Raw genomic sequence first — 144,179 nt, 5'->3', positions numbered from 1 at the left:
ATGTAGAGGAAGAAGAAAAGGAAGAGAAAGATACATAAGAGGTTGAGTTCTATAATAAAGAAGACATCTACAATGATGTCGAGTAATTGGTTAAAATAGTTCAAAAGATGGCACATGAGAGTGTAAAGCAAGCGAATGTAGTCACAATAGGAGATGAAACTCCAGATACTATAGTAATTGATGTGACTATAGTTGAACAAGAATTAGAAAGGATTGTATCTACTAAACCAAAGAAAAAGGAGAAATCTCCCAAATCTATTAAGGACACAGTGATGGACACCAATCCATTGATTGTACAAATTAAGGAATATCCAAAGATTGTTGATAAACAACAAGCTCAATAGGTAATAGTAAGTCTTATTGATAAATCTAAAGTTACTATTGAAACTAATGTGTGAATGACACAAGAGGCAAAGGATGCTGCCACTACTGAGAAACAGAGTACATCATCACATGAGTAGAGCAAGGAGTCAAAGAGCCAAAGTTCACAAGTAGAGAAATCTACTACTAGCAATGAAAGGGAAAATGTCTTAGGACCTTTGAATGTGGAAGAAATGGAGACAATGCAACAAAGTTCCACTAGTGAACTTGTAGTGATTGAGGAGTGGAAACAAAATGTTGATGGTACACAAGATATTGTTCAAAGATTGAGTTTAGAGCTTCAAAATCAAAGTGTACAATTATCATTGTCGAGCTCTAGTACTCCAGATTCTACGGGAAAGAGAATCAAGAAGAAGAAGGATCAGTCACCTAGGAAGCCAGTGACATTAGATGAATTTATTGTGATTTAAAATTGGGACACTAATAACTTGACATATGAGTAGATGATAACCTTGCAAGACTTCCTAGCAAGGAAGATAAGACAAGAAGAGTTAAGAAGGGAGCAACAACAAAAAAAAGTATTGCATGAGATTAAGGATATTTTCCTAGAATCTTTGATGTGGAAAACCTTAATGACAAAGCCCCAATTATATCTCAATTAGTTTAGATTATGGAGAAGGTTAATAATTTAGATTTTGACTCAAATGAGAAGCTAATGTAGTGGACTACAAGGAAATTTGAGAAGAAAGTTATAGAAAAAGTCTCTACTGAAATTGCATTAAGGAAAGTTCATCTTACGAACCTTGTAAATAATGTAGAAGAAATTGTCTAGAATATTCATTCTTTGTACAAAAAGAAAAATCAAGAGTTGATATATAAACAACAAGAAAATTTATAGTTTTTTTGGGACTATGTTAAGCATGGATGCAATTTCAAGTTGATTTCATTTTAATAGATTAACATCTTCCCAAGCAAGACTAGCCAAGTTGATGACTAGTAATGGAAGAATAAGGGATAAGCTTATCTCTATTCAAACAATGTTGATACCTCACTTGGAGGTTATACAGAGAGAGCTTCAATCAGCAAAAGAGGTAATACAAAGAGATCCAAATTTCTCTACTCTTTATAGTTTGGTCAATCTAGTTGCTATGGTAGAAATTAAAATTCAATTTTTGGAGTCTATAAGGACAAGTTAGGATCATGCTCTAGCCATGATATTATATATCCACAAATCATTTTTAGACAAGTATGGCACTACAATTACTCCACCTTAGTAGCCATGAATGACAAAAACAAGGGGGATAATGGACCTAATCAGATTTACAGAGGAACTTTTTTAGAAAAGTTTTGAATTCTTGACATTTTGAAGTTCTACATGTATATACAGAGTGGCAGAGTATGTACATGTATAATGAATACCGAGTAAGGTATGGACTATATTCTCAGGGGGAGTACTTGTATTTCAATTTTGTATTGAATAGATTTTGATGATGACAAAATATTTTTGCCACTAATGTCAAAGGGGGAGATTGTTAATCCCTAAGTCATGTTGTTTATTAGAGCCAAACACTTATTCATTCACAAGGCATGATTATTTGGTCATTGCCTTGACCAAGTCATCCTATGTAGGTCAAACAAAGGAGTGAAGACTTGTAAATATTCTAAGTCAAGTATTGAGTAGTAGTTACTGTCGAGCATGCTAATGGTCACTGAGTACTCACATGATTATTGAGCTAATTAGAGATAATAATGTTTGTCAATTCAATCAAAGTTTAGTGGAAGCTGAGTGATATAGAGGCCAAATTATATAGTTCATTCTGACAATAGTTAAGTCTAAGGGACAGCATGAAGAAATAGTTATGCCAAGCACTAGTGTAATGTAAGTGTCAGGTAACATAGTTTTTTTTTGGAATGACACTAAATTAAATGTTAACCATTTTTGTTGAACTAGAAGCTTATTTTGAAGATCAAGGAGGTTAATGATGGAGGTGATTATGCATTTGGTAGAGGATCATTAATCTCTAATTGGCAAGGACATCTGTCAATAAGAAAATTGGAAAGTCTAAGAGGCAAAATGGATGAATCTAGATCATTGATCCAGATTTAGAAACTTCCACAGAATCTATTTAAGCATAGTTTTGGTAAAGGAAATTGTAAGGTTGTTTCATGCATGAGAAGTGTGAAGGATTGGATGCATGCAAGGTTGAAGTTGGATCAAATAGAGTGACTGAGCAGTAGTGAAGTGCAGAGATAGAGACATGATGCAATGCAAGGAAGGAGAATCTCCACAAGAGATTTCGTAGCCCCCAACAAATAACCACATAGTAGAAACATAATACAAGATACACAATCTAATACCAAATGCAACTCTTTATTCATAAAATAATTTTTTACATGCAATGTGCTCGATTGTAAGGCCTTTTAAGTTTTGGCCAAATAGAACAACAATTACAAAAATAATTCTACAAGATCCCTCAAGATCTAATCCCAACACTAGCTAGTCCAAATCCACACTAGTAAAAACCTCCAAGGAAGATCAAAATTTGTGCTCACAAGCCCACTAAATAATATTCTTGTTTCCCAAGCCTCATCTACTAGTCCTTCTCAAACTTTACTCAAGATCCTTGTGTAAACTACCTCACATTTAGCGCTCTATCCATAGACATAGGAACACTTCACTCTTTAGCTACTCCACACTAAACTTAGGATCCACTCTCCCTAAATGAATTCCTAAAGACTCCACAAGGCCCCAGTACTTATATTCAACTAAGCCACAAGTTGGCCTAACAATTACAAGTTAAAATAAACCCTTACATTAAATGCCCATGCAAGCCACAAGTTAGTTGTAATACATATTGATACCTACAACCCAAATTAAATTCCAAAAGGTTGGCTCACAAGCAACTCGGGAAACACAAAAACCAAGACATGACCAAGTGTTAGAAACCACCACCTAGCATTAGCAAATCCACCAAGCATAACTGAGCCCCTTCATTGACTGAGCCACTCAGTCAACACAACAACTAAACCAACCAAGCTCCCCAGTATATGTCAAGTTCCTCCTTTTAAAATTGACTCCCTTCATTAACTGAGAAACTTAGGAAACATTGTATCCAAGCTTCCCCAAGATCCCAATGTGTGTCAAGTTCCTGCAAGCATCGTCAAGCACCTTCAACAAATGAGTGCCCCAAGCTATGTTGAGCTCCTTCGACAATCAGGTACCTCTAGGATCGTCGAGTCCATTCATCCACTGAATTCTCAACCAAGAACTACCAAGATATGACTAAGTAACCTCTATCAAGCACCTCTTCTTCAATCGAGTAGCAATCCAAGCACTCTCCAAAGCAACTAGAGAGCCTCCTCCCATGAACTCCAAAGTAGCCACCGAGCAAACCCAAGATGATCCTACATAAATCCACATCATATCAGAGAGGTGATTAGTTAATCTACATAGGAGATCTATTATCAACATATTATCCCAAATCAAAGGATCAAGTACTGATACATTTTAACTCATGTTTCAGGGTTTAAATCTCTTAACATAGTGGTGGTGCAGGAGCACCTAGGGTAAGATAAAACCCTAAGCTTAATTTTGGTTTTTAGATGTTATAACCAACCATTGGGGTAATAAGGACTAATTATAAAGTCCCAAGGTGAGTCTAGGTGGTTTTATTTGACAGGTTTTGAATTGGGAGTCAAATCTTGTTAATTAGGTCCTGATAGGAGAAAAATTGCAAAAGTTGCTCTAAGTGGAAAAATGTGGTAAAATACCATAAAAGGGGGAAAAGAGTGAGTAAAGTTGGTCTTTATATGTTCTAAGGTCATCCTAGAAGGTTTGATAACATTCTAATTAAGTTTGAAGAGTCTACGAGAAAAATTGCAAAAGTTGTCAAAAAGTTGCATTGACAACTTTGCAATTTTTACAAAAATGCTTGACTACTTTTAGGCAGTTTTGGAAAATCCAATGAATTGGGTAGTTATGGTTTGAACTACAGGATAGAATGGAGGAGGAAGTCTAGTTATGTTAGAATTGGTAATCTTTCCTTGGTTGTATTTATTAAATGGGATAAACCAAGGTATCCCTTATGTTGTTTGTCCTCTAGTCCACATGTGAGGACAAGTCTTTTTTGTAATTCCTTTATTAAGTAAAATAGTTTATTCCTCCTTAAGAGGATTATGACACATTTTATGCACACACTTATGAATGTGGCAATCATTCACATGGGAGTTACAAATAATTCCTCTTCTCATCTCTTTATAAGAGATGCTTCTCTCTCATTCTATTAACACACAATCGCAATGTAGTTCATGTAATGAGCCCTATGGCTCCACATTATCTCCTTCTCTCTCTTTCTTCATTCTTAGGTATTTGCCTCATTCATATAATTCACAAAGGGTTTTATTTGCTTTCCCCTTTCAAAATCCTTGTCTCCTCCTTTGTGTTGATCTTGGAAAGCTCTTATTTTTAGTTCATGTTGATTTTATTATTTCTAACATGGTATCAGAGCTACCTAATCCTTGTTTTTGATTTTGTATGAAGGTTACCATGTTGGAGACTCTTGTTGAGAGATTTTTTTGAAGTTTTCTTAATCCTTTTGTAGGTTTCTTTATGCTCTTTTTTATTATCTAACATATTTTCCTTTCTCTTACTTTGGAAGGTTTACCACCAAGACAAAGAGAAATATTGCTCTATTTGCATTATTCATTGTAAACCACTTATTTCTCTTTAGTATGCTTTTACAAGGAATTAGTTATTGCATTAGTCTAATTTATTTGCACTCTAATCTTTTCTGAATATTTTCTATTTACATATTCTAACATCAAATATGTCTTTGCAATATTTATTTTTTTTTCAATTTTATTTTTATTTATTTGCGAGACTTCACTCTATCTACCTTTAGGAGTTCTTTTTTAAAATCAAATCCATCATTTTACTTCAAACAAAACAAAGTAAATCATATGTTTTTTTTCATCCTTCTCCTTCTATCATAGATAAACCAAAGCTCTATGCAATCCTAACCCTTACATTTTTTTTTTTCATTTTTTGGTACCTTACACTTGATTTGTAGAACCCACAGATTCTACTATAACCCCTATATTATCATCCCCTGAAGAGATCCTCATCTGAGGAAGAACCCTTTGGCTCTCACAATATTGAACCACCACTAAGATTGCATCAAATAATGGATATGCCCTAGCCACCATATATGTTGGTAGTAGCCCTGCAATATGAATCATTTCCCTTTCAAAATACATGTGATTCCTTAGTCACAACCCTATCCTCATTGTATCCAAAAGGGTCATTTGTACCATATCCTCATCAATTTTTTTGATGGGGATAATTCATCCCACCCATGCCTTTGAACCATGCAACAAATAACCACTGATTACTTCATCCAATACAACCGCATTCACAAATGATGAATTTATGCAAATCTCTTGAATCTTCATCAATGTCCTATACTCAAGTAACATATCATATATTTTTGAGCACAATATGGACAATACTTGAGTTTGATAGATAGGATGCAATGCCCTTGGCCTCAACACCCCATCTCCTATTATGCACCTTATTGCATGCTCCACCTCTCCTGGCATTATTTGAAATAGTTCATCGAAATCTCCCCTTAGGTATGTTGATTCCAGAGGAAATTCCCATGTTAAAATGGGATTCTTCACTCATAAATTTAACATCTTATGATCCTTTTTTTTTAAGTTCCCTGCATTCCATATAAAAACATGTCTTAGTATATTTTTAAAAATGAGAAAATCAAACAACTTCATTTTTTCTTATTTATTACATTCAAAGAAAATAAAAACTTTGAATAATTAATTTAAAAAATTGATTAAACTATATATATACATGAAGTATTTGTTCCCTTATAATTTTGGAAGATCATTTAATCTATTTTGATTAAAGGGGGAAGAAAACCATTTTTTTCTTAATATTTTTTTCAGATCAAATCAGTCAAGATTCTTTATTAAAAGAATATATTCACCTCTAATGTGAAAATCTGCAAGAAACTTTCTAGTAGTATTGTATTTTTTGAAGGCTATATTTTTTAGATATGAGCATGAACTAAGTACGAGGATGAACTAAGTCTTTTTTACAACTATGCATTTTTAATTGTGTGATAAAATAACTTAAACATTACATTGATATTATGGCTGATTTTCTTGAGCTTTTTCAATATATTGTGGAAAGGCTATCTATATTACTATTGTTTATAATGTGAAAACAGTGTATCCACTTGAAGTTTTATGCTTGCTGATTTGTGAGACATTTTTTTAATGATCTTTTTGCTTTATGAGAGAGACGATTAGAATAGGAAAGATAGCTCTTATGATTTACCTGTTGTTGACAACAAATTGGTATTTAGACTTGACAGGAGCTTAGCCAAATCACTTTTAAAAGTTCAACAATTTGTTCAATAAATCAAAAGATATTAGTAATTATGCATCAACATTCAAATAGCATCAGATATAAAAATAACATTCAACTTGCTTCACGTAGTCGATTTCATATAACTAGTAACAATAATAGAAGCTCAAACCGCTTATGCTACTTCAAACCACTTATCCTCGAGTGGACGTTTGTCTTCACACCCTTTCAATTCATGGGTTGAATGTCTCCTATGGTTGCTACTTATTAAAATTCACAAGGATATGAAATCTTCATCGTCATCATTCTAATCCAGGTTGACCACCCAACGCATGTTGTTCGGTTCTTTGGCTAACCTGCACTGTTTTATTATAGGGCAGCATTGTAACCCCTTTTTTTGTTGTTTTTGTTTGCCATTATTTTTGCTACACCCACTAAAATTTCACACTCTAACAATTATATCTTTATGTTTAGTAACTTTTTTTTTATATTCTCTGTAATGCATTTCTACAACTATGATTTGAAATTTGTTTTTATCCTAGAGATGTTATTCTTATAGTAGGTTATTATTCATTGTTGATTGTTCCTTTTTTTAAGAAAAGCACTATCCTATTTTGCATGCATATCAAACGTCTTTGAGATAGCATTGTATTATGCCATTCGCTCCTACTATTGGCTTATCCATCATTCAGTCGCTTCTCCTCTCTCTAGGCATAATGTCACGTCATCTTTTTTAAATATATTGTAATAGCTAGCAAGCATAATCCTTAAAAAGAAGAGCTTCTATTTGCTATTTTTGCTTATCTCTAATGTGTCATTGTCATAACATTTTTTTTATCTAATCATTCACTGTTAGTGCGCAGGGTTTAACACCTATGTCTCTACCAACATAATTTGCCAATGCATATCTTATACTTTCTGTCAATTCATTATTCTTGTTTTCATATTTCAAATTATCATTACATTCTCTTCATGATATCACTGCACTTTTAAGCATATACATAATATTTTTCTTTGTCCTTATATGCAGCATTGTTTTAAAGGGAGTTCTTTTTAATTTATCATTTTAGAAAGTTTGACTAAAACAAAAATACACAATGAACAATATTTTAAAGAAGATAGAATTTTTTTGACTATGATTACAGAAAGATATCAACAGTCAACACCTCTTTCAATAATATTATGCTGGAGAGAGAGTCATATTCGAATTTGAAGGATTAAATACATTTAGTTTGCTTGATTCAATTTGGCCTAGGCTCTATTTGCCAAAGAAGAAGAAATACATATGTTTTCACTATTTCATAATCAAGCAAGCTCTTGTTCCTAATTAAAGCCACGCAACATTATTTTATTAATCTTTACCATTTAAAATAGCTTCATTAAAAGCCACGTAGAAAATTAGCCATCATTAGAAAATTCCAAAGAATAGGAGGAAAGTTAGATCTTTGTTCAATTTTTTATATTTTTATAATTCTCATAACTTGCAGTAAACTACTCCAAGTCAAACACATGTTTCAATATAAAAATAATAATTTGAAAGGCAACTTAATTGGATGGTGTTGTTTTGTCTTTAAATAAAGTTTATTTTTGGAGGAAAGTTTTAGTCTTAGTTATGTGGCTATAATGATGGACCATATTAAGAATATATTATATAATTGTAGGTCAAGACAATAGTTGTGTTCCTTAAAATGTCAATCTTGTCTTTTGTAAAATATAGATCTTTCAACCTTTTTTCAAAGATCTTTCTTTTACAACTTCTAAAAGTTAAAATTTCATATTAACATTAGTTTTTTAGAACCCTAACCTAATTAACATCCTTTTTCCTTGGCTTTTTCATTTTATTTTTTTCCGCAAAATAATAGCCTTTTCTTGGGTAACTAAGTTTGGGTTGTTTTATTAGTTTCAAAATCTTGTACGATGATCCAATTAATTTAATGTGATTTCAGTTTATGGATTTCAATTTATTTAGGAACTAATATTAATTTTTCATGTTCTTATAACAACTAAGAAATTTTTTATTTTTCAATAATTTAATTAGCAACATTGTCTTGGTATACTAGATATGATTCCTATAGTCTTTTAGAGGATTGGTCGATATAGTGTTTCTTTAGCTATTTTGGTTCCATGTTATGCCTTATTATTGTTCGCTTGTTGAAATTTTTGATTTACTATCTTATTGGTTCTTAAAACTAATTTTATATTCCTCATATATGCTTATTACTCTATCCTCTCTATGCTTAGACTTCATGCTATTGATATCCAAGAGTTTGCCATCCCTTATGTCTCGTATGTAGGCAATCCTCTTATAGGAGATTATATTTCAAAAGAATAAGTTAAATTATCTAGTATGGAAAGATCATTTTCTTTACCCAAGCTATTTTAAATATATTTATTCGTGTATATATGGGTGCACACATATATAACCAAATATATATATATATATATATATATATATATATATATATATATATATATATATATATATATATATATATATATATATATATATATATATATATATATATATATATATATATAATGGCTATAACAATTCAGAAATTGATATATACCTTCACAAAATGAATTAAGTACTCATGTTTACCCTCAATGGAGTTTTATACTTGATATCCATATATTGTTTATTTCTCATTGATCTTCCTTGGATCTCTACGTTTACCTTAATTTTGATTGGATTATGAGTTATCTTACACATTTGCCTTCATTGTGATCTATTGATTTGCACATGGTTGCAATTTTATGCTTTTATAGCATCATTTTATGCCCATGTTGGCACTTTATGGTTTTATACCATTGATTTATATGAGAAAAAAAAAATCAGTTGCATACAAAGCCAATTTTTCAAGGTTAACTATGTAGATCCCCTCAGTATAACTAGTACATAGTTTCCTTATCTGGCCCATGGAGTATCCCTCCATCCTATATTGTTGTGCACTCATTTTATATGGAGCTTCCCTCCATTTGGTTCAATTTGTTCTACTTTGAAAGGATGATATTTTATATGGAGTTTCCCTCCATTTGGTTCTATTTGTTCTACTTTGAAAGGATGATAGTTTATATGGAGTTTCCCTCCATTTGGTTCTATTGGTTCCACTTTGAAAGGTTGATATTTATGGAGTTTCCCTCCATGTTGTTCCATTTTGTTCCTCAATGAAGAGGATTTTATTATCGTAGTTTTCCCTCCAAATTCAAATGATTTGATCCAATTTGAAGGCAATATGTTGTTAAATCCTCATAATCCATTCCTTTTCGTATCCTAACAAAAATCATGATAATACTAATTTGATCACCATGTCTCTCCTTTTACTTTATTTTCATATATTAATGTGATAATGATCTGCATACTTTATTGCTTAGATGATGAGTCATGCATGTTATGGAGGGATGCCCCCATTAACTTCCAGTGGGATGATTCATTAAGTGGATTGTCTATATCCATGTGATTGATGCAATGTTGATGTACATATATCTGTTGGTCTTGTCTATGGTCATTAGTACATTAGTATAATATACTTTTCATCAAAATATTGATCAAGCTTTTTTTTTTCCTTAATGATAATATTTTGAGCATATAATCTATCCTGATATCAAGTTAACTCCATTGCTTTGTGGTAACATGTTGCATCTTTCTCTCTATTTCTCTATGAGAATTTTCTTATCCTTATTGAAAAGGATTTCTAATTTAAATATAAAATGAAATACTCTTTATGGATAGTTGTCTTGTTTCTTGTGTCTATGTTTTTTAGGTAATCCATCTAGGCACATACAAGAAAATATTATTTGGTATACTTTAATGACCTATCAACTTCTCTCTTGGCTCTACGAAGATCTACCTACACTCACAAAAGACCTTTTGCATAACTGAAGACATTCTCAAAGATCAAGTTGCTGCTATTTAGAATTTAATTGTAAAAAATTGGGTTTAATACCCTTTGACATAATTTCCCCAAGTAAAGATTAAAGGGGGTGTTAGAATTGGTAATCTTTCCTTGGTTGTATTTATTAAATGAGATAAATCGAGGTGTCCCTTATGTTGTTTGTCCTCTAGTCCACATGTGAGGACAAGTCTTTTTTGTAATTTCTTTATTAATGAAAATAGTTTATTCCTCTTTAAGATGATTATGACACTTGTTATGCACAAACTAATGAATGTGGGGATCATTCACATGGGAGTTACAAATAACTCCTCTTCTCATCTCTTTATAAGAGATGCTTCTCTCTCATTCTATTAACACACAATCACAATGTAGTTCATGTAATGAGCCCTATGGCTCCACATTATCTCCTTCTCTCTCTTTCTTCATTCTTAGGCATTTGCCTCATTCATATAATTCACAAGGGGTTTTCTTTGCTTTCCCCTTTCAAAATCCTTGTCTCCTCCTTTGTGTTGATCTTGGAAAGCTCTTATAAAGTATGGTAATTATGTTCATCACAAACTCTCTTGGATTAAATTATAATTATTTATTTTTAGTTCATTTTGATTTTATTATTTCTAAAAAATTTAGACTTTTCCAACTCATTTCCAAGGGTTGGATAGTTAGGTGTACGGACAACATCTGTAGCAAGACGATTTTGTGCATTAAAGTGTAGTTTTTGAAGTTTGCATAGAGTTTTTGGATTGAATAATGAACTATGTTTGATATAATAGCTTCTTGTGTTCATGTTTTGAATCTATTTGTGATTTTTTTGATTTCAAGTAATGTTTTAATAGGGTTTAGAAAATTATTTGGTTCCAATAATCTTGTTGTCCAGTTTTGTGCTGAAAGCATGAAATGGGCTATGGCTTGAGTGTCCTTGGTCGAAACACCATGTCTCTTGGAGACCAATAAATAGCCTCTTTATATAGTGTAGATAATGTTTTTGGAGTTTTTGGGAGGCCAAATGTTATTTTTACAACCGAGCCCTAGGCAAGCAAGCAAGCTTGGCAAGATGCAAGGAAATGCTTGTAAAGAGGTTTTGTGATGAATAAGCGATTGACATGGATCAATCTTGAGTTGTAAATGTAGGAGAAGTATATTAAGGGATCAAAACTCAAACGAGGAGGTTGGGAGTGGAGTTTGACACCTGTAGTGGAGGAAACACAAACATTGCTTTTAAAACCCTTAAACATAGGGTTTTCTGAATATGTACTATACGAACAATACAGGAGCCCAAGACTTACAAAATCTTCAAGGTTAGGTCATAGGGAACCAAAGTATAGAATAAATCAAGGAGCCTTATTCAGGGTTTTTGTGAGTTATAGCACTTTCCTTATTTCTAGGAGGGTTAATATGGGCTCTTAGGGCTACAAGGCCTAACTAGGCAAATTGGTGATTTGTGTGTGGGAAACTTAAAAGAATGGTACATAATAATGGTAAATGGGTCAAGAACCTTATTAGGAAGGTTCAACCTTGATTTCTGGGTCACCTAGTGTATTTAGTGAAGTTTTGGTTGTAGACACCTAAATTTGATTACACTATTTTAGTAATCCTATTTAGTTATCTAAAAAGGCATTATTAATTAAATTTCTATTTAATTAATCCTTTGTCATCCCCTAGTTGATTAATTTAATTAATCATCTATAGTCCTAATTGATAAATCAAATAATCTATTATTTATCAATTAAATCCTATTCTTCTATCTAATTCCAAAAATCCCCATTTATTAAATAAATCTATTTGATAAATGAAATCCTCAAATTCAAAAACCCCTAACCTATCTCTAATCCTCCATTTAGCCTAATCCACCCCATCCACCCATACTAACCAAGCTTAGCCACTAACTCACCCACCCTCATTAATGCCATCCACTTGCACATCTCTAACATCCCTAATCTAATCCTAAACCCAAGCCTAATCCACCCCCTAATGTTGTCACATTCCTTAAACAAGTTTAAGACTTTCCTAATCCAAATCAAAGTCTCCCCTCAAAAAAAACCCAACCACTAAGTCATGAGTGCTCTTACAAAACATAAAGACTCTTACAAGCCCACTCATGACTCTTACACCCATCTTCCACACTCTTCCCTCTTCCACACTCATTCCTCTTACATCCCTCTTACATACTCAACCCCACTCATCATGCCCTTAACCAACCCTTAACCCTACCCTCTCACACTCATCCTCCTTGTGACAAGTGTCACCTTCCCATTGGTGCTAAACAAGCACAATCTATGTGCTCCCCTTTGAGTGCATCTTAGCCCTCCTTAAGCCTTCATCCATCCTTGCATCTAAGCCCTCCATCCCTCTACCCCTTAGCCTATAAATTGAATCCCATCCCAAGCCATTTCATCAACAATCTTTGAGCTAAAGTTACCATGCTATTTTGAAAACCAAAGCCATCAACCATACCCTTATAATGCCAAATTGAGAGCTCACAAAGCTACCAATTTGCCATTACCCATCTCCATTGAAGCAGCTTTTGAGCATCTTGAGCATACATCCACAGCAAAAGGACACATCTACAGAATCAAGAAAGCATGGAGTGCTTTTTCTTGTGAGGTTTGCACTTCTTGTTTTCTTCCTTTGTCTAAGCATATTTGTGAATGTTTACTTTATTTGTTAATGTTCTTTGCATACTGATTCTGGTTCTACATTTTGGCACGCCCGGTGGGACCCCACTATGGGTCATTTAATCATCTATTTTCATCTATATGTCATTTTTCTAACCATCTAATGTTTGTTGTTGTTTGAGTGTGTTGTGAGGGTGTTTTGCTTGTTTTTGCAGGTTAAAGAACGCACTTAGGAAGAAGAAATACCATCTAAAAAATAAAAATAAAATCGCATTTTTCAGCTTTTTTGGCGCAGTTTTGGCGTCTGCAACCTATTCTGTCTGCGAAAATCGACGTCTGCGAAAATTCGCGTCTGCGCAAATTGACATTTGCAAAAATTCGCGTCTACGCAAATCGACGTTTGCAAAAATCCGCTTCTACCAAAATCGACATCTGCAAAAATCCGCGTCTGCAAAAATCTGCGTCTGTGAAAATTGACATCTGCGAAAATCCACGTCTGCGAAAATCGTCGTCTGCGAAAATCCGCATCTGCGCAAATCGGCGTCTCTGCTTGTCACCTGTGTTCTGTGCTGCAAATCTATTTTTGTCCTCTTCGTATTTTGACAGACTGTCTTCTCTGGTTGCTTATGTTCCATTTCTGCTTTATTATTTCTGCACTTTGTAGCTAAAAAAAAAATTTTAAAAAAAAAAAAAAAAACGAGTATAAATCAAAATTTGATTTTTAGTGGTTCCGTAGGATTTAGACCATTTTAAGCATTTTTACGCGTAGAAAAAACAACAAAAAAAGTTTTTAAAAAAATTTCCATAGTTAAGCTCTCATTTTTGAAGATTTTGGCTAACTAACTAAATTGCTTTTTTTTTGTCTCATTGCAGGTTGGAGCACATATGGAACCACTAACCATGTTTCTTGCAGGTTTTTATGTTGCTAAAAAATGAACTTGAATGTTTAACCATTTGTCTTTGAATGCATGTTGCTAAAAAAAAAAATGAACTTGAATGGTTAAACACATTTTTCATTGAATGAATGTTGCTCAAAAACACACTCTTGAATGTCATGGATTAAAATCAACTTTCTTTGGAATGCATGCTTAAAACAAAAAAATCCAATCTTGAATGCCAAGGATCAATTAACCATTACAAATCTCTTTTTCACATGCAATCTAGGTAAAGTTTGATTTTTGGACATTTAAGAAACTTTGTTAAGTTAAAATACAAATTTACAAAAATCAATTTGAGTAGTTCCTTGGACTCACCTCTTTTCTAATCACCCATCAAATATTAACCATTGGTTGCAATCTCAGTGCCATTTATGGGGATGGGTCTACTTGAAAAGGGTGTTAAATGTTCCACAATCTAACTCACTCACTTGGTCTTTGAACGTTTGCTTTAACTTTATCAAAATTCTTAAATGGCCAAAACTCTAGATTAAATCGATCACACTTCAAGTATGGGCACTAAAATTGAACAACAACTGACGTGGAGAGCCTCCGGGCGTGTGCTTGAAATCGAATCTCACACACTTTTGTTTTGGGCTTAAAACAAACTCACACTCAATCTTGAATGCCTTAAAGAAAATTAATCGATACTTGACGTGGAGGGCCTCCGGGCGTGCGAGTTTGCTTTTGTTGACCCTAACTCTTCTTATTGTTTGCATTCTTCAATCGATTTACTTTTGTTGGCACTTCAAGTTGGAATTGAACATTGTCTCTTAAACATGAGTGCTTGCAAAGTCTAGATTAGCACACATAAGAGTCAGTTGGTAAAAGAACAAGCGTGTTTTTTAGCCCAAGGTCATCCGAGTCTTCTCTCCCCTTGTCATCTTTCGAGGCCATCTTGGGTGCATAAGATTAGGATCCAAAACCTTATTTCTTTTTAGGAGGCCTGCTTGGGGATTTCATCACCCCTTGGACGACCTCAACTCCAGTGCTCCGACGGAGTATAAGAATCGGGAGGTGAATCGAAAGACACCTCTCTTGGGATCAAGATTTTGTCATTCGGGCTAAGCCTCAAGGAACTTTATACCCTTGAGAAGTGAAAGAGGAGAAGTGGGTTACTGCTCCTCTCGGCTGTGTGACATCCTTTTGGTCTCATCTACGGATTTGGGCCTCACGTACCTTGCGTATATCGAGGACTCCCTAGCTAAACCAATTGTCAGCCTTGCAGAAAACCATCTAGGATGTTAATGTGTTTGGAGTGACTGATCGAAACATTTGTAGAACATACACACTCCTTGGCGCAAGTATCACATTCTGAGAACCACAAACTTCTATCTAGGTGTTCCTATCTATTGCTTGTTTTTATTTTACTTGTTGAATGAATGTTTGCCAAACTTGGTCAATCCTAGCTTAGGGCACACTTAGCGTAGTCACTGCCTATTTTGGAAGTTGAACAAGTTGAAGCAAAACAACTGAGATTTTTCCCAAAGCCAAGCAAATTCAGGAATTTATGTCAGAACAACCCAAACCCAAACAGAAGTTTCACAAGGTCAAACTCAAGCCATCTCTAGCATACCAAGAACTTTCAGCCAAGAGAAAAGAAATAACACCAAGCCCACGAATTTCCAAACTCCACAAAGCAGAGGACAAAGCTACCGACGAAGCACTTCAAGAGGCCTGGTTAGAGCGCACCATCAAATTTAGCCAACATCCAGGAGTTAATCCTGCTTATGCCTTACCAACTAGGCATGATTTCTATGATTAGACACCCTTGTTTCTCCACATCTTCTTGGATAAGCTTCACTCTAGAGTCATCTTTGTAGAAAAGCCAGCCATCTTAGCTTATCCCCTTAAGCATTATTAGCTCATCCATCTCATTTAGAATCATACCATCTAGCTAGTAATCGAAAATCTGCACATCTAAGCTTTCAAAATTGTTGTCACCTTGCTAAAAGTTTGCCATTCCTAAAATCTTCCAAATCCACCAATCTCACCAAGGTTATCCCTTTGACAGAGCTTTGTCTAAGGTAATCTAGCTTTGTCACTTGTTATCCCTCATCACCTTGAGCTAAAGGTTGGGATTCGCAAGTGGTCAATCTCGTGTTCTTCCTAAAGGATCATCAGTCTATCCTTAAGTTGACACAATCACCACCAAGCTTGCACATAGGAAAGTAGACCTTTTGTGCTTTGACAACATATCTTTGAAGTTAGAATCCCCAACCCGATCCTCCTTAGGTTTTGTCATATAGCTTTGCCTCAACCTAGGAAATCATTTGCATAGAAAAGCCTTCCCCCTTTTGCATCCATCAGCATTATTGCATCTCATCCCTAGGAGCATTTTTCATGCCACCCGTCACTCGCTTAGCCAAGAAGAAAGAAACAATGGAGCCCTATCATTTGGATCGAACAGCCTCACCCCCCTTGAGCACTCAGCCATCCTTCAGCCCAGAGCAAGCTATGCCATCATCTACTGACATTGAAGCTTTCATGAACCAACCAGGAAATGCAGTATTGGTAAACGCCATTATAGACAAAAACAAAGAGACAATCATGGCTAATTTTCGAAGGGACAATGTAGGAACCTTTGACTTATCAGATCCATCTCACCCATTGTTTGGGCAGCTACCACCACCCATAGGCTCTTATGATCCAAATTATCCTCAATATATTCCAAAAGAAGAGCCTCCAGCCAATCCATATGACCCAACAGACCCAAACATACCATCATCCACCCAAGTTGAAATCTCCATGCCGCAAGCCAACCCAGCCACCACCACTCCATCCTTGGTTCATACCTCTCCACTCCAAACCCCCTTTACCCAAAACATCTCACCGTTCACCCCCTTCACTATTGCTGCTACTCCCACACCTAGCCTTCCAAATCCACCCATCTCCCAAATTAGTGCTAGCATCTTTGGCCAACCTCAGCAATATACAACAGGGATGCCACCCATGGGGCCAAGTAATCAACCTTTCATCGCCCCCAGCTTGTTCACCACAGCCCAAAGCACAATCCCATCATTTCCATTAGGTCTCGGGAGCTCAATACCACCAGCCACAAATCCACAAGCTACTACCTTCACTCCACAAAGCTATCAAAACCCACAAGCTACTGCCAATCTTCTACCAAGCTCCCAAGTGACCCCAGCTCCCACCACCACTCTACCAAGCTTCCAAATCCAGCCACAAAGCTATCAAACCCCATCAGTTCCATTCCCAAGCTTTCAATTCCCACCACCTCCACCACCAACTAATCCATTACCTCCAATTACCAACTACTTTTCAATGCCACTTCTAGGAGGTAATCCACCACCCCAGCCAACCACCAATTATTTGCAGATGCCATCCCAAATGGGGGCACAACCCACATATATTGGTCAAACCCCACAAGCCCTCCGATCCTTTCCCCAAGCCTCACAACCATCTTATACCTTACCTCCTCAATCCCAACCTCAAATCCCATATCAACAGCAAGCCTCACAGCACATGCAGCAATATGCGCCACCTCCCCCTCAACAACCCGTCATCCACCATGCAGCTGCCCAAACAATGTACAATCCCTATCAGAAAATCCCTCATAACCATCCATATTCAATGGCCCCATCCAGCACATACCTACCTCAAGGCACTCCTACATTGGGGGCACCCCAACCATCACCTATCAATTCAGAGTGGGAGCAAATGAAGACAGCTCTGAAAGCCATCCAAGAAGGGAATGATCCAAAGACATTCAAGTTTGAGAATGTGTGTCCTTACCCATTTGACAGAGCCATTACCACGACACCATTTCCCAAACACTTTGAGATACCTAAATTTGACAAGTTCAGAGGAAAAGGAGACCCTGTCACACATATCAAAGAATTTTACATGCATTGCCAGGACGTGGCATACAATGATGTCTTCCTCTTGCGCCTTTTTCCCAAAAGCTTGGCTGGACCAGCTCTTGAATGGTTTTATAGAATCCCCTATGGCACAATTAAAAACTTTTCTGAATTATCTGAGGCATTTGTAGCCCAATATGCCCATCTTGTTGAAACAGAGCTATCAATAGTTGATCTTGTCCACACCAAGCAAAAAGGTGGACAAAGCCTTGCCAAATACCTGCAAAGATGGCAAACCCTTACCACCCGCATATCCTGCACCTTGCCAGAACGCCATGTGGTGAAAATGTTTATTGATAATGCACATCCCAGCTTGGCTCACCACATGACCATGAACTGTTTGCAGACCTATAAGGATATCAAAGAGAAAGGAATGATCCTTGAGCAAGGACTCATCAAAGATGTTGTGGTAAAGATTTACAAAGAGGCCAACCAAAATCAATCACATTCCAATGACAAGTCTAGGTATTGGAACAAAAAAAAGCATGTTGCAACAGATGGGGTTACTGACACCAGACATGTGAATATCGTTGGTCCTTCTCAAAACCAGTCTAACCCACCATATCAAACAAACAACCAACAAGCTACCAATTACCAACAACAAAATAACCAAAGTTATCAAAACCACAATACAAGCCCCAACTTTCAAGGGTCTAACAATCAAGTTAATGCCATCAATGTAGCTGCAGGGCAAAAGCCCAGATTCCAACCTGCACCTAGAAACTATACACCCCTTGGTGAGCCATTGGATGTTATTTTTGAGAAATTGGCTAAGGAAAACCTCATCAAATTTCCTCCTACCCAGCAAATTGATCCAAGCCAATCCAAAGCTGCATGGTACAAGGACAATGAGTATTGCAAGTTCCATAGGGTAAACAGTCACACCACCCTCAGATGCATGAAACTGAAAGACTATGTGCAAGACCTCATTGATCGGAAGGAAATCACTGTTGGTGCCCAAACCTCTCCCAATGCAGGCTTACAGATTTATCAAAATGCTTTTCCTCCACACAACAACCAAAATCCTGGAAAAGCACCTATCCAAAACAACACCAACAACCGCCAGCCAAACCAACAGCATGGGAAGAACAATGACCACACTTCATCCTATATAGACTATGGTAGCCTTATAGGTTGTATATCTGAGAAAGAGCCTTCTGTCAATGTTATCAATATTCGAGGACCAGACAATGAGTGTGCGGTCACCACTCGAAGAGCGCGATTTAACATCACAGGCACACCAGTTTCATCAACACCATCAGCTCCATCAAAAAGCCGGTACAATATCTTGGAACACCTTGGGAACATGCCAGCCCAAATATCCATTTTAGACCTTCTCTGCACTAGTCCTGTGTACAAAGACATCCTTGACAGTGCTCTCATAGAATCCCGTGTCCCTTCTGATATCAATGCTACTGATTTTCGTAATCTTGTTGGACACCTTTCATCCTCATGTGCCCTATCTTTCAAACCCACCGACATACCCGTGGTTGAGCCAGATCACACCCTTCCGCTTCGCATAGCCATCATGGTATCCAATTTTGCCGTGAAAAGAGTAATGATAGATAATGGATCAGCCTTGAACATTTGCACCCTAAAATTCATAAAACAAGCAGGGTATACTGAGGCAGATATGATTAGTGAGGTTATCACCATCAAAGCTTATGACAACTTGGAAAGGACCACAGAAGGGACTATTTTGCTACCAATCAAGGTTGGGCCAGTCATTCAAGAGACAGTTTGCCATGTTGTTGATCTAAACCTACCATTTAACATCCTCCTCGGTCGCCCATGGATTCATGCTATGAAGGCCGTTCCATCCACCTACCATCAGTGCATCAAATTTTTGCATCAAGGCACTGAGGTAACCATCCATGCCGATCCAGAACCCTTTGCTTACTGCAATGCGGTTGAAGCTTCGTATACAAACCATTGCCCTGGAATAGACATCGGCACAGCCATCGCCAGCTCATCCCACACTTGTAATGACGCAGAAACCATCCTTGCCTCCACCCTATCTACTGTAAAGATCAACAACAAAGGTTGTGGAGAATATAGTCTATCAGATGCATTTGCTGTCGGAGCAATCCCACTTGATCCACATACCCATGGATGGCCAACATATCACAAAGCTAAGGAGATTCCACCTCCTCGATACAAACAGTTTGGCCCAACCACCTTTGTGTCCTCAAAAACCCCTCTTCATGAGGAGCTCACTCCAGATATCAACAATTGGCTACATAAGGATGCACCTCCAAGAAATCAAGCACGCCTTGATCACTTCAGCCAGAAGTATCCCCAACAACATAAGCTCGTCACTGAAAAATGGAACTATCAAGGAGGTGGACTAGGACCAGAAGAAAGGGGCATGCAATGTCCCATCGAAGCACATGATTGGGAAATAAAGTCAGGTCTTGGCTTTGGCATACCCACAACTGGGGGCACCAACGAGAATGGTCATGCTTTTTCGAACATCCACCGCGACCTTGTCGAAATCAAAGACATTCCTGAGGAAGTTGAAAAGAGAGCCTACGACGATATCCCAGACCAAATCTTCCTAGGAGACCCTGTTCTCCAAGAACTATCCATCCATCTCATTGACCTACCACTTGCTCATCCACAACTCATAGATTGGGACCAACCAAGTGTCATACATATTGATGAGTTCGCATCAGAGGAAGCGCTTCTAAGATTCATGGGAGCTGAAACTCCTCATAAGAAGACAAAGCCAGATTCTGCCTACATCTACAAGCTAGATCCCAAGGGGTATTTTGGAGAAAATCCCCAACCTAGTTTCAATACACCCAAAACTGGAACTAAGGTAAATCTGGGACTAGCTAAGGCAGCGAAGAGAACCCCTCAGCAAGAAAATCCAGAGCCACAAGCAAAACATGAGGATTTAGTATTGCCTCCTCAAGATAATCGACCAGAGGTGTCTTCTATTCTAATAGAGGATACTAGAGAAGTCAACATTGGTTCTTCAGAGATCCCTAGAATTGTTCACATTGCTGCATCCCTACCACAAGACCAAGCTGACCTCCTCTTTGAGGTTTTACAAGAGAACATTGGCCGATTTGCATGGTCATATCAGGACATGCTAGGACTCGATCCAAAGCTTGTAGTTCATCATCTTGTAGTCGATCCAAAGATCAAGCCCGTCAGACAAAAGCTTAGGAAAATGCACCCCAAGGTGGCATTACTAGTTAAAGCTGAACTAGAAAGAATGTTAGCTGCTAAGGTTATCCAACCTATCGACTACTCAGAATGGATCTCCAACATGGTCCCTGTCACTAAGCCTTTCGGTGACATCAGAATCTGTACTGATTTTAGAGATCTTAACAAAGCTTGTCCAAAGGATGATTTTCCCTTGCCCAACATAGATATGATTGTAGATCTTACAGCTGGACATGAAATCCTGTCCCTTATGGATGGATTTTCTGGGTATAATCAGATCAAGATTGCAGAAGAGGATCAGCATAAGACAGCATTCACTACCCCCTGGGGAACCTTTTGCTACACCATGATGCCTTTTGGCCTAAAGAATGCTGGGGCTACCTATCAAAGAACTATGACATCCATTTTCCATGATCTTATCCATAGCATTTTGGAAGATTATGTGGACGATATCCTGGTCAAATCTCACACCTTCATGGATCATCTTGCTGACCTGGAAAAAGTCTTTGATAGGTTGGCCCAATATTATCTCATGCTAAATCCCAAGAAGTGTGTCTTTGGGGTCACATCTGGCAAGCTTCTAGGCTTCATAGTTTCTAAACAAGGTATAGAGATCGACCCCAAAAAGGTCAAGGCTATCTTAGACATGCCTCCTCCCCAGACACTGCGACAGCTTCACTCTCTTCAAGGAAAACTTCAATCTGTCCGGCGCTTCATCTCCCAACTTGCAGATAAGTGTACACCATTGTCACACTTGCTAAAGAAGAATGAGAACTTCAAGTGGGATCTTTTATGTCAGCGCAGCTTCGATCAGCTCAAGCAGTATCTCACCAATCCCCCTATCTTGGTTCCACCAGTTCCTGGTCGTCCCTTGATCTTGTATATATCAGCAACACCTACTGCTCTAGGGGCACTTCTAGCACAACATGATGATTATAGTAGAGAGAGAGCCATCTACTATATCAGTAGAACCCTAGTTGGTTATGAACTCAATTACACTCCTATGGAAAAAGCTTGTTTGGCAGTTGTTTTCTCAACTCAAAAGCTTCGCCACTACATGCTAAGTCATACCATCCAACTAGTCTCCAAGATTGACCCTCTCAAGTATATGCTCTCCAGAACAGCACTTACAGGCCGTTTGGCCAAATGGGTTATGCTACTAAGTGAGTTTGACATCCAGTATGTGGACAGAAAGGCAATCAAAGGGCAAGCTATAGCAGATCACCTAGCTGATGCACCTCTAGTAGATGCATATCCTTTGCTCACAGAATTTCCAGATGAGCATATCTGCCTAATTGAAGAACAGCCCCCATGGAAGCTTTATTTTGATGGCTCATACACCTCTCATGGATCAGGGGCAGGAATATTATTAGTTACACCTCAAGGAGATTACATTCCAAAAGCCTTCAAGCTACAATTCCCTAGCACCAACAATATAGCAGAATATGAAGCTCTTGTAGTAGGATTAAAGATAGCTGCAGAATGGAATATCACTGAGTTACAAGTCTTTGGTGATTCCCAGCTCATCATCAAACAAGTCTTAAATGAATATCAAACCAAAGATGAAAAGCTATTACCCTACAAAGAGCTAGTTGATCAGCTGACCCAGCATTTTACAAAGCTTCAGTTTACACAAGTGCCTCGAATGCAGAACAAGGCAGCAGATGCCATGGCCACTATCGGCTCACTCTTGGAAATTCCCCGAGATGCTACGCAGTATGAATTTTTAGTTGAGCAGCTCCTCACACCCGCTTATGCGAATGAGGATTCAAACCGTGTTTGTATCTTGGTTGGTCCCCAATCCCCTTGGTACCATGAAATTCACGCTTACCTTAACGATGGTATCATATCCCCTCACCTCACACGTACCCAACGCCAGAACCTCATCCGAAAATCATCCCGCTATGTTATCATAGCCAATACCCTATATCGTTGAGGTTATCATGATACTCTCTCTCGATGTTTAGATGAAAATGAGGCCGCGATGGCATTAAAAGAAGTACATTCTGGACTTTGCGGTGCCCACACGAGTGGTATTGTCCTAGCACGAAAAATCCTTAGAGCAGGCTACTATTGGCCTACCATTGAAGAAGACTCTTGTGACTTTGTCAGAAAGTGTCTCCCATGTCAGCAGCATGCAAATCTTGTGCACGCTCCAGCACAGGATCTACAGCCTATTGCACCACCTTGGCCTTTTGCTTGTTGGGGCCTTGATCTAGTTGGAACTATCACCCCTCTCTCATCTGATGGACATAAATGGATAATAACAGCTACAGACTATTTCACTAAGTGGGTGGAAGCAGTCCCCCTAGTCTCAGCTACAGGAGTTCAAGTCTCCAAGTTCATCTTGTACCACATTGTTTGCTGCTTCGGCATCCCATCCACCATCTTCACTGACCATGGAGGTAACTTTGAAAATCTCAACATGGAAGAATTATGCACTTCCCTCCACATCCATCACCGCTTTTCTAGCCCATATTTCCCACAAGGTAACGGCCAGGCAAAGGCAACTAATAAAACCCTCCTCAAAATCCTAAAGAAAGTTGTCAATGATTTCGGCCGTGATTGGCACCTTCAAATAAATCCGGCTCTATGGGCCTATCGAACTTCCTTCCGTACATCCACAGGCACAACTCCATACTCCCTAGTCTATGGTGCCAAAGCGGTATTACCTATAGAAGTTGAACTTCCCTCACTACGCATATCTTTGCGAGGGAAAATCTCAGATGAAGAATACAGAGTAGCTCGACTCACCCAGCTAGATCTCTTAGACGAGAAGAGACAACAAGCCTATGACCATCTCACAGTCTATCAAACTCATCTCAAAAGGAATTTCAACAAGAAGGTGCTCCCATGACACTTTTAGCCAGGTGACATGGTCCTCAAAGAAAATATGAAAGTCCAAGCAGATCGAGAAAAGAAAGGCAAGTTTGAACCTACATGGCTTGGTCCCTATGTGGCTACTGCCTCCTTTGGCTCCGGAGCCTATCAATTATCTACACCAGAAGGAGAACTCTTGAATGATCCCACTAACATCATTCATCTCAAGAAGTTCTATGCTTGAAGATCCTTGGTATACCCAGCTTTTGAAAAAATACAAAAAAAAAAATAGTAAAGAGAAATAAGCATCCAATGGTGAAAACTTGGCAATTCAAGCGCCTTGGATAGGTACCTTGGTGAAAACCTGGTAATTCAGGCACTTTGTGTGCTAAAGACTAATCCATTATCTATCACTATCCTATCCCTCATCCATCCACCCACCATCCCATAAAACACCTACTTGTTCCCTTGGTGTTCCAATCCAATATCCAAAATCTGATGGAGCTTGTCAATACCTCCTGTACAACTTGTAAATCTTGTACCAAAGCTTGTATTATACCTTGTAAATCTTGTACCATACCTTGTATATATTTGAATCTTGTCCAAAGCTTGTACCATATTCCATCTTGTAAATGATCTTGTATCCTAGCTTGTATCCTATCACATGCACACACAGAATCCCATTTTCCTTAAGCTTTTCACAAACCATCTACCTATCCACCTATCAACTATTATAGACACCCCATCCTTCACAAACATTTCCATCTCACAAAAAACCAAAACATGAACAAACTTGTACATTTGTAACATATCTTGGTCTGTCAGCTTGTACATCCTCTTTAGCTTAGTATCATTGTATCTATCCGGCTTTCGTGTTAGTTCATCCTTGGTCAACATCTTGCACACATCGCACACCTTGGTTAGATATTCCAATGCATCCTTTAGCTAGATCTCCTGTCACCAAAGTGTTATCCTTCTTAGTTCAGCTTGCCAGACGCATCACTCATCCCGATCCATCAGCTTAGGTGCTCTCCGAAAGGTCCTTGCAGGATATAGCTTTCCTCATGTCTAATCTTGGTCCGTTAGTACCTCGTCCTACCCATCTCGTTGGCAAACAATTCTCTTTTGGATTTTCACTTTCTTTTGATTTGGGATCTTCCCTTTTGGGTCTTGAAATATCTTTTCCAAGCAATCTCCTTGTTCCCTCCTCAAGGTTTCCATGATCTTCCATATCATGGTATGCTACGAATGGGGCAATTAGAGCGTAAGGTCTTGATCAGGTCTTTTGCTTGTTTTCTTTTTCTGCTTGTGGGTTACCTAGTGTCGTTTCCACGTTGCTTCCTCTGGGATTCATGTGTGATACTGGGGCAATCCTTGTGTGTTTGTTTTGAGTCAGTTCGTCAGTCCTCTGGACGGTTGGTAAAAAGGCCTTGATGTTCTTGGTAACCCTGGCAATTAACCAACAGTCTTATAGCAAATCTAGTGCTCAACTACATGGTGGTACTTCTCTTTGAAGTATCCCCTCGCTCAAAAAGCTTCAATGGATTCCCTTCATCTCCATTATCCCCCCATCCATATCCTACATCTGTCACTCCTACCCCAGCTTATGCATTAGTATCTCTTTGAATCACTCCTCACGCTTAGCTTTAGGTATCCACCAATCAAATCAATCCACCAAGCCTCATCTTTTGAGATCCACAATCCTAGTCCTAGGGATCTCCGAAACCCATCTTTCGCCAATCTGACTCTTTGAAATCTTGTTGCATCAGCTTTATCATTCTATCATCCATCTCTCTACCATGGATTCCTTTTAGCGCTCCGCTCCTCCATCCCCCCCCCCCCAATCCTGGAAAGTCTTAAGCTTGCTTTACTATTGTGCCTCTGATTTCCCTTTATCATTCTCCCATAGTGAGAGTTTGAGCTAATTCAGCCCCTTCTCTTCGCCAACCTGCATCTCAGCTCACCTCAATTTCTTGTACTTTTCAAGAAGTCGTCGAGCCTCATTTCTCTCCCCGTCGCCTTCTTGAGGGGGCATCATCTAAGTCTAGTCTCTCCTCTTCTTATCCGAGACTGGGGAAACCTTGTTGCTAAAACATCTTCCTCATGTCGTCTTCATTCAAACTTCTTTGAAATAGTGTTGTCTCAACACTATGTCAAAAAGGGGCAAAATGTAGACACCTAAATTTGATTACACTATTTTAGTAATCCTATTTAGTTATCTAAAAAGGCATTATTAATTAAATTTCTATTTAATTAATCCTTTGTCATCCCCTAGTTGATTAATTTAATTAATCATCTATAGTCCTAATTGATAAATCAAATAATCTATTATTTATCAATTAAATCCTATTCTTCTATCTAATTCCAAAAATCCCCATTTATTAAATAAATCTATTTGATAAATGAAATCCTCAAATTCAAAAACCCCTAACCTATCTCTAATCCTCCATTTAGCCTAATCCACCCCATCCACCCATACTAACCAAGCTTAGCCACTAACTCACCCACCCTCATTAATGCCATCCACTTGCACATCTCTAACATCCCTAATCTAATCCTAAACCCAAGCCTAATCCACCCCCTAATGTTGTCACATTCCTTAAACAAGTTTAAGACTTTCCTAATCCAAATCAAAGTCTCCCCTCAAAAAAAACCCAACCACTAAGTCATGAGTGCTCTTACAAAACATAAAGACTCTTACAAGCCCACTCATGACTCTTACACCCATCTTCCACACTCTTCCCTCTTCCACACTCATTCCTCTTACATCCCTCTTACATACTCAACCCCACTCATCATGCCCTTAACCAACCCTTAACCCTACCCTCTCACACTCATCCTCCTTGTGACAAGTGTCACCTTCCCATTGGTGCTAAACAAGCACAATCCATGTGCTCCCCTTTGAGTGCATCTTAGCCCTCCTTAAGCCTTCATCCATCCTTGCATCTAAGCCCTCCATCCCTCTACCCCTTAGCCTATAAATTGAATCCCATCCCAAGCCATTTCATCAACAATCTTTGAGCTAAAGTTACCATGCTATTTTGAGAACCAAAGCCATCAACCATACCCTTATAATGCCAAATTGAGAGCTCACAAAGCTACCAATTTGCCATTACCCATCTCCATTGAAGCAGCTTTTGAGCATCTTGAGCATACATCCACAGCAAAAGGACACATCTACAGAATCAAGAAAGCATGGAGTGCTTTTTCTTGTGAGGTTTGCACTTCTTGTTTTCTTCCTTTGTCTAAGCATATATGTGAATTTAGTTTTTGGTTTGTGAATGTTTACTTTATTTGTTAATGTTCTTTGCATACTGATTCTGGTTCTACATTGGTAATCTAGGCCAAAGAATGCATATTAGATGAATTGGGGGAATGGCATGGAAACTTGAATTGTTGGGATAGTTTCTTGGAGAAAGGGGATTGTAGAGGGATCCTCTAAGTTAAGGTTAGGAGAGAAAATCCTTAGTGGGCTAGGAGTAGCCTAGCTCCCCGTCAAAGTGGTATCAGAGCCATAAGATCAGGCTTGTGGTGGCATGGTGTATTCCACTGAGTCAAGTGGATCTTCCAAGATGGTTACAATGCAAAGATGGAAAAGGTGGTAGATGAGAAAAAGAATCTCTTAGAAGAGAAAATCATGGTTCTAGATGAGGCCCTAGAAGAGGTGAAAGATAAGTTGAAAGAGATAGAGGAGGCAACCCAAGCTAAGGAAGATGAAGACTTTGGCAAGGGTAAAGAAAAGGTAAGTTTGGAGGATGAGATACTTGAACTAGATCCTCCACTTGGTGAGCAAGAACCATTCCTCAAGGCCCTCAAGGCATTTGGAGGGAAGATCCTAGAGAATGTTTCCCTATTCGATGGAAAGATGGATGTAGAGGTAGTCGTAGAATGGCTTGAGAGCATTGAGAACTACTTTGAGTGTGAAGGGACAACAGAGGCTCAAAAGGTGAGGTTTGCAAAGTCTAGGTTGAAAGGTCAAGCTTTGACATGGTGGAAGTTTGGGCAAGAGGAAAGAGAGAGTGAGGGGAAGAAACCTATAGATAATTAGAAAGATATGGTGGCAAAGGTCAAGGAAACATACCTACCAAAGGATTATGAGATTCAGATCCACAAGCAAAGGTATAAAGATCTTGATGTGGCTACCTATACTAAGGAGTTTCAAAAGTTGGTACTAAGATCAAGGGTGCAAGAATTAGAGAGTATCAAGATAGATAGATACCTAAATGGCCTTAAATTTTCCATCCAAGATGAGTTGAGTATTTTTAGCCTCACCACTCTACAAAGTTGTTTTCAAATGGCTAGAAAGGTGGAAGAAAAAATGAGGATGAAAGGGAACTCAAGTTCCAAGAACAGGGGTAAAGGTAAAGACTTCAGAGGTGGCACAAGAGGAGGCTCTAGTGGTAGGAATACTAAGTAGAGAAGATATGGAGACTCAAAGTGGAATGAGCAGGCTAGTAAGACCAGTCAAAGGGAAAGCTCTAGCAAAGGAAGACAATCCAACAATGGTGGTAGAGGCTAATATGGAAATATCAACAGAGGTTCACACTTCAGTAGCATGAATTGCTATAACTATGGCAAGTTGGGACACCCTGGTTACATATATCCAAAGAAGGCATCATCTTCTTATGGGGAAAAGAAAATCACATATGTCCAAGAAGAGGACAATTAGAAGATAGGAGAAGTGGACCCTAATGTTGAGAAGGGTGAAAACCTCATGTTGAGGAGAGTATTGGTTAAGGAGCTAGTTAAAGATGAGCCAAAGCAAAGAAGAGCATTATTTAGGACAACATGAAAAATACTAGGCAAGGTATGTAAGGTGATTATAGATTCAAGGTCTATTGATAATGTCTTATTGGAGGAGATAGTACAAAAGCTTGGTTTGACCAAGATTCCACATGTGTGTCCTTATAGGGTGACTTGGTTGAATAAGGGGCAGAGCATCCTAGTAAATGAACAAGTGTGAGAAAACATCACCGTTGGGAAGTATTAAGATAAGATCTTGTGTGATGTGCTTCCCATGGATGCTTGCCACCTACTATTGGGAAGACTTTGGTAGTATGATAGGGAGGTGTTACATCATGGGAAGGAGAACAAGTATTCCTTCAAGAAGGATGGAGTCACTTATAGGATCCAGTCTATAGTGGAAGAAGACAAGGTGGAGAAATCTACTACTAAAACATTGCTCATGAGTGGCAAATAATTCCTTAAGGACTTGAAGGAGGGTGAAGGAGTAGGTCATGCCATTATTTTAAAACCTAGGGAGGGGAAAACATCTTCATCTACACCTATACCTACAAAAGTGCAAGAGTTATTGGATCAATTTAAGGATATCATCTGTGATGGAGCACCACCAACCCTACCACCTAAGAGGGCCATAAGTCATCAAATTGACTTCATAACAGGAGCATCACTACCAAAAAAAGCTGCATATAAGATATTAAGATGACTCCAGAGTAGAACAATGAGATTGCAAGGCAAGTTCAAGAGTTTTTTCATTAGGGGCTAACTAGGAAGAGCATCAGTCCATGTGTTGTACCAGTGGTCTTAGCACCCAAAAAGGGAGATAAGTGAAGAATGTGTACTAATTCTAAGGCAATTAATAGAATCGCAATTAGGTAAAAATTTCCTATTCCTAGGATAGAAGACTTGATGGACTCTCTAGGTGGAGCTAGGTACTCCAAAATTGATCTCACAAGTCGATACTATCAGATTGGGATGAAAGAAGGGGATGAATGGAAGTCTACATTTAAGACTATTGACGGTCTCTATGAGTGGTTGTTAATGTCATTTGTCCTTACCAATGCACCAAGTACCTTTATGAGAGTAATGAATGAGGTCTTGAAAGACTACATAGGGGTATTTGTTGTGGTATACCTAGATGATATTCTCATCTTCAGCAAGACTAAGGAGGAACATATAAAATACCTAGAGCTAGTGTTGAGGAAGCTCCAAGAGAAGGAGTTAATAGTAAACTTGGAAAAGAGTGAGTTCATAAAAGAGGAGCTGGTGTATTTGGGGTTTGTAGTGTCCCAAGGAAGTCTTAAGATGGACAAAGACAAGGTAGAGGCTATTTTGAGTTGGCTTACCCCTAGATTTGCTACTGAGGTTAGGCATTTTCATGGATTGGCACAATTTTATAGGAAGTTTATAAGAAGGTTTAGTGAAATTTGTGCACCTATGATGGACACAATCAAAGGGGGCATGAAAACCAAATTCATGTGTGATCTGATTTCTAGGATCTAGGACTATTACAGATAATGTTAACCAATTACATAAAGTTAATTTTAAAGCTTTAATAAAGAAAAATTAACGTAATTGCAAATAAGAAAACACAGAATGAGATGATAGAAAGAGATATAGAGACACAACACATTTGATTTCGGGGTTCGTCTAGGAAGGACTACGTCTCTGAGTCCAGCTCCAATAGAGGGACCGATCTGATTAACTTCAATAAATCAATACAAGTGATTTGTGACAATTTCCTTCAAGCACACGCAGCAAAATTCCTCTATGTGTAGGAAAAATTCCTCTAGTGAGCATTTTGAGGATGTGCATGCAAGAGGGAGGTCGGTGGTTCCAACCACCACACTAGCCTTTGGCTTTTAGCCCAATTTAGTGGCGTTCAAAACAATAAAACAAACATCGGTGGCATATGTTTCAAACGGTCGTCGGTGGTGTAATGGCCATCAGTTAGATTTTAGGGGCCGGTGGTCATGGGTTCAAAACCCGGTGCTGCTACCAAATTTTTTTTTATTTTTTTTTTTTAATATATTTATTATTATTATTATTATTATTTTCCACCTCAAACTTCAATCGAACATATCTTTTGCAGACGAGCTCCATTTTTGATGAAACGAACATCGCTGGAAAGCTCTTGACAAGATCTTCAATTTGAAATCCATTGTTGACCACTTTTGAGATGATTTTATTTTCACCTTTTGATGACCTCTGTACCTAGTTTGACCAAACTTTGACTGGCTATAACTTTTGCGTATGAACTTCTTTTTCATCCATTCAAATTGCGTTGGATCTAGGATTTTGAGAACTTTAAGCTAGTATTGATTATTGGAGTTTTGGAGATACTTTAATTTTTGATAAAAATATCCCCTGATCAAGCCTCCCCACTGAGAAGCTTTCAAACCACCAAAAGTTTGATTACTCAGAAAATAGGTGAGGGTATTTCTCCCTCACTTTACCTATCTCCATCCATCTTGCTTTGCTTGGATGCATCCCCTTCAATCCCACTCGGAGGTATTCAAGTGGTCCTCTTCATGAAGTTCTGACATTCCTATCAAGGATGACATCTTCTGGCAATTATGTAATATACTCTGGTAAAAGATCATCAACTGATGGAACCTGAACACTGATGTCTTCATCCAAGATCATTGGAGGCTCATACAACTTCAGATTCTCAACATTGACAATTGAGTAAATTTACATGTATGGAGGAAGATTAAGGCAGAAGGCATTAGTACCAATCTTTTCTAAGATTTTAAAAGGACCATACCTGATAGGCTTGAGCTTCCTTCCTTCACCTTGCATTCTTTCCTTACTGATATGTAACCAAACTCTATCACCAACTTGGAACTGATGATCAATGCGATGCTTATCATGGCAAGCCTTGTATTTTGCTTGGCTCTGCTCCAACTGTGCTTCTACTGCCTGATGGATTGCTTGGACCTTCTAGATGAACTTCAAAGCCCTTTCTGCATCATGGTGTCCATCAATGATATTGTCCTTTCCAAAAGCAAAATCCATTGGTGTTTTTGGTAAATATCTGAAGCAAGTCTCAAAAGGAGACCTCTTTGTAGAAGAGTGTGCTGCATGGTTGTAAGCATGTTGCGCATAGTGAAGACTTTCATCCCACAACTTAGGATGCTTGCTGCAGTAACCTCTAAGTAGATGAACCACTATCCTATTAACTACCTCTATCTGTCCGTCTGTCTATGGATGGAAGGTTGTACTCTTCTTCAGCTTGGTATTCATGAGTCCCCACAAAGATGACCAAAATTCCCCCAAGAATCAAGAATCTCGATCCGATACAATAGAAGTAGGTAACCCAAAATGAACCCATACATTTTGAAAGTACAAATGAGCAGTTAGTTCAGCAGTGACCTGCTTTTTACAAGGCATTAAAATACACATTTTGCTGAACCGATCAACTACTACATACAAATAATCATGACCCTTCCTAGACATAGGTAAACCCCCCACAAAGTCCATAGACACACTTTCCCATGGATGGGATGGTATAGGTAATGGTGTGTACAAACCAAATTTCCTATTACTTGGCTTATTGGTTGCACACATTACACATCCTTTTATATACTTGGTGACAGTTTCTTGCATACGAGGCAAGTAACAATATTTCTGCAATTGAGCTAATGTCTTACTTACCTCGAAATGTCCTGCAATCAAAGAGGTGTGTGCTTCACGGATTACATGTGCTTTTTCATCTTTAGGAATGCATAATTTTCCCAAGTGGTACAAAAAATTATCCTGCACATGGTAATCTTTCTCTTCCACATGTTTACCCTGGATTAAAGCTGTATAGATATCCTTAAAGTCCTCATCATTAGAATATTGTTCCTGAAAACTTTCATGAACCATAGAACTATTCTGAAGGATTATTAAAGCATCTTAATAGGAGGCCTAGAGAGCATATCTGCTACTTTGTTATGGGAACCCTTTTTATACTTAATTACCAAATGAAACTGTTGTAGAAAACCCATCCACCTAAAATGCCTACTCTGTTGCAACTTAGATTGTGAGTGCAAATATTGTAGGGGCTGGTGATCAGTGTGGATTATAGTTTCCTTTCCCATTAAGTAGTGCTTCCATTTTTGAACACTCTGAACTAAAGCATAAAGTTCCTTATCATAAGTAGGATAGTTACTTACTTCTCCTGAAAAAGTTTCAGAGTGGTAGCCGATTGGTTTACCTCCTTGCATGAGTACAGCTCCCATGGCAAACCCACTTGCATCTATCTCAATCTCAAATGGTTGATGTAAATCTGGTAAAGCCAAAACTGGTGCGGTGCTCAACTTTTCCTTCAAAGTGTCGAAAGCCTTCTGTTGTCGACCTCCCCACTAAAAAGTTGCCTTAGTACTGGTCAATGCATGCAACGGTGATGCAATATAAGAGAAGTTTGCAATGAACTTTCTCCAGTACTAAACTGCACCTAAAAAGCTCCTGACTTCTATAACTGTACTTGGCTTAGGCCATTTTACAATACATTCGACCTTTGTAGGGTCTACTTTCAATTGACCATTTCCTATGACATAGCCTAATTACACTAAGGATGTCTTTGCAAATTCGCATTTTGACATCTTCACATAGAGTTTTTCTTTTCTCAATACATCAAGAACTTTCTTTACATGAATTACATGATCATCCCAAGACTTACTAAATACAAGAATATCATCTAGATATACAATGACAAAATCATCAATAAAAGGATGAAAGACATCATTCATGACTCTCATGAATGTAGCTGGTGCATTACAAAGCCCAAATGGCATAGCCAACCACTCATAAAGTCCCTGTTTCGTCTTAAAAGCAGTTTTCCAAATATCATTTTCTGCTATTCTTATTTGATGATATCCGCTACGTAAGTCTAGCTTAGTGAAATAAATTGTATGTTTCAACTAATCAAGCAAATCATCAATTCTAGGAAGAGGGCACTTGTTCTTTACTGTTATCTTGTTCAAAGCTCTGTAGTCAATGCACATTCTCCAAGTCCCATCTTTCTTTGGAACCATATAGGAGAACCACAAGGAGAAGTACTAGGACAAATAACTCCTTTCTCCATGAGCTCTTGAACTTGCTTCTTGATTTCCTCATTCTACAAGACTGATAAGTGGTACATGTCGATATTAGGAAGTGGCACTTCTGGCTGCAACTAAATTTCATGCTGTATCTCTCTTTTGGGAGGCAATCCCTTCGATTTCTGAAACAAGTCATTGTAGACGGAAACAACTTTGACCATTTCATCTTTATGTTTTGGATCACATCCCTTAAATGCCTCAGATGTTTCATCTTCTTTGGCTTTTACAATCATCAGCACAAAATTCTTACTAGAGTTGACTAACCTTTTCATCTGACCAGCATTAACTAGTGCCAGATTAGTCTTAACTTTATGTGCCCATATAATGTATTCAATTTTATCTTTAAACAGATGATACTTATTTCCCCCCCTATAGAAGATAGCTTGTCGATCATATAAATAGGGACTCCCAAGTACAAGACCACAAATATCTAGAGGGACTACATTAGCTTCTACCTCATCTACAAAGTTTGCAGTGATAGCAAATCTTAACTTACATTGCTTGGTTACCTATAATTGTGCATCATTGCAAACCCATCCAAGAGGATATGGTTTTGGATTGGGTGTTGTAGTCAGATTGAGCTTCTTAACAATTTCCTTAGATATCAAATTAAATCAACCTTATTTTGCTTGATGACAACTCGAATGTGAAATAATGCATTCCTTTTCTTATCATTCTTAGGAGAAGAATCTTCACTTGTACTTGCACTTATGCTAGAAGAACTGGTAGCTAATGAAAGGGAAATACCTTTAACTTTACCTTGGATCCCGGTAGCAACGATCTTTGTTTCATCTCAGGAGTCAAATCCAAGATCCTGTTGAGCTACAACAGCAATCTTTTGTTTGCCTTTATTTTCACCAAATTGCTTCGGCCTCTTTTCAGGATGTAGCTTCTAGCACTTAGAATCATCATGCCCTTCTTTCTTGCAATGTGAGCATGTGGGTTTCTCACCCTCTTTCTTTACCATAGCTATCTTTTTACCCTTCCCTTTGCCTTTGGAATTTTCCTTAGACTTAGATGACTTTTTGTCAGACTTATCAATGAAGGTACCCTTACCTCTTGACTCTAAATGTGTTGCTTGGACACATACTTCATCCAAATTACAAGGATTAAGGATGAGAATAGAATACCTTAGGTAAGAATGAAGACCTCCTATATACTTGAGTAAAGTGTCTTGGGTATACAATGGGACATTTAATGAAATAGCCCTTTTACGAAACTCATGGGTGTACTCTTGGATAGTTTGACCTTTCCCTTGCCTAAAATGTTGCCAGCTCATTATTAATTGTTGCATATGGCCTAGGGGGTAGAATTTATTTTTTAAAGCACTAACAAATTCTGACCAAGACATATTTAACTTACCATGTTGTGAAGTTTCATGTTGGGTCCTACTCTCCCACCAAGTTAGAGCTACACTGCCTAACCGAAGAGTGGCTAACTGAATTCTATCAACATCATCTACAAGGTTTTGGACTCTACAGTAGACTTCTACTTGTTGAATCCAGTCATCTAATTTCTCATCATTTAACTCCCCACAATATTTTGGCAAGTCAAATTTTACATCCAACTTAATTCGAGGCTTATGTCCGCCTTTAAAAATATTAGAAGACTTAGAATGTGTAGAAGAAGGAGAAGAAGGGGAAGAAGGAGAAGAGGGAGATGAGGGAGGAGATGGAGGCTCATGATCAGGATCACGATCAGCACCTTTCTTTTTCCCTTTGTCATCACGAGCTGCACGCCTTCGCATCTTCTCTTCTCTTTCTTGTAACAAAACTTCTACCATTGTTTGCAAACTCTGGAGAGTCTTCTGGACATTTTGATCTTCTAAACCTTATCCACCACCTTTATCTTCCATCTGAAATGGTGGATTAGCTCTTCATTTTCCAATCTCAGGATTATATTCTTCAAGATCACCTTTGCCTTGATTCAACCTGGATCTTGTTAACATTCAAATCTGCAATACTAGTCTAACAAAGCTCTGATACCAAATTTGATCTGATTTCTAGGATCTAGGACTATTACAGATAATGTTAACCAATTACATAAAGTTAATTTTAAAGCTTTAATAAATCAAAATTAATGTAATTGCAAATAAGAAAACACAGAATGAGATGATAGAAAGAGAGATAGAGACACAACACATTTGATTTTGGAGTTCGTCTGGGAAGGACTACGTCTCCAGGTCCAGCTCCAATAGAGGGACCAATCCGATTAACTCCAATAAATCAATAAAAGTGATTTGTAACAATTCCCTTCAAGCACACGCAGCAAAATTCCTCTATGTGCAGGAAAAATCACTAAGTCTCCAAATACATAAAATCTCTCTCACCATTTGCATTATTTCTCCCTTCATTTTCATGCCTTCAAAAGGCCCCCTAAACCCTCTTTTTATACAAAATATTTGCCTAATAATAGAGCAAAACAAGATTTTACATATTTAGACCCTTACAATAGTCTATCTTCGAAATAAGACTCATTCCTATTTTTGAAAATTGTCCTTATTTAATAATTGTCTTTATTTAGGCAAGAGGGAATCAGGCTTGATACACTTTAAATAAAATCTACGCTAAAAATATCACAAGCCACTCACGTGGTGCAACAGTAGTGAGCATTTTGAGGACGTGCATGCAAGAGGGAGGTCGGTGGTTCCAACCACCACACCAGCCTTTGGCTTTTAGCCCAATTTAGCAGCGTCCAAAACAATAAAACAAACATCGGTGGCATATGTTTCAAATGGTCGTCGATGGTGTAACGGCCACCGGTCGGATTTTAGGGGCCGGTGGTCATGGGTTAAAAACTCGGTGTGGCTACCAAATATTTATTATTATTTTTTTTTGTTTTTTTTTTTAAATTATTATTATTATTTTTTCCACCTCAAACTTCAATCGAACATATCTTTTGCAGACAAGCTCCATTTTTGATGAAACGAATGTCGCTGGAAAGCTCTTGACGAGATCTTCAATTTGAAATCCATTTTTGACCACTTTTGAGATGATTTTATTTTCACCTTTTGACGACCTCTATACCTGGCTTGACCAAACTTTGACTGGCTATAACTTTTATGTATGAACTCCTTTTTCATCTGTTCGAATTGCGTTGGATCCAGGATTTTGAGAACTTTAAACTGGTATTTTTTATTTTTTTTTTGGAAAAAAAGTGGTATACCACTTAGATATATATATATATATATATATATATATTAATAAAACCTGGTTCAATGGTTCATGAAGGGATACTTCAATTTTTGGAGTTTTGGAGATACTTCAATTTTTGATGAAAATATCCCCCGGATCAATGTGGGCCAAATCTGCAAATCAGAGTTTTGAGAGATTGAAGAAAGAGGTAGCAACCTAACCTATCTTAGTTCTACCTAGTTTTGAGAAACCATTTATGGTGGAGTGTGATGTTAGCAACATAGTAGTCTAGGTAGTTTTGAGCTAGGAGGGCAGCCTAGTAGCATTTTTTAGTGAGAGGCTTAATGAAGCCAAGACAAGGTATTCAACATATGACGTAGAGCTGTATGCACTTGTCCAAGCCCTCAAGAAGTGGAGGCACTACTTATTTCCTAAGGACTTTGTTGTCTTCACAAACAACCAAGCTTTTAGTTTTATTAACTCACAAGAGAAGCTAAGTCTGAGACACATCAAATGGATGGAGTTCTTACAGTTCAACACTTTTACTATCAAGCATAAGAAGGGGACAAACAATAATATGGAAGATACTTTGAGTAGGATATTGCTAACAGTGCAAGAAGTCAAATTACAGAGCATTGGCTTGGATGGTTTCAAAGATCTATATGAGGAGAACACTATTTTCTTAGAGGATTACAAGGTATGTACTAATTTTGCTAATCATTTCCATAGTGATTTTCCAGAATTCACTCTACAGAATGGATTATTGTTCAAAGGTCAATGATTGTGCATCCCAAGGAGATCCATGAGGGAGAATCTCATACAAGAGAAGCACAATGGGAGCATGAGTGGACACTTTGGCTTGAACAAGACCTTGGACCTTGTGGAAAGGTTCTATTATTGGCCCAAAATGCAAAGAGATGTTAGGAGGTATGTGGAGCAATGCAACATATGTCAGAAGGAAAAGGGAACTTCATCAAATTCAAGGCTCTACCAACCTCTCCCCATTCCTAATAGACCTTGGGAATGCATCGACATGGACTTTATAATGGGCTTACCAAGGACTAGGACATGGATGGATAGTGTATTTGTGGTAATAGACAGGTTTAACAAGATAAGACACTTCATACCATGCAAGACAACACATGATGAAAGTAATGTTATCAACCTATTATTCAAGGAGGTGGTTAGGATACATGGTTTTCCAACGAGCATAGTGGTTGAAAGGGATGCCAAGTTTATGGGGCACTTTTGGAAGACCCTATGGAAGAGGCTTGGAACAAACCTAGCACATAGCTCTGCCTACCATCCCCAAACTAATGGTAAAATAGAGGTGATAAATAGGGTATTGGGCAACCTATTAAGGTGCCTCACCAAAGAGTATGGGAAAAGTTGGGAGCAAGTCATTCCCCAAGCTGAATTTGCACACAATGATGGCAAGAATAGCACAATAGGGTAAAGCCATTTCTAAGTGGTGTATGACACTCATCCAAGGGGTATTATGGAGTTAAGGGACCTACCTTCACATGACAAGATCAGTGGGCAAGCTGATGACTCTGTTTAATCAATGAAGGAGGTACATGATTAGGTGAAGCAAACTTTGATGGAAGCCAATCAGAAGTTGAAAGAGAAGAAGGATGAGAGGAGAAGAGAATGTAGTTTCAAGTAGGATAGTTAGTGATGGGCTATCTCAACAAGGCCAGGTTATAAAAGGGAATCCCTATCAAATTGCAGATGAGGAGAATTGGACCATGCAAAATCCTTGAAAAGTATGGACCCAATGCCTAAAAGGTAGATCTACCAAAGGACATGGCTCTCTCTCAAATTTTCAATGTGAAAGTCCTAGTACCATATAAAGGTCCTAAGATGGATGGAATAGAGTATCAATAAGAACTAAACAAGGATGTATCAGACCTGAAGGAACCTAAAAAGAAGCAACCATGGGTTGAGAAGATCTTGGATTCTAGGGTGAAGAAGAGCACAAGAAACAAAGTCTACAAGGAACATTTGGGAAAATGGATGGATTTACCTAAGGCTGAGACAACTTGGATTCCTGAGGGTGACTTCAAGAAGCTAGGCATCACCAAGGAGTTCCTATCTCTAGCAGTACCTTAGACTTCTTCATGCAGGGGGAGAATGGTGCAGGAGCACCTAGGGTAAGGTAAAGCCATAAGCTTAATTTTGATTTGTAGATGGTATAACCAACTATTAGGGTAAAAAGGACTAGTTATAAAATACCAAGGTGAGTTTAGGTGGTTTTATTTGATATATTTTGGATTGGGAGTCAAATTTTGTCAATTAGGTCCTCATAGGAGAAAAATTACAAAAGTTGCTCTAAGTGGCAAAATTTGGTAAAATGTCATAAAAAGGGGAAAAGAGTGAGTAAAGGTGGTCCTTATATGTTCTAAGGTCATCCTAGAAGGTTTTATAACATTCTAACCAAGTTTGAAGAGTCTAGAAGAAAAATTGCAAAAGTTGTCAAAAAGTTGCATTGACAACTTTGCAATTTTTGCAAAACTACTTGACAACTTTTAGGCGGTTTTGGAAAAGACAATGAATTGGGTAGTTATGGTTCAAACTATAGGATATAATGGAGGAGGAATTCTATTTAAGACTTTTCCAACTCATTTCCAAGGGTTGGACAATTAGGTGTATAGACAACACCTGTAGCAAGATAGTTTTGTGCATTGAAGCGTAGTTTTTGAAGTTTTCATAGAGTTTTTGGATTGAATAATGAACTGTGCTTGATGGAATAACTTCTTGTGTTCATTTTTTGAATCTTTGTGTGATTTTTTTTATTTCAAGTAAGATTTTAATAGGGTTTAGAAAATTATTTGATTCAAGTGATCCCATTGTCCATTTTTGTGGTATAAGCATGAAATGGGCTATGGCTTGAGTGTCCTTGGTCAAAACACCATGGCTCTTGGAGACTAAGAAATAGCATCTGTATATAGTGTAGATAGTTTTTTTTGGTTTTGTGGGAAGCCAAATGCTATTTTTACAAGCAAGCCCTAAGCAAGCAAGCAAGCTTGGCAAGGTGCAAGGAAATGCTTGTAAAGAAGTTTGTGATGAACATGTGATTGGCATTGATTAATCTTGAGTTGGAAATGTAGGAGCAGTGTATGAAAGGATCAAAAATTAAAGGAGGAGATTGGGAATGGATTTTGACACCTGTGGTGGAGGAAACACAAACATTTCCTTTAAAACCCTTAAAAAGAAGGTTTTCTGAATCTGTACTATACGAACAATACTGGAGCCCAAGACCTGCAAAATCTTCAAGGTTAGGTCATAGGAAACTAAAGTATAGAATACACCAAGGGGAATTTTGAAGTTTTTTTGTGAGTTATAACACTTTCCTTATTTCTAAGAGGGCTAATAGGGGCTCTTAGGGATACAAGGCCTAACTAGGCAAATTAGTGATTTGTGTGTGGGAAACTTAAAAGAATGGTATAAAATGATGGGAAATGGGTTAAAAACCTCATAGGAAGGTTCAACCTTGATTTTGGGTCACCTAGTGCATTTAGTGAAGTTTTGGCAATCTTGGCCAAAGAATGCATATTAGGTGAATTGGGGGAATGACATGGAAATTTGAATTATTGGGAGAGTTTCTTGGAGAAAGGGAATTGTAGAGGGATCCTCTAAGTTAGGGTTAGAAGAGAAAAACTTTAGTGGGCTAGGAGTAGCCTGGGAAGAGCAATAAAGCTCTTAGTCGAAGAAGATCCCCATCAAGTGGTCATAATAGAACTTTGTAAATATCTTAACAAAGTAATTACTTAGTTGTAAGGTTAAATCCTTTAATCAAGGTGGACTACATAATTCTTGTAAGATCTTAATAGGGCTGTAGTAGTGAAGATTTGTGGGTGTCATCCCCATCGTAGTTTTACCTTCACCTTGGAGGGTTTCTACGTAACCAAATCTTTGTGTTCATGTGTTGTGAGTTACTTTAAATTTCTGTTAGTTATTCATGTTATTAGATACCATATCTAATTATGCATTGCAGTAAATGTTTATTTAATTTATGATATTTTTGAGACAAAGGTTAGTTGTGAAGGTATCAGATTTAATACTTGTTTAAAGTTTAAATTTTTTAAGATCCCTATTCACCCTCCTCTCAGTATCTTACTTTCCCATTAGATTTCCAAAAATAATAAAGATTGGATGCTATGGTAATGATGATTTGGCATTATCTGGATCACTGGAAAAGTATAAGATACATTTGAAGCAATACATTAGAGGAGACAAAATAGGTTTGACAATCTAGGATAATTGACGAAGAACATCTTGTTAAAGGTCAACATGGTCATGATAAAATATTTTATGATCAAGATAAGTGAATTTTTTAAGGTGATTTTGTGGTAAGATGAAGGTTTGAGTGAATGGCTAAGATGAAGAGGCAAAAAGGTGTGTCTCTAACACAATTATTCTTAGTAAGGTATGTGATTAAAAAAAGTAAGATTAGGATTGTGAAATGCAAAGGTTGTGATCAAGATACATTGTAGAGAAGAGAATGCTTTTAACAATGCACATAGAAAATTAGATCAAATAGCTAAAAAATGCCATATCTAGATCATAGATCTTGTTGTTTCCTAAAATTTATAGTAAGAAAATCTCTAAAACGAGTGAACCCTAACAAGTTCTTATTGTAAATCCCCTAATTGAGTAAGCTCTTCAAATATTATTTGAAATCCTCTCATAAGGTAGATATTTATAGATCTATTTTTACATCTAACAAGGTGCAAATTCCTCCTAATAGGGTAAACCCTTAGAAAGGTGACATTATTGTTGCTCCTAACAGGGCAACTCATTTACTTCAGTAGTGAGCTTATGGGTAACATACCCACTATGATTTTCACCCTCTAACAAGGGTTTCTGTGATACTAAAATATTTTTGTTATGTGTAATGGTTTTGTAGTTGTCAAATATTGGTATTTTTATACTTGCATCGATTATATGCTTGAAGGTTTGGAAGTTAATATTCTAGTTCAATAGATTGGTGGTTGAATTTTTACATTACCTATTTGTAATGACTCACCTCCCCCCTCAGTACCTAAGAATCCTAACACAATGGATTCATTATAAACTTAAATTAGGTAAACCCATGCCAATTCAATGTTATCTGTATAGAATTCAATGGGTAGAGGATAAGGTCCTAAAGCTTTTTCATTTCTTATGCTCCAAATGACATTGTTAACTCTTCAACCAAGATAGGTATATCAAGCATGTCCTTATTTTCTTTTGACACCCTACTGTGGACGATATAATTTCTAATTTTGTTTCTAGCTTCTTCCATGTTTGAGCTAACCTCTTCATAACATGATAATTTAGCATAGTAGAAGGCAAAGGCCTTCAAGATATTATCTTGGGGTTTCATAATGTTTCCATCCTCACACAAATATTCAATCTTCCCTTTGGATTCCTTATATTTTAGGACCTGGAATAATTACTTAGAATCCTTGTTAGCATGGCTTACTAGTTACAACCGATCTCTTTATTTAGCACCTTGGACTATGATATTTTGTATTCTTCTTAGTACATATCTGGCTTGGGAAGTAGACTCAAGAGCTTCCAAATTAGATGGATCATCTAAAATGTCCTTTTTAGCTATGCATAGTTTGTCTTGAATTTTAGATTTTACCATTCCTTTGTATTTATTTCTTTTATTCCCCCACTACTTGGAAAAACATTTATTATAGCATTTAATAATTTTGATTGTATTTTGAAATCTTCGCTTTTAGTAACCTAGTATTAAGGACAAAACCATCATTTTTTCTCTTATCACTATCACTAGTCATCAATGACAATATTTTGGCAACTATATGATGATGGTCTGATAGGGTGTATGGAATGACCTCTACCCTAATGCCATTGTGGTATGCTGTGAAACCAAAAAATTCAATATTCACATAGAATTTATCCAATCTGTTGAGATTTCTTCTACCATATTGATGGTAATTGGACCATGGGTTCCACATATCCTTATGCCCATCTTTACTATCTTTGAGGGGGTCAAACCATTTATGTTTATTAATCATTTTATACTTGAAGAATTTATCAATGTCTCTCCATTAAAATTTATTTGATATTGCTCTATCTTCTGACCCTTCAATCATATTAAAATCTCCTCCCATGGTTTAAGGGATATTCTAAGTTGAAACAATCATTTACATAAGTTTTTTCTATCCTTATGATCATTGGGGGGCATAGTGTATGCATAATCCAAAATCCTCTTCGTTGTGGTTTATGGTGACCCAAATTGCCTTATTCCAAGAGAAGAAAATTTATCCAGTTATGTATTTGTTCTATTTGGCACCTACCAAAATGGTATCACCCCCTTAAATCATTTTGGTGGTTTGTGACAAAGGTGTTTGCATCTTTCAAATACATATAAGATTAATATCCAATTTGAGAAACCCACTGCTTTAAGTTCTTGCAAAAACATTGTGTCTATGGTTTTGCTCATCATAAAAAATCTCTTAATTATATATTTTCTATCTAGGGATTCTAATCCCCTAACATTCAAAGATGAGAATTTTAACTTCATAATCATTTTCGAGGTTCAAATTCCTCAAGAGATTTAAATCTCTTATACACTTTGAGAGTTTCAACTTAGGAAGCTTTGTTGACTTCTTGTTATTGATGGAATTAGGGTGTCTCCCCCCTTTTCTCTTGGAAAGGGCTTCCTTTTTATGAGCATTGAATACAAATGTAATGGTGTCTATTTGAGCCTCGATATAGGGTGTGATTTTCCTCTCACTTATTTCTCTCTCCACCTTTTCTTTCTCCATGTTTCCATGAGGATCATCATTTAGGTCCTTCTTTGGAATAGGGATGACATCAAAATGGAAAGTGGTATCTTTTTTGTAGAAAAAATGAGTAACCTTGAGGGGTGGGAGAGGAAGTGGTGGAGGGGTTAGTATGAAAATAGTGGAAAAGTTAATGAGTTTATGATCATCGTAAGAGATCTTAAGAGCATACAACCCATTAGGGGTTACATCATAAACAAATCACTAACTCATTCAACTTAACACTACTCACATGGTTCTTCATTTATCCAAAACTATTTAATAACTACCTCTCTAATTTGCATGATTACCTAAGGGAAAGGAGGAATGGATGAGATCCAACTGTGACTTTTGCTTACCATTATGGTGAGTGTTTATTCAATTGGTTGATATTTTAGTCCTCAAGAATCCTTTTCCTCTAGGATCAAAGAGTCCTCTAATTTTTTCTAATACCAATTGTTGGGTTTTCTTAGTTCTATGACTGGGTTTGGGAGCATGATAAGCCAAGCCAAAATCAATAGAATTAGTATAGAGATTTTTTTACAACTCTAAGAGTACATCCTTTGAAGCCATTAGGAGAGACACAACTTTTTTGTTGAATGTCACTTTGAGGAATTCCAAGTTTATAGCCAATTTCTTTGATTTAGGAAGGGGTTGAATCTTTAGAGTGAGCTTACCACTAGGATTAGCTTATCAAATTTAGAAGGTATATCAGAGATAGGTTTCTTGGATGATGATTTACCAATATTCTTAGGTAGAGAGGGTATTTTATTTTTAAGTACGGGGCATAAAGCTCTCATGTAGCCTTCTCTCCTACATAGAAAACAAACATTTATGTCTCCAATCAATATAATATGAGAAAAAATGAATTTCTCTTCCAACTATAATTTAATCACTTTTGGTAGGTCAAGACCTAGAATGATATAAATAAAAAATCTAGCATCAGTGTAGGGTAATAGAGCATATTTTGAATCCACCTTAATCACATTTCCTAATGGTTCTAGTGCTTAAGTAACCCAGTAGGGTGAAGACAATGCAAGTATTTCTTCTTGTACTACAATGGGTGAACAAGATGAGGTTCTAAAATTACATGAGCGAACCCTCCAAAAATGTCTACATGAATGATCTCTTTTTGAGAGTTAGGGTTAGCCAAAAATGCTAAAACAATTATTTATGCAAGATATAAAAGTATGTAAATTAAAACCCTGGTATTGTTACCCATATATCATGCAACCATTCATTCATAAATACTTGCCAAGGAAGCCTATTCACATATTGGGTAGTGAGAAATACAACTAAACCTTTCAATGCATTTTTCTCTTCTTCTATTACAACATTCAATTGGAAATTAGGTTTCATAATGATAGATTTATTCTAGGGAGTCTTATCTCTATCTTTGGTTGATGAGGAGGAGGTTGTGTCATGTTTTTTCTAGAAAAAGTGTGCTTCTTCTAGTATCTTGAAGTCATTGTCAATGATATACTTGAATGTCATTGTTTGCAAAGTGTTGACGATAGATTGAAATAGGTTGTGACCATTTTATCCTTGTCCATGAGTAGTTGAACCCATCCAAATGCATGTATAGGGGTGCATGGTAAATGGTGTGGTATGATCTACCAAAGGCAAACCTCCCACACAAGGGGACAACCTCCTTAGTAATGAGATCACGTAAGTTCCATTATGCAACCTTTTAATTAACCAGTCTTTTTTTCTACTTTTTTTCTAATATTTTAAGAATGAAACACAAAAGAAGTAGGAAAATTAAAAGAAAAATGAGTAGAGATGAAAACAAATGAATAAACCCTAGTTGAACTAAATACATAGAGAAAATGGACAAACACTTATCTAAAATCACAAAGTTAAGTCAAAAGGAAAAGTAAGAGAGATTAAAAAAAACCCTAGGTCAACCAAATATAGAGACTAAAGGAAACGAAAACCCATTATATTATAGACGGCCAAAGTGAAAGAACAATAAAACCCACTAATTAACCACAACTTTTTGAAGATTAAAAAAAACTCAAAAGCATCTAATGAATGACTGAATAAAATGAAGCACACAAAAATTGTAATACTAAGAACATGATGAAAATTACTTAATTGCCTTTACACAACACATTAATCGAATAATGCAAACCAAGAGGTGTATAAATACTACTTCCCAAGTTCTGAAAGTTTCATTGTTGTAACAAAAAGAAATTGACAAACTCTACATGCACTAGGTATATATAGCAAATGCATAAACCATAGGTAAACTAGACGAACATGCCAAAACATCTAAATGTGAGCACTACAACTATCTAAAAATATAGACTTAAATAGAAAAAAATTGCATAAGGGATCAGTTTTTTGACAAACCTAGCTAAACTAGGTATACAAAGAAAATAGAGAAATAATCATAATCATTCATGTTTTTTGAAAGATTACAAAAACTCACAAATGTATAGTCAATCAATAGAGAAAATGATTTACCCAGAGATTGTTGTACCCATAACAATGTATAAATTACATGTATGCCTTTACATAACTTAGTAAATTAATAATGCAAACTAAGGGTTCCCTCAATACTACTGGCTATGTTCTCAAAACTTCATTGCAACTACACCTAATCAAAGTTGTGTTGAAATGAGCTATTCCCATCTAACGCTTCTCATTAATTTCAAATTTTCAATAACAATTCTTACAAACCATCAAGGAAAAAACATATTTTTCCAATCTAAACAATTCCTTCAAACTAAAAGCATTTGCATTAGTTTAATACTCTTGCATCCTGAACACCAGTATCATTTTGGGAGTCACAAGCCCCTGTTTTGAAACATGACTTAGCTAGTTGAGTGTATTTCCACCACCAAGAAAAAGCTTATCAAAATTGCAAAACAAAGGACACGTGACCTCCTTAATTCCTAGATATTTAATAAGATTGTACTAGGTTTTATCACTTCAAAATATTTTGATTAAATGATATGCACACTACTTCCCTACTTCAATTAATCATTATCAATATTAAATACTTTTTTTAATGAATAGTCCCTTCTCTATTAATTAAATATTAAAGTTACATATTCACAAAAAAGGGGTTAGAGAATACGAAGATCACCCTGCGAAAGTTCACACAAAAAAGCCAAAAATCTAACAAGTATTCATAAAAAAAGCTTATAAACTACCCTCAGGCGGCTAAGGTAGTGCTAGCTGAGGGAGGTGGATCATGACAATCATTAAAACCCCATACACAAGTAGGTTTGGTGGATGGCTGAGGAGGAGCCCACTCATCCATAGCATCATCTTTCGCTTTATCTTCTTCTCCCTCTGCTCTAGGAGGCAAAATCACTAGGTCTAGGAGGGGGAATAACCACTTGGGATCTCTACCAAAGGAAGGCCAGCCAAAGGTAGCATGATGAGAAATCAAAGACTAGTGAAAACCTTAGTGTGGAGAGGCAGAGCAGTGACTACAATTATCCCAACCATCATTGAGAGAGCGGTGGGGGACCTAGGAATGCGACATCTATGAATGATGGGTCGAGGAGCTATGACCCCGTTAGTGACCACGCGGTGGAGTTTGATCTATGGAAACATAATCTAACAACAACCAGGTGATTGTATAAGGCATGTTACCCTAGTGATTAAGAAGCTACCATAGGTGGGCCACCTTAGGATCTGCCTTGCTGGCTTGAACTTGAATCTGCATCATCACATTATTATATATCCAAGCTTTAGTGTACATAGATACATTTATATCTAGAAAGACATGAGTTGAAAGAACAACATTTCTATCCTTCCATAGAGTGAAAAGATTCTCCATCCTAAAAGTATGCCAAATTTGGGTACACTTAAAAAGGATTATGGGGGAATCCCCTAATAGAACCATATGTCAAGAAAAGGGCTTCGACCTAAAAGGTTTTAAAAAGTCATGAATCCAGAGCCAATAATGTTGAGCTTTGCAACAAAACCAAAAGATGTGCAGAGAAGACTCAGGTTGCCCATAAAAAAGGACAATGCAAGTTAGGAATACCCAAGTGCTTGAGTTGAGGACCCAAAGGCAATCCCTAGAAAAGGATACACAAGGAAAAGTGTGTAATCTTCAGCTCAATGAGGACATTCTAGATAGTATTAAACCTGTATCTTTGATTTCACTGTAAAGATTGGAGGTGCCAACACTAGTTGAGAGTATCAACCATAGAAAACTAAGGCACCAGCCAAAGGTATACCATCTTGGGCTTGTAATTGACAAGAGGAGTACACAGATACCATTTCCAATCCTTCCACCATGGTTTGACGAGCTAGACACCTAACTTGTAAAACACATGGGGTGGCAATGCAGAGACCAGTAGGTCAAAAGCCTATCAATTTGGGTGAGATATACAAATTGGACCTACATATCCTCTCACGATCTAAGGTTCATGGTAACTCTGGAAATATAATCTTTGGGCATCTTGATGCCACATTTGAAAAAATATAGTGCATTGGCACCCTGAATCTTAGCAAGAGGCACACCTTGAATGGCAAACAAGGGTGACCACCAAAGATTGTGTTGGTTCATAGAAAGCCCATCTCTAAAATTATCACCGATCCAACAAAGCCGTGACTTGATGGTTCCCTAGGCTCTTCAATTTTTTTTGACAACCAAAGAGTCTTAGATTTGCACTATTTTTGGCATGATGAGAAGGGTTTGAGACCCAATCCCCTTCCAAGCGGGTCCATTAACTGGGAATCTAGAGAAAATGCAATGCTTGAGAAGAATTTTCCAGGATTCATCTCTAGTGAGGGACTAGATGACCCATTTAGCCCATTAAGAAATACCCTATTTCTGAGTGGAAATGAGGCCAAGCCCTCCAAATTCCTTGGGCAAACAACAATATTCCCAAGTGACTCTCTGAAATTCATGATGCTCATCTCTTGAAGCCTAGATGAAATCTCTAAAAAGATTTTCCAATTTTAAGTAAGAGGCTTTAGAAGGAGCCCAACATGAAGAGAAATAAACATGGGTAGTAGCTAAAACCTTGGAACAAATCTAGAATTTCCCCACCAAAGAAAGAGGCTCGATGAGCCAATAATCTAGCTTCTTAAATTTTGGCAAGCACGAAATTCCAAAGATCAAGAACTGAAGCTTGAAAGAAAAAGAGAATATCCAGAAAGCAAAAAATCTCTTTGTGCAAAACTTTATTTCCACTAAAAGTGGCCAATCTAAGGCAGAGCTGGAAGAAATGATAGCTTGAAGCATAGAGTTTTGTGTCATTGGATGGAAGACCCAAAAGCCAAGAAAAAGGTATGAAAACATTGGAGGGTATTCAAGACATTTTACTTGTCCTTAATAAGAGTGAGGAAGGAGTCATCAACAAAGTGCCCATTGACAAGCTGAGTAGGAGACTCGGGCAGAGCAATGCCTCTAACATGGCCAGAGGAAATGACATTGGAAAGTAGATACCCAAACCCTTTAGCAACAAGAACATACAAAGCCAAAGCCAAAGGACATCCCTAGCAAATGAACTTGAAGAGACCAAAGGCCTCAAATTGCTTGCCATTGATGGTGATCCAAGCAAAAGCATCCTCGAAGAGCATCTCAACTGATTGGAGAAAGATTAGTACAAATCCTAAGGCTTGAAGCATTGCAAGAATGAAAGGCTATCCCATACGATCATAAGCCTTGGAAAAATCAATCTTGAGAAAGACATATTGTTGCTTAGACCTACAAGCCCATTCCATACCCTCCTAGACAATGATGATGTTGTCCAAGATGTATCTGGATTTGATCAAAAAAAGTTTTATTTGGGTGAATGATCAATGGTAAAATATGGCAAATTCTGAGAGCCAGAGCTTTAGTTTTGATCTTGTAGGAGACATTCAATAGGGTGATAGGTCTCCTATTACATATATCTTTAGGATCACGAACTTTAGGTATGAATTTAATGTTTCTTTTGTTAATAATATTGTCAAACGATTTAGAATGGAAGGCTTCAAGGTAGACTCTATACAAATCTGGCCCAATGGAACCCCATAAAGCTTTGTAAAATTCATAAGGAGAGTCATCACACCTAGGGGCCTTGTCATATACCATAGAGAAGATGACTTCCTTGAGTCACTAAGGGTGAGAATTTTCTCATAGAAAGCACGTTGCTCAACCACAAGCCAGTTAGGGGTAACAATAATGCATTCCTTCAAAGCTTGGTCCCTTTTCGTAAAATTATCCTACACGGTGAAAACATTCTCATAGTGACAGACAAAAGCTTGAAGAATGCTAGGAAGGCCAGAAAAGGTCTTGTTGGCAATATGGTTAAATAGATGTTTTAATAGTTGTCATTTATGACAACATGTATTCAACACTTTATTTATGCATATAGAGTTACAAATTGTCTAAGTGTTAGACAATTTGCAACAACATAGAGACAAATATGATGTGTACGAACAACACACTTCAAATCATCTTATGCGTAGTTGAGCATAGAATTATAACAATGTCATGATGATGTGGTTAAGTGTGCAGATGTGTACAGATAGTACTACTCAAGTTATGATTGAAATACTAGTATGGGTATTTGATAAAGCATAGCAGAGAATTGAGTTGTATGACACAAGGAATTATTTTGGTAGAACGACTTGAAAGATATATGAGCCTTATGTAATGCAAGATCTAATCTATGATCAAAGAAAGTGTGAATCATAGTAGTTAGAAAGTATTGTCTATATATCTATTCTTATGAAGAACTTTATTGTATAAATACATGTTAAGGCAATGGACTCTTCTTGCATACATTGTATTTGATCTACCAACTCCTAGCAGGGTTGAAGCAACTCCTAATAGGGTTGAGGCATCTAACAAGGCCTAATCCTCTAGCAAGGACTCAATACACTATATGTATTTCATAGACTTCTAACAAGGTCAATATCCTTAACAAGATTCTTTTGTTTAGTGGATCATCTAGTGGGTATCATCTCCACCAGGGTTTTCCCTTGGCCAGGGTTTCTCTAGTTAACAAATAATGGTGTTATGAGTTCTCTATATATGTGCATGGTTATATTTGTTGTTCAATATTGTTGGTTTACTTTCATATGCATGTTATAAATTAATTAACAATGTTCAATTCTGGGCAAAAGTTTGTAGAATACTGATTCACCCCACCTCTCAATATTATCTATTTCTAACAGATCTATCATCCTTCTTTCATTTTTTCAATCCCTATCAAGGAGTGATGAGCTCTGAGAGCTTGAAAGAACTCCTTTGAAGCTTGGTCTCTGACTTAAATAAAGTGGAGACAAGCCTTAATCTGGGCACCCCTGCTGGCATAGTTTTCAACAACCTACTTCTGATGGCGGAGATTGGCTAATCAAAGTTGTAAATATGAATCAAACAGATTCATGGCCAAGTGATGCAGGAGCATCCTTGGTTGGCTAGTAATCCTTCATTTTGGTATGGTTTGATCTTGGAGTTAGAGGACTCAGTCAAAGAATGAAGAGGACTCAGTTGATATTGAGTTGGTCTGGTTGTTGTGTTAATTGGGTGCTTTAGTTAATGAAGATGTTCGACAATGCTTGAGATGCTTGGTAGATACTTGGAGCTCGATTTGCACTGGGAGCTCTACAATAGTATTGTCTAAGTTAGCTCAGTCAATGATGGGGCTTGGTTGCTTTTGGAGGACTTGGCACATACTGGTGCTCAATTAGTGAAGGAACTCAATTATGTTTGGTTTTCTCTAACACTCGATTTGGTCTTGGTTCTTATGGTGCCCGACTTGTCAGTAAGTCAACTTTTGGCATTTAATTTATGTATGGGTATTTAATTTGTGTTGCAACTAACTTGTGGCATATGCAAACATTTAATGTAAAGGTTTATTTTAATTTGTAATGGGCTAGGTTGACTTTTGGCTTAGTTGGGTATAAGTGAGGAGTTTTTATGGAGTCTTAAGGCATGAGATTGTAGTGATCTAGCTTGGAGAAGAGGATGAAGTGTAGGAGAAAATTTTGAGAAGGTTAGTAGCTGAGGCTTGGCAAACCAAGATATTTCTTGGTGGGCTTGTGAGCTTAAGTTGAGATTTCCTTGGGGTTTTTCTGCCATAGTGTGGATCTGAACTAGCTCGGATTAGGATTCTGAGTTGTACCTTGTGGGATCTTGCAGAACTATTTTGTAATTGCCATTGTATTTGGCCCTAACTTGAAAGGCCTTATAGTTAGGCATATTGCATGTAAACAATTATATTTGAATAAAATGTTATGATTTGGTATCAAATCTTGCTTTGTTGTTTTGTTTCCACTGTGTGCTTATTTGTAGGGATCCAAATTACCTCTTGTAGGGGTAACCTCAGATTCTTGTTGCATAAAGTGGTATCAGAGCTCAATTGTTCTTGAGTGTGTAGACTAAGCGTCGAAGTTGAGTCAATTTGCACCAAGACTTGGGTGAAGGTTGGAAGAGAAGGTTGATCTTGTGGAGTTGATTGATCTTCTAAATTTGTGGATTTGTTGCAAAGGGTTTACGAAAATCTTAGAAGATGCCTCTAAGAAGATTGGACCTTAGGGCAATTGATGATCTTAGTGGCATTGTGGAAGAAAGGACCTCAGAGAATATTAAAGCAAAATTCAGATTTGAGATGGCACTAATGAAGAGTGATATGATTGTTGAAATTATGAGCGCTTTAGGTGGTGTACTTAGGCATGCAAGTATTGAAGATGGTTATGAAGAAGTTGTTAAAGACTTTGAAGCTACCAGATCAAGTGGTGAAGACAAAACTAATTGTGTGGAGAGGCCTATTGGAACTAGGGTTGGTGAGTTTGTTAGACCTAGATCTCAGTTGAGGTTCAAGCATAAGATGGAGGTTTCTAATTTCTCAGGTACTTTGACTCCTGAAGACCTAGTTGATTGGATTAGTAAATTGGAAGACTACTTTGAGCTTGAGGATATTGAAGCTCCACTCAAAGCAAGGTTGACACAAACTAAGTTGAAAGGACATGTTGCTCTTTGGTGGAAAGAATTGCAAAGAGATTGAGAGGAGAAAGGTGAAATGAAAATCAATAGATGGAAGTTGATGGCAACTAAGTTCATTCCTACTGATTATAAACTTGAATTGTTTAACAGGTTGCAGAATTTGAAACAAAAGGATATGCCTATGGAAGATTATAGTAAGGAGTTCTACAAGTTGACTATTTAGTCTGGGCATAGAGAATTGTCAAAGGAGAAGGTAGCTTGGTACATTAATGGTTTGAGATTCAACATCCAAGATGAGGTTTGCATGTTGAAGACTGATTCAGTTGAGGATGCTTATTAGTATGCCTTGAAGGTAGAAGATTAGTTGAAGAGGAAAAGTCAAGGTAATGGTAGAGGGAAGGAGAAGCATGATAGCTCGAAAGCTAAGCTGAGTGATGAAGATGGACCAAAACCTATTGATCAGAAGAGAAGGATAGGTAGAGGTGAGTTTAAGGGTACTTGTTACAAATGTGGAGAAGTAGGGCATAGATTTTATGAATGTCCTAAGGTAGGTGATAAAAGAGTTGCTATTGTGAATGAGGTTGAAGTCCAAGATAGTAAACCTTAGAATGGAGAAAGTTTACTAGCTCGACAAGTACTGATTGGTCAGAGGACAATGGAATCTTGTCAGATGACTAATTTGTTTAAGACTTGTTGTAAGTCTGGTGGTAAAGTCTGCAAGGTGATTGTAGATGGTGGTAGTACTGATAATCTTATTGTTGAGGAGATGGTTTAGAAACTTGGTTTGAAAAGAGTGAGACATCCTTATCCTTATATGATTGGCTAGTTGTAAGGTGAGCATGCTTTGGAAGTGAGGGAGCAGTGACTTGTTGATTTCCAGATTGGGCAGTATAGGGATCAAGTGTTGTGTGATATTGTGGATATGAATAGTTGTCATTTGTTGCTTGGTAGACCTTGGTAGTATGATTGCAGGGCTATGCATGATTATGTCAAGAATGTGTTCTCAATAGTGAAAGGTGGCAGGAAGCATTCCCTGATTCCTTTGCAAAATGAAGACCTTGGTAGGAGGAACTTGAGTATTGGTAGCCAAGTTGAGTTGAAGGATTCTAAGAGGGTTAGAGATCAACATGGAAGGAAGACCTATAGCACACCGAGGATGGATGTGAAGAAGTAGAAGAAGATCAAGGGAAAGAGTGTACAAGTTGAGAACTTGGAGGGTATGTATGTGAAGAACCAATTTGGGATTAATGTGTTGAATCCTATGAGACGTTCTTCCAGCTATTAACGACATCTTCTCAAACTTGGGGTGTTTGATGTAGGAGCATCCTTGGTTGGCTAGCAATCCTATATGTTGGTATGGTTTGATCTTAGAGTTGGAGGACTTGGTCAAAGAATGAAGGGAACACGATTGATACTGAGTTGGTTTCGTTGTTGTGTTAAGTGCCTCAGTTAATGAAGATGTTTGGCGATGCTTGAGATGCTTCACTGATACTAGGAGCTTGGTTTGCACTCAGAACTTGGTAACAATATTGCCCGAGTCAGCTCGGTCAATGGTGGGGCTCACTTGCTTCTAGAGGACTTGACACATACTGGTGCTTGGTTAGTGAAGGAACTTGGTTATGTTTGGTTTTCTCTAACACTCGATTTGGTCTTGGTTCCTATGGTGCCCGAGTTGTCAATAAGTCGACTTTTGACTTAATTGGGTATAAGCAAGGGGTTTTTGTGGAGTCTTAAGGCATGAGATTGTAATCATCTAGCTTGGAGAAGAGGATGAAGTGTAGGAGCAAATTTTGAGAAGATTAGTAGCTGAGGCTTGGCAAACCAGAAGATTGCTTGGCAGGCTTGCGAGCTCAATTTGAGATTTCCTTGGGGTTTTCCTATGAGAGTGTGGATCTGGACTAGCTAGGATTAGGATTATGAGTTGGATCTTATGGGATCTTATAGAACTATTTTGTAATTGCTATTGTATTTGTCCCTAACCTGGAAGGCCTTACAGCCAGGCATATTGCATGTAAATAGTTATATTTGAATAAAGTATTATGATTTGGTATTAGATCTTTCTTTGTTGTTATGTTTTCACTATGTGGTTATTTGCAGGGATCCAAATTACCTGTAGTAGGGGTACACTTGGATTCTCGTTACATCACCAAGGCCTTAGAAGCTGCACATAGATCTTTGGTGGTTGCGTCGTAGGAACACTTGTGATTCAAAGCAAGTTGCCTATTATAGTTGCAAACAAATCTTGTTGTATGGGAGATGACATCATTCCACCATTGAATTCGTGTAATGTGGGTGTGGGGTTGAGGTTCTAAATTCTAGAGATGCAAAATATGGGCCATAGTGGAATCATGACTCAAGAGCGACGTGTTAAGGAAAATTTGTGTTTTAGAAGGATGCCTTTGAGCTATTTGCCAGATAATAGTAAATAGAATGGGATAGTGGTCTAACAAAGTCACATCTCACAGAGAATGACCAGAAAAAAGAAAAAAGATGGTGTAGATATCATCGCACCATCAAGTCTTTTAAAAATCCTGTTAGATCCAACTCTAAAATCAGACCAAGTATGCCAAATCCCACCAGAATGGCGGTGATGGAGATTGGGATTTAAAAGGCCTAATTTATTATGCATGTAGTATCAAGCTTCCCTTTCCCCAACCGTCCATTGGAAAGGTAAAATCCCTTCTTTGTTAGAGGCCAGCTCAACCACATTGAAGTCCCCTGCATACAACCTAAGTGGTAGGAGGTGGACATGTCTGCCATCCAACACCATAGTTGAGATCTTTCAACAACAAAATTGGGAGCATACACATTAACTATACCAAAGGAATGATTATTGAAAGACAACAAAATCCATACAATACTGTGCATGGGGTTAGAGCCACAAAAATAACTGAAGAAATCAAACGAGGGGAGAGAAGAGTAACCACACCACCTTGACCAACTTCATGCTGGGAAGAAAAAATAACACTATCTAGCCAAATAACACCACAAGCAACATTGAGCAAAAATCCTAAAATTTTAATTTCTCAGAGACAAAATATCCATGATACCAATCCGATGTCTGGTGTCTCGCACATAATATTTGTGAGGAAGGTTTGTGAGACCCTGCACATTCCATGAGAGAAAATTCACGATAAATTTTTTTGCATGCCATTCTCATCCCCAAGAGAGGAGAAGTTGTTGTGCAAAAATGAGCTGGTGGTGAAGGTGGGAGATGAATCTCTACCAAAGATGATTCTCTGCTTCTCAAAACCACCATCTGGGTCATCTCCATGACCATTTGGGCTGCGAGACCTTCACAAAGGCTAGTAAACAATCATGGAAGCTGCCTATGGAGTGCAGACTCAAGTGGGTCAAGAGACACCCACATACACCCCAGTCCCCTAAGAAGTAGGGTTTGAAATGGGTGGGGGCACCACTGACATGATAGGTATAGCAACAAAAGTGATTGGAACAATCTCCAGCGAAGGCTGGACGAAGAATGACGCTGGTTGTTTTGGCAGTAAGGAAGTTTTACCCTTGGGAACAACATTTGTCCACTCACCTTTTTTACCATTCTCAACAGGTTTGGCCTATGAATCTTTGCTAGGCGTCGGCTTACGAGGCACAACCAATGAACAATCCTTGATCTTGTGCTTGGTCGATTGACATTGATAGCAGGAGTTTGATAGGTTCAAGTAAAGCACCTTTTGGGTGAAGGTGTGAGCCCCAAGTCACGGAAAAGGTCAACTTCAATGCAAACCCTTCTTTGAGGACAAGTGTTGAATTTTTTTTCAAGTTCCACGCAAACCACCTTGCTAAGGGTTGTGCAATGGCATGAATAAATGACCAACATGGCATAGGGAGACCTAGGAACTCGACCCATGTAAGGACCTTCAGCTTCTTGTCGCTTGAGATAGAGAAGTTGTGGGACCATCACTGGAAAACTAGCAACGAAGACCTGACTATCCAGGGCCCGTGGTTAAAATTGCGTCGGCCTGGGAAGGGTTAGCAAATTGAAACAAGAAAAAGCCTTTGGTGAGGCTTTGAATGCCTTCAAGATGGACCCCATGAGGAGTCCATGCCTTGGTTCTTTAAACATGCTTTCAAGAGGAGTTCTACCCACAAAACACCCTATCAAAGTATAATTCTCTAACCATTCACATACATTATCAAAATCTTGAATGTTGAGAACAATATCAGGGGAGGCCTTACCACTTGAAACACTTTCTAAACAAACTTGTGAGGGCATTTGTTCTATGGCGACACCATGATCATCCCTTACAGCAACTCGATCACCAGTATTAGCTACTAGGCTAAAGTTGGCTGGAGCCATAATAAAACCTCCTAATGCTCCCACAATAAATGTGGTATGGTGTGCAAATGTAGAGATGAATTCAAAAAACAAGCCTTACTGCATGCAAAACCCTAACAGAATGCATTCGCCTCCTCAACCATTTGTATCAACATGAGAATAGTCAAGAATATTAAATACTTTTAACTAATTATAATATTCAAATTTAAATATTCTCCTCACCCTTTCCACTAACAACCAATAGAACCCTCAACAACTTTGTAAAGAATTTAAAAAATGCCCAAAATTATAAATGATTAAACGTACATTTTTCTTTGAAAATTTCTCCAACACTATTTGTCGAATTAAATGGCAATTTACATTTATTCGGGGAAGGCCTTGGCAATGCCAATCGTATTGCAGCTAATAGGAGCTTTAAAGAGTTCATCCCTGAGAAAGAGTGGAAAAAACTCAGGAAACAAACCTAGAAACATAAGGATACGCCCGGACCTTAGCATTTGGTTTTTGTCTAGTTTTTCTGCGAGAGTAACCAGGAATCCTTCGTTGTTGAGTAGTTAATTGAATATTGTTCACTTCGATGGCAGATGAATCGGTAAATAACTGTCCTACTGAGAAGCAAGCAACTTCGGAGGCTACATCTTCAAATCCCAAGGAAAGTTTTTCAGTTTCTGATCTAGAAGAAGGATTACCAGCTTCTGACGCTTCAACAACGACAGGGTCTGTTGCTGCTTTCGTATATATAGACACTTTTTACTTTCTGCTCTGTTATGGTTGATTGACAGGTTTTCTTGTGTTGTCCTTCTATATGGATCAGCCTTAGCTTGGATGAGAGGTTCAATCTGATCCGCAGCGTTGGAGAAGAATGCATTCAAGAAAGCGAGCTGTTGGCCCTCTTAGAGAAGAAAAAGGAGCCCGTTTGCTATGATGGCTTTGAACCCTCTGGTCGGATGCATATTGCTCAGGTATGTTTTTTCAGATATTAGTTCTTTTAGGTTTTTGGGTTGTGTTTTAATTTTCTTTCATTGGTGACGGGATTTGAAATCTCGATCACCTAGTATCGTTTTTGACCAATAGATAATTGCTAGAGGATACAGTGTTTGTGAGATGATTTAAGATAAGAAATTGTAGAACTTCGGCTCCATATAAATTTGCAAAGTTTGTTTCGCTGCCAGACTTGGAAATGAGTTTGAAATCCGGGGTAATTTTTTTTGGAAAATTATATATAATTAATGATTAGAAATCCTACAATGTGGGTGTTCGGTTCTTACATGCTCAACTGGTAGTTAGCTAGGCCTGGATCAGGAAAAAAACAAGTTTTACTTTTTAAGTTTCAATTATTCCATAAGGTACTATATTGGTGATTAACCTGTGCCAGTATAGATCCAAACTGGCCTGATGCGTGCCACTTCCACCTGTTTTATACTCACCCTCATGCGGATAAACTGGAAAGAATATTGATTGAATGGTCAGGGGACTCACTCAATCTCCTTGGTGTAGATAACCATGTCAAGCCCAAGATGTAAAAATTCAACCAAAAGCACAAGTAATAATAACGTAGAAAATACTCAAGCAACACAATTTTAATTTTTTTTTATTATATTCAAATCCATACAATCAAATTGGAATTCAACAGTTTGATACTGCTAACTGAACATAACATGCAAATCCAAAATACATCTGGTGAACCTGGCAACAATCTGAAACTCAATCTACTGTTCGAGAATTTCTGTTCCCAAACAAGTTTAGCTGCAACATCTGAAGGGTTCTGCCCTAAATGCCCAAAAGCTGCTGCACACAGCTTCACAGTCCTTCACAGTCGTGAAAATGAACTTGATTTTTGTTCAATTTCTAACCTTTTATAAAGGTTTTGCTGCTTCTTACTTCATGCCTCTAGCCTCTTATAACCCATGTGTGCTCCCTGGATTCCCCAATCATAGGCAGTTTCAGCACTTAACTGAGCAATCTTTTCCTGAATTTCAGCACTTATTGAGCTGTTCTCTTCAATTGATGATAGTTATTTAACAGTCAACTGTCAAAGCCAGTCCTCAGTTCTGAACCATAGGAGAAACCAAACAGTTAACCGACTATCTAATTCCAGCCCACTCCAAACCTAACTGATTGCACACCCAACTTATTTGAGTCTTAACGATCTGATGCGAACTACAAACATGCCCATCTATGTTACTTCCACATTGACAGACCGCTGTGTCAAAATTGGGACATTACAAAAGAAAAGTAAATATTAAAAGAACTTTGACTGATTGAGGGAACAGATAAATAGACGACTTACTTTTTTGAGTGTAGATCTTTCAAGCAAATATCCAGATTGATCAATAAATTCTCATATCAGGTATGCAGAGACGGAACTGACTTTTGCTGGTTGCACTGCTGGTCACTCCCCTTGTCATCAGGTAGTCCACATTGTGCCAAGTGGCTGGATTTGCTTGGTCTGTGGTCAGTGACATTCGTGCAATTGCTGGATGTGCTGATTATAATTTGTTTTTTTGGAGATGTGTTTTGATTAGGAGGTGCAAGTGAAAAGAAACCAGAAATAGTTTTTAATTTTTGACAAACCAATTAAAGCCTTGCATTTTCCCATACAATGCATACATATGAGGAACATACAATCGCAAAAGCGACAGCCAAGATAAGCAATCCATTCCTTTATATGGTTCAAATTGTCCTTGCTGCTATCTAGTTTTTCATTGGTTGTACACATGGATGCTAAGGATGACACCTAAGATATCTAGTTCAGAAAAATGGAGGCTTAAATGGCTAAGTGCTCAAGGGATAATCCGTGTTAGAGTACTTATTCATATATTTTCCAACAACCATTTTGCTTTTGTGTAAGCCTAAGGAAAATAGAATTGTGGCAGATTTGTAGACCAATATCTTAACCTAAGACTGCAGACACTACATAGCAGGTGCCATTGTGGTTGGTCAGGAATCATGGAGGCTCAGAAAAGAGTAAAACATTTTCTTCCTGAGTCAAATATGTCAATTCTAGACAAATTTAATTCTTCAAGTATTCTGCAAATCACTCATAGGATGACGAATATTCCAATCAACTGAAACTCAATGTTTATCCTATGAAATCATCTATTAACTTTTTGCTAGTTTGGACTGATGCAATCCAAGCATACGTGTTGATTGAAGCACTTTGTTTACTGATGATTTCTGAATGAGATTCTAATCAACCAAACAGCAAAAAGTACCCAAAACTTTCTTGACTCCGCTATGTCAAGTTCACCAATGTTTTTGTGGTTGTGCCAGAGGTATCTTGCAACTCAGCCCAACATCCACCCTGCCTTATCTTGGTCTTATTTGTTGCCAAATTGGGTTCGGGAAGGGGTGAGCTGGGGTGAGACTAATCCTCTGGGGATGTACCAAGCCGCCTGCAAGTTAGGTGCATTGGGTGAGCCCGAGGCTAGGAGTCGAACTTGAGACCATTGGGGAGCAAACCCAAGGCCCAAGCCAACTCTGCTACTCATGCAATATATGTTGAGATCACCAATGTTGACATGCATCAGGTCCAAAGTTCATTTTTTCACATTGGGGTTAGGAAAGTGTAATATATATTCTGGCTCTATGAGAACACAGTTGACTAACATATTGTATTAGTAATGCATAATTAGCTATAGATTCAAATATCACAATTATTATTTTTTGATCGATGTAGCTTATTGTAGGCTTGTAACTTGATGTTTTTGTAACATGGACGAGCTATTGAATATGCAAGGTTATCATCAAAGGTTATCTTTGACGAGGCTTTTTCCTACCAATCAAACTTAATTGAAAAAAGTCTAGCAACCTAATCAAAACTCACTGTAGTTTGTGCTGAACTATACACAATATGTACCAATGTTCTTGTCAAGCTGCCTGCAATAATGAAATCTAAAATAAATAAAACATAAAAGAATTTGACAAAAAAATGAGACAAAAGTTAAACTTCAATATTCCAAAATGCATCTGATACTAGTAATCAACAATATGCAATAGAATTACTTGTTAACAAGCCTCATTGGGCTAATCTAGTTTCTTAGGTTGACAAAGTGAGTGAATGGATGAAACTGGAGTTTTGGGTGGCTCAAAGTGAACTTCTTAGGGGTGCTGAAAAGTAATCTAGGGCCCTCTAGGGAAAGGTTTGTGGCGAGGGACAATTCTGGGAACATAGTGGCAATGTGATAAAAAAGGTTTCACGATGGGACAAATAATAAAACAAAGGCTTAGGTGGCATTGCAAATAGTTAACAATGGCGAAGCGTCTTTCAGCTGAAAAAGTTCATCTAGAGGGGGATTTAATGATAATAGTTAACGGCTTGATTAATGGAGACAAAATAGCATGGAATTTGAATAAATATATAAAATTAACTTGTAAATTTTTAAATACTTTTAAAGATTGATAAGTAGGAGATATTTTCCACGGCAAGTCAAGTTGCGATATCTCTATTAGGATTTAACTATTTAATTTATTGAGTTAAACTCATTGATCCATTTTTCATGAGTAGTGGTCCACAAGAACTAATCTCTTATGAGAATGATTGAAACACTTAGTACTCATTGCGTCTAGGTGATGCTCACAGATGTGAAGCACAGGGTCACCCATCCTAGTACTACTTCAGCCTGAGCGCACTTAACTATGGAGTTTTCTCCATGGTTAAGACCACTTTGCTTGAAACTGTATGGTTATTAAGGGAGGATGTTTAGGAGGATATTAGGGATTTGGAATTAGTGGGGGGGAGTTTCTATATGTTCCCAACGCTAGGGTGATATCATTGAAGCACAGGCTATTGAGGTGATGGGACTTGTTCATGCGAGTTTTATGACCACTTACAACATTTAGGATGAAACACTTAATATTTTAGGATGAACACCAAATATCAAATCTGCTCTTGAATAAGGAAGCTTAGATGCTAAACAATGTATATGCTTATGTGATCAACTAAGACAACCTCAAGGTTTCTTCTTATTGTGGGCTTAATTCAGTTGTAATGATGTGATATGTTGGGTATCATAAAGGGACCTACACTATTCATTCAATGGATATCAACTTGGCAAATGCAAATGATTTAACAATGTAGGCTCTTTAACTGCATCTATAAAACAAATTGCAAAGAGGTAAAGGGTTTAGAAAGGTAGGTTAACTCTACAATGTAAGAGACTATTGATGATGAGGTGAAACTCAACCTGTCTTTGCTAGGAGGGTGTTTTTTTAAGGATGTGTAGATAACTTTCATATTTTCGGAACTCATTTAGATACTCAATGATGGTGCAATCCAAATGAACATGTTCTATTGAAGTTAAATGTTTGCAATAAGGCCCATACTAACCTTACACTAATACTTGCAATCAACAAGTATCAAAAGGTATGGACACCAGTCTCACCATTATTCACCAACAACAATATCTTCCATTCATCTACTTCGGTGTTACTCGAGGACGTGTCCTTGACCTAAAATACCCTGGGTACTGGAAATATTTTGGGGACTTTGGGACGTCCCCAACCTGGCCCCCTTTTAAAAAAATTCACAGGAAACCTCCTGACAACTTGGGGACTTTGGGAAGTTTTTTGGGGACCCTTGTATGTCTTAGGGAAGGTTGGAGATGCCTTGTGGATGCCTTAGAAGTCCTTGAGACGGACGAGCGTTTCCGATGGGATAGGTGCACTTTTTTAATATATATTTTTTAAAGTTGGCCCCTCCTTCCAAATTCACCTTAACATGCTTATTGCTATTTGATGTCCTTTGATTAGCATTTGACAACATTACATTAAGAATGTTGTTGCAGTAATGCTACATGCTTAGAATCATATAACACACTGTTTGCAAGGTGTTGGGAAAATCTAGAAAGTGCATTGCAGACCTGGAAAATGCATCTTTATGTCATTTTGTAGCAATACATCAGTGTTTGGTTGGGTTTGGGTCCTTTGTCGACAATTGGGTGAATATTGGAGGCTGTTTTAAGGTACCATCTTATTGTAACAGATCTATATCATGATTGGAATTGTATAGCAGACCTGTTTGTATTAAGATTAGTCCACTTACAATGAGCTGGAGGTGTAGTTTTAGAATTAAATGATAGCAGTGTGTTTTAATTTGGAGGGTGGGCTATTGTGCTTGTTGCTATTGACAATGAATTCTGAATTATGTTCTTTGGGATATTATTTTAATGTTATATGCATATTAACAATAATTCGGAATTATGAATGCATATTGAGCATTGAGTTTGACTATTGAAATGTTGTATGTTAAGGTTCTATGATGTTTAAATGGCATACTTTATCAATGTTTTCAAATGAATGTGATTTATATATGGAAATTTCCCTATATAATATAAATTTTCCCTATATCTATATAGCCATCCCCAAATTTCGCAAAAATATTTGCTGTCCCGAAAATTCGTCCCCCAATCCCTTGCCGTCCCCATCCCAAAAACTTGGGGTAACACTGATCTACTTCTATTCAACATTAATCAAATTCTAATCGAAGTGAGGAAATGTAGAAACCATGCAATACTCCAAAGCTTCACAAACATTCCCCATGATAGTAACAATGAAGAAGAAATAATTTTGCTAACATTTTTGCAACAATCTCTCAAGTCTTTCTTTTACAAATGATAAGGCCTTGCCTTATACATGAAGCTCAATTACAATGAATGGCTCTTACTGATTTGGAATGATTGAGATTAAGCCAACACAGCCCTAATGTAACTACCAGCTACAAGCATTAAATGCTCCCCAATTTCGTATGAACACCACCTTGTGGGCCAATAAGAATTTTACATAGCTTTTATAGACCAATAAGAAAATAAGCTAGGTGAAGACTTCAAGTGGACTCCATGCATACAGTTGTAATAATCTGATTGGATACTCTTGGACATGTGAAATTGGAATTTTTTGATTGGCTGAAGATGAGTGGGTGCCACCTCACCATGCTTGTCTTATACACTTCATCAATATCTCTTGATACTTGACATTTTCCATCTTTGGATTGATGATGATGGCCCCTACTCGTGACTGCTTCATCTTCACAAACTTGTAGAAGTGATGTAAGTGTTCCATGTAGTTGAACCTTTTAACTGAACTTGGAGTTCTGAAGGAAATTCAAGTTTGTAATGATTTCATTTATCTTTGACTTGATCACTTTCTTTGTGCAATTTGCTCTCTGAGTTTCATTTTGATGTTTGGAACTTGATCTAGGATCTGCACCTTGACTTGATTTTTAACTTGGAAGCACGTTCTTTTCTTGATGAACAACTTGTTTGATGATGCCCGAGGTCTCCATGTTGTCTTTGGTGTTGAAATCATGCTTGCATGTGTGCCGCTTAGCTCCTTGCTATCTCCACTTGATCTTTAAAACTTGAACCTTGTCTTCCATGCTTGGCCTCTCATTTCACCTTACAAAACATCATTTTGTTAAACATTTGAAATTTACATTGTTCATATCAAGTTAAAAGGTTATTACAAAAAATCCAAATTCTTGATGAAGATGTTCTCTCTGAGCATAGCCTTGAATTCAACATGAAAGATTGAACCTTTACTTTAAAACCTGATTATATCTAAGTAAAATGAAGACTTCAGATTTAAACAATTCAGTTATAAAACTCAATCCTCATTCTAAATCTTCCTTTGGAAATACATTCACAACCCTCTACCATCATTTACCTTGCTTGACGACAATGAATTTCAAGTGGATCAATTCAAACCTCAAATTATTTTGGACCCTAAGAAGGCCCTTCACTTTCAGATTTTGAGCTTTCACGCAAATTGGCAACTCACAGCCTCTTTTAGGCCTGACTCCTTTGACCATACTAAATTCAAACCTTGCAATCACCTAGGCCTTAATTTTTTTCTTGATCTGATTTCAAATGATTTTAATGTTTTTTTGATTGAATCTGAACAATCATCGTAGGGATTGACCAGCCTTTTGGCTTGGAGCACTTAATCATTCCAAAATCTCATTGGAATTGGGTGCAATACGTTGCTCATTTCAGGTTGGAATTTGGAATAAAATGCGCCTTGATTGGGCAGAATGCCTTGCATTTCAGGTTGGAAATTAGCCTCATGTTGGGCACAGTGCATGGTACTTTAGGTCACAAATTACATGTTCATTGGGCACTTATACATGTCTTACTCAATCTTGCCTTGTTGAGGCCCAAAATTGCCCCACTTGGGCGCTTTCCATTATCATTTGAAGTCAGAAATCATAAGGTAGTTGGGCACTTTCACTTGCACTTGCCCTTGTTGAAGTCAGAATTCACACGTGTGGTAGGCACTTTACAAGGTACTTTGGAGCAGATTTTGTATAAGTGTTGGGAAAAACACATGGATTTGGAGCAAAATTTGCCTGGTGCTTTTCATTATAAGTTTAGGTTGGAAATTGTAACGTAGTTGGGTGCTTTCTCTTGCACTTGCTGTTGTTCAAGTCAGAATTTGCATGTGTGTTGGGCACTTTACAAGGTACTTTGGAGCAAACTTTATCTTAATGTTGGGTGAAATACATGGATTTGGAGCAGAATTTGCCCTCTTGTTGGGCATTAGTGCGTGTACCTTGGCTGGTCAAATCAATATTTGCCCCTTGGTCGGGCATTTTGCCTTGTACTTTCAATGTGGAATTGGTTGTGCATTGAGTTTGAACTTTGATCTTGCAAGTTGAAATTTGATCAAACACTTAATGTTTGGATTTTGGATCTTGTCTTAGTTTAGACTTAGTGTCTTGACTTGACTCGGTTAAATTAGTCAAGCCCTTGGGCTTGACTTGAACATTCTTAACATGGCTAAGTGAAGATTCAATTTTATGCTCACCCAAACTCCATAAATTCTATGCTATTTCCTGGGTCATCCTCAATCCAACCTTCATATTTTCTTGATTGTTCACCCAAACTTGATCGACAATTTGATGTTCTTGATAGTGATTGGATCAAGTTGGAGAACCACTTGCTTCCTCTTTCTAAGGCTTGGACATACCAATTTGTCCAATTGAAGCTTCTACTTGATGCTTAAATTGAAAATACTTACCTTACTAAGGACTTGCAACACTCCTCAAAATGTTGCCAATTTACCCCACACCTGCAACCACTAACTGCAAAAGCAAAAAGGCAGGGTCCTTATTTGCAATGGGGCGATGGTGTGAAAAGGTCACAACAAGACTATAGTGGGGTGATTGATTTATGTGGGAAACATCACATTTTCTAGCAATGCATAAATTGAGTAGAGCAAACCTTGTTGAAGAAAGGTGGTGGCCTTTGGTAGGAGTTGAAGTTGGAGGAGAACAATGGAGACTGAATTCACTCTCATCATAGTCTAATATCAACTCTTGTTTTTGGCGCATACATAAGAGAGGCGACAGTGGGGACCTTTTAAGATTCAAGAACCTATCTATTTGTAGATTGTTGACATTTTGTTGGGCAAGGAATCTATGTAGTCCAACCATTGATACCTTCTAAATGCAAATATTCTGTCCATGTTTTTTTGGAGTTGGGGATGAAGGAGGAAGTGGAGTGGGTGATGAAGTGTATAGAAGATGAATGGATATGTAGGTTGAAGCCATTGTTGGCTGCAATGATTTTGGGTAAGGGTTTCAATGTAAAGTATGGAGATTGGCGAGAGATCAAAAGCAACAAAGGCTCCATTTGACCCTTTATCATTTGGAGTGCAAAAACGAGAAAGTAGGAAAGGAGGATTGAAGACCAAATAGGTTGGGACACCTGCAAAGATTTTCTTCGGGAATGAGAGGTCATGTGCTAAGTGTAAATGATAGCGAGTAATGCAAAAAGAAAGGGCCATGGTTCAAGCCATGAGATTGTTGGGTTAATCGCTCAACGAAGCCACCAAAGGTGAAGAAATAAGCAATGTTTGTAGGGTGTGGAGTTTCTTAATTTTGTGTTAATGTTGGTCGATCAAATATGAAGTATCAAGGTTGCTTGGTCTTGTGTTGTTAGCAAGGCAATGATAATGACAATTTTATTTAGTTGTAAATGAGGGTCCATGAACTATATTGAATCTATAAAAAAAAAATGTTTGTATTTAGTCGAGGGCATGAATACACTGTTATGATGGAGTTTGCAAATTTCTTAGTCCTTTTGTTTATTGTAGGGGTGGTAAATTGAAGCAATAGTTGATAAATGTAAATAAGGTTTACGGGTAGCAGAGGTGATAAAGTTTCAACTGACAATCTACTTACTTTTTAAATATTATTACACGTATCAAATACTATTGTCCAAATAAATAAAAATTACAATAGACAACTATGTATATTGAAATGAAAAGGATTCTAGATTGAGTGTCATGTCTAGTTTTTAATTAATTTGATTTTGTGGAAAAATTACTCATCCCAAATTTTTAGTGGTCTAAGGAGATTGGAAAATAAATTATTTAATATTTAATATTTAGGACCATATGATTAATATTCATTTTAAAGCTTTTTAAATGTTTAATATATTTTCAACAAAAAATCTAATATGTAGGATGCACATCTTGCAAGCTTGCATCAAGTGCAGATGTGTGTTGGGTGTGCTAGGATGAGTGGCCTTGTGCATCCAAGTGCACCCTATGTGCACCCAACCCACATCCAAGGGCATGTTGTGCATTTGCATGCAATTAAGCTCAATATAAAAGCGATTTTCTTCCATTTCTCAACCCTAAACTAGCCCTTTCAGAGGTCTCTAGGTCTTCGAAAAGAAAAACATATCATTTTACGTCTTATTTTGCTCTCAACATATTTTCTCTCCATTTTGGCATTTTGAAGTTAGGTGTTTCTTTTTGAAGGAGATTGATTGTGGAGTGCAAAATAACTTCCATAGGAGATTTAAGTGTCTAAGATAAGCATTTAAATCGTATTTTTTAGTCTTTTGATAATTTTTCTCAATTGATGGATTTTTTCAAGTAGGTTATTTTTTTCATTTTTTTATAAATTGCAACAATGGCTATTAGTCAAAGTTTAGTGGGTGTGAAGGGAAGTCAAAGAGTTAAAATTGATAAAGGATCTCCTTTATGGAGACATAACACAATAATTTCTTAAGTTCTTGGAGATGGGGGATTTATTTTGATGTGTAATTTTTGTAATGTACTATATAATAGCTCTTATTACCGTGTCAAACTTCATTCATGGGCCTTGGTGGTAAAGGGATCAATAAGTGTGAGGCCTTAGATAAGAAGGGTTTCTCTTGTAGAAATAGTGAGATTTATAAAAGAATAAGAAGATGCTGAAAAATTGGTTGCAAAGGGAAAACAAAGTTCTTATACTTCTGGAAAGAAAAAAACATTGAAAATTTATCCTCTAATATATTTGTGGTCTCTAAACAACCCTTCTTGCCTATTCCCTTTACAGAGGATGAAGATGAAGAAGACATTCCCCCACAAGAGAGGTCCATTGGAGAGGGCGTTTATAATAGATGCACAAGACATTGCTGAAGGAAGAATTGCACATTACCTCTACTAATAATCTTCCATTCAACTTGGTGATATCACCATATTGGCGAGACATGGTGTCAACGATAAATAGTGGCGTCAACAATAAATAGTGCGTCTCTTGGTTTCACAAGTCCTAGGTATGAAAAGATGCGTGCTACCTTATCGCATAAGAGAGAAGAAATCTGTAGAGCCCAACTGAAACCAATTAGAGATTTGGATTGAAACAGGTGTATCCCTTGTTTCTAATGAACGGAAAGATTACAAAAACTGTCCATTGATAAATGTTTTTAGAATGCCCTCCAAGGGAGCAATGTTTTTTAGGGTGGTTGATTTTGAAGGGGAAGTCAAAGATGCAAATTCATTTCTAGGATTCTCATAGACTCTATAGAGATGATGGGTGATGAAAATGTGGTCCAAGTAATTAGGGAACATGCAAAAGTTTGTAGGGCTGCTGATGCTTTGGTTGAGGCAAGATATGAGCACAAGTTTTGGACATAGTGCATCGTGCACTCTCTCAATTTGGTGAAGCAAGCAATTGGCACCCGAATAGAGTAGGTGAAAGAAATATATCAAGACGCTAAGGAGACCCAGATGTTTGTGACTAACCATTATATGTCAAGCAATTTTCAGAACTTTCTCAAGATTGGAATTCTTGAAGGTAAATTTAAGTAATTTAGTTTCATTTATGTCATGTTTTACATAATCGAATAAATTTTCTTTTTGTGTTATTAACTTACTAGTAACATGTTTTTAGGTTTCTGAGGCTTGCTTTGCATCTCATACGATTGTTTTGAGATGACTTGTGAATGTGTGAGATGTATTGGGTCAAACAATTATTAGCAACCAATGGGGTATATGGAAGTAGTCAAATTCAAAGAGGACCCAAAAGGTCAAGTCATTGATCTTGGATAATGATTGGTGGGTTCGTGTGGAATATGTATTGGAATTCACCAAACCTATCATTTCTATGCTTCAATTTGCTGATATAGATGAACCATGCTTGGGGGATAAAATGATAGCATGAGCACGATGTTGGAGAAAATTAAAGTGGTAATACAAAAGAGAGAATGATTTTGACTACACCTCTTACAAAAGGGTAAAAGCATCGTTCTTTGTCATTGGAACAAGATCACGCCATTGCTCCTTCTTGCATATGCCCTATCTCTGAAGTACAATAACAATTCTATACTTTCTATGTGAGGGAGAGTACTACCATATAGAGATAAAGAATTTGCTAATGGGTACAAATGAGCATTTAGTAGACTTATCAAAGATCTAGAAGTGGAGACAAGTGTTAGGCAATAATTTGGATTGTTTGTCTTAGGAAGAAATCATACCCCTTGTGATGTTAAAGATCAATCTAAAATGGATGCTATTGTATGGTGGCACTTCAGTGTTCAAGATTATATGTACCTCCAGCCTCTTGCAGTTAAAGATCCTGTCACAAGTAATTTTTTTTCTAGTCACTTGTATTTCAAAATTTAACATTTATATTCTTGAATTTCTCGTTCGTTTTTAATTTTTTAATTTGTTGGTTTTCTCTCTAGGTCACAAGTTCTTTTGTCGCTGAACGGAATCAGAGTACATGTTTCTTTATCTACTAAGTGAAGCGTAACCGGTTGGATGCAAAAATTGCTGAAGACTAGATATATATTCATCCCAATTGGCATCTTCAATCACACTAGATTCCCCAATACAAACAAGGGGCAAGAAAGCTTTGAGAGGTAGCACCCGAGTCTACCAACATGGATGCAACCGTTCGGGATCTTGCTAGAAAGACTATGGAAGACGTGGATGATGATGATGACATACTACATGGTGCATCTAGTGCGAGTGAATCTGCTTTGGGTTTAAATGATGATAATTATCTTGAACTTGCAGTCGCTGAAAATCCAATAGATGATTTTTTCTATAATCCTTTTTGATGATTGATGACAATTGAATCATGATTCATGAACTACATTTTGTAATTCAATAATTGTAATGATTTTCATGTAAATCATGAGCATAGACATATATGATATCATTGATATGACTTATTTGAATATTTTCAACCATCAATTTATATATTAAATAACCATTTAATATTTGGAGAGTGTGATGGCTATTGAGTTTTTGAGTTTTTTGAATGGGCTTTTGTCCACCAATCACTAATCATTAATGGGTTTTTGTCCATATAAAATTATTTATTGAACATTAGTGTCTAAACAAATTTTGGTAGAGTTTTGAGAAGAATATATATATTTGTATATATATATATATGTATGTATATATATAATGAATGTGTTATTAAACAGAGATCATAAATGATTTATGTATGCAAGTATACACAAGAATGTTTCTATAACGAACAAAAAGAGAGAAATAGAAACATTCTGAAGAGAAAATTTCCATATTGAACAGAGAGAGAATTGGAAACATAGAAGAATAGTGACCATTAGAAATAGAAGTAAATTTACGAAAGAGAGAGAAACAAAATTAGAAAGATTTTACTCTAATACCCTCCCTTAATGGTCATTCTAACTTCAAAACAAAAAATTTGCAAGAGAATCCTCAAAAGGCGTAAAAGGCAGTCTCAGATTGATCAGTGAGCTTTGCGTGTTTTGCAAAATTGGTCTGTGTAGCATTGACTGTGGTAGGCTGAGTCTCAGTACCTAGAACAAGCACCTCAAGGCCACTGTACTTGAAGATCATCATCATTCTTTGCTTTCAGGTTTTGTAGTTCTTTCCGTTAAATTGTTTATTGCCTTCCAAGAGAAGTTTGGTGATAGATGTCATGGCACGTTTTTAATGCAAAATAAATGAATATCTGAGAAGGCACAAACTTTGAGGTAGATTGACAGAAGACCCACAAAAAATGAAAGGACACCTAGAAGAGAGCTCAAAAAACCCAGAAAGAATTTGAAATTATATTTTGAATCTGTTGGCTCAAAAATTGAGGCACGAAAAACAATGCACCCAAAACAAACGGAGTCCAATCCAATTGAGATCTACAAAAACCCACCGAAAATCTGCAAAACATTTTTCAAAATGACAAATAATCTGAGAGTTTTGTAGGAAACCCTAGCCATTTTTGAAAAACCAAAAAATGGCAGATTTGACTGTAAAAAAGTGGTGGAAAATGAAATTGCTGGACAAAAATCAGAGAGGAAGGGTTTAAAACACCCTAGATGCCACCCCTTGCAGAAGATGTGCAGAAAAAAAAAGGTCGAGAATGCCAAAGAAGGCCACGAAATTGCAGAAAAACAAGCTCACACAAAAAATTGAATTCCTGCAAAAACAAAAAATCAACACACTCAAGCAAAGATTTTGAAAATATAAGAGTATAAAAATTTCATGAAGAATTATAGATATTCAAAACTTATTTCGAAAAAATTAATTAGAAAATTTCAATAATAAAATTATATTTTTCGAAAACAATAGCTTTGATACGATATTATGGTCAAATAATTAATTTGTTATTAAACAGCGATCATAAATGATCTATATATACAAGTATACACAAGAATGTTTCTATAACTAACAAAGAGAGAAATAGAAACATTCTGAAGAGAGAGGAAATTTCCATATTGAACAGAGAGAGAATATGAAAACATAGAAGAAGATTGACCTTCAGAAATAGAAGTAAATCTATAGAAGAGAGAGAAACAAAATTAGAGAGATTTTACTTTAATAATATATATATATATATATATATATATATATATATGAAGGTTTAAACTTTTCCCTTCCCCCTTTCTTGATATATATAGGATCAAATTTAAACAATCCCTTTTTGGGAAAAATACATCAATAATGTTTTTTTATTAATTTCCCTTGATGATGACGGCATATCACACGGTGCATCTGGTGCAAGTGGCACTGCTTTGGGTTTAAATGATGATAATGATCTTGAACTTGCATTTGCCGAAAATTCAATAGATGATTTTTTTGATAATCCTTCTGATTATTGATGTACATTGAATCATGATTCATGAACTTCATTTTGTAATTTAGTAATTGTGATGATTTTCATGGGAGTCATGAGCATAGACATATATGATATCATTGATATGGCTTATTTGAATATTTTCAATCATCAATTAACATATTAAATTGCCAATTAATTTTTGGAGAGTCTGATGGCTGTTGAGTTTTTTAATTTTTTGAATGGGCTGTCCACTGATCACTAATCATCAATGAGTTTTTATCCATATAAGATTATTTGTTGAACATAAGTGTCCAAACAAATTGTAGTAGATTTTTTATAAGAAAAAAAAAAAAATAAAAATATATATATATATATATATATATAGGTGCAAATTCAAACAGCCTGTTTTTGGGAAAAGTACATAAATAATGATTTTTATTAATTTCCCTTCGAAGATGCTCACCAAAATGGCTGATGCAAGATTTCTAACTAAAATTAGAACATAGCTCTCACTATGACAACCTGTCAAAATCTATCGTAACTGTCATTAAATAATTTAAAATTAGGGGCCACATGGTATTGGAATTTACTAGTAGCAGCAAGCTCAACAGCTATGATCACTGGAGATCTAGATGCTACTCAACAGCTGCCAGACTCTTACAATTTATCACAACACGACTTTAATTTAATGCCTTCATGTAACAGGGTTGCCTTCTAGGGCAAGCAAAGAACACATAATATCCATTATTAGATTTATGACCTAATGATAAATGGTCAAGATTGACAATGTTAAATTATATTTAAAATGTGGCTTTTAGGGGTGCTGCCCTTGAGCCTCTGCCAGGGTTGCCATGCCCACTACACCTCACAAGGGGTGTATCCCCACTTTGAAATCCTCATTTATCAACAATAACCTTTTTTGATCACAATCTTAGATACCATTTTCCTAACAGCAGCTACAGGCCATGCAAATGATGCCATTTGTTATATTTATCTGTATGTTCATTTTGGTGAAGTTTCTTTTTGTTTTGATTGTCAAATTGTCAAAATTGGGGGCATAGTATATATAGAATTTTGATAACTCTTTGCTGGTATTTCAGTTTACGTTGGAAAGTAGATTCATGTGGGTCTGAGCATTAGCTTAAGAATTGTAGTGTTTATTTTATCATAATCAATTTTTTTCTGTTGTGGATATTACATTGAGAAGGTTTTTGATGATATCTATATTTAGTATTTTTTGGCTTTGAGGAGTAGCCACTTCTTATGGTTAAGTTAATTTTTATTGCAGGGAGTCATGAAAGCAATAAATGTAAATAAGCTGACAGATGCTGGCTGCATTATGAAAATATGGATTGCTGATTGGTTTGCGCAGCTAAATAATAAGATGGGAGGTGATCTGAAAAAAATTAGGACTGTAGGTCAGTACATGATTGAAATCTGGAAATCAGTTGGTATGAAGATTGACAGAGTGCAATTTCTGTGGTCATCGGATGAGATCAACTTACGAGCACATGAGTATTGGCCACTTGTCATGGAAGTTGCGCGAAACAATAAGCTCCCAAGGATTTTAAGGTAAGAATATATGCTTAGATATGGATTTCAGACGGTAAAGAAATTCTTTTCTTGGAAAGTAGATTACAAGTAAAACATGTTTTCATTTCTATTAGTGTCACCCATTTTCAAAATTTTCATACACAGTTTAATCTGGAAATGATTAAAAACAAGATTAGAACAGTTATCTTCATTCATACTCTCAAACAGAGCTTAAGGGCAAGAACTGATGATAGGCATGTGATGTTGAGAATAAGTTCACTGCCTCTCTATAAACCAAATTGTACCCATTCATAGAAGTATAGCACAAACCCTCTTGTGGTGTAATTTCAAAAGCATAATGAAGTTCATAAACCAAGTGTTAGTCTAAACTACAAAAGATCCTTCACAAGTAGTTCACATAGACAACTGATGGTCCTCTTGTATTTTAACAGTTGTTCATTTGCTAGATCCATGTTACCATCTATGCACGTGATGGTTCGAGTATTAGTTAAATTTCAATACATAAACAATAAAAGGTATCCACTGATAGAAGCAGAGCTAAAACCCCTTGATGGTGCCATTTCAAAAGAATCAAAGATTCAACACCATAGTAAAGTTTGTTAACCAATGATAAATTTTTTTAAATTACAAATAGACCTCTAATGAGTAGTTCACAGAGGCAACTAATGTATCTCTTGTATTATAAGAGATGTTTTTTTTGTCATCTATGGAAAATGAGGTTCCAAATTCTCAACATTCGTACATGTTATTGATACTTATATCTTCAAATCTTAAAAAGTGCATATAACTAATGGTGCTCTCTCTGTAGATAGAGCTAAGCTTTTGGTAAAAATTGTACATTTATTTTGTTATCTCCCCTATCTAGCTGGGCTGGCCAGCTCTCAGCTTATGTGTTAAAAATATACTAATTAATAAATATATAAAATTAAATAATGGAATAATAAGATTAATTATTCTTTGATAAATATTAAATAATAATAAATTTTTTGTTTATGCCCGGGGCCTATTCTTCTTTTTCCTGGTGGCCAATTTTTGTACAGGTATTTGGGGTTTTGGTATCACCATTTGGGTATAAAAGTACAATGACCTCTCAGGGATCGTTTCATACAATTCCGACTTTGCACAGGGCATATTCATTTCTCAACTGGGATGAAAACTCCAGTTAGAGAAGGCTACAGTTAGGATGAAATCCCTTCTTGAGCACCTTTCTTTTAGAACAGTTCCTGGTTAATTCAAGAGGTTGCTGCACCAACCCAAGTTGTAGTGAAGAAGACTATCTTTAACTATCCTTATATATATGATTAAATATATTATTATATTAATTATCTGATTAACGAATCCGTTCATGGCTTTAATTCAATATAAATGTAAGTGATTGTTACATTTGGAAAACACATACCACATACAATGGCAGTGCTCAGTACATTTGCAGTGATCCTCAGAAAGCCAACACCTTCCTTCACAAATGTATCACTGAGATTACCTTATACTCTGACTGATTAGATCCATTGTTCCTTCTTCCATTATAATTGCCCCTTCCACTATTTGGTGCTTTCCTATAATAATCAAATCCATTGGATCTACAATATCTAGCTGTATAATCCAGGTTATTAAATTTATAACAAGTGACAACTGAATTTCCATACCTTGGACATCTTGATTGACTTGTAATCTGCATTCCCTTGCAATATGCCAAAAAATGTTGCACTTATAACATGCAACTCCTGATGAATTGACTTAGATCTGCATTCATGTGACTTGTGCCCATATAGAAAACAATTGAAAGAATACCCAATAAATGGCTTAGGATCAATATTACCTTTGCAATCTTTCTTCATGTGACCATAAGTTTTGCATGCAAAACATCTGCCTTTAATCTTCCTGATCTGCTTTCTAGGTGTCTCATTCTGAGTAGGTGTTTGAGTAGCATCTTGCATTGTCCTTTCCTCTGCTACCTTTGAACTTGCAGCACTGTTGTAACCTAGTCCTGTCATATCTCCCTTAGGCTTCTGTTGTTGCAACTGCTCATCAAGTTTATCAATGCTTGAATAGAGGTTTTCAAGATTCATCTTTGTTTCAACAAGCTCACTGATAATATTGTTGTACCTTTCAAGTTCCTGATGGTTAGAGCTTGAGTCTTCAAGTTCCATCTTTAGCTTTCCAAGCTGAGTATTTAAATCATGACATTCATTAGATTTGATATTCAAGTTTTCTTCAAGTCGTTTTCTATCTTTTTCCCCTTGCTCAATCTCTTTGTCCATCTGAAAGTGTAGTGATCTCATCTTCATGCTGAAGAGACTCTTTTTCTTTCTGAAGTTTCTCATCCAGATCTGATGTAGGTTCAATCTCAACTATCTTAGGTTCATCTTTCATTTGCTCAACCAATTGCTTCCTTTCGACTCTTGAAATATCAATCTGCTTCTTGAGTCTTTTGATATAATCTTCCACATCTTTAAGTTTGCATTTCAATCTTTTTTTATCTGCATTCGCTTTATCCAAGTCCTGAAGTGTCACTTCAAAATTCCTTTGTAAGCTGCTTGCATTCATCAGGATCCTCCTCAAGCTGTAAGACTTCTTTTGAGGAACTAGACTTTGATACCAATTATTACAAGTGTGGTTGCCATTGTACGAAAAGATTGACCTGTTGGTACCTGATACAACCACTAGACTTATAGAATCCACAGGAGGCAGTTAGTCCCTTGTCATTAATCCGGAGGGAAGCGATGACCATTTTGCCAAAAATATTAACCCTATAGCAATCTGGCTTTACCAACCTGCAGATACAGATAATAGGTTTTTGACTATTGGAGCAGATCGGTCATGATTTCACTCACAATTAACTTGCTACATAAAATCTGCCAGCAAAGTACTGTAACCACTCCTCTGAGAGTGTAATTGTTGCAATTGAGTTCTTCTTGAAGTTTTTGTGACCTGTGGTTCATAGTGTCTTGATTGTAATCTGCTTTCATAAAACATAATAGACTTATTATGCAAGTAAATAATAGTGTGGACGATATCATTTGTGAATTGCTTTGGCATATATCAGTTTATATTCCAGAAATCAGCAGTATTGGAAATTGTTTCTGATTATCAGTGTTTGATCCATTCTAATGGTTAATAGACTAAGATTTACATGCAAAGTTGAGTATATTCTCTGATCTTAGTGGTCAGGAATACAAATGTCATGGTTTAACTAATGCTGTTAAGAACTTATTACATGCATGTGTTGGTTTAAAACTGTTAATCTGTCAAAGGAAAATCCTTGGTTCATTTCATATTTTGTGAATGTTTTGGATCATGCTTCTGACCTATTATCAGGATATTGAGTGCAGATTGATAAGATGATGGCAAGATAGAAAAATATAAACAATAGATGCCAAGAAGTGACAAAAATAAACAAAAAATGTAAAAAATGAAAATGGTAAATTCAATTTTTAAATTTAAAAAGATGGGATATAAGACGCAAGAAGTACAGAGAAGGCATGTAAGGTCCCCATTTTAATTCCTTCTTGTTTTTCAGTGGGGTTAGCTTATAATTGACCACCATAAGCTAATTATTGTGGATAGAGGGACTTCTGAGGCAAAGGCTTGGTTATGGGAGGGTCTTGTCTTGTCCACAAATCAAAATGTTCTAGTTTGGTCTTCATTTGGCTTAGATAGGACTTCATTTGAACTTAGTTTCATGTACTTACTATTTATGTTAAGTTTGGTGATGATTGAGAGGGACCCTCTCTATTTTTGGAAAGTGCATTTGGTCACATGAGGAAATAATAGGTGTGGTCACATGAGGAAATAATAGGTGTGACTCCTGTTTCAGACAGTATATTAAAAGGATAAGTACTTTGGGAGTTATTATTATTATTTTAGTGGCCAAGTTATTTTTAAATCATTAAATGAGTTATTTTAAAGTTATAATATAACTTCATAATTTCACTTAAATTGAGGTTGAGCCATCATTGGAAGGGGCCATTTATTCAGTTAATTAATGGAAGCCTATGCAAAGGAATTAATTAAAGTATTGGAGTAAATGAGTTATTATTTTATATTATTTCAAATTCAAAAGGTGCAACCAAAAGGCAAATGCATTATTTATCTTTTAAGTGAAAAGATTCATAAAGAAGTTATTTTGTGAATTTGATGCTGAAAAGGGTTTTGAGAAGTTTGAGTGCTAAAGGAAGTGTACATTCCTCTCAGAATTACGTACACTTTGTATTGGTTCATTTTTGCCAATGAATTGTGCCTGTTTGTGTGGATACACTGCTGCGATCTCCACAGGGGTTTAGTTTCGATTGATCCATGCCACTGATTGACCAAAATTGCTGCTACTCATTGTGCATTTGGGTGGCTAGGAAGTCTGTGCATTAGAGGCTGATTCTGATCAAGTTTTCAGTCATGTGGGCATCTAGTAATCTAGTATTGGCAGTGTGGGTTTTGGAGCAGAGCTACGATTAATGTCTAGAGGCAGTGTTTGGATATTTCATGGGTTGCGATCACACTTAGGGACCGTTTTTGTGCTGAAAGGGTGCATCCAAACCCAGTCACATGTTTGGGATTGCTGAAAGTTAATGGAAGATCTCAACGTCATTACCAAGTTCATTAATTGTTCAGAATCAAATTGAGTCTTTTTCATGCCAAGTGTTTGTTAAAATGCTTCTTGGCTGTAGGTGTACATTTAAATTTTCATGTAAAAATTCTGATACATGCATTTGAAACGACCATAAGTAGTTGCCATTGCCACGTGTTCTTTGCTTGGTCATTGTTGAGCTATTTTTGCAAGCATTTAAGTCATATTTGTTACCCTTTAAAGCAAACAAATGAGACTGAAAACTCAGACCAGCGTACATAGAGGTTGCATGGCTACTGTCTGACAAAATTTGTAAGTGTTGGTAGGCTAGAAATTTGAGTTGGAACCTGCAATGGTTCTTACCATGGTAGCAGAGCTAGCAAGGCTCCTTACAGTGATGTCAGAGCTTGCATGCAAAGTGTTTGACAAAATGTCAAACATTCAGAGTTGAAGTTATAACCCATTGGGATTATTACAAGGCAATTAATGTTACAATATTTAAAATAAGGCACACTACAAAAATTAGGAAATAAACCCATAAAAATTGCAACCTCAAAATCCAGACATTTAAGAGAGGGAGATAAAGGTTGGAACTTGTAAGATGAAAATTATGAGATGAGGTTATTAGAGGAACAATAGAGGAAGGGAAATAAAGTTTCCACTATTTCATAAACTAACATCCTTATCAAATTCACTCCTTTAACTTTTGCTCCCATGACCCTATTTAATAGGTTTCCCAAGTCTTTGATGTAGATTTTCATATGCTCGGGGATAAGGGGCCTTGGTAACCTTGAACCACCTCTTTCTGCCGCAATTAATCAGTTCCTGGCAATCACAGTCCTATATAATTGTTTGTTTTGGGAAAACTGTGCCCAAGGGGAGGAAACTCTAAATTCAGAACACTCGTCCCTGACAAGAATTTTCAGAGCTGTTGTAATGGTCTCTCTATTGATTGGGGGCAGTACCACACCATCAACATTCATAATGCACCTTTCCTTGGGGTCATATCTATCTATACACTTTTGAACCAATTCTGGGCAAATTATTGATGTCGGAAAAGCTGTGGCTTCAACGATTTCCCTCTTCATTATGATGCGCATGAAGAAGCCGTTGCAGGGTTTCTGGCCTGTTCTACAAAATCATGTAAATCAAAACAGAGTCAGTTGGTATCTCTGCGTTCTGGGGTATTACACACCAGACTGGAGGCATTTTCAAAGATTTGGAAAGTTGTCCTCATCTTTGTTTCAAAAGGGAAGCAAACAAACCCAATAAAATTCGATTGTAATATAGATTCTTGAAGGCTGAAAAAAAGTAATTAGCAACTTGCCTTTGTAAGCAGCTAAACCTCGCTACCACTTTGTCCAAACTCCAGTTACCTGTACAACCAAGCTCTTCTTGCAGGATACTTAATACCTAATGCTGGGCGAGTATATTTATGCAACTAAATAGTATGCCATGCAATAATAATGGAGCATTAAACACAAAATTGAGTATTCGTGAGCATATTTAATCATATTTACTTGTCATTTCACACGAGGTAGCCAATAAGGTTCAATGTTCAAATATGATGAATGGGTGTTCACTGCTGCTAGTCACATCACTTAGTACCTTCTTCATATCCTTTATATCTTTTTCACAAGGAACTATTGAACATATTGAATTACGTGAACTATTTGAACCAGTTCAATGGGTTCAATGTGTGCAAGTTGTTCAGTGCATTAGCGTATGCTTCACTCAACAAAACATATGACTGGACGAGATAAGGGGTGGCGAAACTTCCTTTTAATAAGTGGCTTCAATGTGAACACAGAATAATTTGTCCGTTGTGAACTTCTTGAATTGGTTTAATGGGTTTGAGCAGTTCACGTCTTTGCGAACTCAGAAATGGATTAAACCAATGACTTGTCCCCAAAGATTCATTACTTCTTTATCGAATGGGTTGAACTAGTTGAACACTTTGAACTAGTTCAACATGTTCAACATGTTCAGTATGTTCAGAGTGTTAAACATTTGAGACTTAGTCTATTAGAAATAGGAAATACTGAGAGGATTGGGGTGGGGGGGTGGGGAATCAGTATTTTACAAACTTTAGCCCAAAACTGTATATTATCAACAATCTTATAACTTGCATATGAAAGCAAACTAACTATGCTAAAGAGTAAACATAACCATGCAATAAGAGAACTCATAACACATATTTTGTTAACTAGGGAAACTTTGGCCAATGGAAAACCCTGGTGGGGATGGTACCCAGAAAATGATCTACTAATCAATAGTATCTTGTGAAAGATATTGATCCGGTTAAGAGACTATTGCATTCGTTTAGTGTCTCGGTTCTTGATAGAGGACTAGGCCTTGTTGGAAGCTTTGACCCTGTTAGGAGTTGCTATATACAAATACAAAATGTATGAAAGATGAGTCCACTGCCCAAACATGCAATATACAATATAGTTCCTTCAATACAACGAGATAGATACAAAAACCTCTTTACTGCTGTTGATATCTTGCATATCTGATATTGTCTTTTCTGCTCATCATAAAATTTGCATTGCTCTGATCATATGTTAGAATTCACGTCATAGATCATTACATCAATATCGCATTATGCCACTAACACTTTCACTCAAGTTCGTATTTACAATCTGTTGGCGAGCATATTTGTCTTCCTACTTGACTTTGTACCCACATTAGGAAATCATATGTCAATCACTACAGTTGGAAAGATTCAAGAAACTATCTTTCCTCTGAATTTTCACTAGGTACAGCTCCCTACAAGATTTAGGATATCTTTTCAAGTTCACCATATGGTTTGTTTGTAACCCGAAAACAAAGCAAAGGCAACTCAACTTGTTCTTTGACAAGCGGTTTACAATAGGTTATATTTCTGAGTAAATAACATCGAATCAAAGCAGCGCATGGACTCCTTTACTACCAGATAAGTTTAGTGAAGAACAACAACATGCTTGAAGTCAAAATTTTAAAAGATGAATAAAGCTGATTCAATGAATCCTCAAAGAAATATTTACACAAAAATACTTCAATATTCAATTTACGATTCAAATACTTTAATTCAACTTTGATAAATCACCCAATGTGTAATAATTCATAGATTAAACTGCAAACCGAATATGATACTAAATATTGTTCTATTTCATTCATGCCATTTCAGAAAGATAACATTCAGTTTTTATACTAACACAAAGTCGAAAAGTAGCATATTTATTTACTCCTATCCTTCCCCTTTTTCATTATTTAGATATGTCTTAAATACTAAACGTCAGAGGGGGTCTCCCTGAAAACCCAACCACCCTCGACGGTTAACAAACAGTTATAAGAACATAAAGTTCAACAAGCACAAGCATGTCCAAAGTCTAGAAACAACGAAAATCCGAAAAGAAGCTATCTAGGCTGGCGAACCGTGACTTTCACTCACGTTCCCTGTTTGCTCTTCATTACCACCTGAATCCTGGGCTAATTTTTATCTGCAATAGACACCCACGAATTCCTGTCAGGTTCTGAATTCATGCTTTCCACATGTTACTATCCCATCTCATTATGTTGAGTCGATTAATATATTTTGGCAAATGAACCATGCAACGGGACAATACAGAGTTGACTTGTGCTACTTTAATGAGTTCTGATGATGTAAAAACATTCATCTCCTTGATTGCCTTGAGATAAGCTTCAAATAGCTTGAAGAGAGGACCAATATCAGGGTTAGCAGCATCAAATTGAACTGCACTACTTGGGCTTGTAGCTTCCATGTCTTTAGTGAACCTTGTGTACATACGTTTAATTTCAGCTTCGATGTTATGTGAATTGGTTATCGCACCTCAGCAATTTGAGCATCTATAGATCATGTTTCCCTTGATCACATATAACACACCAATATCCACTGTCTTGAAGGAGTTCTCAGCAAAGAACTTCTTTAGGCCATATTCTTGAGCATCTGAAATTTGGGTGACAACTGGTGCCCATTTGCTTTCCTCTGTTTCCCAAGCAGGTACTTGAGCTTTCAATTCATTCAACAACGTGTCACTTTCATTGAAAATTACAACATACTGTTGGAAGAATTCTTTACTTTTTTGAATCACTTCATCTATCCATTCTTCCCGCACAGATACCAAGGTTCTCACATGTTGCACTTGGTTCAGTAGCCTTTTACTCTCAAAAGAAGGGTCAAAACCTTGAGTGGTTTGAACGAAAGGCAATACACTTGAACCATCAAATGAATTGATGTATTCTGCCATATAATTGATCACTTGTTTCATTTCTCTCTTGTCCCTGTCGTCTTTCCGAGATTGAATCAACATATGTTGAGTGGATTCATTGAGCCAGTGTTCTTTAGTCTCTCTGTTCAACACTCCTAAACTCACCTTGCAGATTTCAAAATCCCCAACATCCAGATCAGCAGAAGCATCTTTAGGCTTATATAAGGCAACCTCAGTTGTCACCTCTCCAGTTTTGGTATCTGTTATCAACCGAGCAGAATTTTTCATCCTTTTTGGCTTTTGGGGTCTTGGCTGCATATTTCTTTGCCATGTCTATAGCAGGGACTATGACTGGAATGAGACTTCTTTTTCTGTTCACTGAACTAGATAACCAATTAGGTACAGTTTGGGTATGTTCAACACTTGCCGATCCCTTTTAGGTGTGTTTAATGAGTCCAGAACTTGCAATACTCTATCAAGGTTGGCCTGAAGTTGTTGGTCCTCACCGGTTGAATCTTCTCCTTGCACCTAGTCCAAAACTATCCTAGTTTGTTGAGAGGTTGACATGATGTTTTGTTTGTTAAGCCTGGACTTGGACCTCGTTCTTTGATTAATGGTTCGGGTAGGGGCTGGTTTAGAGGTCACAGTTTTCGAATCCTCCTTCCGATCTTCAGATCTAGTAGAACATATTAGATTAGCACTTGAGGAAGAGGGGGATGCTTGACTCATGATCTCAATTTGAGATTGAGAAGACTTGGTTTTCTTTTGTTTAAACCATGCCTTGGTATACTCGAGAATGTTTTGTGATCTCTACATAATGTCATCCATTTCTGGCTTAGACCAATTTATAGGAGACATGGGATGATCCAACTGATTCAAATAATCAGGTTCAACAAGGTTTGAACCATCTTCTTGAACTCCATCTATGCTCAAGTTCAAGACTAAAGTTGAGACTTGTGACACCGTAAGCCTTGAATGACTTTTCCTCTGAATTTCATCCTCACTTGAACAATCTTCCTTATACTTTTCTAGGTGAGATATACATGAGAACTGTTTTTCCATCTCCAAGATTCTGTCTGCAAATCCTTTACTGTAATCCATGTCTTGGCAGATAAAACTTAAAATTAAAGGCACATAGGTGTGTACCAATATTTAGAGCACCATCTAAAGACATACATGATAGATTGTTCAATTTCGCCAGGTAAAAGCTTTCTCTTTTTTCTTCAGGTAAGAATTGGTCAAGTAATTATTTTGTAGAGTGTATACTGGTTAAGTAAACAAAATAATTCCTTAACCCAAAATACCCATTTCTCTGTCTTGCTCTGTTCTGCCTGTATACTGTTGTAACTGGTAATTTGTCCATAACTTAATTCGTACTGACTGTACTAACCTGTGGACTTGAACATGTCATCATGACTGTTTCACGTATCCGTACCTAACTTCGCACATGTTCGTGTTGCCTCTGTAAACCGCACTGATCAAAACTCTATCTGTTTTGCCAGATAAACTAAGTGATACTTAGACAATTTCCTAAGTGCAACTGTCATAACTCAATCCTCATGATCTCCCCTCTTCACATAGATGATATGTTTCCATAAATGACAACATCAAATAACCTAACCTAGCCAAATTGCCCACATAGTCGACATACAACCCGTGAGACTTATGAATGAATAATGAGACTTATGAATGAATAATGATTCTTGTCATGACAAACTCACAAATATGGTAATTTTGGGAGGGTGACTAATAGAGGAAAGGAGAAAATCACAAGATGGGATTAGATGGTGGAAAAATTGAAGAGACAATTCATTTTAGTCGATTATGAGCTTGATCTGTTGAAAAAAATGCAAGGGTTGAAGCAAGCGGGAAGATCTGTTCAATAGTATACAAAAGAATTCTTTCGAGTCCTCATTAGGACAGGTCATGCGAATGCTGATAATGAGAAAGTTGCCCGTTACCTTAATTGGGTTAATGGCAAGTATTTAGGAGGAATTGAGTCTGGTTAGAATGACCAGCATTGAAGAGGCATACTAGTTTGCCTTAAGGGTGGAAGAAAAGTTGAACAAGAAGTTTGAAAGCAAGCAAGGTGGAAGAGGTTGTGGTGGAAGATCTAGCAAACGGTCTTATGGAGGCCGAAATGAAGATAAAAAACAGAGTAATGAGGCCAGTAGTAGTTAGAACTAGAGAAGAAATAATTTCAACCGTTCCCGTGATCAAGGTAACAAGGATCAAAGAGGACTAGGAAGAGGAGGTTTTCGTGGGACATGTTTCCATTGTTGAGAAGGACATAGAGCTTTTGAGTGTCCTCAACATAAAGGGAGAACCAACTAAACACCTAAGAGTAATGCGTGAGTTGCACATGAAGATGCTGAAAGTGAAGTCTTGGTTACCAAAAGAGTCTTGCTGAGTGATGAGAATGAACTTGAACAAAGGGAGAATTTGTCTCGCACCAAGTGCAAATGTGATGGTAAAGTATCTAATGTCATTATTGATGGTGGTAGCACAAATAATCTTGTTTTTGAGGAAATGGTTAATAAGTTGAAGTTAGAGAGAAAGAAGCATCTGAACCTCTATCAAATCTCTTGGTTACAAAAGGATCATAAGGCCTTGGATAATAAACAATGTTTGGTGAATTTTAAGATCGGTAACTATCATGACGAGGTATTGTGTGGTATTATGCCTATGAATGTTTACCATTTGTTTTTGGGAAGGCCTTGGTAGTTTGAATGTCGTGCAATACATGATGGGTATGGAAATACCTATTCTTTAACAAAGGATGGAGTTCAACACAAGCCGAAGCCATTGAAAGAAGCATAAGAAAATGTATGTAGTAATGCTAGAATATCTTTAGTTGATGGAAGGAAGTTCCTAGAAGGTTTGAGGCACGAGCATGTGTTTTGCTTTAATTCTAAAGATTGGTAAAGAGAAGTAGAAGATGTGCCTGTAGAAGTTGCAGATTTGTTGGATGAGTTTCAAGATAGTGTATTCAACTATGTACCTAATGGATTGCCACTTGTGAGAAAGATAAATGATCAAATGGACTTGATTCTAGGAGCTAGTTTGTTGAATAGGGCAGCTCACAGGATGATTCCAATAGAAAGTGAAGAACTGAATAGACAAGTACAAGAGTTGTTGTAGAAAGGGTGGATTCATAAGAGTTTGAGTCCATGTGTTGTAGCAATAGTATCAACACCAAAGAAAAATGGAGAACAAAGGATGTGTACAAATTCGCAAGCCATCAACAAGAACACCATCAAGTATAGATTTCCCTTGCTAAGGATGGTGATATTATGGCCTGTTTTAGTGGATCTATGTATTTCACAGTGATAGCTCTAAAGAGTGTATATCACCAAATCTGGATCAGAGAGAGATGAATGAAAGACAACCATCAAGAAAAAGAAGGGCTTGCATGACTGGTTAGTCATGCATTTTGGGCTAACCAATACACGGAGCAATTCATGCGATTCTTGAATAAGGTATTGAAAGAGTTTTTGGGTAAGTTTGTCATTATTTATTTAAATGACATTTTGATCTTTAGTAAGACAATGGAAGAGCATATTATGCACATTCGTATGGTGTTTGAGAGGTTAAGAGAAGAGAATTGTTGATTAATTTGAAGAGGTGCAGTGTTGTGAATGAGTTATTGTATCTATGATTTTTAGTTTCAACAGAATGTCATAAAATGGATCGAGAGAAGGTGAAGGTGTTGGCAATTTGGCCAAGGGTAGTACAATATTGGTTAACAGAGAACAACTACACAACTTTGTTCGACGAGCTTTACAGGAAACATATCAGGTTATGCGACCTTACAGGCAGATAGTACAGATATTGTAGATACCGTATGCAAGACTGCTAAAGATTATGTTATGATTTGCATAAGTTTTGGAAGGATTTCTACAGATAGGTATAATAGCATAGAACAGGGCAATTGGTAGAGTATTGCGTTTTTTGTTAAGGAATTATAATGGCATGACAAAATAATCACTTAACTAGGTAGGGACGATATCCTAGATGTAAACCCTCATGTGGCAAAAGTTAATTTGAAGATTTGGTAATGTGCAAGACAGTACGAGGCCGACACTTCGAATATCTTGATATAAAGGAAGATAATTTTGTATAGGGAAATTGTCAATTGTATTGTATTGATATGATCACTATAAGCGAACTTTGTATGTATTGTATGAATGTGAATTTGATGAACAAAGCAGAGCAGAGTGTTGTATGACGTATTGTAAGTGCGGAATTTCAAAGAAAAATCAAATATTGAAGATATCAACACATTCAAGGTTTTGTATCTATTCCTAGAACTTGTAAAATTGTATATGCATGTTCACGCAATGGGCTCAGCTTGTATTTTGTATTGTAATCACAACTCCTAACAAGGCTGAGGCTTCTAACAAGGCCTAGTCCTCTCATAAGGACAAATACGCTATATGCATGTAATAGACTCCTAATAGAGTCAATATCTTTCACAAGATACTTTTGATTAGCGGATAATTTTGTGGGTACCATCCCCACCAGGGTTCTCTTTTGGCCAATGTTTTCCTAGTTAACAAAATATGGTGTAGGTTTTGAGTTGTTGAAATAGAAAGGTATAGAACAACTTGTTTTAGCACTTTCAGATTTTAATAAGGTGTTTTAAGTAGATTGTGACTCTAGTGGTAGTGCATTGGAGCTATTTTGAGCCAAGAAGGTAGATTTCTTGCTTATTTTAGTGAGATGTTTAAATGATGCCAAAGAAAATGTTTTGTTTATGATCAAGAGTTTTATGCTATAGTTTAGGCGTTGAAGAAGTAGAGACATTATCTTTTGCCTAAGGGCCTGTTTGGCAACGGGAATACAAGTGGAATAGGCATATGTATATTCTCAAAATTTTGAATTCACTGTTTGGATGCACCAAATTGGAATTGGAATAGGAAAAAAATTGGAATACGTATTCCAATTTTGGCCCAAAAATGGGGATTTGCTATTCCACCTAAATAGGTGGAATAGGAATACGTATTCCTATTCCAATTTTTTTAATTTTAGAAAACATAAATTTTTGAGTCCATGTATTCTGCATCAAATTCTAGGTGAAACAAACAAGAATAGGAATACGTAACCCCATTTTCTATTTGAGAATAAGTATTCCAGAATAGGTATTCCTATTCCCATTTTTATATTCCCGTAGCCAAACGGGCCCTAAGGAGTTTGTTTGATTTACTGCTCATCAAGCTTTGCAATATTTGAATAGTCAAGGAAAATTGAATCAGTGACATTTGAAATGCGTTGAGTTTTTGTAGATTTACACATTTGTTTTGAAACACAGGAGTAAGAAGCCTAATAGGGTTGCAAATGCTCTTTGGAGGAGACAAATTTTGCTAATAAAGATGCAGATTGAGGTTGTTGGGTTCAAGGAACTCAAGAGTTTGTATACGCAGGATCTTGATTTTGGTGAAGCTGGGAAAGCTTGTACAAAACTTGTTACTTTAGACAAAACTAGGCGGCTGGATTTCATCATCTAGGATGGTATGTTATTCAAAGGAAGTCAATTGTGCATTCCAAAGAGTTCTATGAGTGAGAATCTCATCAAGGAGAAGCACAGTGGAGGGTTTGTTGGACATTTTGTTCAAGATAAAACCATTCCTTTGGTTAGTGAGAATTATTATTGGCCACAATCGTAGTAAGATGTCAAGAAGTTTGTACAAAGTTGTAGTGTGTGTCAGATGGCAAAGGGAGCAACGCATAATACAAGGTTATATCAGCCATTACCTGTATCGGAAAAGCCATGTGAGGATATTAGTATGGATTTTGTTTTTGGTTTGCCAAGGAATCAACGAGGGCATGATTCAATTTTTGTAGTGGTTGATAGGTTTTCAAAGATGACCCATTTCATTCCTTGCAAGAAGACTAATGATGTTGTTCATGTGGTAGAATTATTTTACAGAGAAGTAGTGAGACTACACTGTCTACCAAAGAGCATAGCTTTAGATTGAGACACCAAGTTCGTTGGGTGCTTTTGGAGAACATTGTGGAAGAAGTTAAATACAGATTTGAAGTTTAGCTCAACACATCATCCACAAACTGATGGACATACAACTTGTTGAGATGTATAGTTGGAGATAAGAGAAAGGGATGGGATTTGATTTTACCACAGGTAGAATTTGCATACAATAATTCTGTCTATAGGAGCACTGATAAATCACCATTCCAAATGGTATATGGAAGCAGTCTTAGAAATGCTTCTGAATTAAGGAAATTGGACAAAGGAGAGACACATAGTGCTGAAGCTCAAGATTTTGCAGAACACTTGAAGAACTTGCAAGAGAAAGTGAGGAAGCACATTTACTAAAATGAACACCTAGTACAAGGCCAAGGTAAATGAAAAAAATGAGGCATAAGGATTTTCAGATTGGAGATGAAGTCATGGTTCATTTGACAAAAGAGAGATTTCCTGTGGGAACATATAATAAGTTGAAGATGAAGTTTGGACCATGTAGGATAGTGAAGAGACATGATTGAGGGAATGCCTATGAAATAGAATTGCGCAGTGAACTGAATATTTCACCATTATTTAACATTTTAGATTAATAAAGGAGGTGTTGAAGACAGGGTCATAGAAGCAAAGTGGAATACTCTAGCAACTACTTCAACAACAGAAGAGATCAAAGACATTGTGGATATTGTATTGGTAGAAGCACACAAACAAGACATGAAGATTATTTGGTCAAATGGAAAGGAAGACCCGCTGAAGATTTTGGAGGAGGTTAATTGTCTTGGTTTTCCTCTAAATACCTGAGGAATGACATGGTCACTTCTCAAATTACCTTGGGTGTATGGACAATTTTGCATCACCCAAAAATATGTATAGTTTGTCTCTTAATAAGGGCTATCTTAGTGCAAATTTTCTATTTCTGGAAGCTTACCATTTTTAGTAAGTTGGTCGTTTGGGCTTAGAATGCTTTGATTCCTTGGAGATTCATTTTAGCTATATCAACCTGTTAGTAAAGTTTTATTGCAATATCAAGTCTATTTGTGAAGTTATTGAATTTGTTTGGTATCACAGGGTATAAAAACTTCAAACTCAGTTTTGAAGGCTTTAGAGGCTCTGAAAATGAGTCAAACTTCTGCCCTCTAAAGCTTGTGTTAGGCATTGTAGAGCAATTCGTGGCATTTCTGAAATGAGGTCATAATAGTCAATCAGAGCAATTGGTGATGCATTATGGTCTTCAAATGAAAATGAATTTTCTTCAAAATTTCTTTTGAATTCTGAAATTTGTTGGGGCCTACTCTAATGTAATAAACTATGAATAATAATAAGAATTTAAGGTTGGTCGGCCTCAAGGTCTATGGTTAAAATTTTTAGAACCTTCTTGGGCGGTGGAAGATTGCATATATAAAGAAAGACCATAGGGTTGTCTAGGACAGTTCGGGGGTGATGTTTATGGCGGCTCTGGTTTACAAAAATATTGTAAAAAAAATGTCCATGTGGCTATGCATGTTGTACTTCAAAAGTTTGTAATTTCGTACTTTTGGAGATAATAAGAAGTCCATTTTTTGTTCTTGCAGTTGCTGTTATTTCTCTATTTTTGTTGTGTGTTTGTGTTATTAAGGGGTTTATCCTTCATCATCAATTACAAAGGAAGGGTTAGGACAAAAGTATTACAATAATAGATAGCCTCTATTATTATCTATTATTATTAATGGTTATCTATGTTAGCATGAATGCTGATGGTATTCTTATGGGGGAGTATCTTAGCAATGTTGGAGACATAATTCAAAGTTTATGTGTTGCATTCATGACAGAGTTTGTCATTGGTGTCAACATACACTTTATTCAGTGAAGAGGTCTAGAGTTACAGAGGAAGAATTTTTTGGCACGGTCAATGATTTATGTTATGCGGACTTGAAGGTAGCTTCAGGAGATTGTCTTGATGCTATGGCTATGTTTGCGAAAAGAGATTTTCAGTTTTGGCAAAGTTATGCGAAGTGTTCTTTAGGTTGCTTTCAGAGTCAGTTTTTGGAAAGTAGTTGCTAGTAAATCAGCTCTATCTTTTGGCAGAGATATAGTTTGCTTAAGCACTCTTGAAGGATGTTCAAAGACATACTGAAGATGCTATATTCTAGAAGGTGAAATCAGATATGTAATTTTAACCGACTTATTGAATACTGTTCAGAGTACTATTTCTTGTGAGCCAACTATTGAAAAAATCATTGTGGAAAGTGTTTTGTGATGTAACGTATAATGTAATATCTTAAAGATGTTCTATATTATTATTGTAAATTGGGAAAGCCTCAAGGCCGACTCAATACTTGATTTAGGACTTGGTATAAAGGAAAGGTGTGAAAAGTGTATGATCAATGAGATCACTTTTGTTATGCGAACTTAAATGCGAATTCAGCTAAGTTAGAGTAAGGAAACTATTAGAATACATATCAGAATACCACATGTTAAGACCTTCGATCTGCAAATACATATTCACCTGCAATATATAAGAGAAGTCAGTATTGTTCGGTTGAAGATTCAGACTCAAGGAAACTATCAGAATACATATAAAGCATTGAGCTTACATATATGCAGTTGACTGATAATATAATTGAAGAATTCATAAAGCATCATATATCTCTGCTACTATTGTTGGAGAGAAGATTTTGTAAGCATCTACATTCATAGTAAAGTAGACAATAGAATAAAAAGTTAAAACTTTACCACAGATCCTTGTTCCTTGACATGGTATCAGAGCCTAGTTGGTAGAACAAGTATTAAGCCAACTGTGATTTGCTTCAAGATCACTGAAATATTTTTGAATCCATTCAACAAATCAATCACGGTGAACAATATTAGAGTTGAGGATAGAGTGGAGGGCGCCTCAAATTTCGTTTCATGGAAAATTCAAATTATAGCAATACTTCAAGAACTTGAATTGGATTCATTCATAGAAGAAGACAAAAAAATGCCTGAAGATGAACCAGAAAAGACAAAATGGAAAAGGCGTAATAATAAGGCTAGGAAAATAATCATTGATGGAGTTAAAGATCACATTCTTCCATCAATAGCAAACCTAACAACTGCTTATAAAGTGCTCAAAACTATAAAAAATACATATGAGATAAAAAATGTGATCAGGTTGCTTACCTTAAAACACAACTCATAAACATCAAAATGGATAAAGGAGATACAATTTCATTGTATTTGTAAAATTTTTTTGAGTTAAGGGACCAACTTTCTACTATTGGAAATAATGTAGACAATTTGGAATTATCTCTAATAGCCCTTAGAGGATTACCATTATCATGGGAATCCTTTATCTAATGCTCCCTCTCTACCTAAATTTGATCAACTCAGAAATGACTGCACTCAAGAAGAGTCTCGATTAATCTCAAGAGTTATCATCCCTAATAAGGAGGAAGAAATTCAAGCATTACATGCAAAATCAAATAATAAGAAGGGTAAATCGTAAAGGAAGATAGGAAAGAAAAACCATAAGAAAAGAGATGTATCAAAAGTTCAATGTTACAATGTGACGAATTTGGACGTACTCACATGTATTGTTCAAAAATGAAGAAAAATCCTGTCAACTTGGTTGAAGTCAAAGAAGTGGAAAACTCACTAATCTTCCTTGCCTTATCAAGTGAGTTAAACACCAATAAAAACACCTTGATAGCTGACAGTGGAGACTCTAGGTACACAACCAGATTTAGAGATCAGTTTGAAACTCTTGAAGAATATTCAACCGAAGAAGTGACAATAGGAGACAACTCCACTTACCCTGTGAAAGGAATTGGGACTTGTTCAGTGCAAGTAAATACTAGAGTTCATTTACACTTAAAAGATGTTCTATTTGTTTTTGGAATCAAGAGAAATCTTATCTCTATATCTGGTCTAGCAGATCAAGGATATTGGGTTACCTTTCAAGAAAGTAAAGTCCTATGCTGGCCTAAAAATTCAAACATTAAAAATGCAATTTCTATTGGATTTTCGAAAAGGTTGTCTATACAAATTTTGTAATTCCTCAATCTAGCCCTAAACCATGAAATTGGGAAAACAAATGAGATTTGACATAGAACACTTGGGCACCTAAATTTCCGAGCTCTACCTTCTATAGAGAAAATTGTAAAAGGCTTACCTAACCTTAAACATGAACATGAAGGAATATGTAAAGGGTGTGCATTAGGAAAGAACCCTAAAACTTCCTTCCCTCATAGTGAACATAAATCAAAGAGCATTCTTAAACTCATTCATACTAACCTATGTGGACCTATGTTAGTACCTTCATTAGGAGGATACTCATACTACATCTTTGTGAATAATTATTCTAGGAAAACCTGGATATATTTCCTTAAACTAAAAGAGTCAAATGAGGTTCCATCCAAATTCAAAGAATTCAAAGCCTTGTTGAAAATCAAACTGGGAAGAAGATCAAAATTTTAAGATTTGATAATGGAGGAGAATATATCTCTGAGAACTTTAAAATTCTGTATATCTGTTGGGATTAAGAGGGAGTACAGTGTACCATATAATTCTCAACAAAATGGAGTAGCAGAAAGAAAGAATAGAACTATCATTGAAGTAGCTAAGGTCATGATGCATGTTCAAAATATGGATACAACATTCTAGGTTGAAGCATCCAATACTGCAATATATACTCAAAATAGATGCCCTCATGCAATTCTAGAAAACATAACACTTGAAGAAGTCTTCTTAGGGAACAAACTTGATCTAGGTCATTTACGAATCTTCGGTTGTCTTGTATATATTCATATTCCTAAGGAGAAAAGAACTAAACTAAAGCCCTTAGGAAAGAAAGGCATATTCGTCAGCTATAGTGATTCTTCCAAAGCCTACAAAGTATATGTGCCAAGGTCAAGCACAATTGAAATAAGTTAAGATGTCAAGAAGATATTGCATACAAGACTTATAAAGATATAGAAGAACCTAATGATGATTCCATTCTTGAGAGTAATGAAACTTTTATGATTGAAAGGGAGAGTGGTACATAAGATAATGGACCCACTACACCTAACCCTAAGGATAATTCGAACTCACTCAATAAGCAAAGGCCTTATAGGCAAGAAAAATGTTTGAAGAAAAAAATGTGGTCCCCGATGAAATCCTTAGAGAAACCAAGAAGACAAGAAACCGTTCATGTTATGTGACTCACATAAATGAGACCACTAATTTAGAACCTTCTAATGTTGAAGAAGCCCTAAAATCCCAAGCTTGGAAAGATGCCATGATTGAGGAATATCAATCTATATTGAAAAATAATGTTTGGGATATTGTGCCAAGACCCAAAGACAAATCAGTTGTCTCCTCAAGATGGTAATTAAAAATCAAACAGGCACATGATGGCAGTATTGAAAAACAGAAAGCTAGATTTGTGGTCAAAGGATTTTCACAAAAGGAAGGAATTGATTACGAAGAAACATTTTGCTTCTGTTGCTCGCTACACATCTATTAGACTCATAATTACAATAGTTGCATCCAAAGGTTGGAAGGTACATCAGATGGATGTAATGACGACATTCCTAACCGAAGTCATTAATGAAGAATTATACATGGAACAACTAGAAGGGTTTGTTATCCATGACAAGTAATCACATATGTGCAAACTGAAGAATGCTCTCCATGGTCTTAAATAAGCCCCCAGTGCAAACTGAGAGAATAGATAGCTACCTTGTCAAATTAGGGTACTCAAGAAATGAAGCAGAGCCTAACATATACTTCAAGAAATTAGAGGGAGAGATGCTAATACTAGTTCTCTATGTTGATGATCTTCTAATAATAGGCGAAGACCACCTTATTGTTAAATGTAAGCAAGACCTCATATCTAAATTCGAAATGAAAGATTTGGGTCTTCTACGCTACTTCTTAGGATTCGAAGACAAAGGGAAGAGTATATTTTGCTAAACTAAGGGAAGTATACTATTGATATATTGAACAAATTTGGCATGATAGACTGCAAACCGTTATCCACACCTATGGAGGCAAATCTTCATAAACTCAAAACTGAAGCACATGAGTCTGAGGCCATTGATCCTACATATTACAGACATATAATTGGATCCTTAATGTTCTTAGTGAACACACGTTTTGATATTTGTTATGCTACAAATGCACTAAGTTAGTTTATGTGTAAACCTAAAAAGATTCATCTCATGGCAACAAAGCACATTTTGAGATACTTGCAAGGCACTATTGGACTTGGTCTAAAATATGACAAAGTTGAGTTACAACTTCATGGATTTTGAGATTTTGATTGGGCCGGATGTTTTATTGATCAAAAGAGCACTACAAGATGTTTTAGTCTTGGATTTGCAATGGTATCATGGTTTAGTAAGAAGCAATCTTTTGTCGCTCTAAGTTCTACTGAAGTAGAGTACATAGCTGCATCGATGGGAGCTCGAGAAGCAGTATGGTTAAGGAAGTTATTGGTTGGACTATTTGGGAAGCCTCTAAAACCTACAGTTATACATTGTGATAATCAAAGCTTTATCAAACTCTCAGTGAATCCAGTCTTCCATAACATATCCTAGCATATAGAGATACCTGTCCACTACATCAGAGATATGGTAGATAAGGGTGTCATCAAGTGGGAATATATCAGCATAGAAGAGCAACATGTTGACATATTCACCAAACCTATTGCAAAGTTAAAAGTGGATTACTTCAGAGGAAAACTTGGTATGATAAAATTGTAATTATAATTGTAACTCCTGAGATCAAAAATCTCAATTTTGTGTAATATATATGTGTGTGCGTGCGCACTTTTATGTTCAAAGAGTTATTATTGTGCACATGTGTTTATTTGTGGATAGATGACGATCTTTCATATTGTGAGATGTTAGGTCTCTATTGTGAGGTGACGACCTTAACAATAGGTTGCCCTATTATCATAGACTTCATTAACTTGTCTTGGAAAGTGCCTAATAGTATGATAACAAAAGTATCATGGTTGACTTCTTGAGTTGTCCTGGAATGAGCCGGAATCCATGATATTACTTGTGTTGTTAAATTGTTAAATTCTTGGTTCATTGTTATGTTGAGACTACTTGTTATCCTAGACTGTGCTAGAGATCATGACAATAAAAGAATCATGATAGACTATATTAGTCTTAGAATGAGCCAAGATCATAATCCTATAAAGGCAAGATTGTTATCTGATAGACTATTATACTTAGTTATTATCCTAGAATGTGTCGGAGATCAGATTACTAACATCCCCTTAGGATATCTGTATTGATGAGCATCTTAAGAATTCAGATCACCATTTTGTGAGATAATCTAATCCTCCCTCGCTAAGAGGGAGTGTTGAATGTGTAGCATTAGTCGGATACTTAATATCTGAGTATTGCTTAAACAAGTTGAATATATACTTATACATACATGTGTGTGTGCGTGCGCGTGTGTAAAGTATTATGATCTGATTATTCAATATGGTTCAATCTGATATTTCTCTTATACCAACGGCCATATTGTGCTCATGTCACAAGCTATATAAGTCGTGGATAATATTGATCATAATATGATGAATATCACAGTCATACACGATTCTACAACACTGTTGTGGAGTATGCATTCATGGTCGGGATTCATGAACAGTCAAAATGACTGTGATCGGGCATTTACCATAATGAATCATCAAATGAGATTGGACTCCTCCCATCTGCAATTAAGTGTTATGGTTTGTTAGTTAAGTTGATGAAGGGTCGTCTCATGTATAGACATGACCCTATAGGCCCAAAGGGCACGTAGAGTCATGTCTCTACATGAGAAATGCCCATTCCTTAATGTATATATGCTGAGTTAAAAAGATCGCTTGGAAACACATCAATACCACATGTTAATACCTTCGATGCAGATACATATTCACCTACAATATATAAGAGAAGTTAGCATTGTTCGATTGTAGATTTAGACTCAAGGAAAACATTAGAATACATAAAAATCATTGAGCTTACATTTTTGCAGTTGACTGATAATATAATTGAAGAATTCATAAAGCATCATATATCTTTGCTACTATTGCTGAAGAGAAGCTTTTGTAAGCATCCACATTCACAGTAAAGCAGACAATAGAATTGAAGGTTAAAACTCTATCACAGATCCTTGTTCCTTAAATTGTGCATGGTTATCTTTCTATGGTTGTTGCATCTACTGTTTACATGTTTCAGAATTAATAAAGATAGTGAGTGTTGTTTTAAGCACATAATTGATTGATTCACCCCCCCCTCCGTTGGTGGACTGTATTTTCTAACAATTGGTAGTAGAGCGTTAGGACCTTCAAAGAAAATTATAATAGCTTGAGGAGATCCATGGCTTTTTATTTTAGAAAAGAAAGTTTGAAGTTTGATGAAATCAATTATGACAACTGGAAGGAAAAGATGAAAACTAACTTGTTTGGTTCGGGAATATTGGCTAGTTACATCAAATGTAAAGGAGGTGACAAAAGAAGATGGGCTTTCCAATTGTCAAGAAAATGAAAAAGACCTACTCATGCAAAATATGCTTGCTAGAGAAGCACTATTATCAACTCTTTCTAAAAAAAGATAAGGAGAGGTAAAATCTTTAAGACTTGCTAATGAGATTTGGAATGGTTTACAAAAAATATTTGAAGATGATGAACATGCTAAGAACGCTAGATTGCAAAGTTGGATATGTATGTTTCAAGATGCTAAGATGCATGAAGATGAAACTATAAGAGGTTATTTTGCTAGAATTGTTGGAATTAGAAGTTGTGGTGGATCTAAACCAAAAGATGAGATTGTGTGGAAAATTGTGAAGACCCTGACACCTGCATTTCATCAGAGAGCACAAATGATTGAACAAGTTATTCCTTATACACCTAACTTGACAAAGGAAACTCTTCTTGCAAGATTATAGTATTTTGAATTATGCATGAAATAGAATGAAGAATTGACTAGAGTGGAGACAACTTTTAGCGTACATAAGGACAAACCTATATTCACAAGGAGTGCGAGCACAAGTGGAGATTATGCCAGTAACAATCGAGCAAAAGAAGTCGAAGACAAGAAGATTGAAGGAGGACTTGCCTTGCTTATGAAAAGAGAGCCTAAAGGTAACAGAATTCTTATTTGTTGGACATGTAAAGAACTTGGTCATTATTTTTCTAAATGTCCTAAATGAGAAAATAAGTTTAGGCCTAGAAAGCCCTACAAGTGAAGAGTACCTAGGGATTGTTTCTATGTTGATGAGGATGGTGAAGTTGATTTTAAGATGGTAAATTTCTTTGATGATAGCATAATGAGGATGACGAAATAGGATTTGTTGTTATTAGGGAAGAGAGCCCTGAAAAAGAAGAAATAAGAGAAGAAAAAACACTAATATCACAAACTAAAAAGGAGAAGGCTGATTGGATTATAGATAGTGGTTGTTTCCATCATATGACTGGAGATATGAATAAATTTGTTGAATTTAATAGTTATGATGAAGGGTAGTTAGAGTTGGAAATAATGTTGCATGTCACATAAAAGGAAAATGATCTATATTACACTCGATGGAAAGACTAACACCAACGATGTCTATTTTGTGGATGGTTTGAAACATAATTTTTTGAGTGTTGGACAGCTTGTTGACAAGGGATATCAGTTGTATTTTTACAGAGAAGATTTGCATTATCAAGGATAAAGATGTTAAATTGATTGGTACTGGTACTAGTGCAAGGAAAAGAGGTAATGTATTTCAGTTGAACCCTACTGAAATGACATGTTTAATTGCTAAAATGAATGACGGTTATGGCATAAGCGATTTTGTCATATCAACTTTGATAAGATTGTGAAGGTCAGTACTACATTTGCAATTAGAGATTTGCCTAAGATTGTGAAACCTATTAACATGATGTGCAAAGAATGTATAATGGCAAAGAAGAAGAAAAGTTCATTTCCAAGTAAGACATTTACTACTTCAGCGAAGTTGGAGATTGTATACGCAGATATGTGTGGTCCTACAAGAACAAGAGGATTTTATGGTGAAAAGTATTTCATGCTTCTTATTGATGATTTCACTGGAATGACGTGGGTTGCATTTCTTAGAGATAAATTTGAAGCTTTTGAGAAATTCAAGATATTTAAGAATAGAGTTGAGAATCTATCTGGTCTGAAAATTAAATGCTTGAGATTTGTTAGAGGAGGAGAATTTATTTCAAACGAGTTTAACAATTTCTGTGAGGATAATGGTATAAAGAGACAACTTTCAGCCCCTAAAACTCCGCAACAAAACATAGCAACAGAAAGAAGGAACATCAGTAACACAAGCAGCTAGAGCAATGATGTTTGAGAAAAATTTATCACATATGTTTTGGAGAGAAACTGTGAACACAACAGTATACACTATGAACAGGTGTAGATTAGACAAGACATTGGTAAGACACTTTATGAATTTTGGTTTGGACATGCCTTTATTGTGAAATACTTTAGAATCTTTGGAAGTAAATGCTACATTAAAAGAGATGATGATATTGGAAAGTTTGATTCTAGAAGTGATGAAGGAATGTTTCTTGGATATTCATTGAAAAGTAGAGCATACAAATGTTTTAATCAAAGATTGAAGACTATTGTCGAAAGTGCTAATGTGAAAATTGATAAAAAGTTTAGAATACAAGAAAGAATGCTTGACTACGATTTTGATGGAGAGAATTATCAAAGGATTAACAATAAGAATGTTGAGCAGGAATTGTTTTATGAGACAAACACTGATGTGAATCTAGAGCAGAAATCAAAGTTGAACAAGTGACACCTAACATAAATGTGGCAAAGAATCACCCTGTTGAACAAATAATTGGAAGTGTGAATAAAGGACTTATGACAAGAACAAGGTAAGTGAAGAATAATGTGTGATTTCTCAAGTTGAGCCTAATATTGTTGATGAAGCTTGTAAAGATGATTATTGGATTAAAGCTATGAAAGAAGAATTAGAGCAGATTGAAAAAAACAAGACTTGGGAATTGGTTCCTAAGCCTAAAGATAAGAATGTTATTGGCACTAAATGGGTATTTAGAAACAAGGTGAAGGTGTGAGAAACAAAGCAAGATTGGTTTGTAAAGGATATTTACAGCAAGAAGAAAATGATTTTGAAGAAACATTTGCACCTATTGCTAGATTAGAAGCAGTGAGAATTTTTTTGGCATATGCAACTATCAAGAACTTTAAAGTTTACCAAATGGATGTCAAGTTAGCTTTTCTGAATGGAGAACTTGAAGAAGAGGTATACATTGAACAACCTGATGGCTTCTGTTTGACAGATGAGAAGGATATGATTTATAGATTGAAAAAGGCATTATATGGATTGAAACAAGGACCTAGAGCTTGGTGTGCAAGATTCAATAAACATTTGACAGGTTTGAGAATTGTGAAAGGTAATGCTGATAGTAATTTGCATCTGAGAAAGAATGATGATGGTTTACTAATTGTTGTAGTATTGGTAATGATGAAACTAGCAAAGACATTTTTAGAAGAAATGAAGAATGAATTTGAGATGAGTATGATTGGAGAGATGAAATACTTTTTGGGATTGCAGATTGTATAGAACAAAGATGGAATCTGCACATCACAAGCTAAGTATCTTAGAGCTTTGTTGAAGAATTTTGGTTTGGAAAACTGTAAACCTGTTGGAACACCTATCGTAACTAGTTGAAATTATCTAGCAAAGATGAATCCCCTAGTAGAGAGCAAACAAAGTACAGATCTATGATTGGTGGATTGCAGTATTTGACAGATACTAGATTTCAGGTAGATCCTAAAGAGACACACCTTGTAGTTATAATTTTTTTTTCAGATATTTGAAAGGCACACCTGATTACGTTTTATGGTATGATAGATCACAAGATTTAATATTATATGCGTACACAGATGTTGATTGGGTAGGAATTGTAGACGACAGAAAGAGCACCAGTGGTGGAGCATTTTTCTTGGGAGGAAGATTGGTTTCTTGGCTAAGCAAAAAACATAATTGCATTTCACAGAGTACATCAGAAGCAGAGTATGTAGCAGCAACAAATAATTGTAATCAGATTATTTGGATGAGACAGATGTTGAAAGACATTGGATTGGATTAGAATTTACTGAGCCTATTATCATACATTGTGATAACATAAGTACAACATGTCAAAGAATCTAGTTTTACATTCAAAGACAAAGCATATATCTATTAAGTATCACTTTTTATAGAGAAAGCTGCAAAGAAAGAAATCAGATTGGAAAATGTTAGCACAAAGGAGTAGATAATAGACATATTTACAAAACTTTTGGCTAAGGGCATATTTGAATACTTGAGAGGTATGCTTAGGGTCATGCCCCAACCTACTACAGAGTATTTGATGCACAAATTGCATCAGTCCAGTTGGTAGTAGAGCACTATTTCTTTATCTGAACAGGATGCTTGATGCTTTTCCTATTTGGGAGTATTTGTGTTTGAGCTGAGTCGTTGAAGACTCTTGGTATTGGTATTTAATAGTTTCTTTTGACACTCAAGCTTGAACAAATTGTTTTGGAAATGATCGAACTTAGAGAATTGACATGATGATACCTTTGTCATTGATGTCAATGGGGGAGAGAAGAGTAACACATGAAAAACATCCTTCGAGGGAGAAATGAGAAAACATCCTTTGGGGGAGAGATGAGTACATGAAAAACAATATTTCTTATGGGAGAGAGTAACGTATTGGTTGATGTATGGGGGAGATTAACACCTTCCTTTAGCATGTTGTTTACTGTATGACTGTGATTTCAACTTGAAAAACTCTTTACAACTTGTCTGAGTCTGAGTTTGAGAATTTTACATTAATGGGCAACGTGAATGGGGGAGTAAAGGCAGATGAGGAAGAAATATATTTGGTATTTGTTGAACTTAGATGTTTTTCATCTATGTTGTCGTCAATGCCAAAGGGGGAGATTGTTAGCATGAATGCTGATGGTATTCTTATGGGGGAGTATGTTAGCAATGCTAGAGACATGATTTAGAGTTTATGTGTTGCATCCCTGATAGAGATTGTTATTGATGTCAACATACACTTTATTCTGTGAAGAGTTCCAGAGTTATAGAGGAAGAATTGTTTGGCACGGTTGATGGTCAACGACTTATGCGCACTTGAAGGTAGCTTCATGCAATTGTCTTGATGCTATGGCTATGTTCCTGAAAAGAGATTTTCGGTTTTGACAGAGTTATGCGAAGTTTTTTGGAGGTTGCTTCAGAGAAAGTTTCTTGAAAGCATTTTCTAGTAAATCAGTTGTATCTTTTGGCATAAACAGAGTTTGGTTAAGTGCATTTGAAGGATGGTCAGAGACATACTGAGATGCCATATTCCAAAAGGCGAAATCAGATATGCAATTTTAGCAGACTTATTGAAGACTGTTCAAAGTACTATTCCCTGTGAGCCGACTATTGTAAAAATCATTGTGGAAAGTGTTTTGTGATGTAATGTATAATGTAATATCTTAAAGATGTCCTATATTATTATTGTAAATTGGGAAAGCCTCATAGCCGACTCAATACTTGCTTTAGGACTTGGTATAAAAGAAACGTGTGAAAAGTGTATGATCAGTGAGATCACTTTTGTTATGCGAACTTAAATGCGAATTCAGCTAAGTTAGAGCAAGGGTTGATGTACTGTGAGCTTCAAAGGAACTATATTGGTAAAAGGAGTTGCTTTTTAGTTAGTTCAAATATCTTGGATATGCTTATTCAGAAGATTGTCTGGTGAAGACCATTTCTGAGGGTATTTGGACAGTGGGTTCAATTGTCCTCCTTTCAACTCCTAAGAGAGTTGGCATAGCTCTTGATGATGGGTGCTCCTCTTAAGACCACAACAAACAATAGAAACAGAGAAAAACACAAATTGAGAAAACAAAATATGGACTTCTTATTATCGCTGCAAATGTAGAATTTTATAATTACAATACGCAAACCCAGTTGGGTGCCTTCCTTACAACAGCCTGCAAGACAAAGCCGCGACTATCACCCAAAATTGCCCTAGACAACCTACGGGCCTTCCTTATACAGGCACTTTTAATTGCCCGAAAAGGTTCTAGACACTAAGCCCTAAACCTTGAGGCCGACCGACCTCATATTATACCATTTCATTACACTTTATTACATAGGATCAACTCAAAACAATTTACAAATTACATTTTCGGATGGGTCCACTTTTGGAGACCATAACTAGCAAATTGTTGACCTGATGGGTCCACTTTTGGAGACCATAACTAGCAAACCGTTCACCCATTGACCATAACTTTTGATTTTTTTTTTGTTTGCATCATTTTTTGGGCATCATTTTGTCTGGTTCGTGCGTGAATTTTTCCTACATCATTTTTCATTTCTGGGCATCATTTATCTTTAGTTCTTGTGCATAACCATAGCCCTTCCATTTTTGTGAACCTTAGTTTGCAAAATGCGTCTATGTTGATGTTGCTTTTGGCCACATTCTGCAGTGAATCCGACTTTCTATTTTTTTCAAATTGGGGTTGTTTATTTTAGCAGAATTTTGACCCTCTTCATGGTCATTTTCTGTTCTATTATAGACGTCTACAATTTTTTACCAGCCTTTGGTGTGAACCCGCAACCAGTTCTACTTGATCCAACAACATATCTGCAATTATTTTGAAGCTTTTTTCAGCCCAAGTCTTCTTTTTGAATCCCTAATTTTCCATACTAGATGCAATTTTTTTTAATAGATTCTTGGTGGGGTTTTCGAGAGCTCAATTGGGTTGTCCATTTTTTCTGGGTGTCTCAATTTTCGAGCGAGTAGATCTAGAATCCAACAACATATTTCTTCTATGTTTTTCGAGTTCTCTTTTGGGTACCTCTTCATTTTTTTTGGGTCTTTTGATTTTTTGCCTCGAAGTACACGCCTTCATAGATTTTCACATTTTCACTAAAAAATGTGTTGTGGCTTCTTTGTCTAATATTTTGCTCAAGGGAAATACAAAATTCAATGGTTGGAATTATGGCATGTGGAAGCACCAAATGTTAACAATCTGTGAATATCAGAATATTGATCAGATTGTTTTGGGTGTTACACAACGTCCGACTTGTCAAAGTTTGTAGCTATGATAGAGATCTTTATCTCTGTTCTTATAAAATGGAAACATGTTTATTATGACCGTTATGGTCACCTTCAGCTGAAAGAGACATTTGTGGGAATATTCAAGTCAATCTTATATTAAAAAAACAAATGTCATACGTCATGTGAAGAGACATGCGTATGAAAATATTAAGTGATGTATATTTGGAAATTTGAATGGTCTTACATTTGGGATTTGAAGAGACCTTCATGTGTAAGAGGAAGAGTCAAATGCAATTTATTTATGTGATTACTCAATGTATTGTAATCAAAGCCTTGTACTACGAACATTTATTAATCACTAAAAGAGAAATTTTGCTAGTGTGGCTGGGTTTTTCCCTTCAAGTGCAAGGGTTTTCCTAGGATAAATGTTTTGCGTCTTTTGTGTATTGTTTATGCCCTTTATTTGTTGTTTATCTATATTTCTGGGTCAAAACATTAACAAGACTGCAACTAGTATTGATGAGGATACATGGGATTAGAATATTTGGGAGGCAGTGATGCTTTTCAAATTATCAGTAGTTCATGATCAGCTCCCTCAGATTCCATGTGATAATATAGTTTTCGAGATATGAGACCATCTCAAGAAACTTCAGACAAAAGCAAAGTCTCTTGTTTTCAAAAACTCTCTATTTTCTATCATCATGGATGAGCGGAAATCGGTCTAGGGACACCTAAATAAGATATAGGGTATCCGTGATTAGTTGCTCGCCATTGGATGCAAGATGGAGGAAGATGACATTGTGGTAATAACCCTCAAAAGATTGCCCAAGTGCTATGAACATTTTATTGAGACTCTCAACATCACTTCTACTGGTGTTGGTCTTATGTTCATAGATCTTTGCATACTTCTGCTTCAACAAGATCAATGTAAACAACAGTTCGGTAGCAATTCTAGCTCCACCTCCACCAAGCAAGTCTTTGCTACTAAATCCTTTCAGAAAGATAAAAGAAAGTCTCATACACAATGGTCTTCTCAAGAGAAGTCCTCTACTCCATCATCATAAGGCTCTAAGAAAAATAACATTCAATGCAACTATTGCCAGAAGTATGGTCACATGAAGGTTGCATGTTGGAAATGCTTAGCTGCCCAAGCTAAGAAATTTGGTTCGCAAGCCAAAGTAAACAGTACAAAGCACACTGAGCAAACCGAATCTGCCTTTTATGCCTTCATGGCTAAAAGACTTACAAATCACGTGAGGTCATCTGCGTGGTACATTGAATCAAGTGCATCTCGTCACTTACCCACTACATAGACTGGTTCACTGACTAGCAACTTTTTCAGATTTAGTTATTTTTGGTGGCGAGGAAGAGTACACTGTTGTCAGCAAAGACAGCATTAAGATTCAATTTGTTGGGAGGAATCTCATTTTCCTTGATGTGTACTATGTTCCAGGGATGGAACTCAACCTACTTCCAATCAGTCGGATGCTGTGACACTCTCCTTTGTTGGATATCACCTTCAGTTCTCATCAATGCACCATCACTGATAGGGATATTCAGTATGTTGTTGCAATTGGCTTTGAGGATCATAGTCTTTTCAGACTTGTCGATTTTGGTAATTCTCAAGACCTCGCTATGGTTGATCGGCGGTCTTTTGTCAACTCACATTGGCATTAGCGATATGGGCACTTAAATGTGCATAATGTCTCCCCACTTGCTTGGGAAGAGCTTGTCCTCACTTTGCTAGAGATTGAAACTCAGCATGGAGTTTGATGCATGTCAAGCTGGGAAGCAACAATGCACACCTTTTCCTGTTGGCGATTCATGACACGCTTCTCCGGTACTTCAGCTTGTTCATGCTGATATTTGTGGCCCTATGGCTACTCTTTCTATTCTTGGGTCTAGGTATTTTTTGTTGTTTGTTGATGATTTTAGTAGAAAGATGTGGTTATTTTTTTTAAAAAGAAATCAGATGTGTTTACTATATTTCAGAAGTTTAAACCTCTAGTTGAAAAAGAGTTTGGGAAGTCTATTATTGCTCTTAGGATAGATAATGGTGGGGAATTTTGTTCTACTAAATTCTCTAACTTCTTTGATATTCATGGCATTGAGCGCTCGTTAACCACACCCCACACACCAAAGCAAAACAATGTAATTCAATGTCGGAACAAAACACTCATTGAGATGGCTAGATCGATGCTGAAACACAAACATGTTCAAAATTTTTTTTGGGCAGAAGCAATTAACACTGTAGTTTTGTAATATCCCTTTTCGGATATTTTACTAAAAACCTGTGATATACTTGCAGATTTAAAAACCAAACAGAAAACCAATATTTGATATAAATTCCAGAACTTTAATCGATTTGCAACCTGTAGATTTGAATACAAGAAAACTCAGGAAAGTTTGTTTTATTCCTCCAATATTTAGAAGTACATATATAAATCGGGAATTAACACAAATAATTGCCAAATACATTATTGTATTATAGAACAACAATACAATAACATGCAACAATCCAAGTAATCCAATCTTATAAACAAAAATAATAGTTTGATTGGCAAATGTAGATAAAACTTGTAAGAAGGCTAGGTTTGTGTCCAACCTCCAAAACTTCTTCAAGGGTTTGCGTCCTCGAAGAGATAACCAGTCATTGTTTCCAGCTCCCATATTAATATTTGGTAACATATTATAATCTTCATAACTTCCCATGTTGAGCCTATTGTACGTTTATCACTTTCCCAATGTGATGCAAGCTCATTTAAGCAATGTGGGATAAAGGACCTTTTTTGTCCTTTAGTCACTTAAGTGAAAATAATACCTTTTTAAAATAAAGTGACAAGTTAAATGAACTTTAAAAGTCACTTAGTTAGAAAACCATATAATCATCAGGCATCAAAATAACTGACCAAGTGAACTCGGATAAGCATGTGCAATAGCTCGTTGGAAAGCTCTCGACGAGATGCTTCCAAACCAACACTAAGATACCAAGAATTCTGAGCTTTGTTTACTTACTAAAAATAGTATCCAGACAACCTGCCAAAACTGCTCTGATAGGTTTGAAACTAGAAATGTTTAAGCCAAATCTTGAACTGAACCTCGTGGAGAACTTTGACGCCCCCGAAACCAAGGCGAAGTGAGTCGGCAACACTGAATTATAATGTCTCAAAAAAAAGGGGACATTACAAGTTTACCTTTTGAACCGGTCAGCCACTGTGGCAATCAAAGGTAAGACTTCAGAAGAGGATTGGTCAGATTGCAAGTCCAAAATTAGTCCCTTGAAGATTTTTGGCTCTCTTGCCTCTGTTTGGATCCTTGATGCATCAAGCACCAAGTTGGATGCCAAGAGTCAGAAGCTCATGCTTGTTGGATACAGTTGTACACTAAGAAAGTGTCACACTCTAAACCCTTCTATTCAAGGGATTCCATTAGTTTGGAATGCTTGAATGCCAGCTTAGAGCTCCCTATTCATGGAGTGCAAGAGAGTATATTTCAAGCATAAGAAGGCTCTCAACTGAGCCTTAGAAATACACTTCTTGCTAGTAAACCATGTAGTGGGAGGTTCCAAAGATGAGATGCAAGAATGCAAATGTCCACAAGGAGGTCCTCAATAATGCAATGCAAGATGCAAGCTAGGCTAGAATGAGAATGCAAAATGCAGCTATTCTAAGCAATATGCAAGTGTTACAAATCCAACTATTATGCTATGTGCGCTAGATTATAGTAAAGAAAACTAAGCTACCATGTAACTATGCTAACATGCCATATGATCTTAAGCTAAATGTGATGGAATGAGAGAATGAAGACAAGAAATGGAAGTTCTCCTCAAAGCTCCAAAGGTACTCGTCAGAAACCTACAACATAACAATATTCAAAATGGTGGATCGATTGGGGGGGGAAAGCTCTCTCCCTTTTAAAGTTGTATGGACGATAGAGATCAAGGTGAAGATGATCGATGATCAACGGTGGAGTTCGAAAAGAGGAGTGATCCATGTGCACACACATGTCAACCAATAGAATATAAGTTGACTTCCCATATGAGACAAAAGTCACAAAGCCTTTTCTTTTAATTTGAAAATTAAAAAAAAGATTTTATGTGTGCACTTTAAGTGAATTAGAAGAATGGGGTTTTTTATTTAATTAAAAGGGGACATGTTCTTCTAATAAAAAAATGAACCTAGGATAACATAGTCAAACTATAGGTTATAATCAAATTAATTGATTATTAGCAATTTGGCCTAGGTAAATGATTAATTAAATTAGCCAAAATGCTGAGAAGGAGGCTAATAGTCTAGATGACTATTTTTAGGTGATTACATTTGCCCCTCTTTGACTAATGTGTGATTGATCTGGGAACACATTACGTCAAAGAAAACAGAAGCCAAGTAGGCAGCGATAGATATAGATATCTGATTACGAAGAACGAAATGTAAAGAGAGATAGCATATCCTGGATGTACAACCCGATAGTGTTAGTACTGGACATTAGGATAAAGATGATGTCAAAATTCAAGAAGAATGCTAACACCTAGCAAAGCAGATAGATCGAGAGCAAATATAAAGATCAAACATATGCTCCTAGGAAATAGATAGCTGTAGCAAGCGATGATAGAGTAGTTCTGCCCCCTTGGGATCGAAATCGAAATGAGCTAAGGGGATGTAGAAACAAGCTAGATATGAGTAAATCAGGAGATAGCAATGTCCAAGTTGATAGATAGATGATTAGAACCAAAGAGTGACTATTAAGGAATGACAAAATGCCCCAGTTTGACTAAAGTGGACCACGAAGGATACAACATAAAAATTAGGTCAAATCAAGTAGAAAGATGATTATAGACATGAAAAGGTGAATTTGAGTAGATATGAAGCGTAGAGATGATGACATGAAGAAATGAAGATGCCCCAGCGATGATTTGGAGATTAGACCAAAGAAGATCAGCTAACTGCTCAGAAGAAGGTAGAATTTGAAAATGCAATTTTGACTATCAAGATGAACTCGGATTTTGATTTCGATCCCAGAAATGGATCCAAGACGTTGAAATTAGCCAGGGGTGCAATTTTTGCGGAATTTCGAGGAGTTTAAAAATTAGGTCAAAATGAGGTCGGAGGCTATAAAAGGGGTCCGAGTGTCATTTTCAAATCATTTTGTCTTTTGTGATTTTTGAGAGCTTGTGAGTGGTCGAGAGAGAGCATCATGGCTTTGGCGAACATTCCGACTCATCGACATTGTTTCTAGTGTAGCTAGTTGCACAACCGGCCAGACTACTACTAGGTGCCGGTCAGTGTACTTTTATTTCGCTTTTGTGTACTTTTCTCACACATTTTTAGGTAGAAAATGGAATATCGAGTGATATTTTAAAAAGTATTGCATGGATACTTTAGAAAATATATCGCACGAAAAAAAGTGTCGCATGGGTAGTTCCAGGTATGTCATATGAGACATATGCATCTGTCGCTCGGACTGGTGCAAAATATCGCATGACAAAATTGCATTGCACCGGTTCACAAAAAGTATCGCACGATATTATTCCAGCATTCTATGTTGCCTGCATGTAGAAAGAAATGTTGTACAACCTAGTTTTGAGCATTTTTTCATTAAGTTTTGCATTTTGAGCATGTTTGTGATGCGTTACTGATTGTTTGCATGTCTCGGGTTGTAGGAAGTGTTTCCTGCGCTTCTCATCAGAGCTCCCAAAGTGGTGGGGTTGCAGGTTGTTCAGCATTTGACTGATGATGAGCTTGTTGCTATATCTAGTACGGGGTTGAGATGGGTTATACAGATGCCCCATATTCGAGCGAACCATGGGCTGCTGATTGCATTGGCTGAGCAGTGGCATGGTGAGCATAACACCTTTCAGTTGCCGACCGAAGAGGCCTCGATCACATTAGAGGATGTATATCGCATCCTCCGCGTACCTTGCTATGGCAATCCGGTGGGTTGTATGTTTGATTACTCTATCATGTTTTTGCAAGTTCTGATATTGATGTGAGGTGTATTGATGCCAAGTTTGGATATGTGTCACAGGTGTATTATGATCAGACCTCGACAAAGGGGCGAGTAGTGATGTAGCAAATGTTCCAGGATGTTACCATCCTAGATTGCCATCTGAGTCGGGAGCGACCCATTGATGAGTATGGCGTGGATTACCCCCTATCGAGCTTGTTGTGTTCGTTAGTTGCTCAGGCCTTGGTGACTGATAGGAGCCAAAAGGGCTTCCCACTGGGATGGGGCAAACTGGTGGTAGACTTGATTGCACGGCCGTGCAGGATGGCATGGGGGCCAACAATACTGGCAGATATGTACCATGAGCTGCATGAGATAGTGTACCATAGTGGTCACTCTTGGGCATGTGGGACAGTACTAGGCTACTAGCACAGATCCGGGCTTGGGAGCACATTGTTGTGATCCGACCACGGGTGCAGCCACGGGAGTAGAGTCAGCCATATATTTTTGGATACACAAGATTTGTCCCACAAACTCATAGTGGGGATGTTACATATTACCGACGTATTTTTGATGAGCTGACAGCTTTTACATGGCAGCCCTACCAAGAGTGTCACAGATGGTTAGATGCCTGGGAGTTGGATTATATGAGATATAGTAGGCCACTGGTAGGCAGGCTCTCAGAGATTGTGAAGAGGTTCGTGATTAGTAGGGTTTGGCGGCAATTTACAAAGTGCCAAGTGGTCTTAGTGGAGATTATGACCTATGCTCGTTTCCACTTAGATGAGGCACGAGGATGGCTGCTGATGTTAGATTATCAGACAATGATTCGAGATACAGCAGCCTTGGTGCGAACTCCTTGGGATTATCGCCCAGATGTGGCAGATGTAGGAGCAAACCCAACATACCTATATGAGAGGCAAAGGCATCCGTTTCCTCGGCTTATAGAGCCAGATGCGCTACCCGTAGAAGGGGGACACTGAGGAGGCAGAGCGGAGGAGGGAGATGGATGGAGGTTGGGGAGGGTTCCCGATTTGGGAGGAGGACGCGGGCACAGGTCGCTAGGGAAGAGGAGGAGCCACTGAGGCGGCGACAAGTGGTACGGGTGGAGGCGCAGGTAGAGTAGCCGGCTAGGGGAGATGATGACCATGAGGCGAGGATCCGCACCTTAGAGGCAGAGCTATAGGCAGCTCGGGTTATCATTGCAGTGTGGGATCAGCAGCTCATGGATGAGCGGGCACGGGGGGATGAACTTTGCGGGTAGCGAGATGCTGCGAGGCGAGAGGCGTCACATCATGGTACATGCGTTGCATATTATTATGCCGCCTACAGGGGTGTGGGCCACTAGGGCAGGGCTTCTCGACTATTCAGAGCAGGCAGGCAAATCAGAGGGTGCGGTACAGCCGCTAGATAGGAGACAAGCTTCGCCACCAGGGTCACCACTAGCTGGAGAGGGTGCGAGACAGTCATAGGCTGATTGTGATAGTTTTGACAGTTTTGATTGTACTCCATGTATTTTTGAGACGGATATCCAGATTTTGGATTTCACATTTGTATATATGTACTATGACACATTGATATATATATATATATGAGATACTGGATTTTGATTGACAGATTTGTGCACTTGTCTCATTTTGATGGATGTTTCAGCAGTTTAAGTTTTCATGCGATGTTTCAGTTTTTGATTCTTGCTCATGTATGCATTGCATTGATGTTTTATGTGAATCTGCTCATGTATCTCTCTCATGTATGATGTTTTAGCTTTATGTGTATGATATAGACTTATGTTTCTGAAAACATGTGACACTTGGATAGATCGAATGTGATTTTTAGATTAACCCCTTGTGATGATAGTATAGAAAAATAGAGGTGAAGCAAAAGATCAAGAAATGTAAAAAGACATGGTAAAGAAGAAAGCAAAGAAAGATGTTGAAGCAGTTAGCCGATATGTCTGCAAAAAGGATGAAGAGAGAGCTCTCCCCATATGCAGGGATGCAAGACTAAACTAGAAAATTAACCTAAAATGCAAGTGAATATGCAAAATGGTTTACTAGCAAGAAACGCATAACATTTAGACTCTTATTTCATCATTGAGCGTTTATTAGGGACATCTTGAGATCATACAACCATCACTAGTATAACTATGAGGATATGAATATGATTGATATCAGATAGGTATGTCTGCAAAAAGGATGAAGAGAGAGCTCTCCCCATATGCAGGGATGCAAGACTAAACTAGAAAATTAACCTAAAATGCAAGTGAATATGCAAAATGGTTTACTAGCAAGAAACGCATAACATTTAGACTCTTATTTCATCATTGAGCGTTTATTAGGGACATCTTGAGATCATACAACCATCACTAGTATAACTATGAGGATATGAATATGATTGATATCAGATAGGTATGTGAAAATTCAATCTAAGCATCAAAGACATGTAAGTCAAGATAACTACGCAATTAGATTCCCTAAGTTTAGTATAGCAAGATTACACCTGTATCAAGGCATAAGCGCTAGGATAACCCTTGATTGTGGTCTTGCGAAAATAGTCAAGGATGATACGTTTGTAAGTCAATGTCAAAAATAGGACAAGCCTGAATGCTCAAAAACACCTTTAGACAAACAAAGTATACCCACAAGCAGAAATCAAGCAAACATGCCCCATGCCCCCAGTCTTCTAGCCAATGACATCCTCAAAGACTATTAGGGAGGGAACATATAGCAAAGAAATCAGCATAGACAACACACAAAGAAAATAAAGATCAGCATAGTTCAGTCGTTTAAGTGTGTGTAAGTCACTTGGTCATTTCTTCAACACTTGAATCTGATATTGAGAAATATTGTGACATTGCAGACTATAGGTAAACTATCTAAAAAGTGTTGAGAAACACATGATGTCAAAGGGGGTAGTGTTGAGAAACACTGTTGTGTGAGTTGCCAAATAAACCATAATGCACAAGGAGACCTCAAATAGGCTAAGCAATTGTGCTTCTGAGACGAGGACAAGAAACAATTGCAAGCTAGGAAATGTGTTGCAGAGTGAGTGATTGAGACAGATAGACATAGGTGCAAGGGTCTCAAGTAGCGCCTATTTCCAGGTTTTCACCACTTGGCAGATTTTTTCAGGAGTTTTTCAATTTTTTTGTTATTTTTGAATTTTTTGAATTTTTTTTGGTGATACATCAAAAGTGTCTATTGCTAGGTTTTCACTAAGATGATCATTTTTTAAGGACATTTTCTGATTTTTTAAGGATTTTTTCAAAATCATAGATATGTACAAGATAGCTAAGCAGTGAGTCTCTAAGCATAGAATTTCTTCAAATGTAGGACATTGATAGGCTCTGCAAGTTCTTCACCTTCAGGAGTAGATAGTTGATAAGCACCAGATACAAATATTGTTGTGATAATATATGGGCCTAACCAGTTAGGTTCAAACTTGCCCTTCTGCTCTCTATGCTGCTGATTTTTCGGATTCTCTCTAAGCACAAGTTCACCTACTTGAAACTCACAAGGGTGAGCTTTCTTGTTACACTGAGTAGACATGCGCTTTTGATATGGCCTCATGTGATCAAAAGCAACCTTATGGCGTTCATCAAAAGACTCTAATTCCTGTATTCACATAGCTCTATGGTCTTCATCAGTTATCAACCCACATAAGGAGACTCGCAAGGAGGGGATCTCGACTTCTAATGGGAGGACAGCCTCAGAGCCATAGACTAGAGAAAAGGGCTTGACCTCTGTAGGAGTACGAATGGTAGTTTTGTAGGCCCAAAGTGCTGGATTTATTTGTAGATGCCAATCTTTTCCAGACTTGTGAATCGTTAGGTGTAAGATCTTCAACAATGTTTTGTTGGAGGCCTCAGCTTGGCCGTTCCCTTGAGGGTAGTAGATAGAAGACCAATGTTGTTTGATTCAAAATTTCTTGCATAGCTGTTTGAGGTCCTCATTCTTGAATTGTCCTCCATTATTAGTAATGATGGAGGAAGGAATACCATACCGACAAATGATGTGGTTTAGTATAAACAGGGCAACATGTTTTCTTGTAGCAGTAGATAGTGGCACAACTTCAACCCATTTGGTGAAATACTTAGTTGTTGTAATGAGGAATTTGTGACCACTAGATGAACTTGGGTGAAGTTTGCCTACCAAGTCAAAGGCCCATTGTTGAAATGGCCAATATATCACAGAGGTAATCAACTCATGTCAAAGTGCATGAATTAAGTTGCCATGAAGTTGACATTTTTGACAGGACTTGGCATAACGAACAACATCAGCTTGCATGGTTGGCCAGTAATAACCCACCCTAAGCAGTATTCGAGCAAGTGCAAGGCCATCAGAATGTGCCCCACAAATGTTGTCGTGGACTTCAGCAAGTGCCTTTTCAGACTTTTCTAGTTCTAAACACCTAAGCAATGTTCTGTCTAGACTCTTCGTATTCAAGTCACCAGAGACCAAAGTGTAATGTGAAGCATTGCGGGGGAGTTGGCGTTTTTGGTTGTGCGTGAGGTTTTTAGGAATAACTTGATCACGTAGGTAAGAGAAGATAGCCATGTAGCAGGAGGAATCATGACCTACAACAATGTAGATCACTTAGTTATCGGAGGAATCATAGGCGGGATGACGCAGTTCTTCCACCAGGAACTCAAATCATGATTCATGTTCTTCTTGTCGGAGGATAGATGCTACAGTGGCCATGGCATCGGCAGCCTTGTTTTTTGTTCTAGGAATTTTTTGGAATGTCACAAAAAAGAAATAGTTCCTTAGAGCATCTATCAACTTTTTGTAAGGTATCAACTTGTCATCCTTTGTTTGATAGTCATTGTACACTTGGTTAATAACAAGTTGAGAATCTCAATAGATGTGCAATTCAGTTATTCTCCATTCAAGGGCCATTTTGATCCCATTTGTTAGTTCCTCATATTCTGCAATGTTTTTTGTACAAGGGAATAAGAGTTTGTAAGATTTGGGGATCATATATCCATGGGGGAAACAAACAAGACACCTGCTCTAGCTCCATTCTGTGTATAAGAATTGTCAAGGAACATTTTCCAAGTTCCCTCAGTGATGTACATAATTGAGGCATCTGTAAAGTCAACTTGCATGGGTGTTGTATCCTCTAGTGGAAAATCAGCCAATTGGTCAGCTATAGCCTCTCCTTTGATGGCTTTACATTTGACATACTAAATGCCAAATTTTGAAAGAATCATCATCTATTTAGCTAGACAACCAGTAAGCGTAGCTTTGCTCAACAAATATTTCAAAGGATCAATTTTAGCAATTAGGTGAACTGTCTGTGCCAATATGTAATGTCAAGGTTTTTGAGAAGCAAAGACCACTGCAAGACAGGCTTTCTCGATACTGGTATAGTTCATTTCATAAGCAACCAAAGTTCGATTGATGTAATATATAGCCCGTTCTTTACCACTCATCACTTTGGGCTAATAGGGCCCCTATAGAAGAAGTTGTAGCTGAGATATACAAGATCAAAGGTTTTCCCGAGAATAGGTGGCATCAAAATTGGAGGTTTAGCCAAGTACCCTTTGATTTGGTCTAGACTTTGTTGACATTCGTCATTCCAGATATGAGTAGATCCTTTATGCAAATTCTTGTTAAAAGATTGAGCTTTATCAACCGAGAAATAAATCTTCTTATGGATTGTAGGCGTCCTTGCAGACTTCTAAGTTGACTGATATTTCTTGGAGGAGGCATTTCCATGATAGCCTGGACCTTTTCAGATCAACCTCAATACCTTTTGCGGAGACGATGTAGCCTAGCAATTTTCTTGAAGTGACACCAAAGGCACACTTTTTTAGGTTTAGCCAAAGTTGAAATTGTTCCATAAAGTCCAAAATCAGACTAAGGTCTTCAAGATGTGTGTCTCATTTTCTAGATTTCGCCAATGTGTCATCAACAGTCTTCCATATTTTTATGCATCATATCATGGAAGATGGTGGTCATTGCTCTTTGATAGGTAGCATCAGTGTTCTTGAGCCCAAAAGGCATAACATTTTAGCAGAAATTACCCCATGCACATGTAAAGGTTGTCTTCTCTTGATTAGTTGGAGTTATCTTAATTTGGTTATACCCAGAAAACCCATCCATGAGGGAGTACATTTCATAACCCGCAGTCATATCCACTATCATATTGATGTTTGGTAGTGGAAAGTCATCCTTGGGGCATGCTTTGTTAAGGTCTCTGAAATCAGTACAAATTTGAATAGTTTTATCATGTTTAGATAAAGGTACGATGTTGGAAATCCATTTGCATAGTCAATAGCTCTGATAAAGTTTGCGCTCAAGAGTCTTTCCAACTTTGCTTTGACCAATAAGGCTACATGTGGATGCATCTTTCTCATTTTTTGTTTAACAGGTTTGATATCAGGAGAGATAGATAAACGATGCATGATAAGATCTGTGTCAAGTCTTGGCATATTTGAGTACGTCCATGTGAAATTGATCTTCTTGTCTTGAAAGAATCTGGCAAACTATTCTTCTTCCTCAGATGTCAGTGATTGAGCCACATGAATAATTTTAAGAGGTTCCTCTATCCCCAAGTTGATAGGTTGTGTTGGCTCAATGAAAACTGATGATCTGTCCTGAAAATAGCTTGGTAGACTATCAAGTGCCTCATCTGTAGGTGCCTCAGGGAGGTTTTCACCATTAGATACGTCTTTGTTTTTACTAGTTTTAGGTTTAGATACCGCCACAATGTGGTTTTCGCCATTTGACCATTTATTTTTTCTTTTAATTTTATGACTAAGGTACTTGATAGCTGATTCTGTCATATGAACCACGGGTTTGCTGGTGGAAGAAGTGACAGGTTCAATTGCATTTAGGTAACAAGCGATCTCATAGTCGTTTTGAAAATACTGTATTTCAGGTCTTTGATGTTGAATGGACCAATCTATTAGATAAGGATGGATCAATGAGAGTGAGGTGGAAGCTTCAAGGTTTTTGATGCAAAAAGAGTCATCTCTGGTGACATGCGAAGTTGAGCCTATAGTGAATGTTGCAAAGGAGTCCAGATCAGGAATAGACCTAGAAGGACCATCGTGATCCACTAAAGCATTTTGCGAGCCACACTCATCTAACCCTATAGTAGACTCTTCAACTACATTCGGTTGGGTTGCATAGGCATGAATAACATCTACTCCTAGTTCATAAGAGGCGTCTGACAAGTTTTCCCATTCATACTTGTGAGTCTGTACTTTGATCTCTAGCAATTAGATGAGCAATATTTTGTCTAATCTATCTTCTATTCATGTCTTCATGGTCGGATTCATCTTGTTCTGGCTGTCGAGAAGTGGAAGCTTCAACATCATCATTGGTAATTAGTGTTTCTTCTCCCCAAAGAAGAGAAGTTATAGGCATAAAGTCCTCATCTTGCGAAGTGGCAACAACAAAGGGAGGATCATCATCTTCTGATTCACTAGATATGGGTGCGTTTTGATCAAATGTTGGTATATCATCTTCTAACCCAAAGCCTAGGCCAATAGTATCTCGAATATCACGACCTTGAGTATGACTTAAAGATTCAACTAGAGCTTTTTTATTACCAGTTAAGGACCCGTGGCCTTGATAGCCCATGTCTACAAGCATTTTATATCCTTTTCCATAACGTTTAGGAGAAATGGGAGTAGTAACTGTGACGTCCTCCTCATCTTTCTCTTCCCTATAGATTCAATCTTTAATTGCTTGTTCTTCTTTCTTTGCCTCTAGGGGAACTGAGGACTGCACAAAAGTGCCAAAAAGAGTCATGGCGGAAGCAAAAGGCTTCTTTTTGGTAGACGGTTTCCCATAAGACGGAGGGGAAACAGGTAGAGCAGCAATAGAGTCTAGAGTGTATTCGCCCATACCAAGGCTCATCATTTTCAATTTTTGTTCACACTCTATAAAGGATGGTGTTAGCTCATGAGAAGAGCGATTATTTGGAACCAGTGTTTCAGCAGCAAATAACGTGTTGATAGACATTGAGTTGTCGCCGGGGACAACTATTTCATTACCATTAAAAGGGAACTTGATGCACTGATGGTATGTAGAGGGTACTGCTTGCATGTCATGAATCCATGGTTGTCTCAACAACAAATTGTATGCAAATGGTATGTCTAGGACTTGGAAAACAACATCATTCTCAACTGGACCAACTCTGATTGGAAGCAGAATTAGACCTTTGGAAGGTCGTTCGACCCCGTCATAGGCTTTTATAGTGATCTTGCGCCTAGGATGGCAAATTCAAACATGCCCAACTGTTGGATTACATTAAATGAAATGATGTTTAACCCTGTACCATTGTCTATCAAGACTTGGTAAACGCGAGTGCGGAAGATTTGGACTTCGACATGGAGTGCAAGGTTATGGGGATGACCGAGAGCTCGGTCATCTTCTTTAGAAAAGGTGAGGTAGTGAGGTGAAGAGATATGATTCACCATAGCTTGGAATCGTTCTGCATAAATATTTGTGGGAACATTGGCAGAAAGTAAAGCTTTTTCAAGGATATCCTTGTGCATAGGAGACAATTCTAATAACTTACAAATGGAAATTTGAGCCAGGTATGTTGCAGTTGGCTGACAAGGTCATAGTTGGAGATCCCGGAAGTAGTTGGTTGTTTAGAAGATGAAGTACGCTTAGGATCATGAGAAACTTTTAGGACAACCTTAAATTACCCCCTAGTGACGACGTTAAGTGGTTTATTGTATGAAGAGGAAGATTCGGCCACTCAGAGTACCACCTTAGGTCTAGTAACATTATGGTGTTGAGGAGCATTTCGTGTTTTAGGACAACCTTAGGTCGGTCATCCTCAATAGCATCATTGGGTCGATTGTCATCATTAGGGCTAGCCATGGAAAGATACTCAATAGGTTCAAGCATGCCAATGACATTGTCTGTGTCTGCATAGACATAACTGAGCTTGGCATCATGATTCTTTTTAGCAGCTTTTGAGGTTTCACCTTTCTTGTATTTTGGCAAGAGTTGTTTAAAAGCTTTGTGGTTAGAATTTTTAACGAGATCATTTGTGACAACTTTACCATCCTCAATGAGATCTTGAATTACGTCTTTGAGCTTGAAACAATTTTCTGTGTTGTGACCCTTGCTCGGTGATAACTACAAATATGATCCTCTCTCCACTACGAGGGTTTGACAGGTGGGTCATAAGGACGGGAATTATCTAGTAAAGTAACCAGCTTGTTTGCAATTAAAGTTTTTAATACCACTTCGTAAGGTTCAACCATTGGTGTATAAACTCGTCGTTTTTTGGTAAACTTATAGCTCTTGTCAAATGTTTGTGGTTTCGAATTTTCTTGTTTTGTAGCATAGATGGCAGTAGAAAAGTTAAACGCAGGTTCCTTGGTCTTAGGAGTGTCCACCACTACATCATTGACAACATATTTGTTTTTATTCCAAGGTTTGCCTTGTCTTTACCATTTCCATTGTTATTTTTGTCTTTGTTTATAACAATGTCACCCTTTTGATAGCAACATCCTCAATGCGATATGTACTTTCAACCGTGGCGTTGAAGGATGTGAATAACTATTTTCTTAGATCAAACTATAGCTCAGGTACAAGCGTATTGACAAAAATGTTGATTTTTTCAGCCTTAGGAACTTGCCGAGGGTATTGAGTATAAGGATCTCCATCATTGAAGGTATGTTGCAAAAAGTTTTTTCAGTTTTTGTTTGATGTTGCATAAGTCTGGCATAGTTACAAGATGTTGAATGTTGTAGGAGTATTGCTGGATAAAAGCATTGTGCAAGCTCGTCAAATGTTTTAAGAGGGGGACTCAATTTTGTGAACCATTCCATGGCTTGTCCTCTTAGACTCCTAGGAAATAGACACATAAGAAAGGTGTCTTCATGCATAAAATCCATGCTAATAGCATAAAAATGCCTCACATGATCGTGAGGGTCACCATTTCCATCATATTTGTCATACTTAGGAACCTCTATATCCTTAGGAAATGGTAGCATGTATAGTCTCCTATCAAATGGAAGAGTGCATATTTGATTCAACAAATGATGTTTTAGGTGGCTCTTTTGAAGTTTGCAATTGTGCAAATTGTTTCCTCAATTTTTTATTTCTTCCCTTAAGATTTCAGCCTTGGTGAGCTCTCGTTTTTGAATTATGCGTTCAACATCAAAATCTTGAGGGAGTTTCCATCCCCTTGCTGCCTTGTATTGGAAGTATTGGTCTCCGTTTTCCTCTAAAGCTCTAAGCATCAATTTTTGAGCAAAACCATCTTGTTGAAATTTTACAACATATTCGCTAGTCACTTCCCCATCACTTTCATGATGGGAAGGGCATACGCTTGCGGTGACTCTAGGAGTTCTTGGAGGTGTGTCATTGCCATCATTGCCATCAAAAGGATATTGAGAGCAAGTTCCCTTGTTCCCTTCATGGTGGGTATGATTATCATTTTCAGCTCGTTGATGTTCTTTTTCCCTAGCGTACATTTCTTCTAGGATATTTTGATTTTCACGCGCTTGTTCTTCTAAGCGACGTTGAACTTCATCGGGGTGCACCATGGTGATCAAATTGTTTTCACTGTTAGGTGTCTCATAGGGTGTATCAAATGGGTTTTCAAAGCTGTAAAGCGGATTATGCCGAACATTGGCTGTTTGTGTTTGAGTAGATTTGGGGTCCTCCACACAAGGTTGTCCGTGAGGGCGTCTAGGAGGTGTCTCCAATTGCTCGAAGACAAAAGGGGTATGACTACTGTTACCAACTTGAAATCTAGTTGTAACCGGCATGTAAGGATTCGTCTTTGCTTAATAGGAAAAGAAAAGTTTGTCAGATTTGAAGCTTTACAATCAAGATTAGTCACTTGTCAAAGTATAATAGATGGCTTGTCAAACAATGCTCAAGAACTTACAACACTGGTGACTTGAGTCGAGTGAGCGAGCAAGAAGCTCAATAGCGAGTAGCTAGTATAGAATGGTAACTGGATTTTGACAAGTGATTCATCAATGATGCTTTGAGACTTACATCTAGCAGACTAAACCCATCTTTTCAACTTCAAACAACACCTAACAGATGGATGTGCAACTAAGACCAGGAAGGACTGGGGTGAGAAGACCCTAGATTAGATAAAGCGGAACACAAACTCAGTTTCGGTAGTAAATAGTCTTAGCCAATACTTTCTCAGAAACTAGGCAATAATAGGACGGCATAATGTCGTTCAATACAATTTTCACTAATTGGGTGATACTTTTGTCTTGGGTGATAGTTCGCATAGAGCGAGGCGATAGATCTCATTATAGCAGGGCGATAGACTTTGTAACAACCAGGCGCCACATTTTTAAAAAGGCTGTCGCGCAATATTTCTCTAGAGAGCAGGCAATAAAGTGCCAGTTTTGTGCAAAAAGACAAGTTTTGACTCCAGAAGTTTATGTTTCAGTTCGACAATCAGATAATTTTCAGACCAGTTAGTGTGAGATTTCAGTTGGTGTCGATTACCAGTAAGGTTTTCAAACAGTAGGTGTTTTAACATGTCTCAAACAATTGAACAAGGGTAAAAACAACCTTGCCAATATGCATTTGTGATATCAGGACAGCCTTCCTACCAATGTTACCGAGATGTTTGATTTGTAAGAACGTTAACACCGGTCAATACATTCGAAAACAATAGCCAAGCAATCTACCATAGAGTCACGGTTCAATACTCAACAACTTGGTCCATGCTTGATGCTCCTTCGCCTCACACCAAGTGGATGCCCACAAGAGATATTGGCTTTGTCATGGAAGTCCCGTAAGCACAACCAAGGGAACACATATGGTGAGTGTAAATCTTGGGGTGATTCGGGTAGTCCACTAGGATCAATCCTTGCACCAAAAAGTTGAGTGACAAAATAGGGTAGATATTAACTTAGGGTGTTTAGGAAGGGCTTCCGTTCGTAATGTTCCTCTTGCACCCAATTAAGGGACACCCTTAACAGAGCTCGTAGTCACAAGAGCACCTTAAGCGTTCTTGCCTAGTGATCTCCTTATGGTCGAAATCCTATAAGCGATCACACTAAGCGAAGACAAACACTACGCCTACCAAGGTTTTGTGTCCTTGATAGCCTTGAGTTTATAGTGAGTTGGAAGAGCGGGGTAATTTGCTTGTCCCCACTTGGGTTGTTCCTCTTAGGTTGTCCAAGAGAAGGCCCTCTAAAGGACTCTAACTACCACGAATTGGATCCGCTCTCAAGGGTCAAGATTTTTGATTCACCACAAGGGTGAAGAGCATACTCTCCTATCTTGATTACTTCCCCCAAACACACCAAGAAGATCCAATTACCCCTTGCTTTTGAAATCAAAGGTGGGTCAAGATTTCTAATTCACCGCAAGGGTGAAGAGCATACTCTCCTATCATCAAAGAACCTCAATCGCAAGTTTAATGTGCCTAAGAAATGAAAGCAACTAGTAGAATGCCACACATGGAATAAAATAAATATAAGCAAGTTTGGTTTTTATGCGTTAGGCAGCCTTGCAAACAATTGTTAGTAGCTCTTGTGCATTTGAAGCTTTGACATGCTTTCTTTTAAGCAATTTAAGCAAACGTTTCAAGGTAACACTCTGCAATCACAACCGTTAGCCCCACAAGTTAGCTTCAAAACAATATAAAATCTGTAAGTGAACCTCTCCAAAACAGCTAGACCTGTAAACTAGTAAGTAGGAAGCAACAACTAAAAAATTGACGAAATCACCAAAACAACAAGCAAGTTAAAGTTAGGCAAAAGGTTTTGCTGGAAGTTTATTGTACAATACTTTCTAGTATAACTGCGCGACAGAATCTTCTGGTGCGATATTTCTGCCTAAGTAGGGCAACAAAACTTACAATACTGAGGCGACAGAGTACAGTATAACCATGTGACACTATTTCCAAAATGTACCGCACAACAGTTATGAGAACTATTATACGAAACTGGAAAAATGTCACTCGAGATCTGCGACGTTAAAAAAAGAAAACTTGCAAACAAAATGTAGAAAATGCAGAAATGCAGCAAAAAGAAGAGCAAAACTAAGACGATCTGCCCCAGGGTGGGCACAAAAAATGTACACTAAGAAAGTGTCACACTCTAAACCCTTCTATCCAAGGGATTCTATTAGTTCAAAATGCTTGAATGCTAGCTTAGAGCTCCCTATTCACGGAGTGCAAGAGAGTATATTTCAAGCATAAGAAGGCTCTCAGCTGAGCCTTAGAAATACACTTCTTGCTAGTAAACCATGCAGTGGGAGGTTCCAAAGACAAGACGCAAGATTGCAAATGTCCACAAGGAGGTCCTCAATAATGCAGTGCAAGATGGAATCTAGGCTAGAATGAGAATGCAAAATGCAGCTATTCTAAGCAATATGCAAGTGTTACAAATCCAACTATTATGCTATTATGACACCTCGTAAGGCTGATCATTGGATGACAGCAAATTGTGTGCTTCGTTATGTGAAGAACACTACAGATTATGAACTTCTTTACTCACAGATTAGTGGGTTCACAGATTCAAATTGTTGAAGATGGTAGCTGCGATAGAGATCTTTATCTCTGGAAATATGAACGTTATTACTGTTATTGTTACGTTCAGCTGAAAAGGACACTTATGTTTAAATTGTAATATTAAATATAATGACATGTCATTCACATACATTGAGGCATGAATATTCAAAGAGTTATTATTAATTATAGGAGTTATAGGAATCTCAAGAGACATTTCCTTTATCATGTGAAGAGTCTCTCCTATTGTTATATATTTGCATCATGGAAAGGATATTGTACTCTTGAACATTTCATTATCAATAAAGACATTTTTTTTGTGGCTGGGTTTTTCTCTTCATTCTCGAAGGGTTTTCCTAGGATATTTCTGGTGTTCACTGTTTTAGTTTTTGAGCTCTATTCTTATTGCTATTGATCATTATTGATTTCTGGGCTCTAAGTTTCAACATGGTATCAGAGCTAGTTGGATAATAGCTTTAAAGATGATGTTTTTTTGATTTTTTAGTGTATATCATGTCTCTAAGGGAATTTTTTTTTATGGTCTGGATATGAGATGTCTTCATCATTCTCTATGACCCTCGATGCGGTTTAGTGCATGTGATTACAGAGATAAATCAAAATTTTTTGTATATCTTTTATTCTTTATTGAAATCTAGTTATTATATGTTTTAGCTCTACATGGCGAACTTTTTAGTAACCACCTTCAATTGAAACTTCTCCGTATCACTAAAGATTATCTTCAAGGTCTCCATGCAGTAGGTCTCTCTTGTATCTTTTGATAATCCCCTTCTAATTTTTCTTGGATCGCTTTGTATGCTTTGTTCGATGCGGATTTGTAATTATTTTTTGCTGTGATATAAGAGACTTTGGACGTCATATCAGGGTTTTGTGTTAGTATTGATGAACACGTCTATGTGTATTTGTTATCGTCATCTATTTTTTCTTGTGTTGTATTATTGTTCATCATTCATCTTTGCTTGACAGAGCTTTCTAAAGATATAATTTATAGTCTCTCAAGAGGATTCGCTCGTCGTTCAGGGAAGTCATCAATTTTTTTTTGCCTATGTATATTATGCGTGAGATTACTATGTTTGAAGAGCTCGTTGGTTTTCCTTGTTGGGTGTGGAGGTAGCGCCTATCCAAGAGGATGGTTATCTATCTTAAGCATCGAAGGTTCTTATATGATTTCACATCTTTGCTCGTATTTCATCAAAGTAGTTGTTTCTATGATTATAACGATTGATCTTTTATGCTTGTCATGTAACTGACAGTCATGCATCTTTGGGTCTATGCATCATGTGTCATCAGTTATGCCTTCTTGGTTCTATTTATCTGACGTTATGTCTTTGCATTTCTAGCTTCTTGAAGCCATTTTTTAGTTTTTCTTTTGATGAGAAAGCAGGGATTTGATGCACGAGCATGATTGCTTGTGTCTAGGCATGACAGAACACAAGTGGTCGAAGCAGGAAACTCTCCATGAATCGAAATTCTCTACCTTCGTGTTCTAGATGCTCTCCTTTCTTACCTCTCCATCATTCTTGGTTCATGGGTTTGTTTATATTACAACTTACATTACGAAAGTGAAGGATTTGATTTATATTGTGGTTTTTTCATGAATTGCATGCCCCTTATTTTAATATTAAGTCGCAAGTGTTTCTACAATCATTTGATATATGGAGTTACATCTTGCAATACTGGTTATCTTCGAGTATTAGAAGATTAAGTTAAGCGTCGACTGCACTGAACGAGTCGAGTCAAATTACCAGGGCAGTCGGGCTCTCACTTCAAATTTTGACTACGTTGTAGTCTTGTTTTTTCTTTTTGATGGTACTATGAAATGAATGAATTCAAGAATCAAGACCTCATCCGTTAAGGAAAGATTTGATATGAAACATCATCTAGATATAATTAAAGTGGAAAATGTCACCGCTCTTTAGTATGAGGTGTCACTGTCTTACATAAGTTGGGTTGAATATTTCAGAGGATAGCTCTAGTCATCAAATATTATGCAGAGTGTCAAGTTATTTAAATTTTTAATTTTTTTTAGTGATTGCAAACATTTGTACAGGACTGTTTCACAATTTGTTTGTCCATACCAAGACAGTCTATTCAAATGATTTAGGAGTGGCAGTTACAATTATATTGAACCTTGCACTCTTCAAAATGGTGGAAGTGTAGAGGGAAATCTTGAGATAAGCTTTCTTTAATTGAATGTTATCATATCATGGAAACTAATGCATATTTTGGAATTAATGTATATTGGTACTTATGATTGATTTATCTTAATCTATTGGTTGCAGGAAGCAATGAGATTGTGCACTTGAGATTATGCAGTCTGAACGAGAATGTTTCTTTAGAAGGAGATGTTGAGCTTTAGAGGGAGGTTTCATCATAATTAAGAGGGAGTGCTTATGCTTGTGATACTTATGGTATTTATAAAATATGAGACTTAAATGGAATCAAGTCTTAGTTTGTTATTGCCTATTTTATTCTTGTTTGAATAAATGAGATTGTAAGATCAGCTCTACTAACTCTTTCACTATGCGATAGTGAACATCATGTTGAGAGAATTCATTATGTCATCATGTTGAGAGATTCCGTGATGGGAGTTGGATGTCATGTTGAGAGATTCCATAACAGTTCACGTTGAGAGAGTCCATGAATAAAGGCTTAGCTGTGAGTCTTACAAATTTTTCATGTTGAGAGATTCCATGAATGTGATTAATTGTTACAAGTTTTCATGTTGAGAGATTCCATGAAAGTGATTAATTGTTATAGGTTTTCATGTTGAGAGATTCCATGAATGTGATTAATTGTTACAAGGTTTCACGTTGAGTGATTCCATGGATGTGATTGATTGTTATAGTTTTTCATGAATCTTATAGGATATATGGGATAAGATTTCATTATTAACATTTTGGTTGCAATCTTGTGTGATTGTTCAGCTAAAGATCTCTCTTTGGCTAAGGAGTGTTGAAGATGGTAGCTGCGATAGAGATCTTTATCTCTGGAAATATGAACGTTATTACCGTTATTGTTACGTTCAGTTGAAAAGGACACTTATGTTTAAATTGTAATATTAAATATAATGACATGTGTCATTCACATGCATTGAGGCATGAATATTCGAAGAGTTATTATTAATTATAGGAGTTATAGGAATCTCAAGAGACCTTTCGGTTATCATGTGAAGAGTCTCTCCTATTGTTATATATTTGCATCATGCAAAGGATATTGTACTCATGAACATTTCATTATTAATAAAGACATATTTTTTGTATGGCTGGGTTTTTCCCTTCATTCTCAAAGGGTTTTCCCAGGATATTTCTGGTGTTCACTGTTTTGGTTTTTGAGCTCTATTGTTGTTGCTATTGATCATTATTGATTTCTGGGCTCTAAGTTTCAACACAAATTGGGTAGGTTTTGTTGACGATAAAAAGTCAACTTTTGGATATGTGTTCAGTTTGGGATCCGGTGCTGTCACATGGACTAGTAAGAAGCAACAGACACTTTCTCTCTCCTCTACAAAGGCTGGAATACAGGGGGACATTTAAGGCATGTTGTGAAGCTGTTTGGCTTCGTTGGGTGCTTGGGGATATGTAGATGTCACTAGCAGAATTGACCACTTTGTTTGTTGATAATGAAGGCGTTATCAAATTAGCACAAAATCCAGTGTTCCATGAACAAACCAAGCATGTGGATGTTCATTGTCACTACATACGACAACTGGTTGAAGACATGACAATAGACTTGCAATATGTTCCCACAGCGGATCAGACTGCAAACATTCTTATCAAACCTCTTGGTCCTGACAAGTTTGTCAAATTCAGAGGACAGCTTGGTGTTGTGGATAGATTAACGCCATTAAGGGAGGGTATTACGATAATAGATAGCCTCTATTATTATCTATAATTATTTAATGGTTGTCTATTTGTAATCTATTGTAAATATTAAATTGTTTCTAATATTTAATTAGCTTTTAGTCAGTTGTTAGTCAACTATTAGCTAGAATAGAATGTTTCTATTCTTTACCATCGTTTCCTATGGAAACATCGTTTATTCTTTTGTATATAATGATCTATTGATCACTGTTAATAATAAACAAGTATTTTTTACTAATTACTTTGTAATAAAAAGGGTTCTAAAATCAGTCATTTTGAATTATTGTGAATTCCCTAGAATTATATTAGACATGAAGAGACTTAACCATCTTGACTATTGATTTTTTAATTTCAATATTACTAGAACTCAATGCTTGGTGCTATTGTTCTACAAGCTAGATGACCTTGAATGTTTAGTTTTCTTTGGATAGCTCTAGTTGAGTGCAATGTATGATTGAGTTATTTCGTTTAGTGGAAAAGAGTCAGTGAGCTAGCAAATCTTCCAATGAGTTTTCTATATGCCATGTTCTAAATAACAAGCATTTATGGTGAATCTTCCAATGAATTTTCTCTGTGCCATGTTGTAAATGACACTCATTTGCCCTTTCATAATTGTTTTTTTGCTTTATAACATTCCTGAATCCTGATTGATATTCACTAAAAAAAAGAAGCATTTCTGGTTGATGAAAATTTGGCAAGATTCTAAAAGTAATTGGATAAAATCAAGGATATAGACTAAATAACAAATCTGTGGGCTCTTGTGAATACTTGTGGTTATCTTCTGTGGTATTCTTGGGTAAGAAGTTGCAACTGTTTTTTAAATGATTGGAATTTCACTTTTTGATTGGTGATTTCAATAGAAGCTTTTGTCCACTTGTTTAAGTTTTTTTACAGATGTTTATGTTTGCAGGACTATTGCCAGACTAGTCAAATATTTTTTTTTGCTTAACTCAATTCGTAATTGCTAATAATGAAATTAACCGGTAGCTTGTTGGACGGAGTGTTTTATTGCTATCAAAATTTTCAGGTTAAATGTTTCAACCAGCATTCTTAGCAGTTAGCACAATATATGGGATAGTGATTTCTATTTCTTAACATAGGCAATGGTCTGTGTTATGAGAGAGTCATTTCTTCATCATTAAGCTCAGAAATTATTTACTAGTAATACAGTTCCTGAAGTATGGTTTAGTTACAGTTTGGCAAAGCATTGAGTGTCGAAGATTTTATCCATGAAGAAGCTAAGTGAAGTGAACTGTCAAATAGATGTAATAACATCCGTTTGTTCGGTGGTATTTATCACTAAAATTGAACTGCATCAAGTCACACTGTGGGCTCTGTTTATCTCTGGGTTAAAGAAGGTTCCTGGAGACTTATAGGAGAGATTTGTTATTATTATCATGGATGTTGTTGTCTATTTCAAAATGGATATTTATAGTATACTCCCTTATCAGTCTCTTTATACCTACAGCTCACTTTATCTTAGTCTGGCCCTACAATCACTTATTCTTAGTATCTAGTTCCAAGTATGCAACTTCATTATTCATCACCTTAGTTCAAATTTGCAGGTCTGGAGTTGATCTATTTCATTCTTGTGGTGATTGATTTGAACCCTAAAATTGTACACTTGAATTTCTCTCAGTAATGGCCCTGGGCAGACTAAAGTGGACCTTATTTCAAATTGCATGGTAGGGTGGTGTATTTAAGAACCACCCCTAATTCATTTAGTTCATCGAGGATTATCATGTGAGCATCCTAGCAGATTTGTTCATGCACAATCATTGTAGGCAAATGACATGATTGCTTACTGTCTTTGAATTTCTCTCAGTAATGGCCCTGGGCAGACTAAAGTGGACCTTATTTCAAATTGCATGGTAGGGTGGTGTATTTAAGAACCACCCCTAATTCATTTAGTTCATCGAGGATTATCATGTGAGCATCCTAGCAGAATTGTTCATGCACAATCATTGTAGGCAAATGACATGATTGCTTACTGTCTTTGATCTTGGTCTGTCTTGGAGTATCCTTGAGGAGTACATGGTGTTTGCAATTTAATAGGTTCCCAAAGTGTGTAAACACATCAAGTTCCTTGCTGTGGTCCAGTTATCAGAAGATTGAGGTGGCCTGTCTTTTGTCATCGGACTCCTTCCACTGCACTTGCATGGGCACATCATCAGCAGTATATTCCATCATTGAAACTCTAGCTCATCTAATTTCTACAATTGATTCTGTATATAATTAATGTTAGGTGTTATTTTCCCAGATATCTATCTGTCTATATATATTTTGCAAGTAAAGCTGTACATGATACCAAGTTTCAAGTTTAGAGATTCATATAATGCATCAATTTTGAAATCTAAATTTATTTTATTCAAGTAGAAAAAACTGTGGGCATGTCTGGATATCCTTGCAATACTTGTCCCTGGACATAGGGCAGGTTTAGAGTGCATTTTGGATGTCATTAAAATTCAAAATTATGGGACAGAGAGGGGATGTTTCCTGCCATCCCTATGTCTCTGGAATGGGTGTGGGGATGGAGTTGCGGGGTTTGGAGGGATCTTTCCCCATGTCACTTATTTCTACAATCATTTTTCCTTTTCAAATTGCATGTTTACATTTATAATTGGTCAGGCTGTCATCACATTTATGGATCTGTATTAATATCATTCCACTAGTGCTTTATCTGTTTTTTCAGACTAACCCTAGCATTAGAAATTAGAATGATGCTAAGATTTTTTATAGTTATTTGTGTAATGCCAAAGCCAAACATTTCTCATCTGACTGGCATTTAACCTGTTTTTGTAAGCCGTATGTTTCAGGTTTTTTTCCATACCCCACTTATGATGTTCAATTCGTTTTCTTCACGATTGTTTTAGGAACACTCACTGATTATAGTCTGCATGCCGATTCACCTCTTTTGGTTGCCTCAGGGCACTAACAAATTTTAGTTAATATACTTATATCTCTTTCTGTTTCTTGTCAACCTAAAAACTCTGAGTCACTAATCTGGTCTAAAGTAGGGGCTTTCTTTCCTATCTTCTTTGAGAAAAGGCTTTCCCTGTAATCCTTCTGCTTGGCTGGTGTAGATTGTTAGTTGATTGATATTATTTAAATGCACTTTTTTGAAAGAAGTTTCTAAGTTGGCTTTTAACAAGGTGATTTTCTCAACATGTAGATGTTGCCAAATAATGGGTCGTAGTGAACAAGAAGAGTTAACTGCTGCTCAGATATTCTATCCATGCATGCAATGTGCCGACATTTTCTTTCTGAAGGTGTCCCCTTCATCCTTGAATCCTTTTTGAGCTTAATGAGGTTTATGCACAAGCTCTATAATATATAAATTGTGTACAATTGCTATAATGACTCATGGCTGAATTGTGGGTATTGCAGGCTGATATCTGTCAGCTGGGCATGGACCAACGTAAAGTAAACATGCTGGCAAGAGAGTTTTGTGATGATACAAAGAGAAAATTCAAGCCAATAATACTATCTCATCGTATCCTGATATGTTAAATATCTAACTTGGTGCCATTTTTATGTTGTCTCACATTGATCACATTTTTTCCTTATATTAAATATTATAGACATGTTGTCGGGACTACAACAAGGACAGGAAAAGATGTCGAAGAGTGATCCAAGTTCTGCTATCTTCATGGAGGATGAAGAGGTGGTGTAAATTTCTACAATGTTTCCTGTGAAATTCTGCGTGGAGTAATACACGCTTAAGGTTGCCTCAACATCAAAAAATTGTGGATCTATGTTAATTACAGCATTTAATACAATTTTTTTTTTTCAGGCAGAAGTGAATGTGAAGATAAAAAAAGCTTTTTGTCCTCCAAAGGTAGTTCAAGGAAATCCATGCTTGGAGTACATTCAATACATTATTTTTCCATGGTTTAAAAAATTTGAAGTACAGCGCACGGAGGAAAATGGTGGTAACAAGTATGCTTTCGACCAGATACCCTACAGACTGCCCATAGCTTTTATTTTCTGGTTCATGTTTTTGTGCATGCTAGTCATTCACTTCTCATTCATTGTTGTAATTTTTTCTCTTATGCATATACACGTTGTCTTTCTGGATGTATCTCTCTGTTTGGTACATATTTAGTTTGTTATTGTTTCTAAAGAACGCTCTTTGTTATTCATATTTTCTTTTTATGGAGGTGTTCAAGCTTTTGCATGTGATATATGACAGATTTTGATTGTATCTTCTTACCAGGACCTATGCTACTATGCAAGAGTTAGCAACAGATTATGAAGCAGGAGCATTACATCCAGCTGATGTCAAACCATCTCTCTCCAAGGCTTTGAACCAAATATTGCAGGTGACCTATAGTTAAGTTTTTGTAATTTTTCCAATTGAGGGTATATTATCACTTAAATTTTGCTACTTTGCAGCCCGTACGCAACCATTTCAAAACTAATGCAGTAGCTAAAGATCTGCTGAAGAAAGTCAAGGTGCGTAATTATATCTCAAGGACATTTTTCCTTCACTGATTCCTCTAAGTTATCTTGTTACTTGAATTAAAAATATTTAGGCAGGTTGCTCAAAAGTACTGTTGTAATTTCAGTTTTCATATCGGGATATACTCTCTTGGTGTCATGTTTGCAGGCATACAGAATTACTAGGTGATAGATACGAAGTCAATGTCTCAATACAGCTTCTGTGCTGCAAACTGAAGATTTACAGTACCATCTGTTGAATATTTATACTCTAATTTTGTTTTTAATATCTATCAATATGAGGCCTACACTACTGCTGACAATATAAATATAATTATCTCTTTTATACGAGATTCAATTTGTCAGAAGGCACAAAATTAGGTGTTGAAATTACAAAATAGAATCCCAAAGGCCATATTTCATAAATCTCATTTTGTTTGGTCACTGTTTGTTGTTCAGACAGGTAAATGATGCAGCTCTGACTTCATTGTGAACTGAATTTAATGTCTATGTAATCTCACATCATTGAGCACATGCAAAACCCACCTTCTTGTTATGCGGGCCAGTAAAGAACTTTTATCAATTTCATTGAACTATGAGTGAAGAATGCTCTTTATGCTCATAAAATCTTATGCCTTTATTTTTGCATAGGGCATGTGCAGAAAATCGCACACCTTTATGGGCATGTGCAAGGCCAATAAAGTTCTTTTTTCAATTTCATTGAACTATGAATGAAGAATGGTCCTTATGCTTGTAATTCTTATGCTACCATTTTTGCACAGGAGTTTAAGTTATGGACTATTATTAAAGGATATGATTATTGTGTTTACCTTCAAGAGGTAAATACCAGAGTAAAGATTGATTTAACTAAATTAAAAAAACGCCCTTCCAAGCATTCAGTGGCAGAAGTAATTAGTAAGTAATTGCAACAAGAATGGTAGAGGAACGTGCAATTGTATTTTGATTGACCTTTAACGCTGGAGTTTGTGATCCAAAAATTTGAGGGCTAATTAGGGTATTGCAATAATAAAGAACTGTATATCGAGGACTAATTTTAAGCCACTATGACTATGGTGCATGAAGGAAATCTGTGTTCTCCAGTAGGACTAAAGCTCTAGATTTGAATTAGATGGGTACTTTGTTATCCATGAAGACCATATTAAACAATGTGTATAAACCTTCAGAAAAATGTATAATTGTGACTGCCATGTTTCTTCGACAAAGGTGGCTTTAAATATTTTAAAAATGCTCAACTATATTTATTTATAAGCGTACAGGGAGTAGGTTTCTGGTCCCATTCTATTAATTAATTAAATGACAATAATAGAATGCTCTTGATTATAACAACCATGTGGCAGTAGGCTCATTGAGGGCAACTAAAGGGCTGTTTCATGTCAGCAGAGCAAGCTTCTACACTCATAAAAGGTTTATAACAGAGAAGCAGGAGCATGTTAAGAACAAAAATATGAAATTAATTGTGAATGACTACCCAGAACTTAATGATCATGGCCTGCTCTACCCTAGCACACCTAGCAACGCGAAGGAGGGCTGACAAAACCCTTTTTCGTGTTAGTAAACCTTGAAGAGTTGGCTTCTGGTGCCTTGCAAAGAAATCTCCAATCATGGATCACTCGGGCATGATGTATACCACAAATTTTCTTTCTAATAATTTTGATCTTCCAACTCGAGCATGATGTATACTGCAAATTTTCTTTCTAATAGTCATAATCTTCGATCTAATCATAACTCTCCTGATCATAGCTCTTCTTGTAGTACCAATTCCCATAAATCTCAAATTACTCCATCAAAATCCACCTCATCCTTATCCTCCAAGCTTTTTGTGCATACTTCTATTCAAGGAATATTTGCAAACCTAACTTCATATTTGCATATGAATTTCAGTTGCAATAGTCCAAGTTGTCACCGATTTTTGCTTGGTTAAGTTTCCATCTGTGCATTGTTAAGTTTCCCTGCAAACATTTTGAGCTGCATTTCCATATTCAAACATGCAATGGCAATGCAAAAGCCCTCAATCTCCATTTTGATTAAGTTTTGATGACTTAAAACTAGCTTTTATTGCAATTTTGAGTCTTAAGAGGCATCATTGCAGGTAACTTGGATTACAACTTGCAATGTAGTGTCAACTTGCAATGTAGTGTCCAAGACCCGAGATTACAAGTAATTTACACCTTCGACTTGCAATGCAGCTCCTAAAATCCAATTTGTAAGTTTCATTTAAGTTTGCACTTAATAGATCTCCTAAAACCTGAAATTGGTCATCTTTCTTGTGTTCTGTTATGGTTTTTAGTTTGTCATGTGAAATTGGGAGTAGTCGCCTTTACAAGTAACAAATATACATATTACTACAAGTATAGAAGGGTTTGTTTTTTTCTTTATAAATGCTTTGGTCAAGTTGGGTTTGAAACCCATTATTAGTCCCTGCAATATATGTAAGGCAGTGAACTAATGGTTTCATTAGACCCCCTGCATTAATTTGATGGCAAAATCAAATGTTAAAAGCTAAAGTTTTTACATATGTATTTTTAAATTTAATTATCACATTCAAGTATCTAATTTTTCATTGGGTAGATGCCAATTTCTTGGGTATAAACCTCTTTATCCGAATTGAAAAAAGCCACAAAAATTTAATAATAAATAACACCATATTTAATGCTTGTCAGTGTTATGCTGTAAGCATTTTGGTTTCCGTGGACTGTCAGTGCACGACATGTCAGATGGAATGCCAACGACAAATATTTTTCCAGATTTGATGATCAGCTCGGATCATACTGGCAGACTATGCGCAGGAATTCTCTGGAAGCTAGATTATGCTGTGTATGTTTTTCAATGACAACAATTTTAAGCCACACGGATATTTGAGAATCACAACCTACCTGGACAGCGCATTTTGTTGTTGCAACAGGATTGATGAATTTGGTAGGTGTCAGCATCACACGACTTTTCAGCTCTTTGTAAAAACACACAGCAAATGATAAAATGTGAGTGTGGATGTAACACTCTTTCTTTGCATAGACGACACCCCTCTTTCCTTCCCCTTAAAACATCTCAGAAACTGTATTCCTCTTGCTGCTGCACAAAGCAACTAAATTTATTGCGCTATTGGAGATGAAGCACTTCTCCCATCTATTTGTTTGACAAATATTAAAATGTATTTTCTTCCATAAAATTATAAATAAACAAATATATTTTTATTTCATTTGCTCTGTATTATATGACTACACTGTGTTGTTCTCAGAAACTTAACCAAAGGACAGGGGGTGGGGTTGTGTTAATTATTGTTAGTTGGACAATTGTTATTTTTGACCCGGAAATAGCAGTAGTATTTATGGGTAGCTTGGACAGTTGTTTGTCCTTATCTATGAATAACAGTTGTATTTATGGGTGGTTTGGATAGCTGTTTGTCCACTTGCCAAAAATTAGTAAATGGTTATTATTTACTAATTTTAGAGATTCCATTTTGGACACCTTGCAACCAATTTTATTATTGGCTGTCGAGTTGTCTTAATCTCAGCTGTTGGTTTGATTTAATCTCGGTCGTTGGTTTACCAACAGTAGTATAAAAAGGGGTCATTGGGTCATTTGGATAAAAAGTTTTGAAAAAACGTTTGCAGTGTTAGCAAGGGCGCAATGTTAGCGTGGAGATAGCACTGGGGAATATCAGCGAGAGAAATTAGGAGGTTGTCGGAGTTCTGCCAGTGAGAGGCAAGGAATTTTGTATCTCTTGATTTGCTGAAGTTTAATATAATTCCTCATCTGTAGAACTGGTTTTCCCTTAGGGGTTTTTCCAAGGACAATTTGTCCGAAAATATTGTCTTCATTGTGTTGCGCATTTCTTTCCGTATTTTATAAGTGAAGTTGCAGTTGTGTTATTTTTCAATATTAGCTGGAAATTTGTTTTCAGCAGTTTAATAATCATTTATGATAGGAGATTAATAATCAGTGACTGCAATAGTTGAATTTTTCACATGGTATCAGAGCATTGTTAAGGGTAGAAGAGTTTTGCCCTAGGAAAGAAATTTTGATCTCTTTAGATTTATTATTGCTTTAAACCCTTGAGATGGCTTCAGCTAGTTTGAGAGATCAGGATAGATTGGATGGTGCCTCAAATTTTGGTGTCTGGAAGGCCAAAATCTCTTTATTGTTGGAAGAGAATGGTATCAAGGATTATGCTACCAGTGGTGTACCTGTACCAACGGATGCAACACAGCTTGCAACATATAGGAAGGATGATGCCAAAGCGAGGAAGATTATCCTTGATGGTGTCAAGGATCATATTGTTCCACATATCTCGGAGCTAGATACAACAAAGAAGATGTGGGACGCCATTCTAAATCTGTACCAGAATGCTACCACCAACATGAAGTTGATTCCCAGAGAGAAGCTAAAGAATACCCGGATGAATCGGGGAGAAGACGTCACAAGTTACCTCACCAGGCTCAGACTTGTCAAGGATGAGTTAGCAGCTGTCGGAGATAACCCTAGTGATGATGAGCTAGTGAGAATAGCCCTAAATGGGTTTACTAAACAATGGAGTGTCTTTGTTCAAGTTGTCAGTGGACGAGATACTTTACCGAGTTGGGATCGACTATGGATTGATTTCACTTAGGAGGAGTTTAGACTAAGTCTTGTCAATGGGGCCAACAAGAGTCAGAAAAATGAGGTGGAACAAGAGAACGTTGCCCTAGCGGGTAAAGGGAAAGCAAAGAAGGGATCTAGCAAAGGATCAAATTCACAAAGTGAAAAGAAGAAGAAGGACCTTTCTAAGGTCAAGTGCTTTGGATGTCACGAGTTTGGCCACTATGTCAGTGATTGCCCAGAGAGGAAAAAGGGTAAGAAGCAGGTGGCAGCTTCAGCAAGTGCAGAAGAATAGAAGATGAGTTTGCACTCACAACTTGTATGGTTAGCTCAACCTCACAGTGTGTTTGGTATATAGATAGTGGGGCGTCATTTCATATGACAGGAGTTAGAGAGTACTTCTTCAGTTATAAGGAGGAGGACACCAACATCCAGATTTCTATGGGAAACTTGTCCAAACTCAACCCTGTTGGGAAAGGGACTGTTCAGTTTCAGAGGGAGAATGGAAAGATAATTCCTCTTCATGATGTGTTATATGTGCCAGGCTTAGGTATGAATTTGATTTTTGTATCTGTTCTTCAGGATAGGGGGTATAATGTACTCTTTAGAGGGACACATGTGTTGATTAAGCACAAGGATTGGAAATCACCCATAACTATTGGAGTTAGGAGTGGTCGCCTTTATAGATTACAGTTTGATACTCCTAAGGCACTTATGAGCAACATTAATTCTAGAGATCTTGGAGAGCTATGGCATAGGAGGATGGGCCATATTCATCATGGAGCACTTAGATTGCTTCGTGAGACCGTGACAGGTGTTCCAGAGGTGAGCACAGAGCATGACGATGTATGTAAGGGATGTGTGTTGGGGAAGTTTGCAAAAGCATCTTTTCCAAGGAGTGACACCAGATCTAAGGGTGTTCTTGATCTAGTACATTCAGATGTTTGTGGACCAATGTCGACGAAATCTCTCAGAGGATATGAGTACTATGTTACTTTTATTGATGATTTCTCTAGAAATACCTGGATATACTTCTTGAAGACTAAGGATGAGGTTTTCAGTCGATTCTAAGAGTTCAAGGCTCTTGTGGAGAACTCGACAGGAAAGAAGATAAAGGTTCTTCGGTCAGACAATGGAGGCAAGTACAAAGGAAATGTCTTCCAAGAGTTTTGCACCAGAGAAGGAATCAAGAGAGAATGGACTGTTCCTTACAATCCATAGCAGAATGGAGTTGCTGAGAGGAAGAACCGTTCTATATCGGAGGCAGCAAGAGCTATGCTACATGACCAGGACATGCCCCGTTACTTATGGGCAGAGGTGTGTAATACAACAGTCTACATTCAGAATAAAGTTCCACACAAGGTGCTAGGGAAGATGACACCAGAGGAGGCTTTCACAGGGAAGAAGCCAGATGTTAGTCAGTTCAGGATATTTGGGAGTTTGACATATTGTCATATGCTTGGAGATACACGTACAAAGTTAGATCAGACTACAGAGAGGGGGTACTTTGTTGGGTACAGTGAGACCTCAAAGGCATATAAGATTTTCATTTCGGGGACTAAAAGGATTATTGTCAGACGGGATGTCAAGTTCATGGAGGACAAGGCATTCAGGAGATCCAGAGATTTGCCAGCAGATGATCAGTGTAAGTAGCCAATAGAAGCTCCAAGACCCAAGTCAAGGGCAACAAAGCTCAAGTACAGTTACCAGTACGAGTGTAGACTTAGTTAGTGAAGATTCACAGAGTATGAAGCAACGGGTGCAACAGGAAATGCATCTAGAAGACTTAGAGGTTGACATTTCATCCTCTATAGTTGGCAGCAGGAACCATGTGGTTCCAGATACACAAAGGGATACTCAGGAGTTTGTGGGAGCTCTTAGGCAGAGTACCAGACAACGAAGACAACCAACCAAGTTCAATGACTATGTGGCATTAGTTAGTCAATTGGTAGATAGTGAGCCTTCTAGCTATCAGGAAGCTGTAGAACATCAGGTATGGCGAGATGCTATGGTTGAGGAATATTCTTCAATAATGCAGAATGATGTGTGGGAGGTAGTCCTAGACCAACAGATAGGGCTGTAGTTGGATCACGCTGGATCTATAAAATAAAGCACGGTGCATATGGTAGCATCGAGAAATACAAGGCGAGGTTCGCGGCAAAGGGGTTCTCTCAGAAGGAGGGAATAGACTATGAGGAGACATTTGCTCCATTTGCTAGGTATACTTCTATACGAGCTGTAATCTCACTTGCAGCACAGATGGGATGGCAGATCCATCAAATGGATGTCAAGACAACATTCCTTAATGGTGAGTTGAAGGAGGAGGTATACATAGAACAACTAGAAGGCTTTGTAGCACACAACAAAGAGACCCACGTGTGCAGATTGAAGAAAGCATTGTACGGACTCAAGCAGGCTCCTAGAGCGTGGTATGAGTGCATTGATACATACTTGCAGAAAATGGGCTTTGTGAAGAGTGAAGCAGATGCTAACCTCTACTACTTGATGGTTAGGGGTGAGATTCTCATTCTTGTTCTTTATGTGGATGACCTATTTCTTACAGGTTCACTAGGGCTCATAGTGGATTGCAAGAGGAACCTTGCATAAGAGTTCGAGATGAAGGATTTAGGACTTATGCACTACTTTCTAGGCATGGAAGTGTGGCAGACAGATGGGGAGATTTTCCTTGGTCAAGGGAAATATTGCATTGAAATCTTGAAGAAATTCGGGATGGAGGATTGCAAAGCCATGTCTACACCCATGATCACGAATTGGAGGAAGGTAGATACATCTAAGGAGAAAGATGTAGATCCCACTTTATATAGACAGTTGATTGGTTCGCTTATGTATTTGGTCAACACTAGACCAGATATAGCATTTGCAGTTAACTCTCTTAGTTAGTTCATGGTTGAACCAAAGAGAATGCATTGGATAGCGGCTAAGCATGTGCTACGTTACTTGTGATACAGTCGAGTATTGGATCAGATATGTTCGAGGTGAAGGTATCAGGTTGATAGGCTATACTGATGCAGATTGGGCAGGAAGTACAACAGACAAAAGGAGCACTTTAGGGTGTTGTTTCAGCTTGGGATCAGGAGTTGTATCTTGGTTCAGCAGGAAGCAGAAGTCTGTGGCTCTAAGTTCAGCAGAAGCAGAATACATAGTAGCTAGCATGGCGACATGTGAAGCTATATGGCTTCGAAAGTTGTTAGTAGCCTTGCTTGGTTAGAAGGTTGAGACTACTGTGATACATTGTGACAATAAGAGTTGCATCAAGTTGTCTGAGAATCCAGTGTTTCATGATAGGTCTAAACATATAGATATCAGATATCACTTCATCAGAGATTGTGTACAAAGGGGATTTGTTCGACTACAATACATACCTACAGATGAGTAGGTAGCAGACATTCTAACGAAGGCTTTGGGAAAGGCCAAATTTATCTTCTTCAGAGATGAGATGGGTGTCATGCAGAACAACTTCCTCGTTAAGAGGGAGTGTTAATTATTGTTAGTTGGACAGCTGTTATTTCTGACCCGGAAATAGCAGTAGTATTTATGGGTAGCTTGGACAACTGTTCGTCCTTATATATGAATAGCAGTTGTATTTATGGGTGGTTTGGACAGCTGTTTGTCCACTTGCCAAAAATTAGTAAATGGTTATTATTTACTAATTTTAGAGATTCCCTTTTGGACACCTTGCAACCAATTCTATTATTGGTTGTCGAGTTGTCTTAATCTCAGCCTTTGGTTTGATTTAATCTCGGTCGTTGGTTTACCAACAGGAGTAGTATAAAAAGGGGTCATTGGGTCATTTGGATAAGAAGTTTTGGAGAAATGTTTGCAGTGTTAGCAAATAGTCTTGCAGTGTTAGCGTGGAGATAGCAGTGGGGAATATCAGTGGGAGAAATTAGGAGGTTGTCGGAGTTCTGCCAGTGAGAGGCAAGAAATTTTGTATCTCTTGATTTGCTGAAGTTTAATATAATTCCTCATTTGTAGAACTGGTTTTCCCTTAGGGGTTTTTCCAGGGACAATTTGTCCGAAAATATTGTGTTCATTGTGTTGCGCATTTCTTTCCGTATTTTATAAGTGAAGTTGCAGTTGTGTTATTTTTCAATATTAGCTGGGAATTTGTTTTCAGCAATTTAATAATCATTTATGATAGGAGATTAATAATCAGTGACTGCAATAGTTGAATTTTTCACAGGTTGGAGTAAAGTTAAATTAATTTTATTTCTAGTAATTTTTCAAATGACCTATTTAGATTACCTATCTTTAAAAAAATTCAAAATTAGAGCGAAAAAAGAAAAACAATAGCTAGCGATAAGGATGATAAATGTTTGTCAGATCACTTTTCTCCTCACAGCCAATGGGAAATGGCCAACATTTTTTTTCCACTGTTTGTATAAATTTCAAACCCTTCGACTTCTTCTATATTAGAGCTAATTAATCTTAGTAGGACATTAAATTGAAGACAGTTGTGTTTTGAGATATTTGTGTTTTGTATTTAAATAGAATATTTACAATACTATTATCTTTTATTATTATTTAAAGTTAATTTAAAAATGAACTTATAGTATTAACTATGTAAGTTTATTTTTTATAAATATATTTATTTATTTATTTTAATTCATTTTAAGTTATTTTAAAAATAAATTTATTATATTAATTATGTATGTTTATTTTTAGATATATTTGTTTATTTTAAAGATAAAATGATCATGTAAATTTATTTTCACATTTCAAGTGATAAATTGACAATGATGACTATATAAATTTTCTTTTTTAAATACAATTAATTTGTACATTTACATTTATATATCTATATTTTAATTATTTGTTACATTTTCTTTAACAATATTTTATCAATTAATCTATATTATTTAACATTAATCTAATTATAAAATACAAAACTATTCTATGTTTTCGCTACATGTTTCAAAATTTTAACTTGTACTGGCATATTATACATACTCAAGCCATTCCTGACAATTTAAATTATAATACTTTACAAAAGACAGGGACTCCGACTCACCAAGAGCTCTTGTTACAAGTGATGTGATTTTCAATTTTTTGGTAATTGTCTTTCCAAAACTTGATTTAAACTCACTTGTAATATTCCATTCGAAACTTGTACTTGCCTAAGAAATGCAAACTTATTGTTGGTGTGTTAGATTTGTATTTGATTTCCAACTCTTCTCAATGGCTTATAAATTTAAATTTGCAGATTTTGAGATTGCATATTTGTGTTTATGCGTGGGTTTTGTGTTTAGAGGCATCATTAAGCTTTGTTTTGTTGTTTTTTAGCATTATATCAAAGTAGTTTGTGCATTTGGTTTTAGGTACGAGTTTTCTGTTAATTATTGTTAGTTGGATAGATGTTATTTCTGACCCGGAAATAGCAGTAGTATTTATGGGTAGCTTGGACAGTTGTTCGTCCTTATCTATGTATAGCAGCATTAGTTATGGGTAGTTTGGATAGCTGTTTGTCCACTTGCCGAGAATTAGTAAATGATTGTTGGAAGGATAATTATTTACTAATTTTAGTGATTCTCTTTTGGACACCTTGCAACCAATTCTATTATTGGCTGTCGAGTTGTCTTAATCTCAGCCGTTGGTTTGATTTAATCTCGGTCGTTGGTTTACCAACAGGAGTAGTATAAAAAGGGGTCATTGGGTCATTTGGAGAACAACAAGTTTTGGAGAATTAATTTGCAGCGATAGCAAATTGTCTTGCAGTGTTAGCAAGGGCGCAGTGTTAGCGTGGGGATAGCAGTGGGGAATATCAGCGGGAGAAAGTAGTAGGTTGTCGGAGTTCTGCCAGTAAGAGGCAAGGAATTTTGTATCTCTTGATTTGCTGAAGTTTAATATAATTCCTCATCTGTAGAACTGGTTTTCCTTTAGGGGTTTTTCCAGGGACAATTTGTCCGAAAATATTGTGTTCATTGTGTTGTTCATTTCATCCATATTTTATAAGTGAAGTTGCAGTTGTGTTATTTTTCGATATTAGCTGGGAATTTATTTTCAGCAGTTTAATAATCATTTATGATAGGAGATTAATAATCAGTGACTGCAATAGTTGATTTTTCACATGGTATCAGAGCAAGGTTAAGGGTAGAAGAGTTTCGCCCTAGGAAAGAAATTTTGATCTCTTTAGATTTATTATTCCTTTAAACCCTTGAGATGGCTTCAGCTGGTTTGAGAGATCAGGATAGATTGGATGGTGCCTCAAATTTTGGTGTCTGAAAGGCCAAAATTTCCTTATTGTTGGAAGAGAATGGTATCAAGGATTATGCTACCACTGTTGTACCTGTACCAACGGATGCAACACAGCTTGCAGCATATAGGAAGGACGATGCCAAGGCGAGGAGGATAATCCTTGATGGTGTCAAGGATCATATTGTTCCACATATCTCGGAGCTAGATACAACGAAGAAGATGTGGGACGCCATTCTGAATCTATACCAGAATGCTACCACCAATAAGAAGTTGATTCTCAGAGAGAACCTAAAGAATACCCGAATGAATCAAGGAGAAGACGTCACAAGTTACCTCACCAGGCTCAGACTTGTCAAGGATGAGTTAGCAGCTGTCGGAGATAGCCCTAGTGATGATGAGCTAGTGAGAATAGCCCTAAATGGGTTTACTAAACAATGGAGTGTCTTTGTTCAAGTTGTCAGTGGACGAGATACTTTACCGAGTTGGGATCGACTATGGACTGATTTCACTCAGGAGGAGTTTAGACTAAGTCTTGTCAATGGGGCCAACAAGAGTCAGAAAAATGAGGTGGAACAAGAGAACGTTGCCCTAGCGGGTAAAGGGAAAGCAAAGAAGGGATCTAGCAAAGGATCAAATTCACAAAGTGAAAAGAAGAAGAAGGACCTTTCTAAGGTCAAGTGCTTTGGATATCACGAGTTTGGCCACTATGTCAGTAATTGCCCATAGAGGAAGAAGGGTAAGAAGCAGGTGGTAGCTTCAGCAAGTGCGGAAGAACTCTCTAGTAGAATGGAAGATGAGTTTGCCTTCATAGCTTGTATGGTTAGCTCAACCTCACAGTGTGTTTGGTATATAGATAGTGGGGCGTCATTTCATATGACAGGAGTTAGAGAGTACTTCTCCAGTTACAAGGAGGAGGACACCAACATCCAGATTTCTATGGGAAACTTGTCCAAACTCAACCCTATTGGGAAAGGGACTGTTCAGTTTTAGAGGGAGAATGGAAAGATAATTCCACTTCATGATGTGTTATATGTGCCAAGCTTAGGTATGAATTTGATTTCTGTATCTGTTCTTCAGGATAGGGGGTATAATGTAATCTTTAGAGGGACACATGTGTTGATTAAGCACAAGGATTGGAAATCACCCATAACTATTGGAGTTAGGAGTGGTCGCCTTTATAGATTGCAGTTTGATACTCCTAAGGCACTTATGAGCAACAATAATCCTAGAGATCTTGGAGAGGTATGGCATAGGAGGATAGGCCATATTCATCATGGAGCACTTAGATTGCTTCGTGAGACAGTGACAGGTGTTCCAGAGGTGAGCACAGATCATGACGATGTATGTAAGGGATGTGTGTTGGGGAAGTTTGCGAAAGCATCTTTTCCAAGGAGTGACACCAGATCTAAGGGTGTTCTTGATCTAGTACATTTAGATGTTTGTGGACCAACGTCGACGAAATCTCTTAGAGGATATGAGTACTATGTTACTTTTATTGATGATTTCTCTAGAAAGACTTGGATATACTTCTTGAAGACTAAGGATGAGGTTTTCAGTCGATTCCAAGAGTTCAAGGCTCTTTTGGAGAACTCGACAGGAAAGAAGATAAAGGTTCTTTGGTCAGACAATGGAGGCGAGTACAAAGGAAATGTCTTTCAGGAGTTCTGTACCAGAGAAGGAATCAAGAGAGAATGGACTGTTCCTTACAATCCATAGCAGAATGGAGTTGCTGAGAGGAAGAACCGTTCTATATCAGAGGCAGCAAGAGCTATGCTACATGACCAGGACATGCCCCGTTACTTATGGGCAGAGGTGTGTAATACAACAGTCTACATTCAGAATAGAGTTCCACACAAGGTGCTAGGGAAGATGACACCAGAGGAGGCTTTCACAGGGAAGAAGCCAGATGTTAGTCACTTCATGATACTCGGGAGTTTGGCATATTGTTGGGAGTTTGGCACTTTGTTGGGTACAGTGAGACCTCAAAGGCATATAGGATTTTCATTCCGGGGACTAA

At 37.0% G+C, this 144,179-nt stretch overlaps 1 protein-coding gene across 1 annotated transcript; it reads left to right on the top strand.

Moving 5' to 3' along the window:
* The first annotated feature begins 57,352 nt into the window (after positions 1 to 57,352).
* LOC149537216 (Tyrosyl-tRNA synthetase, class Ib, bacterial/mitochondrial) lies at positions 57,353 to 132,070 on the top strand. The gene is made up of 10 exons (XM_089807374.1): positions 57,353 to 57,680; positions 57,778 to 57,925; positions 73,571 to 73,854; positions 130,083 to 130,179; positions 130,298 to 130,403; positions 130,492 to 130,574; positions 130,704 to 130,849; positions 131,127 to 131,232; positions 131,306 to 131,365; positions 131,520 to 132,070. The coding sequence occupies exons 1-10, from the start codon at positions 57,541 to 57,543 to the stop codon at positions 131,538 to 131,540; spliced, it is 1,191 nt and encodes a 396-aa protein (XP_089663500.1). The 5' UTR covers positions 57,353 to 57,540; the 3' UTR covers positions 131,541 to 132,070.
* The last annotated feature ends 12,109 nt before the right edge of the window (positions 132,071 to 144,179 follow it).

This window comes from Cupressus sempervirens, chromosome 10 (genome assembly GCF_028749045.1).
Source record: "Cupressus sempervirens isolate cs-2001-9-10 chromosome 10, ASM2874904v1, whole genome shotgun sequence".
NCBI classification, from domain to species: Eukaryota; Viridiplantae; Streptophyta; class Pinopsida; order Cupressales; family Cupressaceae; genus Cupressus; species Cupressus sempervirens.
Note: the sequence above shows the minus strand (reverse complement) of the source record. Positions and strands in the feature narration are given on the sequence as shown.

Bases quoted from the DNA above. Each gene is read 5' to 3' on its own strand.
- LOC149537216 (XM_089807374.1), top strand. From the start codon at position 57,541: ATGGCAGATGAATCGGTAAATAACTGTCCTACTGAGAAGCAAGCAACT. The intron at 130,180-130,297 runs GTGTCCCCTTCA...TGGGTATTGCAG, and splicing joins CCGACATTTTCTTTCTGAAG to GCTGATATCTGTCAGCTGGG. The intron at 130,575-130,703 runs GTGGTGTAAATT...TTTTTTTTTCAG, and splicing joins TCTTCATGGAGGATGAAGAG to GCAGAAGTGAATGTGAAGAT.